The sequence below is a fragment of the Podarcis vaucheri genome (assembly GCF_965113315.1).
Source record: "Podarcis vaucheri genome assembly, chromosome: 18".
Classification (NCBI taxonomy): Eukaryota; Metazoa; Chordata; class Lepidosauria; order Squamata; family Lacertidae; genus Podarcis; species Podarcis vaucheri.
The window spans coordinates 8,920,289-9,046,562 of NC_138756.1; the positions used below are offsets into that span (position 1 = coordinate 8,920,289).

The following is a 126,274-nucleotide window of genomic DNA, read 5'->3' on the forward strand; positions in this document are numbered from 1 at the left end:
GAAGAGAGTTTCAATCCGTCTGGTTCCGAAAATTCTTGCTGGCCAGTTTCGCCAGGCCGGACTGTGGCCAAGGCATTAGAAACCCACTCTGCGCCATTCATAATTTTTATAAAACCTCTGTTGTGAAAGCACACTTCAAACATCCTGCCTTGGCTAAGCCATTTGTCTCCAGCCGTTACGGACCCCCTTTTTTTTACTTGTCTGTAACATGGGGCCTGTTTTTATTTTACCGTATATGTCCCTGATCTTTTCTCTCATCCCCCTTGAAAGAAAGGAAGTCTTCTGCAGTGGTAAAACACAGCCCTCGTGAAAACAGGGCTCTGTCCCAGCTATTCAACCTCAGGGCTAGATTGCAGCAGCAGCAGCAGAGACACTTTGCAGGGCTTTCCCTAGCGCTTGGTCTGGAAAAACTGAAGCCAAGTGCAAAATGCACTAGCGGTTCGGGAAGAGACTGCGCGGCTGCAGTGCTGGGAGACATTTATTGTTTAGAGAAAAGGTGAGCTAAGAGGCGAAATGATACAAGGTTTATAGGATGCCTGGCATGGACAAAGTGAATAACTAATAATAATAATAATTTATTTATTATTTATACCCCGCCCATCTGGCTGAGTTTCCCCAGCCACTCTGGGCGGCTCACAATTGAGTGTTGAAAACAACACAGCATCAAATATTAAAAACTTCCCTAAGCAGGGCTGCCTTCAGATGTCTTTTAAAAACAGGATAGCTTCTTATTTCCTTGACATCTGATGGAAGGCTGTTCCATAGGGCAGGCGCCACCACCGAGAAGGCCCTCTGCCTGGTTCCCTGTAACCTCACTTCTCGCAGGGAGGGAACCACCAGAAGGCCCTCGGAGCTGGACCTCAGTGTCCGGGCTGGACGATGGGGGTGGAGACGCTCCTTCAGGTCTACTGGGCCGTTTAGGGCTTTCAAGGTCAGCCCCAACACTTTGAATTGTGCTCGGAAACGTACTGGGAGCCAGTGTAGGTCTTTCAGGACTGGTGTTATGTGGTCTCAGCGGCCACTCCCAGTCCCCAGTCTGGCTGCCGCATTCTGGATTAGTTGCTGTTTCCGGGTCACCATGGAGAGTGCGTTGCTGTAGTCCAAGCGGGAGATAACCAGAGCATGCACCACTCTGGCGAGACAGTCTGCGGTCAAGTAGGGTCTCAGGTCCCTCTAGAACTCGTGGAATGTTGGAAGGTTTGGGGCGGATGAAAGGAAGGACTTCTTGGCTCTCCAGGTAGCTCAGTTGGTAAGAGCACGAGACTCTTAATCTCAGGGGTTCTGGGTTCGAACCCCACGTTGGGCGAATTTCCTGCCTTGCAGGAGGCTGGACTAGACAACCCTCATGGTTCCTACAGTTCTAAGATTTGTGAGGTGCATTGTTAAAAATTATGGAACTCACTCCTCCAGGAGGCAGTGATGGCTTGGATCACAGTGTGGCTTTCGAAGATGGGGCAAATTCAGGGGGGAGAAGGGCGTCAATGGTTACTAGTTGGAGGCAGCAACACTCCCCAATACCAGTTGCTGGAAATTGCAGGAGGGGAGAGTTGCTCTCAAGCCTATCCTTCATTTCTCACGGGCATCTGGTCGGCCACTGTGGGATCAGGACGCCGGACGATGATGGGAGACTGGCCTGATCCACAAGGCTAGTCTTATATTCTTGTAACGCTTTTGCCTAGAGAGCTGCGCTACGCCTCACCAGTGTCTCAAGTGACCAAAAAAAAAAAAGGAATTGCTGCTCCTTAGTGACATCTGGTGGCTTGTCAGAAACCAGGCCTTTATAAAGAAGGAAAAGACAACTCATATATATGCGAATTAAGACACTTTAGACCAGGGGTCTGCAACCCGCGGCTCCGGAGCCGCATGTGGCTCTTTTACACCTTTGCTGTGGCTCCGGGGCGGATACTAGCGAGGGGAGGAGGCGCATTGTGCGCCCCAACACTCCCCACTGTGGCCGGCGCTGTACTGGCTGTGACGTCGCATGGGGGCGGTGCGTGCGTTAGTCACGCACCGTCCCAACGTCACCTTCCCACCCGCTGTCAGATCGGAGGGCAGCGGCGCGCATGCTTTAAATGTCACAATGGTTTTGCGGCTCCCAGGGTTTTTTCCCTTCGGAAATGGGTCCAAGTGGCTCTTTTTGTCTTAAAGGTTGCAGACCCCTGCTTTAGACCATGGGTAGGCAAGCTAAGGCCTGGGGGCTGGATCCGGCCCAATCGCCTTCTAAATCCGGCCCGCGGATGGTCCGGGAATCAGCGTGTTTTGACATGAGTAGAATGTGTGCTTTTATTTAAAATGCATCTCTGGGTTATTTGGGGGGCATAGGAATTCATTCATTCCTTTTTCCAAAATATAGTCTGGCCCCCCCACAAGGTCCGAGGGACAGCCCCCTGCTCAGAAAGTTTGCTGACCCCTGCTTTTGCCCAACCCCACCCTGTCAGTCTTTGTCAACCCAACACCTTCCAGATATTTTGGGTTATCAGCCCCCAGGAAGCACAGATATATGATGCTGGGGGCTGACTCGTGGGAAGGAGGGAGGGAATTGTACTCCCAAACATCTGGAATGGTTGCAGGCCTGAGAAAATACAAAAATATTCAAGAAACACAAAGATTGGTAGAACTGGTTTAAGTGCTCTGATCTGCAACAAACCCAACAGCTTTGAAAGAAGGCCACGAAGATTTTGGTATCTAGATCTTGCTCTGCCCGTTAAGATCTCTCCCCTCCACACGCCCAATTTTTTTGGGGGGGGGACGATGACCCATTACCAACACCCCCTGACACCAGCCTTTTTTGCTTCCCCCAATTGGGAGATGAGACAGCCGCTCAGCTCTCCCTACCACACTGATAGGTCGGGGTGAATGGTTCGCAGGTTGGCTTGCAAATAGAATGGAGGTGGCAGAAGGGGGAAAAGCTGTTCTCGTGTCACGAGAGAGATCCGTATTCCATCTAAAGGCATCCTCTTTTCCCATTTCGAAACGGGAATCCCGGATCCCTCCCAGAAACTTTTATCATGGTGATTTTAGAATACTGAAATAACACCTAGCGCCCAGCGGTTAGTTCTTGGCAGCCGGCTAAATAATTCCCGCCCTCTGAACCACAGAGAAGGAGTTCCTTTGCATGGATTTAAAAGGAAGGAGATTCCCACTAAACATTAGGAAGAACTTTCTGATGGCAAAAGCTGTTTGACAGTGGGATTCCTCTGAAGGTGCTAAACTCTCCTTCTTGGAGGTTTCTAAGCAGAGGTTGGGTGGGTCATCTGTCAGTTCTTTTACCTGAGATTCCTTGCTTTGTAGATGGTTGGACCCGAATAATAATAATAATAATAATAATAATAATAATTTATTATTTGTACCCCACCCATCTGGCTGGGCCTCCCCAGCCACTCTGGGCGGCTTCCATAGAAACCAAAAAACACTAAAATATCATACATTAAAAACTTCCCTGAACAGGGCTGCCTTAAGATGTCTTCTGAATGTCAGGTAGTTGTTTATCTCTTTGATATCTGGTAGGAGGGCCATCCACAGGGCGGGCGCCACTACCGAGACGGCCCTCTGCCTGGTTCCCTGTAGCTTTGCTTCTCGCAATGAGGGAACCGCCAGAAGGCCCTCGGCGCTGGACCTCAGCGTCCGGGCAGAACGATGGGGGCGGAGATGAGCAGAGGATCCCTTCCAACTCTATGACTCTTAAGAAACAAACTCAGGGCTAGTGATATTCATGGACTTGTGTATCCCAGGGGACATAACTGCTGGAATTTTTGTTACCCGCCCCAACTCTATTGAAAAAGGGAAGGGAGAAAACAGGCCAAGAAGTATGTTGGCAGTTTTTTGGTTTTTTTTTGTAAGGAACAGATTTTATTCCAATTTCAAACAATTTTTATTTCAGGAGAAAGATATGAAAATCGATTTCCATCAGGAACTTCTAAACAACGAGGGTCAGCACCCAGCAGACGAGAGAAACTGATGGGTTCCGGGAAGGCCCCGATCCTGCCTCACAGACTGGACAGAAATAAAGAGAGAGACAAGGACGGGGGGCCAAAAAAACTGATCCCGGGCCACATGATTCAGAATCCCCTCCCACCCACCCCCGCCCCCTCACGCGTTAAACATCACATGCAATTTTCAAAATGACGAAAAGGTTTTCCCCCTCCCTTTTAAAAACAGCATTTTTTAATATATATAGTAGTTTCCGTTCTCTTTAAATAGGATGTTTAAATGTTTCTTCTTTTTAAATCAGGATCTCTTATAATATACAAGTATAACCAAATAATTTTTCACCACACTTGTAAGAGAGAGTCTCTGGTAACTAAAGGGGGAGAAAAAAAAGAAGTATGGGGCATTGGCACAAACCATAAACGCTTAAAAAAAATTTACACACACGCACACGCACACACACATACATACAGAGAGTACTGAGTTACAGACTTGAACCTCTGTTGGACTCAAAACCACCTTTTTGCTTTCAGTGAAGCGTAGTACAAATTAATGGCCAGAAGTAAGGGGGAAAGCATTTGTTTTTAAAAGTAGTTATAAAAAGCAAAACAAAAACAGTGTGCAGGGGATGAACTAAACATGCAACTGAAGGCAATGAACAAACAAATAATTCTTCGCTTCCGGGAAGGGGAAGGGAAGACACGGCGGAAGTAGAAGGGAGAGGGGTTGTTTGCCGGAGGGGCTGATCACAAGGAAATGGAATGATGGCGGGTGTGTATTTTTTGACAATCCTCTTCCTAAAAGGAGGTGAAGGGGTTTGAGAGCAGGCGCCTCCTCAGTAGGGCTTGGGGTTTTTTTTCGTTTAAAGTGCACTGTGATCAGAAATTGGTCAACAGATTGCTCCTTCATCTCGGCTTTTTTTCTTTTCCTTTTTCGAGTTTCTCCACCACCACCACACGCGAGAACTCCCAGGTCCTTGGCCCCTTGCACATCTGAGACCCCAAACCAGCTCCCGTCGGGTGGGCTGGGGAAAGAGGGAGGGCGCTGTGGGATGGCTTTGGCACATCGAGAGCAAGCGATGACCGGGCTCGAGGGACGGGTCGCCTGTTGCAAAAGCTGGTCCGTAAAAGGAGGCTTCGAAACAGCACCCGAGTGGAGGTGGGTAGGTGTCGCTCGCAAGAACCAACACTGCCTTCACGACGAGCGCCTCCCGCTCTGTCCTCGAATCTGCGGCGTCGCCCAACGGACATTTCTCTGCAGAGGGCCACCACCGTCCGACAAGCCACGCCGGGTTCAGGTAGGGAGCACCGCCCCCCCAAGAGAGTCAATACGAGAGACGCTAAGCTCAAGAACCTGGCTTCCTGGCTTCTAGATTTCTCAGGTACACACGTCCAATGCCTGCAGCGGACGTTGCAGATCGAGGTGTGCAAGAGACTCCAGGCGAGCGACGGCGAGAAGAAAGCCATGGCACGTTTGCAACTGCAGAACTTCCCCTTGTAGAGTTGGCAAGATGACAAAAACGGACATGGCCGTCCTGGCCGAAGCAGGAAGGCCCTCCCTTCCCTCACCGTTGTCACTCCCCACCCCACCCCAAAAAACCCCACACACATTTAGACAAAATCAGGAATGTTATTCTAGAAAGCAGAGGCTGCCTTGCCTTTCACCGACTCAACAGGACCTCTCAGCGTGCATGGGATTCCTCCTCCTCCGTCTCCCAAGTGAAGAACTTATCGGGCTCGTGGTGCTGGGTGTGCGAGAGAAGCCAGGAATCCCCTTCCAAAAAACCAAAAAGCAACGAAACAAGAAATACGGCTCACTTCTGCTTCCTTCTGTAGTGTTTGGTGACGTGGAGCAGACCCAGAAAAACCTGGAGGCAGCACTCTGCGCCTCAACCCCCCCTGGAATGCTGCAGGTATCCACGTGCAATTAGGGTTTTTTAGTAGTGTCGAGAGAAAAATGCAAAAAGAAGTTTACCTAGTGTTGCCCTAAGCGACGTTTAAAAGCACGTTTGACACTCCCTTTGCTGGCCCAACCTGGCCGTTCGGAAATACGTCGAAGTCTCAGGCTGTCCTCCGTAGCGTCTGAGAAATTGGCTGTGAGCGCTCCTTGAAGCCACATTAGTGTTTGTCTGAACTTCCTCGCATCCAGAGGGCGCGACTTAAAAAGCTCCCCTGCCCTCTCGAAAACGTCCCTTGCTCCAGCCCCGTGGCGATTCTCCTTCCTGGCGAACCAGCAAAGAATTTCTCATCGGGGTTGGCTGTGTTTTTTTGGCACCGTCTCCTGCCGGCTTCACAAAAGCAGGCTTTGCAGAACACGTTTTGGCACAAGAGAGTCCAGAAGCGGAACCTCTTCCTCTCGCCCCGCTTTGAAAAGCTGAAACCGCTGTCTCGGCGAAAGCAGATTCGCCGGTTCCGCCGCTGACCTGCTGCCGCTGCAGGTGGGCTCCCCACCCCCAGAATAAATACCTGTGCAACTGCTTCCGGTGGAACAAAGCTTTCAGAAGTTTAAGGGGCGCGGGAGGTTAAGTAGTAGCTACCGCTCACCCTAGCCCTGGCAAATGAGGCGGCAATCGGTTGCAGAGAGCTTCCGACTCTTTTCCTAGAACCTTCCAAGATAAAAGCAGCAGCCTCTGCAAGCCGCAAAACCTAGTGGGTCCTTCCTCGTTTGGATTAACCCTGAAGGATCGACACATTCTTGGGGGGGGGGGTGTCTTACAAACCCAAGCGGTTGTTGGCATGTTGCACGCACTCATACGGGTGAGAGAGAGGATCTAGAATGAATCAGAAGCTCAGATCTCTCTCTCCTAGCCCAGTTCAGGCTCCGCTCCCCCGCCGTGCGACACACGCAGAGTCCTCACGCCGGGCGAGGAGACTCCCTACGGCGAGCTTACTTTTCTCTTAAAAAGATAATACGGCAACAACAACGTTCAGGCACTTTCCCTCCCCCCGCCCTCCCCCGCAGGCTCGTTAGCTATTGCTCGGTTTGTAAGTCTATGAACAACAACAACAAAAGTACGGCGTTATGATGTAGCAAACTATATATAGTACAATAATTTATAAAAAAAAAATCACAGTCTCAATATAACTTTCATAATTGATAAGGAAGGGAAGAGAATCTATACTAAGGTGGTACAAAAAAATAAACGAGGAAGGAAAAGAGATAGCTTGTTTTTTGTTTTTTGATTTTGCACTACTGTTAAAAGAGACAGAAGCTCCTGTTCTTCCCAAGGTGTCATCATCCAGGTACCCTCAAGTCCTTTTTTGGGCAGGAGACGCCAAGGTTCCCGGGCAGAAAAGCAAAGCTGCACCCGAGGAATCGTACGGCACGCGAGGCGAAGGTACAAAGGAGCACCCATTATCTTCCACGGCCAAGCGAGAGAGAGAGAGAGATTGCCAGGCCTTGGGCCAAGAAGCCTGCGGACTCCCATCTTATCGCTGGAACAGAAAGGAACAGTAAGAATTGGCTAACGCAGAAGGGCAGAGTCCGAGAGGAAGACTCGCCTTGGGCTGTCGACCAGAAAGCGGGAAATTAACAAAGTGCGAGAGAGAGAGAGAGAGAGTGGAAACGTGTCCCCTGTTGGGTTTTTTTAAACTGTGAAATAAAAGCACATTTGTTTGTTTTTTTAAAAAAATCATCATCATCATCATCATCACCAGCTATTCTGTGGAGCAGACAGAGACTCCATGATGACAAGTGAGCAAACGAAACGAAACGAAAATAACCCCAAAGACCTTGCCACTCCACAGATCAATTTGCAATCATTACATCATTAAAAATCAAGATTCTTCCCCCCCCTGTACATTTTTTCTGTTTTGTTTAAATTCACGGGGTTCTCTCGTCTTTTAACTTTCTTCACAACAAAAGGTCTCCCGAGGATACCTGGGGAGGGGGGCGGGTGGGGGGGGCGGGTGGGTGGGGGGGAAGAAGAGGGCAGGCAGACGAAGGTCAGACTAAGTTATATTCCTTCAAGTTGAGCTGGAGGATGGTGTCTTTGACGGCAGCAAAGACAAACCGAATGTTTTCCGTATCTGTGGCACATGTGAAGTGAGAGTAGATGATTTTGTCGCTGTCGGGGTTTAGATCCACAAACATCTTGAGGATGAACTCCCGAGCCGCCTGGGCGTCTCTCTGGGGGCCTGAGGAGAGACAAGAAAACATGGGATGGGGTTGGAGACAGAAAACATGGGATGGGGCTGACGTACCAACCAGCCAGGAGTGGCAGGCGAAGTTGACAGAATATGCAGAACTTGCCAAATTGTCAGGGAGGATCCGGGACCAGGAAGATCAAAGATGCCAAAATAATTGGAGTAAATTTATTGAACATTTAAAGGAGAATTGTAAAGAGGTCAAGACACTAGCAGGATTGACATAATACCTTCAATGTATAATAGTACTAATGTGAGAATGATGTGCACAATACAAAGAGAGCCAGTGTGGTGTAGTGGTTAAGAGCGGTAGTCTCGTAATCTGGGGAACCGGGTTCGCTTCCCCGCTCCTCCACAGGCAGCTGCTGGGTGACCTTGGGCCAGTCACACTTCTCTGAAGTCTCTCAGCCCCACTCACCTCACAGAGTGTTTGTTGTGGGGGAGGTAGGGAAAGGAGAATGTTAGCCGCTTTGAGACTCCTTAGGGTGAGTGAAAGCCAGGATATCAATCCAAAAAAACTCTCAATATACCAATTGCAGGGAAGGAGGGGAGTCGCGACTCGGCAGAGTCAAAGGGAATGTATGGCATTAATATGGTTTGTTGGAAAAGAATATGTAAGGAAAACAATAAAAAATTACTTGGGGGAAAAAAGGAAAACATGGGAGGGGGACAAGGAGGAAAGCAACAGCTCCAATTAGGAGATTCCCACTCATGTTTACCCTGGCGTCCCCCCAACCGCTCAGATTTGAGAGGCTGCAGTATTGCTTCTGGTTTAACGTCACTGCCGAAAATTAAATCACCGCCTGGGTGTTTCGATTGCTATGGGTCAATTTTAACGGCCGTATTTGCAAACCGAGATTTTATAGGTGGGAAGAAGTCTATGCATTTACATAAACACAAAGGGACTGGCGGCTAATGTGGAGGAGAAGCGAGATAGGCCAAACTGATGTGCTGAGCACCCCTCAACACTGTCTCCCCATAGCAGCATCCCTGACCACCGGTCCTGCTAGCTAGGGATGCGGAACTCGGTCCAGGAGTATGCCTGATCCTTTCTCAAAGTCAAGATGGTGGCAATCACCACCGCAGAGGCATAGTTTTCAGAAGCACCCCAATTCCTAAGGGGATTTCGTGGTGAAGAAACTGATGGGTTCCTACAGGGAGGTGTTTAAACCGGCAGGGCCCCATGTACTTTGGCAAACTAAGGCTCCGGGGCCAGATCCGGCCAAATCGCCTTCTCAATCCGGCCTGCGGATGGTTTATCAGCGTGTTTATACAGGAGTTAACTGTTAAAAACCTCCCAGTACACTGAAACAGAAGTTGCCAGATCCTTCTATTTCTAGATTTCTATTTCTATATTTCTAGATCCTTCTGTTTCAGTGTATCTGAAGAAGTGTGCATGCACACGAAAGCTCATACCAAGAACTAACTTAGTTGGCCTTTAAGGTGCTACTGGAAGGAATTTTTTTATTTTGACTATGACAGACCAACACGGCTACCTATCTGTATTTAAAAAATAAATGTTTCTTACCATCAAACTCTGGGAAATAATCCACGAGATGAGAGTACATTATCTTGTCTTCCAACAGATCCTTCTTGTTGAGGAAAAGGATGACGGAGGAGTTCTGGAACCAGGGATAGGTGATGATGGTCCTGAAAAGGGCTTTGCTCTCCTCCATACGGTTCTGCCAGGAGAAAAAGAGGGGTTCGAGGTGTCACGGTTGCAACAAGGTAAGAGATGAAACGCATCACCGGTGGGGTGTGTGTGTGTGTGTGTGTGTGTGTGTGTGTGTTGTTAAAGCGGTAGAGAGAATAGGCATACTTTTACACCAGGCGCCCTCAGCTATGGGCCACTGGTACCACCAGGACAATGAAGAAACAAGGGCTGAGTACAAAGATCTTGCCCAAAATCATATTAAAACCTTATCTGGCTTAACGCGGCAAACAGGAGATAGCCAATGCCCAGCTGCTCGCCTTTTCTGTTATCGCCACATTTTCACCTGTGCCCGAGATTTCACCTGCAACTACTTTCAAACTACAGTGGTACCTTAGGTTAAGTACTTAATTCGTTCCAGAGGTCTGTTCTTAACCTGAAGCACCACTTTCGCTAATGGGGCCTCCTGCTGCCGCTGCATGATTTCTGTTCTCATCCTGAAGCAAAGTTCTTAACCTGAAGCACTATTTCTGGGTTAGTGGAGTCTGTAACCTGAAGCGTATGTAACCTGAAGCGTATGTAACCCGAGGTACCACTGTATGCCAGTAACGTTTAGCAAATAAGGAGTTGTGCAATCTCACGCAGGTCAGGGAAGGGGAGCCAGTGTTGCAGGACTACAATTCCCATCATCCCTGACCCCTCTAGGCTGCTGGGGATTGCTAGCATCCTAAAGGCCATGCGTTCCCACCCCTGCCCTAGTTAATTGAGAGAGAAAATGCAGCTTTGTGGGTTGCCTGGAAAATTTCAAATTGGAAAACGTGCGCAGTATTTCAATTAATTTTTTCCAGTTTGCACCAGAAAATTTTCCAACGGGATCTCAATGAGTCCATTTATTTTACTTGCATTTACTCAATGAAACGAAGAGCTTTGAAACCACCAAGCTTACCTAACACAGTATCTGCAATTAGCACCCATTCATTTTGACAGATGAAAACTTAAGGAATGGGAGATTTTCCACCCCACACGATGAGTAGGAGATATTTTTATTGTCACCCCGCCACCCCCGCAAAACGTTCCCTCTCTGGGGTGATGCACAGTAAAGCTGAATCGCAAATTAAAAACATGAGATTCAATTAATCTGGTCTAAATACAGATTTGGAAATCCAGCAGAGAGCAGAACATGCTTCTGCCAAACGGCTGAACGCAGAGAGAGCTAAAACAACCTTGGTAAAGGGCTAACAACTGCCGCAGAAAGTGGAGAGTGCTATTTATTTCTCAAATTCAGGCCCTGCGATACAACCAAACCTGCCAAGGCAACTAAGTATGCCAGCAAACTCCCCACCCCCAAAAGCAGACTCCTTCCACCTCACCCTGCTCTCTGTCAGGGGAACGATTCTAGAAGGCATGCTAAATTTGGAAGGAACAGTAGCCCCATTTCCTCTGACCCAGGCGAAATCTAGTTTCCCCCAGGGGTGCGCATAATTTCATCCAGTTTCTGACAGTCTGCAGATGAGTCTACGGGCTCCTAGAGGGAGTGGGGAGGAAGGAGGGAAAGAGAGAACCAACTCAAAAGCGCTGTCGGGCACATTTCAGCCTTGGGGAAGCTATTTTAGCAGGTTCCAGAGACACACCAACAGGAACCTGGTGCAAAATAGTGGCTTGGCAGGGGAGTAGAGTCCAGGAACAGAATGCGCACTCAGACTAACAATTTCCTTTCAGCACAAGAACTGACTACACAGTCCTTTCACACTCCCGGGTCCTTCTCCTCTCGCCCTTGCTCCCACAGCTTTCTTCATTTCATCAGTCCAACCGAGAGGAGGCCGGGGCAGTTTTTTGTTCCCGCTATTGCTAAACACAGCTGGAAGTCAAGAACCCTTGCAGCTCTTCTGCAAATCACCCAGCAGTGGATGGGGTGGGCAGCTGGCGCCACCAGCGGCTTCTGCTGACCCCCAACTCGAGAGCAATGGCCGCACAGAAGAGCGGGCAACTGTGCCACGTGGTCCCCTTTCAAAAACACCCCGCAATTAAAAAATTCCTTTTAACAGGGATGCAGGGGGAGATGGAGGCTTCCTGCCGCAGTTACATCTAGGCCACTGCGGTGTATGCTTTAAAGCAGCTGTTCTGATAGAGCGGTCCATCGGCAGTCAGGTTTTCTTCACTCCCAAAGTCTTAAAAGGTAAAGGGACCCCTGACCATTAGTTCCAGTCGTGGCCGACTCTGGGGTTGCGGCACTCATCTCGCTTTATTGGCCGAGGGAGCTGGCGTACAGCTTCCGGGTCATATGGCCAGCAGGACTAAGCCGCTTCTGACGAACCAGAGCAGCGCACGGAAACACTGTTTACCTTCCTGCCAGAGCGGTACCTATTTATCTACTTGCGCTTTGACGGGCTTTCGAACTGCTAGGTTGGCAGGAGCAGGGACCGAGCAACAGGAGCTCACCCCGTCATTGCGGGGATTCGAACCGCGACCTTCTGATCGGCAAGCCCAAGAGGCTCTGTGGTTTAGACCACAGCGCCACCCGTGTCCCCCAAAGTCTTTAGCCCGGGGCAAATTGAATAAGACACGAAAAAGCCTGCTGTGATGCGTTAGGAAAGCCCTGCTAGGCTACCTTTACTAAGTAGCATTACTTGCGACTTGCAGATCTGTTCACGTGGACATTGCCCTCTGTTGGAAGTTTTGTCCTTCTCAATCCACCCACCAGTACCAGCCGGGTTTCACCCCACTTTTTTCCCCCCAATAAAAGGAAAAGGAAAATTTTAAGCAGTGCGAGAAAACAACTGGTGCCAGGCAAGCGCCAGGAGGGCTCAAGCCATGCCTGGCTGCCAAAGTTGTGTTACGAGTGTGTACACAGGGCTGGTCCCTCACCCTTTCATGTGCAAGGAGCGTGTACGGCAAGGCTGGGGGGGGGAAGAGGGAAGAGCCACAGACAGTTTGCCGAGACATCCGCTTTAGAGAAATCCTGCACCCTTCCAGGACCCTCGGAGCTTAACACGAATGCAGGGAAAGCCTTCCCTGCCCCTCCTGTGGGGCGCAGGTGGTCAAGTCGGGAGGCCCAGTGGCCACCCCTGGCCCACACCCAACGTTTTATTACTGCTCGCGCCCCTCCCTGCACAGATGGGAAATGAGCCGTTGTCGCTGCTGCTCCTAGCACAAAATGAGAGGTTGCCGCAGACATCTGGCACCACGGAGAACTCCGAGGTGCCCTTTCATTTTGGACGGGAGGGGCGCCCTTTTCGGTCTGCAGGAACCACTTGCCAAGCAAGAGCATGTCACCCTCTGCAGCACCCCCCCTTTGCAAGTTTTGAGGGACATGTTTTGGGGGGGTGGGGGGAAGATGACTCCTCCCTGGAGAATACATTCAGAGCCAGCACACAGACACACACCCCTCTCCCTCAAGCAGATCAGTTCCCGAAATGTCTAGCCACCCAGGGTGAAGAATGTGGCTCACTGCTACTTTAGGTGGTTGGGAAACAGACAAGTCCTGGCCCACAGCACACCAGTGGCTGACAACCCCAAACATTTTAGAAACAGTTCCAGAATCTGCAAATGCACCTTTCTGCCACTGCTGGGACCACCCAAGGGCCACACGCCGCCCCTTACGTGCTATGAGGGGTTGTGCTTACCTCATTATCCGACTCCACCAAAACTTGGTCATATTCACTAAGAGCTACTAGGAACATGATGGAGGTTACGTTTTCAAAGCAGTGTATCCATTTCCTCCGTTCTGACCTCTGACCCCCAACATCCACCATTCTGAAAGGGAGAAAAAGGAGGGCAGGTCTTCTTTAACACACACAAACACACAGCCCATTCAGTTAAAAATGCAATACGCCATTTTATACTTGCTTTTGGGTTGGAGGGAAGAGAGAAAAGACTGAGCGGGAACAAGTCCAAGGTTTGTTTCCTTCCTCCTCCCCCCCCCCTTTGGAAGACATCACCCCTACCCCTCATGGGCCAAACTGGACATGTGGGCACGTGGAACCACCCAGCAATGCCCGGTAAAACCATGACATCAAGTGATGCTCATCGGGGGCTTCAATGCACCACACAGGGTTTCCAAGGAGCGCTGAACAGTGATCTGAAGCACCGCTGATCCGCAGGGCTCGACTGCACTGTCTGCCAGCTGGAGGGCGGTGGCTTCAAGCCTGTTTTCTGCAGGAATCGGTTCTCCATGAGAGTCAAAGGCACTTCCAAGTACCTGCCCTCTGGAACTCCCTGCCTATTGACACCAGGAACTTCCACTGCACTCTTTTTCAGTGCCTGCTAAATACATTTTTGCTTAGACAAGCCTACCCAGATGTTGTGGAGCGTTTTCATCTGTTTTCAGTTTAGTTTTGAACTGTTCGAAAGTCTTATTATTGTATTAACAATTTTATTGTTTTGGAAAACCGCTTTGAGGTTCTATACAAATCAAGTGGTAAAATCAAGAGGTGTATAAATTTTAGGAAACTAACTAGCACCCCATTAACCACAGGCAACAGGGACTATCGGTATTAGTGGTCAGGTAAAAGCCTAGACCAGAACTTTCCAAACTGTGTGTTGTGGCACGCTAGTGTGTCAGTTAGGTGTGTCGCGCAAACGCTCCCCACGCTGGAAAGGGTTTAGTTCAACCTCTGCTTTGCTAGTACAGTGGTACCTCGGGCTACATACGCTTCAGGTTACATACTCCGCTAACCCAGAAATAGTGCTTCAGGTTAAGAACTTTGCTTCAGGATAAGAACAGAAATCGTGCTCCGGCGGCGTGGCGGCAGCAGGAGGCCCCATTAGCCAAAGTGGTGCTTCAGGTTAAGAACAGCTTCAGGTTAAGAACGGACCTCCAGGATGAATTAAGTACTTAACCCAAGGTACCACTGTAAAACCTAATCACTGTGTCACGAAATGGTGCATGTCTAAAAAGCGTGCCTCCAACAGGAAAAGTTTGGAAAGCTCTGGCCTAGAAAAAGAGGCTTCAATCGATTGGGGACGACGACGACCAACAGTTGCTGTCCACCCGATATCAGGAGGAAGGGCATTCCACATGTTAAGAGCTGGTTTTAGAGGCAGGCGTGTCTCGGAATACCAGCTGCCGCAGGACCAAAGTGGGGACTCGGTGCTTGCACGTTCCGACGGCACAATCTGGATCTTCAAACAGATGGGTCTTTGGCTTCACCTGGCTGCAGGGCTTTTCTTGTGTCCTTGGGACTACACCGCTACAGATGGGTTGTGGCAGTGGCTCAGGGTTTGTGGAGAGCCTTCAAAGACGTAGGCCACACCTAGCGACGTCTCCTCACGGGGTAAAACCCTCTCCTGCCTTTGCTCCTGCCAACAGCACGACTTGTTGACTCGGAAGAGGGAAGAAAGGGTCGGAAGCAGCAGCCGTGTGACCGACTTTCCAGAAGCCTGCTAACTCAATGCCTTAACTGAGGTGGGCTTTCATTTTAAATGGAAGCAGCTTTGGGGGGGAGTATGTGAAACGTAAAAAAAAAAAAAAAAAAAAAACCGCTCCGAGGAAAGAAAGAAAGAAAAAAGCCACTGGAAGTTACCTGAAGATAATGTTCTCTAAGTCAAAGGGGTATTCTATGATCCCAGTTGTCGGGACTCTGACCCGCAGGACGTCTTGCTGGGTTGGGAGGTACCCTGGCAGGGCGATACGATCCACGTCGGTAAGGTAGCTGCAAGGAGGACGTGCAGGGGAAAAAGGAGGGAGGGGGGGAAAGATGAAGGTGGCCTGAGCTTGCTTGCCATGTGTAGCGCTCCTGCCCTGAGAGCCTCAGCATTTTGAGTATGGAACCTCAATTATTCCACTCCTGGGGTGTTTTTTCCCCCGGGGGGAGGAAGAGAGGCATGCAAAATCCTCAGGAATCCTGTTCAGCCCTTGAGATTCAACAAAGCCCACCACCCGCTTTCCCGACATTAAGGTAAAGGTAAAGGTAAAGGTACCCCTGCCCGAACGGGCCAGTCTTGCCAGACTCTGGGGTTTGTGCGCCCATCTCACATCTATTGGCCGGGGGCCAGCGCTGTCCGGAGACACTTCCGGGTCACGTGGCCAGCGTGACAACGCTGCTCTGGCGAGCCAGAGCCGCACACGGAACGCCGTTTACCTTCCCGCTGGTAAGCGGTACCTATTTATCTACTTGCCCCCGGGGGTGCTTTCGAACTGCTAGGTTGGCAGGCGCTGGGACCGAGCAGCGGGAGCGCACCCCGCCGCGGGGATTCGAACCGCCGACCTTTCGATCGGCAAGCCCTAGGCGCTGAGGCTTTAGCCCACAGCGCCACCCGCGTCCCTTCCCGACATTACCTTGCCTCTAATAGCATTACCGTATTTTTTGCTCTGTAAGACTCACTTTTTCCCTCCTAAAAAGTAAGGGGAAACGTGTGCGCGTCTTATGGAGTGAATGCAGGCTGCGCAGCTATCCCAGAAGCCAGAACAGAAAGAGGGATTGCTGCTTTCGCTGCACAGCGAATATTTTTTTTTTCCTTCTTGTTTTCCTCCTCCAAAAACTAGGTGCGTCTTATGGTCTGGTGCGTCTTATAGAGCGAAAAATACGGTACATTTCTAAGCGTGCAGCTTCACGCCTGCAGAGCAATCTTCCTTCTCATGGGTCCTAATGCTCCCAGGACCCTTAGGAGTCTACCCTTGCCATGCCCTAAAGGAACGCTTCTCTAAGTCCCTGGTCCACCACTCCTTAGAGCAGATTTGCGGGGAAGGAAGAAGGAGCCACAAAGGAAGGAAGCTACGGAAACAGTTCAGAGCCCTCCCTCCTGCCCGGGGTGGGGTGGAGTGGTCCATAATTCTGAATTAAGTTCCCCTATAAGCTGGCACCAGCATTCTTCCTTCCGACTGTGAGGAGCAAAAGGGTGGCACAGCACCTCACCCCATTTTATTATGCCTTGGCTGGATGGGGCAAGCGGCCAAGGTACATGATTTTGAGGACGCTCACGTTAACCTCTGCTTATAATCGTGGGGGGTGGGAAGGCTCTGGAAGACTAAACTGAGCTGCCAGCCCCCTCTTCCACCAGATCAAGCGTTGGGCAGGAGGCAGATTTGGAGCAATAAGCGTTTCTGAGCAATACTGCACTACTCCCATAAAGTTTAGTTCTACGGGCATCTTCCTCACAAACTTAAAAACTATTAGATGCTGCAGCTTCTACAACACTATTACATCTACATCTAAAACATCAACACCACAATTCCAGGCCACCTTCCTCTAATGTGTACCGCCCTGGAGAAGACTACAAAGCAACTAAGCGGCTTGTTACTTCCAGATTATTCCCACTACCTGAGATTTCCACCTCGTAGCTTCGCCATTCTGAGAGCTCAGGGAGGGCAGGACCGAAAAGAAAATACTCATTAAACTTCGTTTATAGCACGTGCCTAAAGAGACTGCAAGGTAACTAACAGTGCAAAATCAATTAAAGCCACATCAAATGGATTTCTAAAGTCCACCCCCGGCCCCCACAACCAGTAGCAAGAACTACAACCACCACCCCTTCCTTCTTGGAGCAGTTTGATGGCAACAACTAAAACAAGTTACTTTCTTTCCTCCTGGCCCCCATCCACCCCCCACCAACTGTCAGAGGCACAATTTCATTTAGGGAGGGGAGCCCAGAGAGCCAAAATGACGCTGTGTAGCAGCAACCGTGCCGAGAGCCGTACAGAGAGGACGGCAAGCTCTTACTATTTAGCAGAGTCGGAGAGCTGGTATTCTCGCCGCCGGTCGTAGCACTCCTGGATGCCCGGGTCGTTCCACAACGTCTTAATTGCACTTATGTAGGGCTGCTCAAAGGACGAGACCTTTTCTACGTCCACTTCCCGGATCAGGAGTGCGTTGGCCTGCAGCGCGGCGCGGAGGAGAAAGCAAGAGGGGCTTAAAAGAGGCTGACCCTGAGGACCCCCCTCCCCGCCTAGCATGTATCCCATCCACCCCCCCCCCCCGGCCTCCTTTACTGCTCCATAGCTGGAGATCCAGTCCCGGCTGCTACAAATCCATTCCGGCATTGCCTGCACAAAGCAAGTAAATGTATACTGTAATGGGAATTGGGGTTGCTTGTGCGTAAACTGCAAACTGCTCCAAGCTGGTCGTATAGCTAAACCTTTCCCTGGTTTGACAGCCCTTACAACGCGACTGTCTTAGTCACTGGCAGAATCCGTGAGTGGGTGTCTTCTAAACTTCCTCCAACATAGAACTTCCTTGACTCCAAGTCTCCTCCTAGATTCTCTGCGCGGAAGCCTTCTGCGCAGCGTGGGCATGGCAAGCGGAGGTCCTGAGCTCTCTCCGCTGATTTCACTGGAAGAGTCTCGGAGCCTCCCCTCCGCAGTACTCTCAGCCTCCCCTTTCTCCCTGGTGTCCCCTGGATTTCCTTCCCCAGCGGAAGCTCTCTCTCTCTCCTTGCTAGTTCCCTCCCCTGCATCATTGGAGAGTCTTGCCTCTCCTCTTGCCTCTGATGGCAGTTCCCTGACATATACATACCATCTTTTTAACAACAAGACCACAGCTTTGGGCTTACGTTTTTTTTAAAAAAATGAAGAGCAGTATGTACTGTCTTTACTCAAGTCTAATATACGCCCTAATTTCTGGAATGTAATTTGGCGAAAAAAGGAGCGTGCATTACACACTATGAGCAAATATCGCCCAGCCCTACTGACCTCTCTCCTTTGACCATTGGGCCAGGGCGCCACTGCGCTGCTAGGTTCTGCCAGCCCCCTGCAGCCTCAGCATAGCTTGCCTGCCCGCCTGCTGGTGCCTTGGGCTCCGCTGCAAGGCAAGGCGCTTGGCCATGTTTGGGGCAGATGCCTGAGTTTGGACAGCCTGAGAGCGCCAGCCATGAAGCTAGTAAAATAGGAGGCAAGCTCTCCCTGCAAGACGGCCAGCCTGGAGGTAGAACCTGGCCCGGGCACAACCAATACGCACCTGGGAGTACTTTATTTACTTGAATGTAATGCGCACCCTAACCTTCGCAACGTAATTTGGCAAAAAAAGAGAGGTGTGCATTAGACTCGAGTAAATACAGGTACAGAAAATAATCATTAATTGAACTACTACGTCAGCAGCAACAGTGTTACCAAGAAAGCCTTCGAACCTACCCCTGGCCATCCCACTATTCAATAACGTTCTGTGTTTGCGCCCCACCAGGCACAGGGTAAAGGAGACTGGTGAGAGACAGGGGTTCTAATCCTCTCAGTCATGGAGCTTACTGGGTGTGGCCAATGTCCCTCAGGCTAACCTACCGCATAGGGCTGTTGTGGAGAAATGGAGAGAGGGAGAACCATACATACCACCTTGAGCTCCTTGGGTAGGATATAATGTTAATAATAATAATAATAATAACAGGTAAAAAGGTAAAGGACCCCTGGATGGTTAAGCCCAGTCAAAGGCAACTATGGGGTTGCGGTGCTCATCTCGCTTTCAGGCCAAGGGAGCCGGCGTTTGTCTGCAGACAGCTTTCCGGATCATGTGGCCAGCAGGACCACACCGCTTCTGGCGCAATGGGACATAGTGATGGAAACCACAGCACATGGAAATGCCATCTACCTTCCTGCTGCAGCGGTCCCTATTTATCCACTTGCGCTGGCGTGCTTTCGAACTGCTAGCTTGGCAGGAGCTGGAACAGAGCTCACCCCCGTCGCGGGGATTCAAACCACCGACCTTCCGATCGGCAAGCCCAAGAGGCTCAGTGGTTTAGACCACAGCGCCACCTGTGTCCCTGTTAATAGTATAGTCAAGCCTTGGTTCCCAATCACCTCCATTTTGGAACGTTTCGGCTCCCAAATGCCGAAGACCCAGAAGTAAGTGTCCCGGTTCTCAAATGTTTTTCAGAAGCCGAACATCCAATGTGGCTTCTGCTTGTGTGCAGGAAGTCCCTGCAGCCAATTGGAAGCCACGGCTTGGTTGTCAAACATTTCGGAAGCCAAACGGGCTTCCGGAACTGATTACGTTCAACAACAAAGGTTTGACTGTAATAATAACAATAATAATAATAATAAGAAGAAGAACACAGCGCTTGAACTATTCTGGTTGCTACAGTTGTGGTGCTGGTCCCTGAACATTCGACACCCCGGGGGGGGGGTTGATGCAAGCACTTCAGGGAATCCTGAGCAGCACGCATGCCACTACAGACAACCAACAACGAGACAACAGGGGTGGAGGCTGTGTATAGGCTGGGGTGCAGGAATGGGAGCTGCATCGGTCCAGTATACCTGAAGGAGCATCTCCACCCCCATCATTCTGCCCGGACGCTGAGGTCCAGCGCCGAGGGCCTTCTGGCGGTTCCCTCATTGCGAGAAGCAAAGCTACAGGGAACCAGGCAGAGGGCCTTCTCGGTAGTGGCGCCTGCCCTATGGAACGCCCTCCCAGCAGATGTCAAAGCGATAAACAACTACCTGACATTCAGAAGACATCTTAAGGCAGCCCTGTTCAGGGAAGTTTTTAACGTGTGATATTTTACTGTATTTTTGGTTTTTATGGAAGCTGCCCAGAGTGGCTGGGGAGGCCCAGCCAGATGGGCGGGGTATAAATAATAAATTATTATTATTATTATTCACCTTGTTCTGTTCATACTTGTACAGGATCTTCAAGGTCTCCATGGCCCTGATCATCGACTGCATGGCAGTGAAGATGTTCTGGTACACCAGCTTGGTGAAACCCTTCTTGTCCTCTTCGGAGTAGCCTGAGCCATGGATTATCCGCATCTGTTTAATGAACGTGCTCTTCCCGCTCTCTCCCGTGCCTGGAGAGTAAATAGGTGGGGCAGGGTGAAAGGGACACAAGAAGACGACAAGGCAGTCAGTGTGGGAGCATCACAAAGGGAGCAGAGCTTTACGGCCGACAGCAAGCAGTTTGCTTCCACATTCAACTTCTAGCAACGCCTCACTGCATATTACTCCGTGGGGGGGGGGGGAGAGAGATATTAAACTGCTGCTGCTTTGTTTCCCCAGCCTGTGAAGAGGAGGAGCTGCTATCCCATCTCTCACTCCTTCCCCTTGACGAAAGGAACATTTTATGGAGGAGAAAAGCTGAATTTTATTCCTAAATCAGACTGTTGCCATGGTGAACCTAGTGTGTGTATGTGTGTGTGTCTGCGCGTGTGATGGGTGGGGGGGGGGAAGCATTTTGCACACACCAGTAGCACAATAGCTATGGGGGGTTTTTTTTTTTGGGGGGGGGAAATCTAGCACGGCCCGTGAAAGTGGTTCTGAGGCCTGGTATGGATGTTCTGACTATGACTTGGGTTGGATCACCATCTTTCCATCGCACAGGCAGGCACAAAGGAAGGCTGAGAGCCAATTAAACCATTTTAATCATCTTCTGGGTTTTGAGCACCCCACCTTAAAAAAACAAAACCTAGAAAGAGAACACACTTCCAATTTGCGTCTGAAAATGGCTTCATCTTCAGAAGGAAGGGGGGCTAAAAACTGTGCTCACTGTAACCTGTAGCTTGGCTGCTGTTCGTCGTCAGAACAAGAGGCCAGCTTATTAAAGATTTTGATGCCGTTACAGTTACAAAGTACCACAACCAGGTACTTTGTTAACCCAAAAAGAGCTGGTGTAACCTACTGCTGGCTTAAGAATGTAAAGTGGGAAGTCAGGTGTTTAAGTACACTTTTCCCAAGAAACCAGAGGCCTTCCTTCTGGGCATTGTCGGCCAGAAGGTGTTTAAAAAGGATAGAACTTTTTTTATGTACGCTACAACAGCAGCAAGAATTCTTATCGCTAAGCATTGGAAGACCCAAGATTTGCCCACACTGGAGGACTGGCACACGCAACTGATGAACTACATGGAATTAGCCGAGATGACTGCAAGGATTCGAGACTTGGGAGAAGAAGCAATGGAGGAGGACTGGAAAAAATTTAAAGACTATTTGCAAAAGTATTATAAGTTATATGAAACATAAGATGTCGTGTGATTGGGAATCTAGCCCCAGTAACAAAACTTAATTATTTATGAAATTTGACAAGATTTATGAAAGAATCAAGGTTTAAATGGGTAAAAACGAAATTATGGTATATTGCTCAGAGTATATATTGATCAAGAGATTTAAATTTAAACTGTAATTGAAAATAGAAAGAAACATACGAAATAAGGATATAATTTGCTGATAAATTTATTGTTAAGAAATGCATTCTGCGAGGGATGGGGGAAGTCCAATGGAAATTTGAAATGAGTTATCGAAATGGTCGAGTTTTTCTTTTTCCTTTTTTTCTGGTCTTTTTTTTTTTTCTTCTTACTTTTTGATCTCTTTGTTATTTCTGTAAAAAATGTAATAAAAATTATTATAAAAAAAAAAAGAATGTAAAGTGGGAAGTCGACTATTATAATCTTATCTCAAGGTATTTGTTTAGAAAGGCAGTTGTGGGGTGTGAGAAGAGAAAGACTTTTAAAGATCAAGACCAGGCCACCGCCAAGTGGCCGGAGGGGCAGAATCCTGAGTATTTGTGGCACAGCCTGGTGCTTAAAAAATGATTTTTGCTCAAATGTTGGGACTGAGGCTGCAATTTAAAGTGGGGGGTGGAGAGGGAGAACCCCAGCTTTTGTTGTTGCAGGGGAAAATGGCACCCTGGCAGACAATTACTAAAAATAAATCCCTACACTCACCCACCTTAATAGGCCTAGGAGACTAGTCATCTACAATAAATCCTTGCCTCTTCCTTGTCAGATCACTCGGAAGTGGCTTTTTCAAGCTTTTGAACTGAGTGCTTTCAGTTTTCTTACGGGCAAAGCATTCAGAATCTCTTCCCATCCACCCCTACAGAATCCCAGGCTTGAAATCTTAAAGCTTCCCTCTCCTCCTAGTTCTCTGATTCAATCTGTCACCAAGTGGCCAAACATAGGCTAGAGGTTTCTATGTGTAAGAGCAGTTAAGGATCAGACCAAAGGCCCACCCAGGCAAACACAGTGACTAGCCAGATGCCAGGGAAGCCCACAAGCCCGAGGACACAAGTGCAACACACACAAAACTCCCCTCTCATCTAGGAAAACAGGAGGCACCACGCAACTCAAAGCACTTGATAGCAGCTTCATCCTCACCAAAAACTCCTGAGGCAGCTCAGAATGTTTAAGAACCAGAGCAACCACAAGTCACTCGATAAGAGTTAACAGAGACATCTTTACTAAAATGACAAAATTCTGAAGAATCTTTTGAGTTAGCCGTTATCAAAATCACAAAGCAATCTGCATGAAAAGGCCATTTCTATCTACAGTGGGGGCTGAAAAATACTTACAAACCTAATTAGCCAGAATCAAAACTTTATGAGACAATATCTTCTCTGTCACCCCTTTAACCCACTTCCCTCTCCAGAGAGTCACCCTTGCATAAACTGAATAATCTGAAGCAATTACTAGGCCACAACATCAAATTTTCAAGCTCATGGGTTCAGAGTAGGTCTCATAATATACCTAAAGAGGAATTTGCTCCCCGCCCCCCAGCCCACGTGGGCGACCTGCGGAGAGGAAGCCTTCCCACATTGAGCCTGGCATGGTGGTTTTCCTGGATCCGAGAAACCTGCACCAACAAGGCTCTGAAATTCATGGATTGGCTTGGGACCCAGGCTCCTAAATAAAGCACCTTCCCCATCTGAGATACTATGATCAGCAGGTGAGCAACCTTGCAGGTGATGCCGCCACTGGGGGGCTGCTTGGTTGGCAGGGCCTTCTCTTTGGCACCTCCCAGTTTGTGGAATGCCCTTAGACTTTCAAGAGGAATTTAAAAACATTCCTCTTTATGAAGGCATTCAAGGGCTGCAAGGTACTGTTCCTGGCAACCTTGGCTGAGATAATGCGATTGCTAAACTGTTTTTAGAATGCACTGATATTGTGAGAGCTGGACCATAAAGAAGGCTGATCGCCAAAGAATGGATGCTTTTGAATTCTGCTGCTGGAGGAGACTCTTGAGAGTCCCGTGGACTGCAAGAAGATCAAACCTCTCCATTCTGAAGGAAATCAGCCCTGAGTGCTCACTGGAAGGACAGATCCTGAAGCTGAGGCTCCAAGACTTTGGCCACCTCATGAGAAGAGAAGACTCCCTGGAAAAGACCCTGATGTTGGGAAAGATGGAGGGCGCAAGGAGAAGGGGACGGCAGAGGACGAGGTGGTGGGACAGTGTTCTCGAAGCTACCAGCATGAGTTTGACCAAACTGCGGGAGGCAGTGGAAGACAGGAGTGCCTGGCATGCTCTGGTCCATGGGGTCACAAAGAGGCGGACACGACTAAATGACTAAACAACAGCAACAATTTCCAACCTGGACTCCTTTGGGTGGAAGGGCGGAATATAACTTTACTAAATTAATAATAAGGCAAACACAAAAAGCGATTTATTTTTTTGCCTCAGACACCCACAAATATTGTGTGGATTGGGGCAGGATGGGGGGGGGAGCTGCATGCCACAGGGGCATACCCTGCACCCCTTCCTGCAGAGTTAATATATGCAGAGGGCTCAAGCCAACAGGAAATCTATGAGCCACCTTAAACTGGCATTCACCACCACTCTGCATAACCAACAGTAACGTGCGGTTGAACATTTTATATATTTTTTCCACTGCTTGTTTTCCCACAGAAAAATGAGTTTCTTATGTTCATTAGCAACAGTGGATGGATGTCGATTACAAATAAAATATTAAGCAAACTTGGCAGCTCGCAACTTTGTTGCTTCGTTTACTAAATACAAAGAAAACAAACATGTTAAATTGGGTCACTCTAGGGCACTGGGACATCTCCCTTCACAAACTGGGAGATTTCCCCAGCCGCTCGATTACCCAACTCGAATCACCCTAAGTTGCACAGGGGAAATTTTCCCAATTCTGAAATTTCCAGAAAGTCGACACCACTGGCCACTAGTTTCAATTGCTGCAAGACAAACGCCGCTCCTAAAGTTCAGGCCTCAGAAAGGAGTTGTGCTCAGTCCCTTCTTCAGGCACAGATGCAAACAGCCTTGTGATTGGCAGCCAGTTACGAGCTCTCTGACTTGCCCAGGCCCGGTATATCAATAGTAGGAGGAGCCTGGCCTTCTATTCTCCCCTGGTCAACCGAGAAACACCCTCCTGCCTGCATGAAGCAAGTTGTCTGCAAAGATCCTGGATTAGACAACATCCACTCCAAGTTATGGCTGCCAGCTGACTTCCCCTCTAGAAAACAGAGCCAGGAACTCACGGATATGTTTACGTGAGTTCAGAAATTCTCCTCCTGCACATAGGGGGACTTCTGACAAACGCTTCCAAAGAATACCCCACCTCTCTTCCGATGAAGCAATTATTTCCCATATTTCTCATACCCGGAATACCATTTATTTAATCGGAGGGAGGGGGAGGGGGGAGAACAGAACCTGAAATGCACGTTTATAGAGTTTTCTCAAGTTGCTCGCAGAACAACCAGCCAGGCTTTATCTTTGCAAATTCAGGGCAGTCCCAATTAATATTGCCCATTCTGTCCTCCCCAATTGCCCAGTCAGGGCACGTGAATTGCATGTTTATCACAGCGGTAGTGGGTCTTCAGGGAGACTGCAACAGAGGAATGCCAGTATATCGTGACCTGCTTATCTATTGGCAGAGAGGCCTATAATCATAGAATTGTAGAGTTGGAAGGGACCACAAAGGTCATCTGGTCCAACCCCCCTCAATGCAGGGATCTTCTGCCCAATATGGGGCTGGAACCCATAATCCTGAAATTAAGAGTCTCGTGCTCTACTGACTGAGGTATCCCTGCTCCAAACACACACACAGCAGTGCCCTAGTGGCTGGCGATGTGGGTTTTCCAGAAAATGTTTTCCACTGCCTAATACAGATCAATATCTGATCTTGCATGTTTATTTGGCTGTTATTTAGCAAACAAAGCAAAAAAAAAAAAAGGATGCCGTGTTCATTTTGATTAAGGAAGGAAGGAAAAAGAGCAATGAAATACCCAAGAAAAATACAAGGGGGAAAAAGAGGTCTGGTTTAAATTATGGGCAAATTCAGAGATTTACTTGGAAATTCTCTCATTAGAATATTCGTAGATCATTTAAAGCATGGCAGCTGAACTGCCTATACTTCTAGGTGGTTGCTATTTTTAAAATGGAGGCACTGAACACAGGTGAGACGATAAACTCTGTACATTGTTTCATGCATCACTTTTAAAACTCTCTCTCTCGGGATAAAATTTGACAGGTAATGAATCCCTGCATATAACTTCTCATGCAGTGTCAAGGGGCAACCACCTAGGTTGAGCTGAGGTGACCAGTGGAGGACAGAGTGACTGCTCCATCCTTTGTCCATTTGGTTGCCATTCTAACTAGCCCACCAGCCTCTCAGGAGACTAGTAAATAATTCCACAGCCTAGTGACAAGGCTGTGAGAACGTATAAATTCCAACTGCCAGGTCTGACCGATACCTGTTACAGATTCACAGTTCTATGCAATAATTGAATGAAATACCGTGTTTCGAAAGAAAGGAAGATTTTTTAGTGATAACAAAAGAAGATTTTCTGCGGAAAATCCTCTGCCCAACATCACTGAGGTGGCTTCGTTTCTCAAGGAATATTCCTGTCCCTCTACATTCTAAAACTTCCAAAACTAAGGCAGCCTCAGGGGTTGGGAAAGAGACTGGCAACACAGAGGCCAAGGACTGCTTAGAGAGGCTGCAGAATGACCCAACAGCGAAGACTCAAAAGGAAGTGCAGAACTGGGGAGCTAACCGGGCACAGTCTAGACGTTCTGGACCACGATTCCCCTCACCTATGAGGTGTAGATGAACAGATCAAACCACATCCTGCACACACTTCCCTAGGTCGCCCCAGATGAGCAACAGAAGCAGGAAAGAGATATGGGGATTTAGAATGAATGACCATCATTATTTGGGAACTCCTTCCCCACAAGCCAATCCCACTAATCCAAGTGAACTAGCGGCAAATAAAATGGGGGTCCCCCCCCTCAATGCACAGTTTGTAGTTGGGTGCTCCAGTGGGCAGCACCAGTCCTCCATAAGGACATCCATGTAGACCACTGCTCTGCATGTGGTGAGTCAAGGCCTGATCTAAGGTGGGTTGGAGCAGCAGTACCACCACTGTTCAGATCTATGGTGTAAAATTAAAAAGTGTATCTCCAGGTACATGTTTGAGCAAAAGGTGGCCTGAAAAGGTTGAAGACCACTGCCCTAAACGATGCTAGGATCAACATAACAGAGCCTGTGCTTTAGAAGAAGGGTCAGCAAACCTTTTTCAGCCGTGGGCCAGTCCACCATTCCTCAGACCATGTGGTGGGCCAGACTATATTTTGGAAAAAAATAATGAACGAATTCCTATGCTCCACAAATAACCCAGAGATGCCTTTTAAATCAAAGGACACATTCTACTCATGTGAAAACACGCTGATTCCCGGACCGTCCGTGGACTGGACTGAGAAGGTGATTGGGCCGCATCCGGCCCCCGGGGCCTTAGATTACCTACCCCTGCTTTAGAGCAAGCTCTGGGCAATGGCCCACCTAAGACAATACTTTTACCTGCTTAAAGGTAAAGGTAAAGGTACCCCTGCCCGTACAGGCCAGTCTTGACAGACTCTAGGGTTGTGCGCCCATCTCACTCAAGAGGCCGGGGGCCAGCGCTGTCCGCAGACACTTCTGGGTCACGTGGCCAGCGTGACATCGCTGCTCTGGCGAGCCAGAGCCGCACACGGAAACGCCGTTTACCTTCCCGCTAGTAAGCGGTCCCTATTTATCTACTTGCACCCGGGGGTGCTTTCGAACTGCTAGGTTGGCAGGCGCTGGGACCGAACAACGGGAGCGCACCCCGCCGCGGGGACTCGAACCACCGACCTTTTGATCGGCAAGCCCTAGGCACTGAGGCTTTTACCCACAGCGCCACCCGCTTCCCACTTTACCTGCTTAGATCCCCCCTAAAATCTTTCAAGTCAGCAATGGTGCTGGGGTGGAAGGTTTCCTGGTGTTTTATTTTCCTGAGGAAACATTTTTATTCCCTAAATTCATTAGCTACCATGAATGGATGCCAAATGCAAATACAATATTAAGCAGGTTAAAATAACCAAAACAAACCAAAACAAAAAAACACACAACACTATTACTGAAATAAACATGCCAAATTGAACCACTCTCTCTAGGTAATCAGAAAAATTTCCAATGCAAATTACCCGAACTGGCACCGCAAAATTTCCCAGAACTCATACCTCTGCAAGCCAATCTACATGAAAACTGCTAACCTCCAAAAAATGTTCAATAGCCAGCTTCTGCATGTCCACTACAAAGGTTTGTAGCCTGAAAGGGTCAGTTTTTGTAGAGTTTCTATATGTGGACACCTGGATGGGTTTCTCATTCGCCCAGGTGACTGTGGAAGAAGTATAACATTAACCCCAAGTCTCAAAAGCTACACATCCCAGGATGATTCAGGATAACAGCCAGACACACCTCTAAATTAGCAACTGCCAGTCCTTTAAAAATATGTATAAATATATATATCTCCTAAAAATAAATCCCATATAGAAAAGATAATACTGTAATGGGGACATTACCAAGAAGAGTAATGACTTCTGAACAGCCAATGGCGCCAAAAAACAAAACAAAACAAGTTTCTTTGAAATAGCTGCTATGGGGTAGGGGGCAGAATATCCCGGTAAAATAACTTTTGATTGCCAATGGCTACCAGCTACAGGGAACACCCTGCTACTTGCTTGGGGACTAGATTCTGGGAAGGGAAAAAAAACTTTTGAAAGTTACCATGTAACCAAGGAGATGTCAGAGTTTCCTGCTTCAAAATATGAGCACCCCTCTTCCACCAGCAGGTATAGTCGCAAGCAGAGCACAAGGAAACCTGAAGCTTTGAATTCTCAGTTTTCATACCAATGTATTTCTGAACACGTGAGGGAGTGCAAAAACATCTGAGTGTATAAATAATGGCACCCTTTCTTTTTTTTAAATAACCTGGACAAAAGCTTGGGATTTTCCAGCCTTAGTTGAGGCACCCAGGACCACATAAAGAAAACGATAGGTCAGTTGTAGACCAATTTCATGCTGGAAAGGCAGCAACTATAGTTCAAAAACCTGACTGCCAGAGCCTTATTGAGCTCCCGCTATTTAGGTAGCTCAATGGACTCAAATTAGCTCCACACTCTCTAAATGCATCCAAACACAGTTTGATCCCCATAATTTCCTAGTTTGGCAGACTGGTGTGGTACTGGTCTGACGGTACAGCACAATTTTATTAGAAACTTTGCTTTGAGGGTCAAAGGTATCCTTGTAGCACATCCAGATCAAGTTCCCCCAAATTTCTTATTAAGGCTATTCAGCCTGAAGATTGTGAAGCGCTGGAACATTTATGATTTTAATTTGCGTCACAGCAAAACTCCCAGCGCTAGTTACTGCCAGGACTAAGTTATGAAAATCAACGTAAAAATAAGATTGTGCCCATGGACTGAGCCAAGTTATGACAACTATCCCCTGCACATTTATAGGGGTTTAAGGAGACGGAGTACCTGGATACAAATCACTTAACTTTAGAAGTTAAGCAGGGACCCCCATTTTATTTTACCAGATTGTTTGAGTCCAACAACATCTGGAGTACACAATACTGGCTCCCTCTGAGCTAGAGGGTCAGAGGCAAGACTACCACAAGCGGCTTCCTTCGAAGGGTTATTTCAGGTTTAAAAATGGCTTGAGCGTTAAGCTGAGAGAAGGATTACAACTTTGTGAACCTAGAAAGCAAGCCCAGAAGAGGTCTACATCTCATCAAGCCACATTTCAGCCAGTCCTTCGCTCCTCGGGGTCATATTTAGAGGCCAAAGAACTCTCAACTAGGAGGAGAGAATCGCTGCCTCAAAACGAAGAGACGCTCAAGAGAAACACTCTGCTAGTTTAACCATATTCATAACTGCTTTCAGTCTGGGTTGGCACCTAAAGTTCGAAACCAACTCGTTAATTTTTTATTTTGCTGCAGCTTAAAAATGTTAAGGTTGTTTCTCTCTCATCTGAAGAGACACGTTACTGTGTTACACTACATTTGAGAGGGGTGGCAGTAGGAGCAGAAAGTGGATGGAGGGCAGAAGGAATATTCTACAAGAGGTGAGCATTTACAGGGCTGGTAGCCCGGAAAGGTGTGGGTTGCAGAGGTGGCACTACTAAACGCCTGGCACACAGGGAGGTGGGGCGGACACAAGGTGAGAGAGCTCCTTGGAGCATATAGTACAGGCTGAAAGTTGAGGTATGAGGTCGCTATGTGCCCAAAGAGGATGGGAAGATGTCAAAAAGGAAGAAGAGAGTCGTCAGAAAGGCTGGAAATGGAGGGGGGGTGAGAAGAAATATTCATGCCTTGGATTCTATGCCTTTGGGAGGAAGGCAAACATTCCACACACACAGATGGAGGCAATTATGGAAGGGGGGGGGTAGCAGGAAGGCGGATATCAGGAAGAAGAGCCACCATGGCAGTCTTTTGGCTAGGAAGCAGGATATAAATCCTAGGGAAAAATTCTGAAGAGACGTGATGAAAAGGGCCAAGAATGAAGTTGTTTGAGAGAGTGTGGTGTTCTTAACTGAGGCGGGGCCCTTACTTTCGATTCTATTTTGTTTTGTTTTTTTTAAAAAATAAAATAAAATGCAGCAATTCTGAGAAGGAAAGGAAGTCAGCTGTCAGGAAAGGGAGCCCCAACGAGAGTCTCATTGGCTAGAGAATGGAATATAAATCCCAGGAAGAGCTGCATTATATAATAGAACCGACTGCTTCTTACAGTCTGCTCTTTAAGTCAGTAAGACTCACAAAGGGGCTTGCATTTTCTGACAGCAGAACCCTCCACCATGACAGTTCAACTTTCAGCGCTCTGGCTACCCCTCTGATAATTATTTTTGTTCCCAAAACTTCTATATCCTGCTTCAAAACAACCAGCAGTCTCCACCCCTATGAATGGCGCCCCAAGCCCCCCCCCCCACTTCTTAGCTGACATCCAACCAAGTCAAACTCTGAACGGACCTACTAAATCAATGGGACTTCAGTGATGCAAGGCCACCGATTTCGACGTGTATGCTGTGACTATGAAATTACATTAGGTACCAACCCTTACTCCATGCACACATGCTCAAAACGGAATGGGATCAAGATGTTGCGGGACAACGACTACATGCTCTCTGCCTGGACTGGCTGAGGTGGATTGCAGGTGGAGTTCACCTATATCTGGAGAGCCACAGGTAGAACGGGGGTTCAAGTAGGTCAGTTTACCCCACCAGCCACTTTTATTTTACCCCCAACTGACACCCAGTGCTCTGTGGCTCCTGATGCAACCAGTCTTGCTCATCAAGGAGAGGTGGGAGGTCCATGATGGGGATGAAGGGAGCAAGAGCTTTGGGGAGAAATAAAAAAAGCGAAGGAGTGTCATATAAATAAATCTAAGAAAGTTAATTCCTATTGTCCATAATTCTGTCGTTAATAAAATACCGATGTGGAATGCTAGCCGAGGATGACTGGGAATTAGATGCTATGGGGTGAAGAGGGAACTATCAGGAAGAGGAAGAGAAGCGGTAGGGTGAGAGCAGTATTCAAAATTTGCCAGTATTCAAAATTCACTTGCGACCAAGTGAAGATGCCTGGGCACAAGGATGGCGCCTGAAATCTCCAAAATATGCTTCGGGGTCATTGGATGTTGACTGTTTTCAAACACTCATACCCCATCCTGTTGAATTCTATCAGATATTTTATCTGCACAATCAGAACAAATTTCAGGAACCAAAATGCTTTTTCTGGGCAGCCTGAGCAGGAGAAGTGAACAACGTTATAATTAATTCTTGTTGCTAGTCTTCACTCCCCACCCCGCACCCCAATGCCCTGCTCACGGTTGTGTAGAATATTCATACGTGAAAGTGATTTTTCTTTAAGTTCTCCAAGCTCAAGGCTGTCCTCTGGACTAGCCAGATGTTTAACTGATAATCAATCACATTTGACAAATAAGACTTGTCCCAAATGGCAACTAGACATTCCGTTTTCGCAATTGTAACCTTAGTTTAAGGAGCCATTTGGCACCTAGCTTATATATATCTGAGTTTCTAACACTGGATGAGAGACTCCAATAAAGCCCACCTGTTACTCTGCATGTGGTGAGAAGACCCCAGAAAAGGGATATGAGTAGGTGAACGTGGGTGGTTGATTTGCTCTTGAGAAGATGTGGGGACAAATTCCTGGTCTCCTCCTAAGCTACCTCACAGCATTATTGTGAGGATAAAAAAATGAGGGAGGGAGAAAGGTGGAAGGACAAAAGCCACAGACACCACCTTAAGCTCTTAGGGGATAATGTACACAAATGAGTAAATAAATTTAAATCTACTAGGAAGATTAGAAGGCAGGCTTATGTTTGGTTTCTTACTGAGGAGGCAATATAGAAGGGAAGTTATTTGTGTCTAAACAGTAGAAGAGATTCTGCCACATTCTCTTTCAACCTGACCTGCTCCACTGGGCTGTGGTTATGCTAAAAATAAGGAAGAGGGAAAGAGTGGAAGAGAAGAAAGGGACATAAACATTTAAGCATACAAAGAGAAGGAGATTCTTATGTTTAGTTTGTCTTTAAAGGATTGATATGGAGAGGAAGTTCATAGTTGGGAAAAAGTCTGCCTCTCTCTTTGTACCTGACAAGGTTGTTGCAAGGATTAAAAAAAAAAAGCAGGAAGAGAAACATACCACACCCTGAGTTCCTTAGAAGAGAGAGCAGGGAGATGAAGTTTGAGACTGTAAGGCCCCATTTAAGGCACTAAGAGCTGCTAAGAGATACTTATTCCCCACAGCTACAATTCCCAGTTTCCTAGAAAGAGGGATTTACTGTTACACAACTCTGGAAATTGTAGCTCCGTGAAGGGAATACAGAGTCTCAGCACCTTTAACAAATTACAGTTCTCGTGATTCTTTTGGGGAAGTCATGACGGTTTAAAGTGGTAGGATAAAGCCTAATACTGTATACATATATAGGTTGCCATGTTGCACACACCTGTAAATGTATGTGCATAACATTATAAGGACAAATAAGCAGCAATATATATTTTGTATACCCGTTCTGAAATGTTCTACAATCAAGCAGTATATTAATGTTTTAAAAAATAAAATAGCTAAGCAGCTGCAGTTGTATTACACACATAAAATAAACATATATACACATTCTTGTGTGTGTGTGTTATGTTTGAGTGTATGCACATAAACATATAGGGTATTGCCCATAACAGAATTGTATCCAACCATCCCCTGCTCAGAACAGACCCACTGAAATGAATGGATCTAAGTTAGTCATGTCTATATACTCAAAGCAGAACTGAAAGTTAAAGGCACACAGGGATAAGCCTAGATGAAAGTCAACGAGGAAATGAAATAGGGATGCATGCACTTACAATATGAGTTGCATCTAACAAGATGCTATGCAAAGCAGATCCACTGCAATTAATAATAGACCTCAGAAGAACGTAAAATTTCAGAAAGGATAGACTACGGGTGTTTTAAGTTTGTGTTTTAAAAATAGTAACAACAGGTTATATTTATGCCCTTTTATAAGAGTAGAACCACTGGTATCAATGGGCCTTAAATGCATTTAATTTAAATGGGCCTACTCAGAGTGCGAGTAACGTTGGATACAACCTATAGTGTAAACTGAAAACCAAGGATGCTGCTCAGGGGCTAAAAGAATGCTAAATCAACTGAAATTAAATAGGTTGCTTTCAACTAAGTTCTACTCAGAGTAGATCTGTTGACGTCAGTGGACCCAAGCCAATAATGCACTTGAATTCTAAGTGATGCTAAGACATCTCAGGTTGAATCCAACTAAGTTCTACTCAAGAGTGGACCCACTGAAAATCAATGGTCCCAGATAAATCATGGATATTTCACAGACACAAGAAAATGTCAGTGAGTTTACTAAGGATACAACCAGAAGCTAATACCAAGGACGTAAACCCACTGAAGTTAATTGGTTGAACCAAACTTGCATCCTTACTCAGAGCAGACCACTGAAGTCAATTTATAGCAGAGTCATTTATCTCAATTGGTCTACTCAAAATAAGGCTAACATTGGACACAATCTATTAACTTCAATAGGCCACCATTCTTAGCATCCGTTTATGGGCTGTATCTAATTTTAGTAACAACAAATCCATTAAAATTATTTACATTACACAAAAATGCACATACTTTCCTTAGGCCCAATGATTTCTCCAGTGGATCTACTGGTGAGTAGAACTTAATGCTAAGACATTATGGGTTGACTCTGAAGATCTATTAGAATGAAATGGGCACAACTGACTGGTGATTTCTTGACAGCTGGGCCTACTCACGAGTGAAACTTCGGCTTCAACCCAGGATGCCTTCGCATGAAGACATGAAGAGAGTGGACTCATTGGAATGAATGTACATGGTTTCCTTAAGACACATTGAGGGGTTTTTCTGTCGAGTATACTCTTAAAAATTAGTTTGGATTCAACCTAGAGAGAGATATGTTCTAATGTATTGGTTTTAATGCATCTCAGTGGGGTTTTTTGGTTGGTTGTAATTTGCTCTAGGTTGCCCTGGCCAAGATAAAGTGAACAAGAATTTAATAAATAATAATAAATATATGTATGTATATGTCTATAGCTGTGTGTGCCTGTGTATGTGTATCTATAGGTATGTGTGTGTGTATATGTATACAGATGTATATGTTCGCTCACTCTATGCACATATATAATCTTAAAGAATTGGAAAGGACCCCAAGGGTCATCTAGTCCAACCCCCTGCAACATGTGAATCTCCACTAAAGCACCCAGAGCAGACAGCTAACAAACGACATTGCAGATGGTGCCAAAGACTATTCGCGTACCCATTTCTTCAACGGACCTAATTTATTTTGTTCAATAACTCGTCTAACGAATTGCAATTATGCAGCAATTATTTTGTTCAATATATACATACATGTGTGTGTGTGCACGCATATTAAAAGGTTAAAAAAAGGGCAAATGACCCCCCTGGGTGGTTAAGTCTGGTCAAAGGCGACCATGGGGATGCGGCGGTCCCCATGAGATACCACACGGGGGACGGGTGTTGCAGTTGCATCTATGTGGTAGCTCAGACTCGGGGCAATGGGTTCAAGCCCCGAATTGGGCAAAAAGCACACATTCCTGCATTGTGTGGGGGGGGGGGTGTTTGAACTAGATGATTCCCCTTGGTTCCCCCCAACACTACGATTCTATGATTTTAGTTTAGAAAGATCTGTGTGTGTGTGTCTATCTATACACACACACACATATATTTTGTCTATATGTGTGTATGTACATATTTGTGTATATGTACTGGCAGAGGGCCTTCTCAGCAGTGGCACCCACCGTCTGGAACGCCCTCCCATCAGATGTCAAGGAAACAAACAACTATCTGACTTTTAGAAGACACCTGAAGGCAATCCTGTATCGGGATTTTTTTTTTAATGTTGTAAGCCACCCAGAGTGGCCGGGGAAACCGGCGTATAAATAATAAAAATAGTATTATTGATTATATATACGTGTGTACATATTTCTGTGTGTACATATATATGTGTGTGTATGCATGTGTATGTATGTGCATATGTGTGTTTATATATATATATGTATACATTTTTGAGTGTACATATGTATACACGTTTGTGTGCATATCTCTTTTGCGTGTGTGTGTGTATGTATGAGTGAGTGGGGTGGGGGAAGGCATATATATGTGTGTGTGTGTATACATTTTCTGTGTGTACATATTTATGCGTGCATGTACATATCTCTGTCTATTTGTATGGGCGGGGGAGGCATATATATGTGTATGTTTACATTTTCGTGTGTGTATTTACATATGTTACATTTGTGAATCCATCTTTTTTGTGTATACTTTTTTTCTGTATACTGTACACTATATATACAAGCATGGGTGGGATGGGCGAGGCATATCTATACCTATATCTGTATCTGTGTGTATACATTCTTTGTGTGTGTGTACACACACATATATGTATCTATATATTAGTTTTGTGCGTGTATGTATATATAAGCATGGGGGGGGAGGGAAGGCAGACATTCAAAGGAGGCCCCGTGGAGGTTTTTTTTGTTTCACTTTGGTTCCTAACGGGCAGCGATATGTATCTGTGTGTATACATTGTGTGTGTGTACACACATGCATATATCCATATATATATTAGTTTTGTGTATGTATATATAAGCATGGGGGTGGGCAAGGCATATCTATACCTATATCTGTGTGTATACATTCTCTGTGTGTGTGTGTTTACACATGCATATCTGTATCTATATATTAGTTTTGTGCCTGTATGTATATCTAAGCATGGGGGGTGGGCAAGGCATATCTGTACCTATATCTGTATGTATACATCTCTGTGTGTGCGTGTGTGTGTACACATGCATATATGTATACATATTAGTTTTGTGCGTCTGTGTATATATATACGTATATATATATGTGTGTATACACACACACACACACACATATATATAAGCATAGGGGGTGGGCAAGGCAAGGCGGACATTCAAAGGAGGCCCCATGGAGGGTTTTATTGTTTCGTTTCTGTTCCTAACGGGCAGCAATATGTATCTGTGTGTATACATTCTCTCTCTCTCTGTGTGTGTACACACATGCATATCTGCATCTATATATTAGTTTTGTGCCTGTATGTATATCTAAGCATGGGGGGTGGGCAAGGCATATCTGTACCTATATCTGTATGTATACATCTGTGTGTGTGTGTGTGTGTGTGTGTGTGTACACATGCATATATGTATACATATTATTTTTGTGCATCTGTGTATATACGTATATATATGCGTGTATATATACACACACACACACACACACACATATATATCTAAGCATAGGGGGTGGGCAAGGCGTATCTGTACCTATATCTGTATGTATACATCTGTGTGTGTGTGTGTGTGTGTGTGTGTACACATGCATATATGTATACATATTATTTTTGTGCATCTGTGTATATACGTATATATATGCGTGTATATACACACACACACACACACACACACACATATATCTAAGCATAGGGGGTGGGCAAGGCGTATCTGTACCTATATCTGTATGTATACATCTGTGTGTGTGTGTGTACACATGCATATATGTATACATATTATTTTTGTGCATCTGTGTATATACGTATATATATGCGTGTATATACACACACACACACACACATATATATCTAAGCATAGGGGGTGGGCAAGGCGTATCTGTACCTATATCTGTATGTATACATCTGTGTGTGCGTGTGTGTGTGTGTACACATGCATATATGCATACATATTATTTTTGTGCGTCTGTGTATATATATATATATACGTATATATATGCGTGTATACACACACACACACACATATATATATATGAATGGGGGTGGGCAAGGCAAGGCGGACATTCAAAGGAGGCCCCATGGAGGGTTTTATTGTTTCTTTTCGGTTCCTAACGGGCATTGATTGGGGGGGTGGGGATGTCGGTATGGGAAGCGCCCCCTTCCTTCCCTCCACACCCCCCCCCCCACTTCGGAGGGTGTGTGTCTCCCTCCGCGCGCGCCCCTCCCTCCCTCCCTCCCTCCCTCCCCTCAGGACTGACCGAGCAAGAGGAGCTTGAGCTCCCGCCGGGCGTCGCGCTTGTCCCTCCGCAGCTGCTTCTCGATCTCGGCGTTGATGCGCTTCGACTCCTTCACCTCGTCGCTGAGGCAACAGGCCATCATGGACTCCAGCGTCATGGCTGCCGCCCACCCGCCCACCGGCGGCGAACGGGAGGGAGAGGAGGCGGCGGCAGCGGCCTGGCTCCCTCAGCTTGGCCGGGCCTCCCTCGCTATTTTCAACCGGGGCGGTTCTCTGTGGGTTTTCTCCCCCCGCCGCCGCCGCCGCCGCCTTCCTTCCTTCCTCCCCTCCTCCTCCTCCTCAGCCGCCGCCGACCTAACTTGACGCGCCTCAACCCAACCTCAGCAACAAGCCGAGCGACGGGCGCCGCCGCCAATAGGAACCCCGCGCGGTGGTGTCTGGGAGCGCCCGATTGGACGCTTTGGCCTTCCCGCCCACATCCCTCTCCTCGGCAGCCAACCGGCGCGCGAGCCCCCTCAGGCGAGAGGCGGGCTCCGGCGCGCGCGGCCGAGGCGAAGCGATTGGCCGAGCGGCCGCGCCCCGGCCAATGAGGTAATGGCGGAGGAGGGGCGGAGAAGGGTTGGGTTGTTGTTTTTTTTGGCACGCCGACGTGCGTTGAAGGTTGGAAGGAAGGCCCCGCCCCCTTCCCCCCCCCCCAAGCAAGGTTGGTTGGTTGGTTAGATAAGAGATTGGGAGGGGGAAGGAAGCGAGGAACGGTTGGGGCGAGCGGGCCGGAGAGAGGCGCGCATGCGCGCTAGCGGGCAGGGCCGCGGAGAGTTATGGGTCGCTGGAGGACTTAACGGGGGAAAAGAGAGGGAAAGCCTAGAGAGGTCACATTTTTTTAAACAAACCGTTTATTTTTTTTTTTTTCTAAAAAAAACTTTTTTTTTGTTTTAAAAAATTATGGTGGAAGCTTAAACTCAGGGCTGTGGGAAGATTATGGGCCTCTGGGATCGCCTCATATAGGTTAGGCCTCAAGAATGGGAAGAGTTAAATGTGTTCCTGAGCATGTGCAGAGTATTTTTCCCCTTCACTTCTGAATTTTGGGAACCTCTCCCTTTCCCCCCATTTTTCCCCCAATTTTTTTATTGGTTTTCACAAAATTATAAACAAACAAACACATAAAATAAACACAACTCATAACCTTATTAAAAATTACACTTATTAACATTGTTAATTTCATTGCATGTCCTTTTAACGGTTTTCCAAATCACCGTTGAACTTGAACATTTACATCCTTAGATCTTTTCATTTTGAAATTAAACATATTAATACATCACTTAAATAAAATCCTAAGCCAATTAAGTAGCTGCAAGCTGTTTCCAGTTAATTTAACTCAACATATTTAACTAAATAATCATTAAATTTAATCCAGTCTTCCTGATACTCCTCCTCCTCCTGGTTTGTTTATAATATTGTGAAAACTAATAAAAAAAATTGGGGGGAAAAATAAATCTCTACAAATCCCTCTCACTAGTGAGCTTGGGCGATACTCTTATCAGCCCGGTTTACCTTGCAAAGGTGTTGTGAATATTTTAAAAAGAGGCAAGGGGGAACCATGTCGAAAGCAAAGAAAGACCTATGTTTGGAGAAGATTTGAGAACGGTTGTTGCATTTATGGGGGGAAATTGTGTACACCTGAAAACGTTGGCAGCGTTGAGATAAATTCAACAGTGTAAATACCGTATTTTTCGCTCTATAACACACTGCAGACCATAACACGCACGTAGTTTTTAGAGGAGGAAAACAAGAAAAAAAATATTCTAAACGAAATAGTGGATATAGGATTTTTGTGGTTCATGCTGTGGCCACAGACATGTGATCTGACAGTGAGTTTGGAGTAGCCCAATGCAAAAATCCTGAGGATCCATGTGGATCCATGCTTTGTAACCACGGAGGAGGGAAGGAAGGGGAACCATGGATCCTCTGCTCACGACTGCAGCAGATCCCCCCCGCCACCCGCAGGCATTCACTCCATAACACGCACGGACATTTCCCCTTACTTTCTAGGAGGAAAAAAGTGAGTGCAAAAAATACGGTAGATTCTGATGGATGCAATACAGTGGTACCTTGGTACCCAAACACCTTGGTCCCCCAACGCCAAAAACCCAGAAGTAAGTGTTCTGGTTTTCGAACGTTTTTCGGAAGCCGAACGCCCGATGCGGCTGTCGGCTATTGTTTCCGGGGCGCCTGCACCCATCGGTTTGTGGTTTCCAAACAGTTCGGAAGTCAAACCGGAACGGATTAAGTTTGGCGCTTTTCTTTCTACTATTTATTTTGCGTTTTTGTTTTTGAGGCTTTTTTGGTTCATTTGTTTTGAAATGTTAAAATGATTGTAAAACTTGCGAAATGTATAAACATTAAAAACATTAATAAAATTTAAAGAGAAAGAAAAATTGTTGTTGTTTAGTCGTTTAGTCGTGTGCGCCTCTTTGTGACCCCCTGGACCAGAGCACGCCAGGCCCTCCTGTCTTCCGCTGCCTCCCGCAGTTTGGTCAAACTCATGCTGGTAGCTTCCAGAACACTGCCCCACCATCTCATCCTCTGTCGTCCCCTTCTCCTTGTGCCCTCCATCTTTCCCAACATCAGGGTCTTTTCCAGGGAGTCTTCTCTTCTCCCGAGGTGGCCAAAGTCTTGGAGCCTCAGCTTCAGGATCTGTCCTTCCAGTGAGCACTCAGGGCTGATTTCCTTCAGAATGGAGAGGTTGGATCTTCTTGCAGTCCATGGGACTCTCAAGAGTCTCCTCCAGCACCAGAATTCAAAAGCATCAATTCTTTGGCGATCAGCCTTCTTGATGGTCCAGCTCTCACTTCCATACATCACTACTGGGAAAACCATAGCTTGAACTATACGGACCTTTGTGGGCAAGGTGATGTCTCTGCTTTTTAAGATGCTGTCTAGGTTTGTCATTCCTCCCAAGAAGCAGGCGTCTTTTAATTTCGTGCCTGCTGTCACCTTCTGTAGTGATCATGGAGCCCAAGAAAGTAAATCTCTCTCTGGACGTCCTAAGGAAAATATGGACATTCCAAGATTAAGTCAGAAAGTGGGATGGCTTCTCTAAGCTGTACCTTCTCGCCGGAGCAGTACCTATTTATCTACTTGCACTTTGACGTGCTTTCGAACTGCTAGGTTTACAGGAGTAATGACCGAGCAACAGGAGCTCACCCCATCGCGGGGATTCGAACCGCTTACCTTCTGATCGGCAAGCCCTAGGCTCTGTGGTTTAACCCACAGCGCCACCTGCGTCCCATGTGAGCCTAATTTAGTCATGGCCATTAACAACAATGGGTCCACTCTGACGTGGTGGATTTGAATTTTGCCCGCCAACCTGAACATTTCTAGGGTGGTGCATAAACATTGCTTCCTACAGGGACTTATGGAAGTCATAACAAAACATCTGCAGGGCATTAAATTTGCAGCAGGCTGGTTGGAGCCGTTGCTCTGGCTAAGCAAAGCCCCAAATCCAACACTTCTGTATTTTGGATCCCATCACTTCATCTTCCCGATGAAGCAAAACCCCATTCTTCCACCTGATCCTTCTTGCGTGGACTTTGTGTAGCCTTGGACAGTGCAACGTAGCCGGCTGTAAAGCAACCCTAACGACCCGGTTATCTTTAAATCGCCGGGAAATTTTGAGCGAGAGAACTCTGTCCGAGTTCGTTCTCGTTTTCTCTGTTGCTTTGGAGAAGGCGCCAACGCTCCCAGGTCGGCACTAGGAATTGCTGCCACGCTCTCTCCTACTTATCTCTCACGTGCAGTTTGGATTCCAGAGCTCAAGCAAGATAATTCAGGACCTTGAACTCCCATGAGATATACATATCCTCCCTTTGCCTTGACTGCGAGAAGAACCCTAAAACCCCCTTTTAAAATCCCAGTCTAATTTGGGGAGATTTATGACTGGTTCGCCAGAAGCGGCTTAGTCATGCTGGCCACATGACCTGGAAGCTGTACGCCGGCTCCCTCGGCCAGTAAAGCGAGATGAGCGCTGCAACCCCAGAGTCGGCCACAACTGGACCTAATGGTCAGGGGTCCCTTCACCTTTTCTTTTAAAAGCACGTCTCACAGAAAAAGCGATATAATTGCAGTTCTTGTGTCCCCCTTTCTCATCAGCAGAGGTCACTGTTGCACTTTGGATGATATTTCTGTTACTTAGGGCTTTTCCCTCCCAGAAGAATTTGCTATTTGCTCCTGTTGGCTGGACACCTTCCTTTATTCCGCAGGGACCCGCGGGCTCTGCCCGACGAGCTGGGTGACTGAGCAGCCTCACACCTAGATTTTTCTGTAACACCTTCTTTCGTTTAGAACCTTGCATCAGTTGCATCGTAACTCTAATCGATTACCAGTCGGTTGCGTTTCATGGAATTGTAGTTGTGGAAAGACGTACACCAAGGGTCATCTAGTCCAGGGATGTCCTATACGTTGATCGCGATCTACTGGTAGATACACAGGAGGTATCTACTGGTAGATCGTGGTCGATCGCTACTTTCTCCATCCATCCCCGGCCCCTCGCTCTGCGCTGTAGATCGTTATACCGGAAGACGTAGCTCTCGCAGCGAGGCTGACTGTTACATTAGAAGAAGAGTTTGGATTTGATATCTCGCTTTATCACTACCCGAAGGAGTCTCAAAGCAGCTAACCTTCTCCTTTCCCTTCCTCCCCCAGAACAAACACTCTGTGAGGTGTGTGAGGCTGAGAGACTTCAGAGAAGTGTTTATACAGCAGCAAGAATATTATTGGCCCAAAAATGGAAGCAAAAAGAGTTACCGACGATTGAAGAATGGAGGATGAAGTTAATGGACTATGCAGAATTAGATAAACTAAGAGGAAGAATTCGAAACCAGCGAGACCAGAAATTCATGGAAGACTGGAGTAAATTTACGGAGTATTTGAAAAGTATTTGTGAAGACCAGATGACGTTTGTAGGGTTGCAAAAAGTTTTGTGAGGAGTATTATTAGAAGTATTGCAAAAATGGAGAAGGGGGAGGATGATTTGTTAAGAGATGTAAAGGCAAAATAAAGTTAAGAAATGCATAAGAAGTGGTTAAAACTGTGGATCATCAGAGGTGCTGATGGAAGTCTAAAAAGATTGTATAAGTGATAAGTTTTGTGGTACATTTTATAATTTATATGTTAAAATTAATAAAAAATATTATTAAAAAAGAGAGAGAGAGACTTCAGAGAAGTGTGACTGGCCCAAGGTCACCCAGCAGCTGCATGTGGAGGAGCGGGGAAGCGAACCCGGTTCACCAGATTACGAGTCCACTGCTCTTAACCACTACACCACACTGGCAAAGCTCAACAACTTTGACCCGAACCCCCCCCCCAAGAAGTGGTTGATCGCTGCCAGTTTTTAATTGTGAGAGTAGATCTTGGAAGTTGGCTGTCCCTGATCTAGTCCAACCCTCTGCAATGCCGGAACCGCAGGTAAAAAAATAAATACTGTATTTTTTGCTCTATAAGACGCACCAGACCACAAGACGCACCTAGTTTTTGGAGAAGGAAAACAAGAAAAAAAATATTCTGAATCTCAGAAGCCAGAACAGCAAGAGGGATCGCTGCGCAGTGAAAGCAGCAATCCCTCTTGCTGTTCTGGCTTCTGGGATAGCTGCGCAGCCTGCTTTCGCCCCATAAGGCGCACACGTATTTCCCCTTACTTTTTAGGAGGGGAAAAGTGAGTCTTCTAGAGCAAAAAATACGGTAACTGACTTCGCTGTATAACCAAGGCAGGGGCCAGTCTCCAGCCTGGACCCCAGGACTTCAACGGCTTGCAGCTTGCGCTTATAACTGCTAGAAGGAGAGAGGGGGGATATTTTGCTCTTCTTCCCTATCCCTCTGTTTTCAGTAGCAACAACTGGAACCGCACACAGAAAAAAGCATTGCACTTTCCTGTCAAGAGTGAAAAATGCTCTTTGCATCTCAGGCGGTAAATGGGTGATAATTACAGCTTAATCAGCCTGCAATGCAAATATTCTAAAGGGGGGGGAGAGGGGAGGGAGGATTCCTGCCACACAAGATGTATGGAGTTTAATTATTTCAAGTCACTGATAAGGGAGGAGGGTGGTGGGAATGATTTGTGGGTACGTTCTTTCTCAGCTATAACCAACCTTCCTCTCTCCCCAGCCCCCCAATCTTCGCCTCTTAACTGTTGGCTTCATCAGAAACATGCCCCCCCCCAAAAACACACACTTTATTAGCTCTCAAAACACAGGAAAGTGGGCAATTTTAATTGAGAGGCACCGGTGGGTTTGATTCTCTCTGTCTTCTCCCTCCCTTCGTCCTAAATAGCGGTGGCCAAAGAAGGCCCTTATTTATTTTGCCGTCTATAATAATAAAATGCTACTTAAGCGGTGAGGCTTTTTTATTAGCGCTAAGCATCGTGGAGTATTTTACGGGCAATTATTAATTAATTAAGCTTTGGAGGCAAATGGGAGGGGGAAGGGAGAGGAAGGAGGAAAGCTCATGGAAGAAACGATCTCTGCTGCCCCGTGTTAGATGATGGCGGAACGTGCATTGCGAGGACAGCAGCTTATTTCATTTATGAATTCTAAGTGGTTTACAGTACAGTAAAGGTAAAGGGACCCCTGACCATTAGGTCCAGTCGTGGCCGACTCTGGGGTTGTGGCGCTCATCTCGCTTTATTGGGCGAGGAAGCCGGCGTACAGCTTCCGGGTCATGTGGCCAGCAGGACTAAGCCGCTTCTGGCGAACCAGAGCAGTGCACGGAAACGCCGTTTACCTTCCCACCAAAGCGGTACCTATTTATCTACTTGCACTTTGACGTGCTTTTGAACTGCTAGGTGGGCAGGAGCAGGGACTGAGCAACAGGCAAAGGAGGCAGATCTTGCTCGTGGCAGATAGCTTGGGGTGTCACCAGTTGCACATTGGCCCTGAAGGGCTGAGAAGGCTGGTTATCTCCCACTTGGACTACTGACATGCGCTCTACGTGGGGCTACCTTTGAAGGTGACCCAGAAACTACAACTAATCCAGAATGCGGCAGCTGGACTGGGGAGTGGGAGCGGTCGCCGAGACCATATAACACCAATCCTGAAAGACCTACGTTGGCTCCCAGTATGTTTCTGAGAAAAATTCAAAGTGTGGGTGCTGACCTTAACAGTCTCAGCCCAGTATACCCGAAGGAGCATCTCCACCCCCATCATCCATCCCAGACACTGAGGTCCAGCTCCAAGAGCCTTCTGGCGGTTCCCTCCCTGCAAGAAGTGAGGTTACAGGGAACCAGGCAGAGGGTCTTCTCGGTGGTGGCACCCTGTGGAATGCCCTCCCATCAGATGTCAAGGAAATAAACAACTATCCGACTTTTAGAAGACATCTGAAGGCAGCCCTATTTAGGGATATTTTTAAATGTTTTATCGTGTTTTTAATATTCTGTTGGGAGCCACACTGAGTGGCTGAGGAGGCCTGGGCAGATGTGCAGGGTATGAGTAATATATTATTATTATTATTATTATTATTATTATTATTATTAAAGATGGCACAAGGATGTGGCGATTGGGGGAAGATACAGTACCAGAGGGCCTTTCTCAGTGGGGATACTGAGAAGTATTAAGCTCTCAGCCTCTTAAAAAGCAGAGACATCACCTTGCCAACAAAGGTCCGTATAGTTCAAGCTATGATTTTCCCAGTAATGATGTATGGAAGTGAGAGCTGGACCATAAAGAAGGCTGATCGCCGAAGAATAGATGCTTTTGAATTATGGTGCTGGAGGAGACTCTTGAGAGTCCCATGGACTGCGAGAAGATCAAACGGATCCATTCTGAAGGAAATCAGCCCTGAGTGCTCACGGGAAGGACAGATCCTGAAGCTGAGGCTCCAGTACTTTGGCCACCTCAGGAGAAGAGAAGACTCCCTGGAAAAGACCCTGATGTTGGGAAAGATGGAGGGCACAAGGAGAAGGGGACGACAGAGGACGAGATGGTGGGACAGTGTTCCCGAAGCGACCAGCATGAGTTTGACCAAACTGCGGGAGGCAGTGGAAGACAGGAGGGCCTGGCGTGCTCTGGTCCAGGGGGTCACGAAGAGTCTGGCACGACTAAATGACTAAACAACAACAACTCAGAAGGGTGCCACCTTCAGTCTCTTGCACCCCTCGGTCCAACTCCTACCTCATGGTGTCGTTGGAAGATAAAATAGGGGGATAGCGGTGTGTACCAACTTGAACTCCCTGCTCCAGCCAAGGAGGAGGAGGAGGACCTTTATGGGGGCAGATGGTGAAGCTGAAGACGAACCGAAGCCCTGGAACCACCAGGCTCTGAGGTAGTGACCCTGTGGGAGAAAGTGGTTGTGCTGGAGGTGGAACTGGGCACCTGCCATAGCCACCTGACACTGGGGAAGAAGGAGAGCCTCAAAGCCCAGACCTATTTGCCCCTGAGGAAGGTGGGAGGGTATGTCGTCTCCTGAGACAGATGGATGCCAGCAAGTCCCAGTGCCAGTGGCGTAGCGTGGGTTGTCAGCACCCGGGGCAAGGCAAGTAATTTGCGCCCCCTAACCCGTGGATTTGCGCCCCCTAACCCTAACCCCCAGATGTTGCGCCCGGTGCGGCCGGCCCCCCCTGCACCCCCCACGCTACGCCACTGCCCAGTGCAAGAAGCCAGCACTGAAACAGGCCAGATCTCTGATTTGGGGAGAGAGGCTTTGGGGGTGGAGCCCCAGCACTGTGTGCAGAAGAGTAGACAGATTGGTGGGGGTCTCATAAAAAGCTCCTGATTTCAAACCCTCCCCTCCCCACAAGTCCACAACTAGGGAGGGGGGAATCTGTTCGTCGGTGTGTCTCCCAGTTTCTCATTACCCCTCTCTTCAGTTCAATACACCACACATACACATCAGCTTGCAATTCAAAAAACCACATTTGTGTGGATGCATTAGCAGTTTATTGTGAATTACTCTTGAGATACAGAGTCGCATGCAAGTTTGCCAAACTAGCACATCTTTTGCAAAGCAATTCCCCCCAAATAAGGCATTTGGGACAGGCTCCTTTCGCTGCTACGCACAATGAGAGACACACCTCATTCCAGTATTTGCATTTTTGTGCACTAAACTTTCCTGGAGAGCCAAACTTCAAAATTCAGAGGAGGGCGGATTTGAAAGGACTGCTGTGTTTCGGATCTTATTCCAGGAAGTATGAATGAGGGAGGTTCAATCTTACCTTTGAGCTGAATTTAATTTCCCCTCTGTCCCTCTGGTACATGACCACAACCATTAGCCTGGGGGAGTTTGGCATGTGAAATGGTAAACTGGTAACTTTTAACCCTGCCCCCCCCCTTTTAAAATGCATTTTGGTGCCAAGGTGTTTCGTATGATTGTCTAGGAATCCCTGAGCTCAGACCAGTGATTTGGACATCGAGGAAATGCACAGAGGAAGTCCCCTAGGGCTGAAATGAAATATCTCCTCTTGAACAGGGTGAGAAATTCCCACAGTCCTGGCCCTGCGGTGTCTCAGAAGGCAGCGTCCAAATCTATACCAGGCTGAAGAGGATTTTAATGCAAACAAGGGTGGAAAGATGGATTTTCTTCAAGGGGATGGGAGGCAGTGAAGGCACTTGCCCAAACACCATCCTGTACGAAACATCTCTCTCTCTCTCTCTCTCTCTCTCTCTCTCTCTCTCTGTGTGTGTGTGTGTGTTTTGTTGCAGAATGCAAGCCAAGCAGGTTATTCATGCAAGAACAAGCATGGGAAAGCAAAAGTAAATATAGCGTTACTGATGTCTCTTCTCTTCAGGACCTCATGGTTTCCTTGATCCAGTCAAGGTACTGGGCGACTCGAGTGTAAACTCCAGGAGGGCAGGGATTGCCATACGAGACGATTCCTTCTGCCACACCATCGCACACCAAGGGGCCACCTGAATCGCCCTGTGGAGAGAGAGAACAAAGATGGCAGCCGGGGGAAGATTTGGATCCACGTTGTGGCCAACTCTCGTGCTTGAACCAGCGTGAGCCAGCGTGGCGTAGTGGTTAAGAGTGGTGGACTCGTAATCTGGTGAACCGGGTTTGATTCCTCGCTCCTCCACATGCAGCTGCTGGGTGACCTTGGGCCAGTCACACTTGTCTGAAGTCTCTCAGCCCCACTCACCTCACAGAGTGTTTGTTGTGGGGGAGGAAGGGAAGGGAGAAGGTTAGCTGCTTTGAGACTCCTTCAGGTAGTGATAAAGCGGGATATCAAATCCAAACTCCTCCTCTTCTTCTTCTTCTTCTTGAACCAGGGCAAACTGCCAGGTTACTAGTCGATCTACTCTCAGTACGACTTGGGGCTCGTCCACTCCTTCCTTTCCCAGGAAAACCCACTATTTAAGTTCTAAATCAGAACAAACGGCAATCCATGCAAAGCTTGATGGCTGATTGCTCCAATTGAGTGCTAAGGAGTGACTCCCCCCCAGGAAAAGCAGAGGGCCAAGCGAAAGTGGGAAGGAGCCCTTAGCAGAATACAAGCCCATGTCCATTTTCCTGGTGACGTGAACGATCCCTCAGAAGGGTGGGATCCATAACCCCCGCCCGATCCTGTCACTTGCTGCTTCTGCTGGCTCTCACCTTGAAAGCATCTTCAGGCTCGTCGGGTCTCCCGGCACAGACCTTCCCATCATCAAGATCAGGATACAACTTGCTGCACTGCCTATGGTCATAGATGTCAACATTGGTCTCATAGAGCGTTTTTGGTGCCCAGTCTTTGTAAACCCGGCCCCATCCTGCCACGCTGCAGGAGGTCCCATCGGAGAGGTTACGGTCGAATTTGGGCAAGGGCAGGATCTGGACATTTTCATTCAGAGTAGCCTCGGAATCCAGCTGCGGAAAGGAGAGGTGGGAGAGAGATCATTGATTTAGTGTTGCTTGAGGAAGCCCTTGGGGGAATCTGGTGCCTCTAAAATGGGGCACTTTGGGCAAACGGGACATTTGCCCCCCCAATGCCAGGGTAAACTGCACAATGTCTACTTCATTATGCTAGACACATTGGGAGGGAGGAAGACACTTGACCCCTTCTGCCTTCAGGATCACTGACCTCGGGGGGAAGATAGAAGGAGAGATTGCTTGGAGAAAGCTACCTTGAGCAGACGGATATCGTTTAAGACGGTCTCATTGTCGATATAATAATAAGGGTGTTCGTAGTTAGCCTCAACGCTGAACACTTGCTGAGAGGGTTCTTTAACGGAGATTTTATGTGCCCCCAAGGTGACTACATAGGTGCTGGAAAGAGAGCATCAGTTAGTGTCAGAGATGCCAGGACTCAACCCCCTCCTGGCCCCCGTGCAAAAGACCAGGCCCCCTCCACACAACCAGCTGTGCACCGTGAAGGTTAGGTGGTCATCCGTCATGGGTGCTTTAGCTGACCAGATGACCCTTGCAGTCCCTTCCAACTATACAATTCTATGATTCTATGACCACCCCTGCTAAAAATCAGGGCGGGATTAGTGAGACTTACCCATTGCAGTGCGCAGCTGTCATTACCCACTGGGGCGCCACCAGGAATCCGCCACAGTTGAAAATCCCATTGTAATACTTCAAGGCAGCCATGAAGGGTCTGGAGTGGGGCCTGGCTTCACGTCCCCCAACAATCTGACTCCGCAATGGATCTGCAAGAACCGTATGCAGAGATCAGCTCCTACTCCTCCTTGCATGTTCTGGGGAGTCCTCCACACATTCAAAGTTATTGGGGTGGCAAAAGGACGGGTCACAGTCCCAATGAGCTTACTATTCATTTTCCTAGCAAGGAAGTTAGAGAAGCGAAGGCACGGAGCAGCCTAGGAAGACCCCCTTTGTTCCATTAGCTCAGGATTCTCCTGCAAGGACTGCCAAAAGTGGCTCCCAAGGAAGAAAGATCTGGGTCTCTCCAACCTGGATATGCTGTTGCGGATTGAAATTGGGACCTTGTGCAATGCAAAGCAGCTTCTCTTCCACTGAGCTGCAGCCCCTCCCCAAGGAAAAAGCAAGTAGAATAATGCAGGGCAGAATCATGGGATCACAGAAGCTAGTCCAACCCCAACTCAGTGTCATTTACCTTGGTGGGTGACTAAACCCTGTTAGTAGATCCCCCAGCCTTAGTCTCAGCCCTGTATTGATTCAGCACAGATTCCCCTCTTATCACGCCCAGCTCAGATTTTAGTCTGTGGCCTAATAGAACAGGAAGCCTCCAGGAACTGTTGTGGCCTGAAATCTGCTTAGAAAAAGGAAGATAATATTGCAAACTCTAAACTCACATCAGCACAAGACTATGGCCCCCATGATGCCTACAGGACTACGATCTTCCCCTAGTGTTCACCCCAAAATCTGGCTTTTACCAGGTACTCTGTACCTGAAGGTAGAACCCCCAATTTCCCCTTCTGAAATGAGCCACTGAATGATCCCCATGAATTTGTCTGCTCCTTCAGTTTTGGAAAACCGGTGGCTTGGAATCGATCAGGGAAGGAAGGAAGAATCAGGCAATGAATGGGAATCCTGGTTTGCTGGGGAATCCCGTGGATTCACTGGAGGCAAAGGCAATGAGTCTGGATTGGATTTGCCACCCAGCAATGGCATAATCACCTCAGTTCCCTGTGCTGATTCCTGCCTCTGGTTCACAGATTACAGCAACACTAGCAAAGGACACCCACACCATGAATGTAGGGAAAATCCCTTGCAGAAGACCACAGTGCCTGGAGACAGACAGTCAAGTCATGACCAGAGTGGGAAGGACGGCTGGGAGGAGGATTTCAGGGAGAAGAAACCCCATGGTGCATTATCTGCCATGGTGCTTTTACTCACCTGTTTGGGCCAAGGAGAAGGACAGCAGTAGCAGAAGAACCTGGCGGAGTCTCCACATCTTGATGCTTGACAAGGAGGGAGATGCCTAGCACTCAACTCTTCAGCCTCTCGACCCCGTGGCTTTTATGGCCTCTACCCTCTGGACCCCACCTTCCCCAGGAAGGCACAGTCTAGACTTGAGGTCTGATAGGCAGGCTGATAGTTTCTCGTTGGCCATGTGGCTGATCCCACCACGAACGGCAATCAGATAGTCCGATGGGGAGACTGGAAAAAATGAGAAACGGAGTGATCCCAGAACTGGAGACATTTTAGGCAAAGGTTTATGAAATCAGAGTAATGAAGACAATGTATTCATTAAAGCAAAATCAGAGACCAGCTTTGGAAATCTCTAGTGGCTGTTACTATTATAATATTATGATTACGATTATTTTATTGGATTTGTAGACTTCCTTTCTTTCCAACAGGACAGTGGATTCCTAACGGTTTCGGTGGCAGCTTTGTTGAAAGGAGCAAAGAGACTTCCAACCCTTCGCTAAATTACTTGCTAGGAAAACCATTTGTAACCTCAACTGCGGTGGATTCCTCACTGTGCTCCAATGGGTAATGATGGCTGCGCACTGTAATCGGTCAAGCATTTAGTTTCTAGACCCTTGATCATCTTCGTTGCCCTCCTCTTCAGCGCATCAAATTGTGGTGCCCAGAATTGGACACAGTATTCCAAGTCTGGTCTGACTAACGGAGAATTGAGGGGTACTATGACTTCCCTTGATCTGGACATTTGACTTCTGTTGACACAGCCTAGAATAGCATTAACTTTCTTTGATGCTGCCTCACACTGTTGACTCATGTTCAGCTTCTGGCCCACCAAGACGCCTAGATCTTTTTCACATGTACAGTGGTACCTCAGGTTACGAACAGTCCTGTTTACAAACGATTCGAGTTAAGAACTCTGCAAACCCGGCAGTAGTTGCTCCGGTTTGCAAACTTTGCTCTGGAATAAGAATGCTTTCCGCTGCTGGGGAGAGGGCTCTGGCTGTGGCAAGGCCTATGGGAAAGTGTGCCTTGGTTTTAGAACGTTTTGCGTTAAGAACGGACTTCCAGAACGGATTAAATTTGTAACCCGAGCTACCACTGTACCGCTAGTAAACCAGGTGTCCCCGATCCTATATTTGTGCATCTGAATCCAGACTCCCATCAGTCCTTGATATTTAAGAAGACCACCTGAATTCAGAGCAGAACCACCACCACCTCGGGTCTTTCAATCCAAAAACTACCAAAAGCTGCTCCCAAGGAAATGAGATCTAGGTCTCCTCAACCTGGATATGCTGTTGCGGATTGAAATTGGGACCTTGTGCAATGCAAAGCACCTGCTCTCCTGAGAGCCAGTGTTGTGTAGTGGTTAAGAGCGGTGGACTCGTAATCTGGTGAACCGGGTTCGCTTCCCTGCTCCTCCACATGCAGCTGCTGGGTGACCTTGGGCCAGTCACACTTCTCTGCAGTCTCTCAGCCCCACTCACCTCACAGAGTGTTTGTTGTGGGGGAGGAAGGGAAAGGAGAATGTTAGCCGCTTTGAGACTCCTTCGGGTAGTGATAAAGCGGGATATCAAATCCAAACTCTTCTTCTTCTCTTCTGAGCTGCAGCTCTTTCGGAAGGAAAAAGCAAGGAGAATAAAGTAGAGCAGAATAATAGGAACACAGAATATGGTCAAACCTCCACTCAGTGTCATTTAGCTGGGTGGGTGACTAAACCCTGTTAGAAAATCCTCCAGCCTTAGAAAAATCTCACATCAGCACAAGGCTATGGCCCCCATGATACCTACAGAGCTATGTTCTTCCCCTAGTAAAGGTAAAGGGACCCCTGACCGTTAGGTCCAGTCATGGCTGACTCTGGGGTTGCGGCGCTCATCTCGCTTTATTGGCCGAGGGACCTGGCGTACAGCTTCCGGGTCATGTGGCCAGCAGGACTAAGCCACTTCTGGCGAACCAGAGCAGCGCACGGAAATGCCGTTTACCTTCTCGCCAGAGCGGTACCTATTTATCTACTTGCACTTTGACGTGCTTTCGAACTGCTGGGTTGGCAGGAGCAGGGACCAAACAATGGGAGCTCACCCCGTCGCGGGGATTCGAACTGCCGACCTTCTGATCGGCAAGTCCTGGGCTCTGTGGTTTAACCCACAGCGCCACCCGCGTCCCCTTCTTCCCCTAGTGTTTCACCAGGTACTCTGTCCCTGAAGGTAGAACCCCCAATTTCCCCTTCCGAAATGAGCCATTGAATGATCCCCATGAATTTGTCCACTTCTTTTGTTTTGCAAAAACGGTGGCTTGGAATAAATCAGGGAAGACTGAAAGAGAATGAATCGGAATCCTGGTTTGCTGGGGAATCCAGTGGATTCACAGGAGGCGAAGGGAATGACTCTGGATTGCATTTGCCACCCAGCAATGGCAGGTCACCTCAGTTCCCTGTGCTGATTCCTGCCTCTGGTTCACAGATGGTGCCATTATGGGAACACTAGGCAAGGGCACCCACACCCTGAATATAGGAAGCATCCTTTGCAGACGACCGCAGTGCCTGGAGACAGACTGGAGATCTGATAGGCAGGCTTATCGTTTCTCGTTGGCCACGTGGTTGATCCCACCATGAACGGCAATCTGATAGTCAGATGAGGAGACTGGAAAAAATGAGAAATGGAGCGATCCCGGAATTGGAGACTTTTTAAGCAAAAGTTTATGAAACCAGAGTAATGAAGACAATGTTTTATTAAAACCAGAGACCAGCTTTGGAAATCTCAAGTGGCTGTTACTATTATAATATTATGATTACGATTATTTTATTGGGTTTGTTTGTTGTTGTTGTTTAGCCGTTTAGTCGTGTCAGACTCTTCGTGAACCCCTGGACCAGAGCACACCAGGCCCTCCTGTCTTCCACTGCCTCCCGCAGTTTGGTCAAACTCATGCTGGTAGCTTCGAGAACACTGTCCCACCATCTTGTCCTCCGTCGTCCCCTTCTCCTTGTGCCCGCCATCTCTCCCAACATCAGGGTCTTTTCCAGGGAGTCTTCTCTTCTCATGAAGTGGCCAAAGTCTTGGCGCCTCAGCTTCAGGATCTGTCCTTCGAGTGAGCACTCAGGGTGATTTCCTTCAGAATGGAGAGGTTTGATCTTCCTGCAGTCCATGGGACTCTCAAGAGTCTCCTCCAACACCATAATTCAAAAGCATCCATTCTTCGGCAATCAGTCTTCTTTATGGTCCAGCCGCCAGTGGTTTTAATCAGTTTCCAAGCAGACTGGAAGGGACGCGGTGGCCCTGTGGGTAAAACCTCAGCGCCTAGGGTTTGCCGATCGCATGGTCGGCGGTTCGAATCCCCACAACGGGGTGAGCTCCCGTCGTTCGGTCCCAGCTCCTGCCCACCTAGCAGTTCGAAAGCACCCCTAAGTGCAAGTAGATAAATAGGTACCGCTTTCTAGCGGGAAGGTAAACGGCGTTTCCGTGTGCTGCGCTGGTGCTGGCTCACCAGAGCAGCTTCGTCACGCTGGCCACGTGACCCGGAAGTGTCTCCGGACAGCGCTAGCCCCCGGCCTCTTAAGTGAGATGGGTGCACAACCCTAGAGTCGGACACGACTGGCCCATATGGGCAGGGGTACCTTTACCCTTACCTTTAAGCAGACTGGAAAGTCTCTTAGCAGTCATAGAAGCCGTTAGGAATCCAGTGTCCTGTCAGAAAGAAGGGCAGTATACAAATTTAATAAATAATAATAATAGTAAGATAATAATAGTAACAGCCACTTGAAATTTCCAAAAGCTGGTCTCTGATTTTGCTTTAATGAATACATTGTCTTCATTACTCTGATTTCATAAACTTTTGCGTAAAAAGTCTCCAATTCCGGGATGACTCCATTTCTCACTTTTTCCAGTCTCCCCATCGGACTATCTGATTGCCGTTCGTGGTGGGATCAGCCACGTGGCCAACGAGAAACTATAAGCCTGCCTATCAGATCTCAAGTCTAGACTGTGCCTTCCTGGAGAAGGTGGAGTCCAGAGGCTGGAGGAAATAAAAGCTTAAGGGGTCGAGAGGCTGAAGAGTTAAGGGCCAGGCATCTCCCTCCTTGGCAAACATCAAGATGTGGAGACTCCGCCAGGTTCTTCTGCTACTGCTGTCCTTCTCCTTGGCCCAAACAGGTGAGGAAAACCCACCAACTCATGAGCCAATATCTTCTACTCTTTGGGGCTATGCCAACCTCATTCCATCAGGGGACGGGGCCATTTAGGGCTTTCAAGGTCAGCACCAACCTTTTGGGTGGTTCTCAGGAACGACAACACTCTAGAACAGGCCTAGGCAGACTCAGCCCTCCAGATTTTTGGGGGCTACAATTCTCATCATCCCTGACCACTGGTCCTGTTAGCTATGGATCATGGGAGTTGTAGTCCCAAAACATCTGGAGGGCTGAGTTTGCCTATGCCTGCTCTAGAATTTGTAAGCAGCAGCAGTAGCAGTTTATCTCTGCGTTTGCTTCTTGCAGATCCACTGCGGAGGCAGAATCGTTGCCCGAATGGAGCCAGTCCTCACTCCAGACCCTACATGGCTGTCTTGCTGAATCTCCAGAACAAACGCATCTGTGGCGGATTCCTCGTGGGAGAACAGTGGGTCATGACTTCTGCACGCTGCAGAAAGTAAGTATCCCTAAGGCCTTCCTCTTTTTTTAGGAGTGATGATCATTGAGGTTAAAGCTAATTGCTGGAAGGGAGCAGGGCAGGGCAGGAATGTGCCATTGCTCCGTCTAGTCAAATTGCATGGGATAAATTTCAACCTGTTACCTCTGAGGATGTGGAGAGGCTGCCTGGAGTGAAATCAACCCCCTGCCTCCGTGATCCTTGCGCATCGTGGCGCATAAAAGCGAGCCAGACAGGGATGGGCAATGGGCTCTGCAGGGTGGTGGATGCCTCCCTTTGTGAGGGAGTCTCCGCAGACCAGCTGGGGAAAAAATGGTTGTTAAACAACTTCCTAAAAAAACATCTTCAGGGCCAGGTGTGCAGCCTGGGGGTCATTTTGGACTCACAGCTGTCCATGGAGGCATAGGGCAATTCTGTGCCTAGGCAGCTGTCTACTAGCTCCTTCTGGTACTCCGACTGAGACCCTACCTGCCTGTAGACTGTCTCGCCAGAGTGGTGCATGCTCTGGTCATCTCCTGCTTGGACTACTGCAATGCGCTCTCCGTGGGGCTACCTTTGAAGGTGATTCAGAAGCTACAACTAATACAGAATGTGGCTACTAGACTGGTAGCCAGGAGTGGCTGCCAGGACCACAAAACACCGGTCCCAAAATATCTACATTGGCTCTCAGTATGCTTCTGAGCACAATTGGTGCTGGCTACTAAAGCCCTGGGATGTGGGTGGCGCTGTGGGTTAAACCACAGAGCCTAGGACTTGCCGATCAGAAGGTCGGCTGTTCGAATCCCCGCAACGGGGTGAGCTCCCATTGCTCGGTCCCTGCTCCTGCCCACCTAGCAGTTCGAAAGCATGTCAAAGTGCAAGTAGATCAATAGGTACCGATTAAGATTACACGCTCTGGGATCCCACTGCTAATTCTCCCCTGGCTCCTCGCTGGCCCAAGTAGGACTAATTCAGACAGGTAGCCCTGGTGATTATCTAATGCTTATTAGATGGATTTCCTCTAAATTGATTTCTGAACTTTGATTTTATTGTTATTCAGGGCAGCTAACACCAGTCAAGGGACGCGGGTGGCGCGGTGCGTTAAACCACAGAGCCTAGGGATTGCCGATCAGAAGGTCGGTGGTTCGAATCCCTGCAACAGGGTGAGCTCCTGTTGCTCAGTCCCTGCTCCTGCCCACCTAGCAGTTCGAAAGCACGTCAAAGTGCAAGTAGATAAATAGGTACCGCTCCGGCGGGAAGGTAGACGGTGTTTCCGTGCGCTGCTCTGGTTCACCAGAAGAGGCTTAGTCATGCCGGCCACATGACTCGGAAGCTGTACGCCGGCTCCCTCGGCCAATAAAGCGAGATGAGTGCCACAACCCCAGAGTCGGCCACGGCTGGACCTAATGGTCAGGGGTCCCTTTACCTTTACTAAAGCCCTAAATAGTCGCAGCCCTGTATCCCCGAAGGAGCGTCTCCACGCCCATCATTCAGCCCAGACACTTAAATCCAACTCCGAGGGCCTTCTGGTGGTTCCCTCACTGAGAGAAGTGAAGTTATGGGGGATCAGGCAGAGGGTCTTCTCGGTAGTGACGCCCTCCCTGTAGAACGCCCTCCCATCAGATGTCAAAGAAATAGACAAAGTTATGACCTTCCGTAAACATCTGAAGGCAGCCCTGCGGAGGGAAGCTTTGAATGTCTGATGTTCTGCTGTGTTTTTGTATATTCTGTTGGAAGTTTCCCAGAGTGCTTGGGGCATTCCAGCCTGATGGGTGGTGTACTACTACTACTAATAATAATTTGTTATTAAGGGCCGTGGGGTGGGGGCTGGTCTTTTGCACAGGGATTGCGAGAGCATTGATTCTTGGGATCTCTGACCCTGACTGTTGCTTTGTTTCCAGTTTTGATAAGGTTGTCCTGGGAGCACATGACCTCACATTTGCCATAACGTATCACAGCGTGGCCAAATCCTACAAGCACGAAAATTATACGTTTAAGGACAGCACCTTTTCAAATGATATCCGTCTGCTCAAGGTACCTCACCCCAAGCCTTTTTCTCACTCTGCAAGCACCCCCGAGGGCCCCGATCCTGAAGGCAGAAGGAGCTAAATGTCTCCTTCCATCCCCATGTGTGAAATATAATGGATTCGTTCAACTGAATCCAGCTCTTTGGTCATTAGTATGATCGGATTATTATCACTATTTATTGTTGTTGTTGTTTAGTCGTGTCCGCCTCTTTGTGACCCCCTGGACCAGAGCACGCCAGGCCCTCCTGTCTTCCACTGCCTCCCGCAGTTTGGTCAAACTCATGCTGGTAGCTTCAAGAACACTGTCCCACCATCTCATCCTCTGTTGTGCCCTTCTCCTTGCGCCCTCCATCTTCCCCAACATCAGGGTCTTTTCCAGGGAGTCTTCTCTTCTCCCGAGGTGGCCAAAGTATTGGAGCCTCAGCTTCACGATCTGTCCTTCCAGTGAGCACTCAGGGCTGAGTTCCTTAAGAATGGAGAGGTTTGATCTTCTTGCAGTCCATGGGACTCTCACTATTTATTAGAGTTCGTTATAGTGGTACCTCGGGTTAAGTACTTAATTTGTTCCGGAGGTCCATTCTTAACCTGAAACTGTTCTTAACCTGAAGCACCACTTTAGCTAATGGGGCCTCCTGCTGCCAATGCGCCGCTAGAGCAGGATTTCTGTTCTCATCATGAAGCAAAGTTCTTAACCTGAAGCAATATTTCTGAGTTAGCGGAGTCTGTAACCTGAAGCGTATGTAACCACAGGTACCACTGTATTATGAACGCAGTTCTGCATTCATAAAGGAACAGGTTTCAAGGGCTTCCTATTGCAACGCTAAGGCGCTCATTTCTGCCTCATCTCCCTCTCCTTTTCCCAGCTGAAGTCAAAGGTTCGTCTGAATGGTAACATTCACATCCTGCCACTGCCAACATCTAGCAGAGACCTCTCTGAGGGGACAGCCTGCAGGGTGGCCGGCTGGAGCCCGAATAAGGAAGATTGCCCTAATATGCTCTATGAGGCCAATGTCAGCATCTACGACCGACGCAAGTGCCAGAAGTTCTATCCCAAGATCGACGATGGAAAGATCTGCGCAGGCCATCAGTCTCAGTCATTTTCGCAGGTAAGCGTCAGCAGAAACGGCAGGCGGCAGGACCAGAAGAAGGGGAGCAGGAGGAGCACCGTCCTGTTATTGGACAGGATCCGCAGCCTGGAAAAGGGGAAATAGGAAGCCGCGGTGGGAGCAGGTGGAGGAAAATACGTAGAATGTGTATGTATGCATGGAAACTTAAGAATAAATAGAAACCTAGGAAACTAGCTTTCTCTTCCCTCGCCCAGGGAGATGCATAGGAACAGCTCAGTAATGCCTGCTCTGGCAAACAGCAGCAGACATTTTTAGCCCTACCTGGGGATGCCATTGGGACATTCTGCGCGCCAAGCAAGTGCTCCATCAGTGAGCTCTGGTTTTAACCAAATGAAGTTTCCAGTCCTCATGGGTTTGAATGATTAGCTGAGCATTGTCAGGGTTTCGGACGGGGTTGTCTCCCACTCAGCCACAGCTGCAGATGCTGCCACAGCTGGAGCCAAGCGAGGAAAGGGGATAACCCTCTTCCCCAGCAAAATGGACGTGGGCAGAGGCCAGTCACTGGGCAGATGGGGATTGCTGCTCTTCATTTCGGTGCCTCAGGGCTGAGCCTCCAAGAATCGAACGCCCCCCTGTCACAGATGATGGAATCATAGAAGTGTAGAGATTGAAGGGACCTCCAAGGGTGGTGGATGTCTGCTCCCCTGCCATACAGGAATCTCAGGAAACATGCGCATGCCAATGCCCAGCCACACAGCTCCCCAAGTGACCCTGGGGCCTAGTAACTAGCTCCCACACAGGGTTGTTTTCTGGATGACAGGGAGAGGAAGGGAAGCCATATTTGAGCTCCTTACAGGAGAAGGAAGCCTGTTAATACAATGTGTATTTGTGTGTGGACTCAGAGAAAACGATGAAGCGCTGTACAAAAGTGGGGAGCCGAGTTTAAATATCAGGAACATTCAAAACAGAGAGAAACAGGAATTGGGAGTTTTGCCAATGTTGTTGCAGTTGAAGTCCTCCTTGAGGTGGAGCCAAATCTTCTCCCACCTGCCATCTTTGCTTCCTTCCTTCCACAGGGGGAGATGGGTGATCCTTTGGTGTGCAACGGCGTAGCGCATGGAATCCTCTCCTACAGCAACCCCTGCCCTCCTGCCGTTTATACTCGCATCGCCCAGTACCTTCCTTGGATCAAGAAAACCATGGCCAAGTGAAGAGGAGAAGGAAGACCTCCTTCTTCTTCTCGCCTTTAATGCTTCTGCTTGCTACATGAGCCGCTTGGCTTGAATCCTGCAACCACACACACATGCACACTGACCCCCCTCAACATCTGCAAACATATCAGGTATTTTGTACACGATTCGGTTTCCACAAGTTCCTTCAGTCCCTCCCCATCCCCTTCAAGAAAATCGCTCACCTCCTTTCCTCTACTGTGTTCCCCTTCGTACCTCTTCCCTTGGCCTTCACTGCTCCATCTCTCTCATCTGAAAAAGGTGCCCTTCTTCTCCTTTACAACTGTTCTGTCCCTTCTCTCTCCCTGTCCCCATACGGCCAGAACAATCTCTCAGAGCGCCATATGCCTCTGTCTCCCTGAAGCGACTCCTCCTACCCTGCCTGGTTTCTCCTAAGGCAGGGAAAAGGGACCTCTGGCCTTCTCGATGTTGCTGAGATGCAGCTCCCGTTATCCCTGGCCATTGGCCATGTTTGCTGAAGTTGATGGGAGTCCAGCAATCTTTGGAGGACCAAAGGTTTCTCACCGTTGTCCAAATGTCTGGACTGGCCAAAGCTCCACAGATCTCCTCCTCGTCCTCTGGATCAGTGGAGGCGAACCTGTCACCTTCCAGATGTTGTTGGACTCCAACTCCCATCAGCCCCAGACAACATGGCCATCAATCAACATCCATCAACATCTGGATGGCCAAAAGATTAACCGCACCTCCCTTTAGATGATTCCACCTTCCTCCATCCTCCCTCTTCAGCCTGGCATAGATTTGGACGCTGTCTTCCGGGACAACGGAGGGCCAGGACTGTGGGAATTTCTCACCCTGTTCAAGAGGAGATATTTCATTTCAGCCCTAGGGGACTTCCTCTGTGCATTTCCTCGATGTCCAAATCACTGGTCTGAGCTCTAGGATTCCTAGACAATCATACAAAAGACCTTAGCACCAAAAATCATTTTAAATGGGGGCAGGGTTAAAAGTTACCAGTTTACCATTTCACATGCCAAACTCCTCCAGGCTAATGATTGAGGGTGATGTACCAGAGGGACAGAGGGGAAATTAAATTCAGCTCAAAGGTAAGATTGAACCTCCCTCATTCACGCTTTCTGGAATAAGATGCCAAACGCAGCCATCCTTTCAAATTCGCCCTCCTCTGAATTTTGCAACTTGGCTCTCCAGGCAAGTCTAGTGCACAAAAATGCAGATACTGGAATGAGGTGTGTCTATCAGTGTGCGTAGCAGTGAAAGGAGCCTGCCCCAAATGCCTTATTTTGGGGGAATCGCTTTGCAAAGACGCGCCAGTTTGCCAAACTTGCATGCAACTCTGTATCTCAAGAGTAATTCACAATAAACTGCTAATGCATCCACACAAACGTGTTGCTGTTGTTTGCCTGAGCAAGCCGGAGAGGCAGGAAGTGCGTCCTTGCCAGCGCCCATTGTGCGCAGTAGGCTTTGGCAAAGGGAGGGGCGGAAAAGGCTGGGGGTCACACGGCTTTTATGCTGGGGGAGGTACAAAGGCCCACCACTCCCAGATTCTGCTAGCGACTGAGCCAGACATGAACAGCTGGGAGCTGGGGGCACTGTCATACAGTGGTTCTGCTCCTTCCTCCTGGGCCGTGTTCAGAAAATGGTGGGGCGGTATGAGTGTTCAGACCCCTGGGCTCTCCCTTGTGGGGTGCCTCAGGGCTCCATCCTCTCCCCCATGCTTTTTAATATCAACATGCAGCCACTGGAAGAGATCATCGGGGGGTTTGGACTGGGTGTCCATCAATATGTGGATGATACCCAGCTCTACCTCTCTTTCAAATTTGAACCAGTGAAGGCGGTGAAGGTCCTGTGTGAGTGCCTGGAGGCGGTTGGAGGATGGATGGTGGCTAACGGATTGAGGTTGAATTCTGACAAGACAGAAGTACTGTTTTTGGGGGACAGGGGGCGGGCAGGTGTGGGGGATTCCCTGGTCCTGAATGGGGTAACTTTGCCCCCGAAGGACCAGGTGTGCAGCCTGGGAGTCATTTTGGACTCACAGGTGTCCATGGAGGCGCAGGTTAATTCTGTGTCCAGGGCAGCTGTTTACCAGCTTCACCTGGTATGTAGGCTGAGACCCTATCTGCCCGCAGACTGTCTCACCAGAGTGGTGCATGCTCTGGTTATCTCTCACTTGGACTATTGCCATGCACTCTACGTTGGGCTACCTTTGAAGGTGACCTGGAAACTACAGCTAATCCAGAATGTGGCAGGTAGACTGGTGACTGGGGGCGGCCGCCGAGACCACATAACACAGGTCCTAAAAGACCTACATTGGCTCCCAGTACTTTTCCGAGCACAATTAAAAGTGTTGGTGTTGACCTTGAAAGGCCTAAACGGTCTCGGTCCAGTATACCTGAAGGAGCTATACTCCACTCCCATCGTTCAGCCCGGACACTGAGATCCAGCACCGAGGGCCTTCTGGCGGTTCCCTCCCTGCAAGAAGCCAAGTTACAGGGAACCAGGCAGAGGGCCTTCTCGGTGGTGGCGCTCTCCCAGTGGAACGCCCTCCCACCAGATGTCAAAGAAACAAAGAATATTATGACCTTCTGTAAATATCTGAAGGCAGTCCTGTGTCGGGAAGCTTTGAATGTGGCTTTGAGAGGAATGTGGGAAGCCCAGCCACATGGGCGGGGTATAAATAATAAATTATTATTATTATTATGAACTTACGATGCTCTTCACTGTAAATAGGTTGCACCAAGAATAAAGCCTGGAAAAGACAGCCCAGAGTCTTGCCTGTTTACTCTCGAGCAACCACACCACCTTCTGACATTGGCAATTGGCCCTGTAGGCACGTCTTTAATTTAATAGCACTGCGGTCCCTGCTCCCAACTGGTTCAACGATACTGACGTCTTGCACCGCGTCAAGGGGGCCACTTAAGAGGAGGCCCCGCCTGAGCCCCCCTGAGGCGGCCAGGTGTTCTAGGACACAGTCCTTTGGGACAACTAGACATTTTTACCTCTTGGTTATGGCAGGGACACAAGGGCAGCCTGTCTATGTCAGTTGAAGTCACCCATGCCTACAGCATAGACATGGATGGACAAATTGTCCACTTTTATGCCTTCCAGCTTCTTCTTTTTCCCATCATAAGATCAGTTATCCACATATCTCTATAAGTTTGCATGCTTTTTTTTTTTAAAGAACGGACGGAAAACTCATGAAAATTCAACAGCATTTTAATGTGAATTTCTTTCAATACACACTTTTGTATGCAATTGTGCCACAAATTCACATTTTTTTTGCAAAGCAATTTGCTGTAAGATAATGCATCTTTGGCATGCTTTTTTTTAAACTATTCCTTGCATCAAAGGACACACTTTCCCCCATTAAGTGCATTCCCATAAACATGACTGGAGACCTAAACTGCAAAATCTGGCGAAATGTGAATTTTAGAGGATGACTATTTTTGGTGTGAACCTTGTTTCAGAAAGTGTGAACTTTCAATCCAGGCTGAATATTAAATGTTTCCTCCATTCCTACAATACATCGCAACCCACCGCTTAGGGGAGTTTATTCTGTGAAAAGGTTATTTGTGAGGTGTTGTTTTGGATCTGCATCTAGGAATCCTAGGGGTTAGGGTGGTCTTTGGGGGGCTGATGAAATACAGAGAGGATCCCTTTAGAAATGAGATATAATCCTTCCGTGTTGGCTGAGAGGACGACGTCCCACATCCCTCAATCTAAAGGGGCTTGACCTGACCTGGACCCAGAATGCAGGTTTCAATGGCAGGTCTGCAGACCTCTGGAAGGAAGAGCCAGAGGAATCCTCTAAATCAGAGGTGGTTGACATATTGGCCATCCAGATGTTGCTGGACTTCAACTCCCATCAGCCCTCACATTTGGCTAAACCGGCCAGGACTGATGGGAGTTGGAGTCCAGCTACATTTAGAGAGTCACAGGTCCTTCCCTCCTAGAATCATAGAATCATAGAATAGAATCATAGAATCATAGAGTTGGAAGAGACCACAAGGGCCATCGAGTCCAACCCCCTGCCAAGCAGGAAACACCATCAGAGCACTCCTGACATATGGTTGTCAAGCCTCTGCTTAAAGACCTCCAAAGTAGGAGACTCCACCACACTCCTTGGCAGCAAATTCCACTGTCGAACAGCTCTTACTGTCAGGAAGTTCTTCCTAATGTTTAGGTGGAATCTTCTTTCTTGTAGTTTGGATCCATTGCTCCGTGTCCGCTTCTCTGGAGCAGCAGAAAACAACCTTTCTCCCTCCTCTATGTGACATCCTTTTATATATTTGAACATGGCTATCATATCACCCCTTAACCTCCTCTTCTCCAGGCTAAACATGCCCAGCTCCTGATCTAAAGGAACATGATGCTATCCAGATGTTGCTTTACTCCAGCATCTGGGGACCACAGTTCCTCCATCCCTGCATTAGGGGAAGGAAGGGAGAAGGGAGGAGCGGCTTGAGGGAGATGGAGGTCTGTGGAAGGGTTTTCTTCAAGGGGATGGGAGGCAGTGAAGGAACTTGCCCAAACACCATCCTGTATGAAACAACTGATAGATCTGATTTCGCAGACATTGAGGGGTCTCTCTCTCTCTCTCTCTCTCTCTCTCTCTCTCTCTCTCTCTGTGTGTGTGTGTGTGTGTGTTTTGTTGCAGAATGCAAGCCAAGCAGGTTATTCAGCCAGCAAAAGCATCAGGGGTGGGAAAGAAGGCACAATGTCACCGCGGTTGCTTCTTCTGTTCACAGATTCATGGTTCTCTTGATCCATGGAAGGTAATGGGCGATGCGGGTGTAAATTCCAGGATAGCGATACAAGATGATTCCTTCTGCCACGCCATTGCACACCAAGGGGCCGCCCGTGATCCCCTGTGGAGAGAAGAGAGAGAACAAAGATGGCAGCTGGGGGAAGATTTGGATCCACCTCATGGCGAACTCTGGAGCTTGAGCCAGGGCTAATGGCCAGGTTCCTGTTGGTTGGATCCTTCCATTCTAAATGGAGATCTTGGTGGACGTTTCTCCTGATATATTGATTTTGGAGAGCAATGTCTTTCTAATCAAATGCATTTTTGTACATCAGTTTTACCAATGTATGCATTTACAGTGGTACCTCGGGTTACATACGCTTCAGGTTACAGACTCTGCTAACCCAGAAATAGTGCTTCAGGTTAAGAACTTTGCTTCAGGATGAGAACAGATGTCATGCTCCGGCGGCGCTGCAGCAGCAGCAGGAGGCCCCATTAGCTAAAGTGGTGCTTCAGGTTAAGAACAGTTTCAGGTTAAGTACGGACCTCCAGAACGAATTAAGTACTTAACCTGAGGTACCACTGTATAGGTGCTCTTCCTGCTAATGCATTCCTTTATGTAAATATTATTTGAGTGGAGAACTATTCGGCCATTATAAAAGATAACCAATTTTCAGTTCTGCTATAAGTTCAGAAAGCATAAATCAGCTCTGCTTCTGTTTAAAAGGAGGACCGGACCTAGGGTGGCATCCCATAATACTATGACACACAAGTGTTGATTTCAGTGGGTCTGCTCTCAGTAGGACATAGGGCTCGCTTGTCCCGTCTGAGCAGTTTCCCCCTTGCCCCTCTTCTTTCCCAGGGAAAATCAGCTCTTTAGCTCTAAATCGGAACAAACAGCAATCTGCAGAAAACTCCTTTCTTGTTTGCTCCGATTCAGCTCCAAAGACCGGTTTTCTCCTGGAAAAGCAGCGGGACAAGAGGAATTGTGCAGGAGCCCTTAGCAGGATGCAAGCCTAAACAACTCCACCTTCGCTTTTGCGGACCCTTGGAGCCCCTATGAAGAACAGAAGTGAAGGGAATCATTCGACATCCACCCCTGGGAATTGGCAGACATTCTATGAAGCCGCTGGGTTGGTCAGGCCAGATGTAAGTAGACTGGCATCTGCCCTTGTCTATTTTGCTGGAGAGGAGAATAATCCCTCAGAAGGATCCCCCACCGCTGATTCTCCCACTCACTGCTTCTGCTGGCTCTCACCTTGAAAACAGTCTTGTTCTGCCATTCGGAACAGAGCTTCCCGTAATTGTAATAGTGACGATACTTCCTCTTGCATCGACTACGGCCAAAGATAGTGACATTTGGTGACCAGCCTTTGTAAACCCAGTCCCATCCTGCCACGCTGCAGGGAGTCCCATCGGAGAGGTCACGGTCGAATTCGGGCAAGGGCAGGATCTGGACATATTCATTCAAAGTAGCCTTGGAATTCAGCTGCGGAAAGGAGAGATGGGAAAGAGCTCATTGGTTTAGTGTTGCTTGAGGAAGCCCTTTGGGGAGTCTGGTGCCTCTGAAATGGGGCACTGGGCAAAAAAAGTAGCAGAATGTATTCATAATACAGAATGATAATATTATGGCATGGATAATATCAATGGTTATATTATAAACACATGGTATTGTGTTTCCTGCTTGGCAGGGGGTTGGACTCGATGGCCCTTGTGGTCTCTTCCAACTCTTCTATGATTCTATGAATGGTCCACGTTCAACTATATGGTTGCACCAGCAAGAGTCCTGCCAATGCGATGGGGCTTCTTCACTGCATCCCCACATCTGTGGTCAAACGTTCTGTAGGGTGTTGTTTCTTTAGAAATCACGGGGCTGGGGACTTTTTGAGAAATACAAGTCGTTACAAAATTCTGAAGAAATAGAGTGTCTTTAGCAACCGTGGTCTTGATGTTTGCCCAGGTGGGAGAGTCCTGGCACTTAACTCTTCAGCCTCTTGACCGACGTGGGTTTTACTACCTCTGGTGGGACAAGAGGAATCGTGCAGGAGCCCTTAGCACAGGGGAGAGCAAACATTTTCAGAAGGGGGCCGGTCCTCTGTCCCTCAGACCTTGTGGGGGGCCGGACTATATTTTGAAAAAAGAATGAATGAATTCCTGTGCCCCACAAATAACCCAGAGATGCATTTTAAGTAACAAATAACCCAGAGATGCATTCTGGCAAACATTTCAATACTAAAATAATACAACTAAAAATGTTTTAAGATAAAAACTCCTACAAGCAGCCACCTACTCCGAATTTAATGATTTCTGGGCTGCCACGGAAGAGACTTTTGGCCCCCCAATGACAGGGTAAACTGCGCAATGTCTACTTCATTATGCTACACACATTGGGAGGGAGGAAGACACTTGACTCCTTCTGCCTTCAGGATCACTGACCTCGGGGGGAAGATAGAAGGAGAGATTGCTTGGAGCAAGTTACCTTGAGCAGACGGATATCGTTTGAGGAGAAGAGTTTCTCATATTGAGGGTGTGGGTAGTTAGCCACAACTCTAAACGCTTGCTGAGAGGCTTCTTCAACGGAGATGTGATGTCCCCCCAAGTAGACATAATGGACGCTGGAAACAGAGCATCAGTTAGTGTCAGAGATCTTAGGACTCCATCCCCTCCTGGCCCCCGTGCAAAAGACCAGGCTCCCTCCATACAACCAGCTGTGAACCTTGATGGTTAGGTGGTCATCTATCATGGGTGCTTTAGCTGACCAGATGACCCTTGCAGTCCCTTCCAACTGTACAATTCTCTGATTCCATGACCATCCCTGCTAAGAATCAAGGAGGGATTAGTGAGACTTACCCCTCACAGTGCGCAGCCGTCATTACCCACTGGGGCGCCACGAGGAATCCGACACAGTTAGTGCCCCCAGTAATCCCCAAGTGAGCCATGTAGGGTCTGGGGTGGTGCCTGGCTTCATAGCCCCCAACAATCTCACTCCGCAATGGATCTGCAAGAACCGTATGCAGAGATCAGCTCCTCCTCCTCCTCCTTGCATGTTCTGGGGTGTCCTCCACACATTCAAAGTTATTGGGGGAGCAAAAAGGATGGGTCTCCATCCCGATGAGCTTACAATTGGTTTTCCTAGCAAGGAAGTTAGCAAAGCGAAAGCCAAGAGGAGCCTAGGAAGACCCCTTTGGGCTGTTGAATGACTGCTGGGAGGAGGATATCAGGGAGAAGAAACCCCATGGTGCATCATCTGCCATGGTGCTTTTACTCACCTGTAAGGGCTAAGGAGAAGGACAGCAGTAGCAGAAGAACCTGGCGGAGTCTCCACATCTTGAGGCTTGCCAAGGAGGGAGATGCCTGACGCTTAAGTCTTCAGCCTCTTGAATCCGTAGCTTTTATAGTCCCACTCTCTGGACCCCACCTTTCCCAGGAAGCCACAATCTAGACTGGAGATCTGATAGGCGAATTTATACACGTTTATCTTTTCTCTCCAGCCATGTGACCTCTCTTATCTTTTCTCTCCAGCCATTTCGACGGATTGCTGTTTGTTCCGATTCAGAGGTAAAGAATGGGACGCAGGTGGTGCTGTGGGCTAAACCACAGAGCCCAGGACTTGCTGATCAGAAGGTCGGCGTTTCGAATCCCCGTGAAGGGGTGAGCTCCCGTTGCTCGGTCCCAGCTCCTGCCCACCTAGCAGTTCGAAAGCACGTCAAAGTGCAAGTAGATAAATAGGTTCTGCTCTGGTGGGAAGGTAAATGGTGTTTCTGTGCGCAGCTCTGGTTCGCCAGAAGGGGCTTAGTCCTGCTGGCCACATGACCTGGAAGCTGTACGCCGGCTCCCTCGGCCAATAAAGCGAGATGAGCGCCGCAACCCCAGAGTCGGCCACGACTGGACCTAAAGGTCAGGGGTCTCTTTACCTTTACCTAGAGGTAAAGAGCTAGTTTTCCCTGGGAAAGGAGTGTGGCAAGGGGGAAACTGCTCAGACAGGGCAAGCAAGCCCTAAGTCATACTGAGAGCAGACCCTCTGAAATCAACACTCATAATATTATGGGATGCCGCCCTAGGTCTGGTTCACATTTTGAACACAAGCCGAGCTAATTTGTGCTTTCTGAACTAATAATGGAACTGAAATTCCATTTCACATAGTTATCGTTGGCCACTCAGTTAATATATACATAGTGGAGTACGTTAGCAGAAAGAGCACCTATAAATGCATATACAGTGGAACCTCAGGTTACATACACTTCAGGTTACACACTCCGCTAACCCAGAAATAGTGCTTCAGATTAAGAACTTTGCTTCAGGATGAGAACAGAAATTGTGCTCCGGCAGCAGCAGCAGGAGGCCCCATTAGCTAAAGTGGTGCTTCAGGTTAAGAACAGTTTCAGGTTAAGAACGGAACGAATTAAGTACTTAACCCGAGGTACCACTCTATTGGTAAAACTGATGTACAAAAATGCATTTAATTAGGAAGACATTGCCTACCAAAATGTGTATTGTGAGAAATGTATATGTTGTCTTTTCAGTTTGCTCCTGCAAAAGAGGATTTTTTTTTTGATTAATCATAAAAATAATAGGGCTATAAGAAAAATTGCAGCAGGGATGTCTGAGGCTATAGGAATATTCCAGCCAGGGTGTGGGTGGCTGTTTTTAGCATATTTCAAACTAGCTGTGGTCAAACATTCTATAGGGTGTTGTTTCTTTAGAAATCACGGGGCTGGGGACTTTTTGAGAAATACAAGTCATTGCAATATTCTGAAGAAATAGAGAAATAGAGTATCTTTAGCAACCGTGGTCTTGATGTTTGCCCAGGTGGGAGATGCCTGGCACTTAACTCTTCAGCCTCTTGACGGACGTGGGGTTTATTACCTCTGGTGGGACAAGAGGAATTGTGCAGAAGCCCTTAGCACAGGGGAGAGCAAACACTTTCAGCAGGGGGCCGGTCCACTGTCCCTCAGACCTTGTGGGGGGCCGGACTATATTTTGAAAAAAGGATGAACGAATTCTTATGCCCCAGAAACAACCCAGAGATGCATTTAAAATCAAAGGACACAATCTACTCATGTAAAAACACGCTGATTCCCAGACCGTCCGCAGGCCGGATTGAGAAGGCGATTGGGCCGGATTCGGCCCCCGGGCTTTAGGTTGCCTACACATGCCTTATCAGGATGCTCAGGCTTGTTGGATCTCCCAGCACAGACCTTCCCTCCATTGAAATCTGAGGAGAACCTTCAGCCAGGGATGGTGACATTGGTCTCGTAGATGCACAACTATAGGATGGGGCTATAGGATCTGGCTTACTGGCAGTACCTGTGAAAAGGATCTAGGGGGTCTTGGTGGACCACAAGGTGAGCATGAGCCAACATTGTGATGCAGCAGCAAAAAAGGCTAATGCAATTCTAGGCTGCGTCAATGGAAGTCTAGTGTGCAGATCAAGGGAAGTCATAGTCCCGCTCTCTTCTGCCTTGGTCAAACCACACCTGGAATACTGTGTCCAGTTCTGGGCACCCCCTGCTCAAGGAGACCTCTGAAGGGAAGGGGGTTCATAGGCATCACCTGTGGTGAGGGTGTGTCCACATTAGCTTCAGATGAGCAAAAGCAACAAGCCACCTGTTATGTACTGAGTTGAATAGGAACCAAAAGGGAGCAGTCTAAATGGTCCTAGAACAAAAGGGTGCAGAATGCAGCAGTCTGATTGGTCCTAGAACAATAGGATTCAGATTGTAGCAGTCTGATTAGTCCTAGAACAATAGGGTCCAGAATGCAGCCGGATTGGTCCTAGAACAATGGGATCCAAAATGCAGCAGTCTGATTGGTCCTAGAACAATAGGATTCAGATTGTAGCAGTCTGATTAGTCCTAGAACAATAGGGTCCAGAATGCAGCCGGTCTGATTGGTCCACAGGAGCCACCCAATCCAGCTCCAGGTGGAAGTGAACCCACAACCTGATTGGCCTACAGGTGAATCCCAGAATTAGCCAATCACGTGGGGCCCACTGTGTAAATAATGTATATAAAGCAGACATTCTGGGGGAACTTCCATTCCTCCTCACCACTATGAGCTGAAGAAAGAGCATGAAATCCACTCTCGACTCCGAGTCTATTTCACCACCCATTGGCCATGTTTGCTGCAGCTGACGGGAGCTGGAGTCCAGCGAGCTTTGGAGGACCAAAAGTTGGGAACATGAGGAGCTGTGGTGGCCAAAGGGTTTTTGGGATGGTCAGGGCCTTTTCAGGGCGGTTGGTGTACATGCAAGAATCAGGCAAGCTGCAGGGTCAAAGAAGGCTTGGGAGAGGGGTGCTGCTTTGGTTGGCAGAATACTGACCGAGTGCATGGACATCGTCCCAGCAGCTCTTCCCGTCTTGGTGGTTTTTCATTTGCTCATCTGGAACTAATGTGGACACACCCCTCACCACAGGTGATGCCTATGAACCCCTTTCCCTTCAGAGGTCTCCTTGAGCAGGGGGTGCCCAGAACTGCTGTTTGTTCCGATTCAGAGGTAAAGAATGGGACACAGGTGGCGCTGTGGGTTAAACCACAGAGCCTAGGACATGCCGATCAGAAGGTCGGCGGTTCGAATCCCTGCAATGGGGTGAGCTCCCGTTGCTCGGTCCCTGCTCCTGCCAATCTAGCTGTTCAAAAGCACATCAAAGTGCAAGTAGATAAATAGGTACCACTCTGGTGGGAAGGTAAATGGCATTTCCGTGCGCTGCTCTGGTTCTCCAGAAGCGGCTTAGTCCTGCTGGCCACATGACCCGGAAGCTGTACGCCGGCTCCCTCGGCCAGTAAAGCAAGATAAGTGCCGCAACCCCAGAGTCGTCCACGACTGGACCTAACGGTCAGGGCTCCCTTTACCTTTACCTAGAGGTAAAGAGCTAGTTTTCCCTGGGAAAGGAGTGTGGCAAGGGGGAAACTGCTCAGACAGGACAAGCAAGCCCTAAGTCATACAGAGCAGACCCACTGAAATCAACACTCGTTGTGTCTCATAATATTATGGGATGCCGCCCTAGGTCTGGTTCACATTTTGAACACAAGCAGAGCTAATTTATTCTTTCTGAACTAATAACGGAACTGAAATTCGGTTACCTTTGATCACATAGTTATCTTTGGCCACTCAGTTAATATATACGGTACATAGTAGAGTACGTTAGCAGAAAGAGTATTCCAGACAGTATTCCAGGTGTGGTTTGACCAAGGCAGAAGAGAGCGGGACTATGACTTCCCTTGATCTGCACACTAGACTTCCATTGACGCAGCCTAGAATTGCATTAGCCTTTTTTGCTGCTGCATCACACTGTTGGCTCATGTTCACCTTGTGGTCCACCAAGACCCCCTAGATCCTTTTCACACGTACTGCCAGTAAGCCAGATCCTATAGCCCCATCCTATAGTTGTGCATCTACGAGACCAATGTCACCATCCCTGGCTGAAGGTTCTCCTCAGATTTCAATGGAGGGAAGGTCTGTGCTGGGAGATCCAACGAGCCTGAGCATCCTGATAAGGCATGTGTAGGCAACCTAAAGCCCGGGGGCCGAATCCGGCCCAATCGCCTTCTCAATCCGGCCTGCGGACGGTCTGGGAATCAGCGTGTTTTTACATGAGTAGATTGTGTCCTTTGATTTTAAATGCATCTCTGGGTTGTTTCTGGGGCATAAGAATTCGTTCATCCTTTTTTCAAAATATAGTCCGGCCCCCCACAAGGTCTGAGGGACAGTGGACCGGCCCCCTGCTGAAAGTGTTTGCTCTCCCCTGTGCTAAGGGCTTCTGCACGATTCCTCTTGTCCCACCTGAGGTAATAAAACCCACGTCCGTCAAGAGGCTGAAGAGTTAAGTGCCAGGCATCTCCCACCTGGGCAAACATCAAGACCACGGTTGCTAAAGATACTCTATTTCTCTATTTCTTCAGAATATTGCAACGACTTGTATTTCTCAAAAAGTCCCCAGCCCCGTGATTTCTAAAGAAACAACACCCTATAGAAAGTTTGACCACAGCTAATTTGAAATATGCTAAAAACAGCCACCCACACCCTGGCTGGAATATTCCTATAGCCTTAGACACCCCTGCTGCAATTTTTCTTATAGCCCTATTATTTTTATGATTAATCAAAAAAAAAATCCTCTTTTGCAGGAGCAAACTGAAAAGACAACATATACATTTCTCACAATACACATTTTGGTAGGCAATGTCTTCCTAATTAAATGCATTTTTGTACATCAGTTTTACCAATAGAGTGGTACCTCGGGTTAAGTACTTAATCCATTCCGTCCTTAACCTGAAACTGTTCTTAACCTGAAGCACCACTTTAGCTAATGGGGCCTCCTGCTGCTGCTGCCACACAATTTCTGTTCTCATCCTGAAGCAAAGTTCTTAATCTGAAGCACTATTTCTGGGTTAGCAGAGTTTGTAACCTGAGGCTTATGTAACCTGAAGTGTATGTAACCTGAGGTACCACTGTATATGCATTTATAGATGCTTTTTCTGCTAATGTACTCCACTATGTATATATTAACTGAGTGGCCAAGGATAACTATGTGAAATGGAATTTCAGTTCCATTATTAGTTCAGAAAGCATAAATTAGCTCTGCTTGTGTTCAAAATGTGAACCAGACCTAGGGCGGCATCCCATAATATTATGAGACACAATTAATGTTGATTTCAGTGGGTCTGCTCTCAGTATGACTTAGGGCTTGCTTGCCCTGTCTGAGCAGTTTCTCCCTTGCCACACACCTTTCCCAGGGAAAACTAGCTCTTTACCTCTAGGTAAAGGTAAAGGGACCCCTGACCATTAGGTCCAGTCGTGGCCGACTCTGGGGTTGTGGCGCTCATCTTGCTTTATTGGCCGAGGGAGCCGGCGTACAGCTTCCGGGTCATGTGGCCAGCAGGACTAAGCCACTTCTGGCGAACCAGAGCAGTGCACGGAAACGCCGTTTACCTTCCCGCTGGAGTGGTACCTATTTATCTACTTGCACTTTGAGTTGCTTTCGAACAGCTAGTTTGGCAGGAGCTGGGACCGAGCAACGGGAGCTCACCCTGTCTCGGGGATTCGAACCGCAGACCTTCTGATTGGCAAGTCCTAGGCTCTGTGGTTTAACCCACGGCACCACCTGCGTCCCATTCTTTACCTCTGAATCGGAACAAACAGCAATCCGTCGAAAACCCCTTGGTTGTTTGCGCCGATTAAGCTCCACAGAGCAGTTTTCTCCAAGCTCCTTCTCTGACCCCAACAGGACCAAACCGCACAAAACTGCCTTGCTATCTGATTTCCATCAATGGGTGGTGTGGTGTGGGGTGGGGGTCTGTCACATGGCTGGAGAGAAAAGATGAACATGTTGAAATTCGCCCATCAGATCTCCAGTCTAGATTGTGGCTTCCTGGGAAAGGTGGGGTCCAGAGAGTGGGATTATAAAAGCTACCGATTCAAGGGGCTGAAGAGTTAAGCGTCAGGCATCTCCCTCCTTGGCAAGCATCAAGATGTGGAGACTCCGCCAGGTTCTTCTGCTACTGCTGTCCTTCTCCTTAGCCCTTACAGGTGAGTAAAAGCACCATGGCAGATGATGCACCATGGGGAAGAAATCCTCCTCCCAGCAGTCATTCAACAGCCCAAAGGGGTCTTCCTAGGCTCCTCTTTGCTTTCACTTTCCTAACTTCCTTGCTAGGAAAACCAATTGTAAGCTCATCAGGATGGAGACCCGTCCTTTTTGCTCCCCCAATAACTTTGAATATGTGGAGGATACCCCAGAACATGCAAGAGGGAACAGCTGGAGTTGATCTCTGCATACGGTTCTTTCAGATCCATTGCGGAGTGAGACTGATGAGGAGCACGAAGCCAAGCCCAACCCCAGATCCTACATGGCTTTCTTGTCGACTCGCGATGGCCCTTCCTGTATCGGATTCCTGGTGGCGCCCCAGTGGGTAATGACGTCTGCGCACTGCGATGCGTAAGTCTCACTAATCCCTCCTTGCTTCTTAGCAGGGATGGTCATAGAATCATAGAATTGTATAGTTGGAAGGGACTGCAAGGGTCATCTGGTCAGCTAAAGCACCCATGACAGATGACCACCTAACCTTCACGGTGCACAGCTGGTTGTGTAGAGGGGGCCTGGTCTTTTGCACGGGGGCCAGGAGGGGATTGAGTCCTGGCATCTCTGACACTAACTGATGTTCTGTTTCCAGCACCTATAGTGTCATCCGCTTTAATAAAACCTCTAGAGAAGTGTTTCGTGTTGAGGCTAACTACCCACACCCTGACTATGACAAATACGACAACTCAAACGATATCCGTCTGCTCAAGGTAACTTGCTCCAAGCAATCTCTCCTCCAACTTTCCCCCGAGGTCAGTGATCCTGAAGGCAGAAGGGGTCATGCTCTCCTAGCATTGGGGGGCCAAAAGTCTCTTCCGGGGCAGCCCAGAAATCATTAAATTCGGAGTAGGTGGTTGCTTGTAGGAGTTTTTATCTTAAAACATTTTTAGTTGTATTCTTTTAGTATTGAAATGTTTGCCACAAAGCAGATGTGGGGATGCAGTGGAGAAGCCCCATCGCACTGGCAGGACTCTTGCTGGTGCAACCATATAGTTGAACATAGACCATTAATATTATCCATGCCATAATATTATCATTCTGTATTATGAATACATTCTGCTACTTTTTTTGCCCAAAGTGCCCCATTTCAGAGGCACCAGACTCCCCAAAGGGTTTCCTCAAGCAACACTAAATCAATGAGCTCTCTCCCATCTCTTCTTTTCGCAGCTGAATTCCAAGGGTTCTTTGACTGAATACGTCAACACCCTGCGCTTGCCCATATTCGACCGTGAGCTCTCCGATGGGACTATCTGCAGCGTGGAAGGCTTGGGCCGGGTTTACGAAGATGTCATTGTCTATGGCCATAGTCAGTGCAAGAAGTTCTATCCCCATATCAGTTATGGGAAGGTCTGTGCTAGGAGAAAGGACAAGCCTGGGACCTTCTATGAGGTGAGAGCCAGCAGAAGCAGCAAGTCACATGATCAGAGGTTGGGGATCCTTCTGAGGGATTATTCTCCTCTCCAGCAAAATAGACATGGGCAGATGCCAGTCTACTTACACCTGGCCTGACCAACCCAGCGGCTTCATAGTTTGCCAATTCCCAGGGGTGGATGTCGAATGATGCCCTTCACTTCTGTTCTTCACAGGCACTCCAAGGGTCCCCGAAAGCGAAGCTGGAGTTATTTAGGCTTGCATCCTGCTAAGGGCTCCTGCACAACTCCTCTTGTCCCGCTGCTTTTCCAGGAGAAAACCGCTCTTTGGAGCTGAATCGGAGCAAACAAGAAAGGAGTTTTCTGCAGATTGCTGTTTGTTCCGATTTAGAGCTAAAGATCTGATTTTCCCTGGGAAAGGAGTGGGGCAAGGGGGAAACTGCTCAGACGGGACAAGCGAGCCCTATGTCCTACTGAGAGCAGACCCACTGAAATCAACACTTGTGTGCCATAGTATTATGGGATGCCACCCTAGGTCCGGTCCTCCTTTTAAACACAAGCAGAGCTGATTAATGCTTTCTGAACTTATAGCAGAACTGAAAATTGGTTATCTTTTATAATGGCCGAATAGTTCTCCACTCAAATAATATTTACATAAAGGAATGCATTAGCAGGAAGAGCACGTATACAGTGGTACCTCAGGTTAAGTACTTAATTCGTTCCGGAGGTCCATACTTAACCTGAAACTGTTCTTAACCTGAAGCACCACTTTAGCTAATGGGGCCTCCGGAGCCCGATTTCTGTTCTCATCCTGAAGCAAAGTGCTTAACCTGAAGCACTATTTCTGGGTTAGCAGAGTCTGTAACCTGAAGCGTATGTAACCTGAGGTACCACTGTAAATGCATATATTGGTAAAACTGATGTACAAAAATGCATTTGATTAGAAAGACATTGCTCTCCAAAATCAATATATGAGGAGAAATGTCCGCCAAGATCTCCACTCAGAATGGAAGGATCCAACCAACAGGAACCTGGCCGTTTGCCCTGGCTCAAGCTCCAGAGTTCGCCACGAGGTGGATCCAAATCTTCCCCCAGCTGCCATATCTTATCTCTCTCTCCTCTCCACAGGCGGACCCGGGTGGCCCCTTGGTGTGCGATGGTGTGGCAGAAGGAATCAACTTGTATCCCTATCCCGGCTGTCCTGGAGTTTACACCCGCATTGCCCATTACCTTCCATGGATCAAGAGAACCATGAGACTGTGAACAGAAGAAGCAACCGCGGTGACATTGTGCCTTCTTTCCCACCCCTAATGCTTTTGCTTGCCGAATAACCTGCTTGGCTTGCATTCTGCAACAAAACACATGCGCGCGCAGACACACACACACACAGAGAGAGAGAGAGAGAGAGAGAGAGAGAGAGAGCCCTCAATGGCTGCGAAAAAGGAGATCTATCATACAGGATGGTGTTTGGGCAAGTTCCTTCACTGCCTCCCATCCCCTTGAAGAAAACCCTTCCACGGACCTCCATCTCCCTCAAGCCACTCCTCCCTTCTCCCTTCCTTCCCCTAATTAATGCAGGGATGGAGGAACTGTGGCCCCCAGATGATGGAGTCCGGCAACATCGGGGGAGCCAAAGATGGTCCAAATGTCTGGATAGCATCATGTTCCTTTAGATCAGGAGGGAAGGACCTGTGACTCTCTCAATGTGGCTGGACTCCAAATCCCATCAGTCCTGGCCAGTTTAGCCAAATGTGAGGGCTGATGGGAGTTGAAGTCCATCAACATCTGGATGGCCAATATGTCAACCACCTCTGCCTTAGAGGACTCCTCTGGCTCTTCCTCCCAGAGGTCCGCAGACCTGCCATTGGAACCTGAATTCTGGGACAAGGTCAGGTAGAGTCCCTTGAGGTTGAGGGATGTGGGACGTCTTCCTCTCAGCCAACAGGGAAGGACTCTATCTCCTTTCTAAAGGGATCCTCTCTGTATTTCATCAGCCCCCCAAAGACCACCCTAACCCCTAGGATTCCTAGATGCAGATCCAAAACAACACCTCACAAATAACCTTTTCACAGAATAAACTCCCCTAAGCGGTGGGTTGCGATGTATTGTAGGAATGGAGGAAACATTTAATATTCAGCCTGGATTGAAAGTTCACACTTTCTGAAACAAGGTTCACACCAAAAATAGTCATCCTCTAAAATTCACATTTCGCCAGATTTTGCAGTTTAGGTCTCCAGTCATGTTTATGGGAATGCACATAATGGGGGAAAGTGTGTCCTTTGATGCAAGGAATAGTTTTTAAAAAAAGCATGCCAAAGATGCATTATCTTACAGCAAATTGCTTTGCAAAAAAATGTGAATTTGTGGCACAATTGCATACAAAAGTGTGTATTGAAAGAAATTCACATTAAAATGCTGTTGAATTTTCATGAGTTTTCCGTCCGTTCTTTAAAAAAAAACAAGCATGCAAACTTATAGAGATATGTGGATAACTGATCTTATGATGGGAAAAAGAAGAAGCTGGAAGGCATAAAAGTGGACAATTTGTCCATCCATGTCTATGCTGTAGGCATGGGTGACTTCAACTGACATAGACAGGCTGCCCTTGTGTCCCTGCCATAACCAAGAGGTAAAAATGTCTAGTTGCCCCAAAGGACTGTGTCCTAGAACACCTGGCCGCCTCAGGGGGGCTCAGGCAGGGCTTCCTCTTAAGTGGCCCCCTTGATGCGGTGCAAGACGTCAGTATCGTTGAACCAGTTGGGAGCAGGGACCGCAGTGCTATTAAATTAAAGACGTGCCTACAGGGCCAATTGCCAATGTCAGAAGGTGGTGTGGTTGCTCGAGAGTAAGCAGGCAAGACTCTGGGCTGTCTTTTCCAGGCTTTATTCTTGGTGCAACCTATTTACAGTGAAGAGCATCGTAAGTTCATAATAATAATAATAATAATAATTTATTATTTATACCCCGCCCATGTGGCTGGGCTTCCCACATTCCTCTCAAAGCCACATTCAAAGCTTCCCGACACAGGGCTGCCTTCAGATATTTACAGAAGGTCATAATATTCTTTGTTTCTTTGACATCTGGTGGGAGGGCGTTCCACTGGGAGAGCGCCACCACCGAGAAGGCCCTCTGCCTGGTTCCCTGTAACTTGGCTTCTTGCAGGGAGGGAACCGCCAGAAGGCCCTTGGTGCTGGATCTCAGTGTCCGGGCTGAACGATGGGAGTGGAGATGCTCCTTCAGGTATACTGGACCGAGGCTGTTTAGGGCTTTAAAGATCAGCACCAACACTTTGAATTGTGCTCGGAAAAGTACTGGGAGCCAATGTAGGTCTTTTAGGACCTGTGTTATGTGGTCTCGGCGGCCGCCCCCAGTCACCAGTCTACCTGCCACATTCTGGATTAGCTGTAGTTTCCAGGTCACCTTCAAAGGTAGCCCAACGTAGAGCGCATGGCAATAGTCCAAGTGAGAGATAACCAGAGCATGCAACACTCTGGCGAGACAGTCTGCAGGAAGGTAGGGTCTCAGCCTACATACCAGGTGAAGCTGGTAAACAGCTGCCCTGGACACAGAATTAACCTGTGCCTCCATGGACACCTGTGAGTCCAAAATGACTCCCAGGCTGCGCACCTGGTCCTTCAGGGGCACAGTCACCCTATTCAGGACCAGGGAATCCTCCACACCTGCCCGCCTCCTGTCCCCCAAAAACAGTACTTCTGTCTTGTCAGAATTCAACCTCAATCCGTTAGCCACCATCCATCCTCCAACCGCCTCCAGACACTCACACAGGACCTTCACCGCCTTCACTGGTTCAGATTTGAAAGAGAGGTAGAGCTGGGTATCATCCACATATTGATGGACACCCAGTCCAAACCCCCTGATGATTTCTCCCAGTGGCTGCATGTAGATGTTGAAAAGCGTGGGGGAGAGAACGGAGGCCTGAGGCACCCCACAAGGGAGAGCCCAGGGGTCTGAACACTCATCCCCCCCCACCACTTTCTGAACACGGCCCAGGAGGAAGGAGCAGAACCACTGTATGACAGTGCCCCCAGCTCCCAGCTGTTCATGTCTGGCTCAATCGCTAGCAGAATCTGGGAGTGGTTGGCCTTTGTACCTCCCCCAGCATAAAAGTCGTGTGACCCCCAGCCTTTTCCGCCCCTCCCTGCACCGAAGCCTAGTGCACACAATGGGCGCTGGCAAGGACGCACTTCCCGCCTCTCCGGTGTGCTCAGGCAAACAACAGCAACACGTTTGTGTGGATGCATTAGCAGTTTATTGTGAATTACTCTTGAGATACAGAGCTGCATGCAAGTTTGCCAAACCGGCGCGTCTTTGCAAAGCGATTCCCCCAAAATAAGGCATTTGGGGCAGGCTCCTTTCACTGCTACACACACTGACAGACACACCTCAATCCAGTATCTGCATTTTTGTGCACTAGACTCGCCTGGAGAGCCAAGTTGCAAAATTCAGAGGAGGGCGAATTTGAAAAGATGGCTGTGTTTCGGATCTTATTCCAGGAAGCGTGAATGAGGGAGGTTCAATCTTACCTTTGAGCTGAATTTAATTTCCCCTCTGTCCCTCTGGTACATCACCCCCAACCATTAGCCTGGAGGAGTTTGGCATGTGAAATGGTAAACTGGTAACTTTTAACTGCCCGCCCCATTTTTGAATGCATTTTGGTGCCAAGGTCTTTTGTATGATTGTCTAGGAATCCTAGAGACCAGACCAGTGATTTGGACATCAAGGAAATGCACAGAGGAAGTCCCCTAGGGTTGAAATGAAATGTCTCCTCTTGAAGAGGGTGAGAAATTCCCACAGTCCTGGCCCTCCGTTGTCCCAGAATGCAGCGTCCAAATCTATGCCAGGCTGGAGAGGGAGGATGGAGGAAGGTGGAATCATCTAAAGGGAGGTGCGGTTAATCTTTTGGCCATCCAGACGTTGATGGATGTTGATTGATGGCCATGTTGTCTGGGGCTGATGGGAGTTGGAGTCCAACAACATCTGGAAGGTGACAGGTTCGCCTCCCCTGACCCAGAGGATGAGGAGGAGATCTGTGGAACTTTGGCCAGTCCAGACATTTGGACAACGGTGGAGAACCTTTGATCCTCCAAAGGTTGCTGGACTCCCATCAACTGCAGCAAAAATGGCCAATGGTTTCCTTGAAGGGGATGGGGAGGGACTGAAGGAACTTGTGGAAACCGAATCGTGTACAAAACACCTGATACGTTCTGCAGCTGTTGGGGGAGTCAGTGTGCATGTATGTGTATGGTTGCAGGCTTCAAGCCAAACGGCTTATGTAGCAAGCAGAAGCATTAAAGGCGAGAAGAAGAAGGAGGTCTTCTTTCTCCTCTTCACTTGGCCATGGTTTTCTTGATCCAAGGAAGGTACTGGGCGATGCGAGTGTAAACGGCAGGAGGGCAGGGGTTGCTGTAGGAGAGGATTCCATGCGCTACGCCGTTGCACACCAAAGGATCACCCATCTCCCCCTGTGGAAGGAAGGAAGCAAAGATGGCAAGTGGGAGGAAATTTTGATCCACCTCAAGGAGGACTTGCAACTGCAACAACATTGGCAAACCTGCCAATTCCTGTTTCTCCCTGTTTTGAATGTTCCTGATATTTAAACTCGGCTCCCCACTTTCGTACCTCGCTTCATAGTTTTCTCTGAGTCCACACACAAATACATATTGTATTGACAGGCTTCCTTCTCCTGTAAGGAGCTCAAATATGGCTTCCCTTCCTTTCCCTGTTATCCAGAAAACAACCCTGTGAGGTACGCCGGCTGGGAGCTAGTTACTAGGCCCCAGGGTCACATGGGGAGCTGTGTGGCTGGGCATTGGCATGCGCATGTTTCCTGAGATTCCTGTATGGCAGGGGAGCAGACCTCCCCCACCCTTGGAGGTGCCTTCAATCTCTACACTTCTATGATTCCATCATCTGTGACAGGGGGGCATTCAGCTCTTGGAGGCTCAGCCCTGAGGCACAGAAATGAAGAGCAGCAATCCCCATCTGCCCAGTGACTGACCTCTGCCCACGTCCATTTTGCTGGGGAAGAGGGTTATCCCCTTTCCTCGCTTGGCTCCAGCTGTGGCAGCATCTGCAGCTGTGGCTGAGTGGGAGACAACCCCGTCCGAAACCCTGACAATGCTGAGCTAATCATTCAAACCCATGAGGACTGGAGTCTTCATTTGCTTAAAACCAGAGCTCACTGATGGAGCACTTGCTTGGCGTGCAGAATGTCCCAATGGCATCCCCAGGTAGGGCTAGAAATGTCTGCTGCTGTTTGCCAGAGTAGGCATTACTGAGCTGTTTCTATGCATCTCCCGGGGCGAGGGAAGAGAAAGCTAGTTTCCTGGGTTTCTATTTATCATTAAGTTTCCATGCATACATACACATTCTACATATTTTCCTCCACTTGCTCCCACCGCGGCTTCCTATTTCCCCTTTTCCATGCTGCGGATCCTGTCCAATAACAGGACGGTGCTCCTCCTGCTCCCCTTCTTCTGGTCCTGCCGCCTGCCGTTTCTGCTGACGCTTACCTGTGTAAATGACTGAGACTGATGGCCTGCGCAGATCTTTCCATGGTCGATCCGGGGATAGAACTTCTGGCACTTGCGTCGGTCATAGATGCTGGCATTGGCCTCATAGAGCATATATGGGCAATTTTCCTGATTCGGGCTCCAGCCGGCCACACTGCAGGCTGTCCCCTCAGAGAGGTCTCTGCTAGATGTTGGCAATGGCAGGATGGAAATGTTATCATTCAGACGAACCTTTGACTTCAGCTGGGAAAAGGAGAGGGAGATGAGGCAGAAATGAGCGCCTTAGCGTTGCAATAGGAAGCCCTTGAAACCTGTTCCTTTATGAATGCAGAACTGCGTTCATAATAATGAACTCTAATAAATAGGGAGAATCCCATGGACTGCAAGAAGATCAAACCTCTCCATTCTGAAGGAAATCAGCCCTGAGTGCTCACTGGAAGGACAGATCCTGAAGCTGAGGCTCCAAGACTTTGGCCACCTCAGGAGAAGAGAAGACTCCCTGGAAAAGACCCTGATGCTGGGAAAGATGGAGGGCACAAGGAGAAAGGGATGACAGAGGACGAGATGGTGGGACAGTGTTCTCGAAGCTACCAGCATGAGTTTGACCAAACTGCGGGAGGCAGTGGAAGACAGGAGTGCCTGGCGTGCTCTGGTCCAGGGGGTCACGACTAAACGACTAAACAACAACAATAAATATTGATAATAATCTGATCATACTAATGACCAAAGAGCTGGATTCAGCTGAACGAATCTGTTATATTTCACACATGGGGATGGAAGGAGACATTTAGCTGCTTCTGCCTTCAGGATCGGGGCCCTCGGGGGTGCTTGCAGAGTGAGAAAAAGGCTTGGGGTGAGATACCTTGAGCAGAAGAATATCATTTGAAAAGGTGCTGTCCTTAAACGTATAATTTTCGTGCTTGTAGGATTTGGCCACGCTGTGATACGTTATGGCAAATGTGAGGTCATGTGCTCCCAGGACAACCTTATCAAAACTGGAAACAAAGCAACAGTCAGGGTCAGAGATCCCAAGAATCAATGCTCTCCCAATCCCTGTGCAAAAGACCAGCCCCCACCCCACGGCCCTTAATAACAAATTAGTAGTAGTAGTAGTAGTACATCGCCCATGAGGCTGGGATGCCCCAAGCACTCTGGGAAACTTCCAACAGAATATACAAAAACACAGCAGAACATCAGACATTCAAAGCTTCCCTCCGCAGGGCTGCCTTCAGATGTTTACGGAAGGTCATAACTTTGTCTATTTCTTTGACATCTGATGGGAGGGCGTTCTACAGGGCGGGCGCCACCACCGAGAAGGCCCTCTGCCTGTTCCCCGGTAACTTCACTTCTCTCAGTGAGGGAACCACCAGAAGACCCTTGGAGTTGGATTTAAGTGTCTGGGCTGAATGATGGGGGTGGAGATGCTCCTTCAGGGATACAGGGCTGCGACTATTTAGGGCTTTAGTAAAGGTAAAGGGACCCCTGACCGTTAGGTCCAGTCGTGGCCGACTCTGAGGTTGCGGCGCTCATCTCGCTTTACTGGCCGAGGGAGCCGGCGTACAGCTTCCGGGTCATGTGGCCAGCAGGACTAAGCCGCTTCTGGTGAACCAGAGCAGCGCACGGAAACGCCGTCTACCTTCCCGCCGGAGCGGTACCTATTTATCTACTTGCACTGGTGTGCTTTCGAGCTGCTAGGTTGGCAGGAGAAGGGACTGAGCTCACCCCGTCACGGGGATTCGAACTGCCGACCTTCTGATCGACAATCCCTAGGCTCTGTGGTTTAACCCACAGCGCCACCCGCGTCCCTTGACTGGCGTTAGCTGCCCTGAATAACAATAAAATCAAAGTTCAGAAATCAATTTAGAGGAAATCCATCTAATAAGCATTAGATAATCACCAGGGCTACCTGTCTGAATTAGTCCTACTTGGGCCAGCGAGGAGCCAGGGGAGATTTAGCAGTGGGATCCCAGAGCGTGTAATCTTAATCGGTACCTATTTCTCTACTTGCACTTTGACGTGCTTTCAAACTGCTAGGTGGGCAGGAGCAGGGACCGAGCAACGGGAGCTCACCCCGTCACGGGGATTCGAACCACCGACCTTCTGATCGGCAAGTCCTAGGCTCTGTGGTTTAACCCACAGCGCCACCCACATCCCAGGGCTTTAGTAGCCAGCACCAATTGTGCTCAGAAGCATACTGAGAGCCAATGTAGATATTTTGGGACCGGTGTTTTGTGGTCCTGGCAGCCACTCCTGGCTACCAGTCTAGTAGCCACATTCTGTATTACTTGTAGCTTCTGAGTCACTTTCAAAGGTAGCCCCACGGAGAGCGCATTGCAGTAGTCCGGGCAGGAGATGACCAGAGCATGCACCACTCTAGTGAGACAGTCTGCGGGCAAGTAGGGTCTCATCCTGCGTACTAGATGAAGCTAGTAGACAGCTGCCTAGGCACACAATGGCCCTATGCCTCCATGGACAGCTGTGAGCCCAAAATGACCCCCAGGCTGCACACCTGGCCCTTAAGATGTTTTTTTTAGGAAGTTGTTTAACAACCATTTTTCCCCCCAGCTTGTCTGCGGAGACTCCCTCACAAAGGGAGGCATCCACCACCCCGCAGAGCCCATTGCTCATCCCTGTCTGGCTCGCTTTTATGCGCCACGATGCGCAAGGGTCACGGAGGCAGGGGGTTGATTTCACTCCAGGCAGCCTCTCCACATCCTCAGAGGTAACAGGTTGAAATTCATCCCATGCAACTTGACTAGACGGAGCAATGGCACATTCCCAGTGGCGTAGCGTGGGTTCTCAGCACCCGGGGCAAGGCAAGTAATTTGCGCCCCCTAACCCGTGGATTTTAGCACTCGAGTCTCTTCCGCGCCCCCCAGATGTTGCGCCAGGTGCAGCAGGCCCCCCTGCACCCCCCACGCTACGCCACTGCTCCCACCACAAGTCTTCAGGACAGCCTTCCGAAGGCTGGTGCAGGGAGAAGGTCTCTCCGACCCACCGCCAGGCTTCGGAGGAGGTCCGAGGACAGTGGGGTTCCTGCTTCCTCGAGGAGGGCTGGCCAAACGCGCCCCCCCAAATGTTGCGCCCGGTGCGGCCGGCACCCCTGGCACCCCCACGCTACGCCACTGCACATTCCTGCCCTGCCCTGCTCCCTTCCAGCAATTAGCTTTGCCCTCGATGATCACCACTCCTACAAAAAGAGGAAGGCTTTGGGGATACTTACCGTCCGCAGCGTGCAGAAGTCATGACCCACTGTTGTCCCACGAGGAATCCGCCACAGATGTAACGGTTCTGGTAATCCAGCAAGGCAGCCATGTAGGGTCTGGAGTGAGGACTGGCTCCATTCGGGCAACGATATTGCCTCTGCAGTGGGTCTGCAAGAAGCAAACACAGAGATAAACTGCTACTGCTGCTGCTTACAAATTCTAGAGCCTTGTTGTTTCTGAGCCCAGTTCAAAATTCTGGAGCTGCCTTGGCCCTCTATATCTGAAGGAGTGTCACCACCCCCATCGCCTGAGCTCCAGCTCTGAGGGCCTTCTGGCAGTTTCCCTCATTGCGAGAAGCAAAGTGACAGGGAACCAGGCAGAGGGCCTTCTCGGTGGTGGCACCCACCCTGAGGAACGCCTTCCCATCAGGTATCAAGGAGATAAAGAACTACAGTGGTACCTCGGGTTAAGTACTTATTTCGTTCCAGAGGTCCGTTCTTAAGCTGAAACTGTTCTTAACCTGAAGCACCACTTTAGCTAATGGGGCCTCCCGCTGCCGCTGTGTGATTTCTGTTCTCATCCTGAAGCAAAGTTCTTAACCCGAGGTACTATTTCTGGGTTAGCAGAGTCTGTAACCTGAAGCGTCGGTAACCTGAAGCGTATTTAACCAGAGGTACCACTGTATGTCACTTTTGGAAGACATGTGAAGGCGGCCCTGGATTGGGAAGCTTTTAACGTTTGATGTTTTACTATGTTTTTATATGTGCCAAATAAAAGCCATGGGGGCAGGAGAACAGTTCACTGTCCCAACCTGGAGATCCGGATTTTGGGGATGGATCCTTCATCCCTTGTGCAATGCAAAGCGGGTGCCCTGCCATTGATCTAGGCATACAAACGGCACTCACACCCTAATAATAATAATAATAATTTATTTATACTCTGCCCATCTGGCTGGGTCCCCCCAGCCACTCTGGGCGGCTTCCAACAAAACTAAAATACAATAACCTATTAAACATTAAAAGCTTCCCTAAACAGGGCTGCCTTCAGATGTTTTCTAAAAGTTTGGTAGTTCTTTTTCTCTTTGACATCTGGCGGAAGGGCGTCCCACAGGGCGGGCGCCACCACCTAGAAGGCCCTCTGCCTGGTTCCCTGTAACTTGGCTTCTCGCTGGGAGGGAACTGCCAGAAGGCCCTCGGCGCTGGACCTCAGTGTCCGGGCAGAACGATGGAGGTGGAGACGCTCCTTCAGGTATACTGGACCGAGGCCGTTTAGGGCTTTAAAGCACCCTAAGCATCTGAAACAGAAGGAATGAGGTTGGCTTGGCCCCAAAGTGTAGTAGAAATGGGTTCGTGAGTTAGCGGGCTTTACTCACCTGTTTGGGCTAAGGAGAAGGACAGGAGCAGTAGCAGGAGAACCTGGCGGAGTCTCCACATCTTGATGTTTGCCAAGGAGGGAGATGTCTGGCGCTTAACTCTTCAGCCTCTTGACTCCGTAGCTTTTATTACGTCCACCCTCTGGACCCCACCTTCCCCAGGAAGCCACAATCTAGACTTGAGATCTGATGGGCGAATCTTTACTACCCCACCCACCCATCGATAGCAATCAGATAGCAAGACAGTTTGTGGGGTTTTGTTTTGTTGGGGCCGGATAAGGAGACTGGGAAAGGGGAAACAGAGTGAACCCTTAGTGTCAAAATACTTTTTGGGGTGTGTGCAAAGATTGGGGTGCTGCCTTGCTGTATGCAGAGAACCCCTCCCTTACCAATACAAAGGCTTCATGCAGAATCTAAATCTGGACATGGGAATCCAAGCTGCCTGACCTTCCCTTTGGAGGTGGGTTGGCAAGGAGGGCCGTTGTCGACTCATCACCTGCGTACAATGGTACCTTGGTTTGCATACATCTTGGTTTGCATACATTTTGGATTACAAACACGTCAAACCCGGAAATGCATGTCCCGGTTTGCAACCTCTTTTTGGATCACAACCCATTTTTGGGGATTACGAACACGTTTTTTTTGGAGGCCCCATTGGCGAAAGCGCACCTTGGGTAACAACCTGTTTTGGTTTACAAACAGACCTCCGGAACAGATTATGGTTGTAAACCAAGGTAGCTCAGCCTGTGATAGTAAAGGTAAAGGGACCCCTGACCATTAGGTCCAGTTGTGGCCGACACTGGGGTTGCAGCGCTCATCTCGCTTTATTGGTTGAGGAAGCCAGCGTACAGCTTCCGGGTCATGTGGCCAGCATGACTAAGCTGCTTCTGGCGAACCAGAGCAGCGCACAGAAAGGCCGTTTACCTTTCCGCCGGAGTGGTACCTATTTATCTACTTGCACTTTGACGTGCTTTCAAACTGCTAGGTGGGCAGGAGCAGGGACCGAGCAACGGGAGCTCACCCCGTCGCAGGGATTCGAACCGCCGACCTTCTGATCGGCAAGTCCTTGGCTCTGTGGTTTAACCCACAGAGCCAAAAGGCCTGCACCACCTGATGCCGACGAAGCTAAAATTCCATCTTTGGTCCCAGTATGGGGCAGCTGCATTGCAGGTGGTTGGAACAGATGATTCTCAGGGTCCCAGCTCTACGATTCTATAGTTCTACAAGTCACAAACTTATGAGCACCTTGAATGGGGCCCGGAAACCCGGAATTGGCAAAGCTGCCCATCTCTCGCAGTTGCTCATGGAAGCTGGAGGAGAACAACATCCAGAGAGCGGAAGGTTCTTAACCCCTGGACAAATGGGATGACGGCGGTCACAACAGCATGAAGGGTATTGCTGGAACATAAGCTTAACGTGAATCAACAGTGTTATGCAGTAGCAAAAAAAGCTAACACTATTCTAGGCTGCATCAACAGAAGATTAGTGGTACCTTCGTTCTCAAAGATGAACGTTAGAAACTGGGAGGTGAGCTCCAGAGTTTCACTATGCAGTGCTAAAAGATGGCCTGCTTTTGCTCTGTGCTGAATCTTTCCACATTCCTCCTCGCCAGTCCCAATGGGCATCATCCATCGCAGACCATGTCCTTTTCTAACTAGAGGTTCCCAGAATGGAAACAGAGACCTTCTGCATGCAAAGCAGGGGATCTACTGCCAAGCTCCCTGTTAAGTTGTGGGTGAACATATCAGACGACACAGCGATTCTTCAAACAGCTCTTGTTTATTCACAGGCCAGAACAGAACTGAACTGAAGGGTTCAGCCAGCCTGCTTATATAGAGCTCCAGTACAACGTAACTGTAACAACTTTCTGTAACTATCCAATCACTGACCATCACTTTCGATCCCTTATTTGCATATGTGGACCTGAGTAAAAACTATTTGCAGTATCCTCCTGCTGGCCCAGGGTGAGAAATTCAGTACATAACACTCCCCATATCAAAGTTTTTACTGGCAGCTGCTGTCCCTTGCGATGGGTGGAGTGTAAATTAGGGAGCCCAACAGCTGGTCAGGCAGAGAGGCAGCTCATCCCAGTTTCCTCTCCATCCTGCTCCCTGCTAAGTTCCACAAGGGAGCTACAAAAAACACAAGAGCTACAAGCACGGCAAGCGAGCACGTGCTTCACGCTGTTATGACTGCCATCATCCCATTTGTCAACAGGTTAGGAACCTTTGGCCCTCCAGATGTTGTTCTTCTGTAGCTCCCATCAGCCCCAGCGACGGATGAGCAGCTCTGCCAATTCTGGGTTCACTCCGTTCCTCCTTTCCCTAGTCTCCTTATATGGCGCCAACATAACCAAACCGCACAAATCGTTTTGCTATCTGGTTACCATCGATGGGTGGAGGTGGGGTCTGTCACATGGAGGGAGAGAAAAGATAAATGTGTTGAAATCCGCCTATCGGATCTCAAGTCTAGATTGCGGCTTCTGGACCAAGGGGGAGTCCAGAGGGTGGAGGTAGTGAAAGAAACAGGGGTTAAGATGCTGAAGAGTTAAGATCAGGCATCTCCCTCCTTGGCAAGCATCAAGATGTGGAAACTATGACTGCCTCTTCTAATCCTTCTCTTTGGCCCAGATGGATGACCAAAGCAACAACCCACCCATTATCCCTGGCCATTGGCCATTTTTGCTGCAGTTGATAGGAGTCCAGCAACTTTTGGAGGGCCAAAGGTTCCTCACCGTTGTCCAAATGTCTGGACTGACCAAAGTTCCACAGATCTCCTCCTGGTCCTCTGGGTCAGGGGACGTGAACCTGTCACCTTCCAGATGTTGTTGGACTCCAACTCCCATCAACCCCAGACAACATGGCCAATACGGGGCGACTGGAGTTGACACCCATCAACATCTGTATGGCCAAAAGATTAAGCGCACCTTCCTTTAGATGATTCCACCTTCCTCCATCCTCCCTCTTCAGCCTGGTATAGATTTGGACTTTGCGTTCTGGGACACTGAAGGGTCAGGACTGTGGGAATTTCTCACGCTGTTCAAGAGGAGATATTTCATTTCAGCCCTAGGGGACTTCCTCTGTGCATTTCCTCAATGTCCAATACACTGGTCTGAGCTCTAGGATTCCTAGACAATCATACAAAAGATCTTGGCACCAAAATGCATTTTAAAAGCGGGTGGGCAGTTAAAAGTTACCAGTTGGGAATAAGATCCAAAACACAGCCATCTTTTAAAATTTGCCCTCCTCTGAATTTTGCAGTTCAGCTCTCCAGGCAAGTTTAGTGCACAAAAATTCAGATACTGGAATGAGGTGTGTCTATCAGTGTGCATAGCACTGGAGGGTATGCCAGGAAACAGGGAATTGTGTTCACATGTGGTGGGGGTGTCAATATGTACAATTTTTCTGACAAAGGGAGTTTAAGGAAATAACAGAAATCACTGAGTTAAAGCTGACCGAAAGTCCAGAGGAAAATTCAACAGCATTTTAATGTGAATTTCTTTTGATACACACTTTTATATGCAATTGTGCCAAATATTCACATTTTCTGCAAACCAATTTGCCCTAAGATAATATATTTTGGTATGCTTTTTAAAAAACCATTAGGTAAAGCCATTAGGTCCAGTCATGAGCGACTCTGGGGTTGCGGCGCTCATCTCGCTTTACTGGCCGAGGGAGCCTGTGACCAGTATGACTAAGCCGCTTCTGGTGAACCAGAGCAGCGCATGGAAACGCCATTTACCTCCCCGCCGGAGCGGTACCTATTTATCTACTTGCACTTTGACGTGCTTTCAAACTGCTAGGTTGGCAGGAGCAGGGACCGAGCAACAGGAGCTCACCCTGTCGCGGGGATTCAAACCGCCGACCTTCTGATCGGCAAGTCCTAGGCTCTGTGATTTAACCCACAGCGCCACCTGCGTCCCTATTACATGCACTATTACATTAAAACTATCAAAACTATTACATGCACACAAAATCTGGAGAAATGTTAATTTTGGAGGAAGACTGTTTTTGGTGTGAACCTTGTTTCAGAAAGTGTGGACGAGGGAGGTTCAACTTTCAATCCAGGCTGAATATTAAATGTCTCCTCCATCCTTACAATACATCACAACAACCCACAGCCTAGGGGAGTTTTGTGAAATGGTTATTTGTGAGATGTTGTGGGTACCAAAGTGTTTTGGATCTGCATCTAGGAATCCTAGGGGTTAGAATGGTCTTTGGGGGGCTGATGAAATGCAGAGAGGATTCTTTTAGAAATGGGATAAAGTCCTTCCCCATTGGCTGAGAGGACGACGTCCGACATCCCTCAACCTCAAGTGGCTCAACTTGACCTTGTCCCAAAATGCAGGTTTCAATGGAAGGTCTGTGGGGCTCTGGAAGGAAGAGCCAGAGGAATCTTCTAAAGCAGTAAGTGCCGCCCTGTGGTGTGCCATTTTGTCACCCCTCAGGGATGACACCCAGGGCAGGCCGCACCCCCCTTCCCACGCCCTTGAGGCCAGGTATAAGTAGACTGGCATCTGCCCATGTCTGTTTTGCTGGACAGGAGAAGGATCCCTCAGAAGGGTGGGATCCATAACGAGGAAGCTCTCCCACTTCTGATCCTGTCACTTGCAGCTTCTGCTGACTCTCCGTGAAAACAGCCTCTGGCTTGTCGGATCTTCCGGCACAGACATCATTGAGATTAGGATATGGCTTCCCATACTGCCTGCAGTCAGAGATGGCTGGTGACCAGTCTTTCTAAACTGTTGGCTCATCTTCAGCCTGTGGTCCACCAAGACCCTTAGATCCTTTCCACATGTACTGCTAGTAAGCCAGGTATCCCCCATCCTATATTTGTGCATCTGAATCCAGTCGCTCATCAGTCCGTAACATGTAAGACCACATGAATTCAGCGCAGAACCACCAGGACCTTGAGTCTCTTAAATAGTTCACAAAACAGATGGAAAAGTCTCTTTGCTCCTTTCAACCAAGTGACCGCAGAAACCATTAGGAATCCAGTGTCCGGTCACAAAGTAGGGCAGTATACAAATTTAATTAATTAAGAGGAGGAGGAAGAAGAAGAAGAAGAAGAAGAAGAAGAAGAAGAAGAAGAAGAAGAAGAAGAAGAAATTAATAGTAACAGCCACTCGAGTGTATCGAAAGCTGGTCTCTGATTTTGTTTTAATGAATTACATTGTCTTCGCTCCTCTGATTTCGTAAACCTTTGCTTAAAAGCTCTCCAATTCTGGGATCACTCCGTTTCTCATTTCCCCCAATCTCCCCATCTGACTATCTGATTGCCGTTCGTGGTGGGATCAGCCACGTGGCTAGTGAGAAACGATAAGCCTGCCTATCAGATCTCAAGTCCAGATTGTGGCTTCCTAGGGAAGGTGGAGTCCAGAGGGTAGAGGCCATAAAAGCCACGGGGTCGAGAGGCTGAAGAGTTGAGCGCCAGGCATCTCCCTCCTTGACAAGCATCAAGATGTGGAGACTCTGCCAGGTTCTTCTGCTACTGCTGTCCTTCTCCTTGGCCCAAACAGGTGAGTAAAAGCACCATGGCAGATGATGCACCATGGGGTTTCTTCTCCCTGAAATCCTCCTCCCAGCAATCATTCAAAAGCCCAAAGGGGTCTTCCTAGGTTCCTCTTTGCTTTCGTTTTGCTAACTTCCTTGCTAGGAAAACCCATTGTAAGCTCATCGGAACAGTGAACCGTCCTTTTTGCTCCCCCAATAACTTTGAATGTGTGGAAGACACTCCAGAGCATGCAAGGAGGAGGAGCAGCAGGAGCTGATCTCTACATACGGTTCTTGCAGATCCATTGCGGAGTCAGATTGTTGGGGGGCACGAAGCCAAGCCCCACTCCAGACCCTACATGGCTGCCTTGAAGTATCGCAATGGGAAAGTGGGCTGTGGCGGATTCCTGGTGGCGCCCCAGTGGGTAATGACGGCTGCGCACTGTGAAGGGTAAGTCTCACTAATCCCTCCTTGGTTTTCAGCAGGGATGGTCATGGAATCAGAGAATTATACAATTGGACTGCAAGGGTCATCTGGTCAGCTAAAGCACCCATGACGGATGACCACCTAACCATCAAGGTTCACAGCTGGTTGTATGGAGGGAGCCTGGTCTTTTGCACGGGGGTCAGGAGGGGATTGAGTCCTGGCATCTCTGACACTAACTGATGCTCTCTTTCCAGCAACTATAGGGTCACCTTGGGGGCACATAACATCTCCGCTGAAGAACCCTCTCAGCAAGTGTTCAGCATTGAGGCTAACTACCCACACCCTGAATATGATGGGTCCACCACCTCAAACGATATCCGTCTGCTCAAGGTAACTGGTACAACAATCTAGTTGAACGTGGGCCATTAATATTATCCATACTGTAATATTATCATTTGGATGTGGGTGGCGCTGTGGTCTAAACCACAGAGTCTAGGACTTGCTGATCAGAAGGTTGGTGGTTCGAATCCCCACGACGGGGTGAGCTCCCGTTGCTCTGTCCCTGCTCCTGCCAACCTAGCAGTTCAAAAGCATGTCAATGTGCAAGTAGATAAATAGGTACCACTCCAGTGGGAAGGTAAATGGCGTTTCTGTGCGCTGCTCTGGTTCGCCAGAAGTGGCTTAGTCCTGCTGGCCACATGACCCGGAAGCTGTACGCCGGCTCCCTCGGCCAGTAAAGCGAGATGAGCGCCGCAACCCGAGTCGGGCACGACTGGACCTAATGGTCAGGGGTCCCTTTACCTTCTATTATCAATACAGTCTGCTGATTTTTTTTTGCCCAAAGTTCCCCATTTTAGAGGCACCAGACTCCCCAAAGGGTTTCCTCAAGCAACACTAAACCAATGAGCTCTCTCCCATCTCTCTTTTCCGCAGCTGAAATCCAAGGCTACTCTGAATAAATACGTCAACACCCTGAGCTTGCCCAAGTTCAACAGTTACCTCTCCCATGGGACCCCCTGCAGCGTGGCAGGATGGGGCCGGGTTTACAAAGACTGGTCACCAGACACACTCTATGAGACCAATGTCGCCATCTATGACCGTTGGTGGTGCAGTCAGTGGTATTCACATCTCAATAATGGAAAGGTCTGCGCCGGGAGACCCAACGAGCCTGAGGATTCTTTCAAGGTGAGAGCCAGCAAGTGACAGGATCGGGCCGGGGTTATGGATCCCACGCTTCTGAGGGATCGTTCACGTCTCCAGGAAAAGGGACATGGGCTTGTATTCTGCTAATGGCTCCTTCCCACTTTCGCTTGTCCCTCTGCTTTCCGGGGGGGGTCACTCCTTAGCGCTCAATTGGAGCAATCGGCCATCAAGCTTTGCATGGATTGCCGTTTGTTCCGATTTATAACTTAAATAGCTGGTTTTCCTGGGAAAAGAAGGAGTGGACGAGCCCCAAGTTGTACTGAGAGTGGATCCACTAGTAACGTGTCAGTTTGCCCTGGTTCAGGGGCGCGGGTGGGGCTGTGGGTTAAACCACAGAGCCCAGGACTTGCCAATCAGAAGGTCGGTGGTTCGAATCCCCGCAACGGGGTGAGCTCCTGTTGCTCGGTCCCTGCTCCTGCCAACCTAGCAGTTCGAAAGCACGCCAAAGTGCAGGTAGATAAATAGGTACTGCTCCGGCGGGAAGGTAAACTGCGTTTCCATGCGCTGCTCTGGTTCGCCAGAAGCGGCTTAGTCCTGCTGGCCACATGACCCGGAAGCTGTACGCTGGCTCCCTCGGCCAGTAAAGCGAGATGAGTGCTGCAACCCCAGAGTCGGCCACGACTGGACCTAATGGTCAGGGGTCCCTTTACCTTGCCCAGGTTCAAGCACGAGAGTTGGCCACAATGTGGATCCAATTCTTCCCCCAGCTGCCATCTTTGTTCTCTCCCACGTCTCCACAGGGCGATTCGGGTGGCCCCTTGGTGTGCAATGGTGTGGCAGAAGGAATCGTCTCGTATGGCAAGCCCTGCCCTCCTGGAGTTTACACTCGCATTGCCCATTACCTTCCATGGATCAAGGAAACCATGAAACGGTGAACAGAAGAAGCAACCGCGGTGACATTGTGCCTTCTTTCCCACCCCTAATGCTTTTGCTTGCTGAATAACCTGCTTGGCTTGCATTCTGCAACAAAACACACACACAGAGAGAGAGAGAGAGAGAGAGGGAGAGAGAGAGAGAGAGAGAGAGAGAGAGAGAGCCCTCAATGGCTGCGACAAAGGAAGATCTATCAGATGTTTCATACAGGATGGTGTTTGGTACCTTCACTGCCTCCCATCCCCTTGAAGAAAACCCTTCCACAGACCTCCATTTCCCTCAAACCACTCCTCCCTTCTCCCTTCCTTCCCCTAATGCAGGGATGGAGGAACTGTGGCCCCCAGATGCTGGAGTCCAGCAACATCTGGAGAGCCAAAGACGGTCCAAATGTCTGGATAGTGTCATGTTCCTTTAGATCAGGAGGGAAGGACCTGTGACTCGCTCAATGTGGCTGGACTCCAACTCCCATCAGTCCTGGCCAGTTTAGCCAATTGTGAGGGCTTATGGGAGTTGAAGTCCATCAACATCTGGATGGCCAAAATGTCAGCCACCTCTGCTTTAGAGGACTCCTCTGTCTCTTCCTCCCAGAGGTCCGCAGACCTGCCATTGGAACCTGCATTCTGGGTCCAGGTCAGGTCAAGCCCCTTTAGATTGAGGGATGTGGGACTTCGTCCTCTCAGCCAACAGGGAAGGACCCTATCTCATTTCTAAAGGGATCCTCTCTGTATTCCATCAGCCCCCCAAAGACCATTCTAACCTCTAGGATTCCTAGATGCAGATCCAAAACATTTTGGCACCCACAACATCTCACAAATAACCTTTTCACAAAATAAACTCTCCTAGGCTGTGGGTTAGGGACGCGGGTGGCGCTGTGGGTTAAACCACAGAACCTAGGACTTGCCGATTAGAAGGTCAGTGGTTCGAATCCCCGCAATGGACGGGGTGAGCTCCCGTTGCTCGGTCCCTGCTCCTGCCAAACTAGCAGTTCGAAAGCACTTCCGGCGGGAAGGTAAACGGTGTTTCCGTGCGCTGCTCTGGTTCGCCAGAAGCGGCTTAGTCCTGCTGGCCACATGTACGCCGGCTCCCTCGGCCAATAAAGCGAAATGAGCGCCGCAACCCCAGAGTCGGCCACGACTGGACCTAATGGTCAGGGGTCACTTTTCCTTTACCTTAGGCTGTGGGTTGCGATGTATTGTAGGAATGGAGGAGATGTTTAATATTCAGCCTGGATTGAAAGTTCACACTTTCTGAAACATGGTTCACACCAAAAACAGTCATCCTCCAAAATTAGCATTTCTCCAGATTTTGCCGTTCAGGCCTCCAGCCAAGCCATGTTTATGGGAATGCACGTAATGGGGGGTAAAGTGTGTCTTTTGATGCATGTAATAGTTTTTTTTAAAAAAGCAAACAAAAAATGCATTATCTTAGGGCAAATTGCTTTGCAGAAAATGTGAATATTCGGCACAATTGCGTACCAAAGTGTGTATCCAAAGAAATTCACATTAAAATGCTGTTGAATTTTCTTGAGTTTTTCTTTTTTTAAAAAAAAATACCCTGCAAACTTTTACAGATACGTGGATAACTGAACTTAAATGGCAAAGCTGTCCATGGAGGTGCAGGTTAACTCTGTGTCCAGGGCAGCTGTCTACCAGTTCCATCTGGTACACAGGATGAGACCCTCCCTGCCCGTGGACTGTCTCGCCAGAGTGGTGCATGCTCTAGTTATCTCCCACTTGGACTACTGCAATGCGCTCTACGTGGGGCTACCTTTGAAGGTGACACGGAAACTACAACTAATCCGGAATGCGGCAGCTAGACTGGTGACTGGGAGTGGCCGCCAGGACCACATAACTCTGGTCCTAAAAGACCTACATTGGCTCTCAGTACGTTTCTGAGCACAATTCAAAGTGTTGGGGCTGACCTTGAAAGCCCTAAACAGCCCAGTATCCCTGAAGGAGCATCTCCACCCCCATCGTTCAACCCGGACACTGAGGTCCAGCTCCGAGGGCCTTCTGGGGGTTCCCTCATTGCGAGAAGCGAGGTTACAGGGAACCAGTCAGAGGGCCTTCTTGGTGGTGGCTCCCGCCCTGTGAAACACCCGCCCCTCAGATGTGAAGGAAATAAGCAGCTATCTTATCTTTAAAAGACATCTTAAGGCAGCCCTGTTCAGGGAAGTTTTTAATATTTAACGCTGTACTGTTTTTAACACTTTATTGGGAGCCGCCCAGAGTGGCTGGGGAAACTCAGCCATATGGGTGGGGTATAAATAATTTATTATTATTATTATTATTATTATTATTATTATTATTATTATTATTATTACTATTATTACTTAGGTGGCTAACTGGAGATTGGAAAAAGAAGGGAAGGGCCGGGAGGGAAGAGGAAAACATGAATCAAAATTAAGGCACCAATTCATAAAATAATAAGAGTTGGAGGGTACGACAAGGGTCATATAATACAACCCCCTGCGATGCAGGAATCTTTTGCCCAACGTGGGGCTCAAACCCACAGCCCTGAGAGTGGCTCCCCATTTGTGGAATTCTCTCCCCAGAGAGGCTCGCCGGCCGCCTTCGTTACGTATCTGTGGCCTTTTAGATGTGTTTCCTGGAGGGGTCTATGTGTGTTATTGGTTTGTTTTCATTCTTGTTTTTGTTTCATTATGCATTCTTGCAATCTCATTTTGTATTGGATAAAGGGCTGGCCTTTTGTTGTTGTTGTTCAGTCGTGTCCGCCTCTTCGTGACCCCCTGGACCAGAGCACGCCAGGCACTCCTGTCTTCCACTGCCTCCCGCAGTTTGGTCAGGCTCATGCTGGTAGCTTCGAGAATACTGTCCCACCATCTGGTCCTCTGTCGTCCCCTTCTCCTTGTTCCCTCCATCTTTCCCAACATCAGGGTCTTTCCCAGGGAGTCTTCTCTTCTCATGAGGTGGCCAAAGTCTTGGAGCCTCAGCTTCAGGATCTGTCCTTCCAGTGAGCACTCAGGGCTGATTTCCTTCAGAATGGAGAGGTTTGATCTTCTTGCAGTCCATGGGACTCTCAAAAGTCTCCTCCAGCACCAGAATTCAAAAGCATCCATTCTTCGGTGATCAGCCTTCTTGATGGTCCAGCTCTCACTTCCATACATCACTACTGGGAAAACCATAGCTTTAACTAGACGGACCTTTGTCAGCAAGGTTATGTCTCTAGGGCTGGCATTACCTCCCAAAAAAACCAAGCAAAACAAAGTTCCAGTCCTTGTTATCCTGCCTTCACCTGCAGCAGGTGCTCGCTCTCCCAGTCTAATAATAATAATAATAATAATAATAATAATAATAATAATAATAATGAATTGCAAACTTTATTAGTCACAGACTAGCATAAGATACAAACATGGAAATAAAATAAGGTACACAAGACTTAAAGAAGAGACGGATAAAAGCAAATAGTTAAATGTGGTTATAACTCACATAAAATTATTATTATTATTAATCCAGCATTACAAAGCCAGAAGAAGGAAGGAGGGAAATCAACTCTTAGGATTAAATGTAAAGTAATGTGTATATGTATAGTATGTAATCATAAAATCAATAAAGATTATCTTCCAAAAACAAACTTTATTATGGTCACAGACTAGCATAAGGTATAAACATGGAGATAAAATAAGGCTTAGACTTAAAGAAGAGAGGGAGAAAAGCAAATAGTTAAAAGTGGTTATAACTCACTAATAATAATAATAATTGCAAATTTGTATTATGGTCACAGACTAGCATAAGATACAAACATGGAAATAAAATAAGGCACATACGACTTAAAGAAGAGGGGAGAAAAGCAAATAGTTAAAAGTGGTTATAACTCACATAAAATTATTATTATTGTAATTACAGTATTCTTCTTATTATTACAGTATTCTTATTATTATTAATGCAACATTGTTGTTGTTGTTGTTTAGTTGTTTAGTCGTGTCCGACTCTTCGTGACCCCATGGACCAGAGCACGCCACTGCCTCCCGCAGTTTAGTCAAACTCATGCTGGTCTCTTCGAGAACACTGTCCCACCATCTCGTCCTCTCTCATCCCCTTCTCCTTGCGCCCTCCATCTTTCCCAGCATCAGGGTCTTTTCCAGGGAGTCTTCTCTTCTCCTGAGGTGGCCAAAGTCTTGGAGCCTCAGCTTCAGGATCTGTCCTTCCAGTGAGCACTCAGGGCTGATTTCCTTCAGAATGGAGAGGTTTGATCTTCTTGCAGTCCATGGGACTCTCAAGAGTCTCCTCCGGCACCAGAATTCAGAAGCATCCATTCTTCGGGGCGATCAGCCTTCTTGACGGTCCAGCTCTCACTTCCATACATCACTACTGGGAAAACCATAGCTTTAACTATACGAACCTTTGTTGGCAAGGTGATGTCTCTACTTCTCAAGATGCTGTCTAGGCTTGTCATTGCCCTTCTCCCAAGAATCCAACATTACAAACTTTATTACCGCCACAGACTAGCATAAGATACAAACATGGGGATAAAATAAGGCACAAAAGACTTAAAGAAGACGGGGGAGAAAAGCAAAAATTAAAAGTGGCGGTAATAATAATAATAATAATAATAATAATAATAATAATAATAAAAACACAACAACAGAGAATATCGCCGCTCCCTCTCCAAGCCTCTTTCCCTTAGTACCCGACTCTCTCCTCCTAGCGCCCTATCCCTGCACATCCATCCATAACTGGTGGGGTGATGGGGTTTTTTTTGGTGGGGGGTTATTTTGGGGGTGTTGCTGTGGGTGGCGGGGGGGGTGGCGGCGGCGTGCGCGCGCGCCCTCGGAGCTGCCGCGTCCCGACGGCAGGTGGTGCTGGCGCTCAGCCGCAGGAGAGGAGAGGCGCCTCCGCAGCCGCCATTAAACAATAGCTGGGGGAAGGCGGAGCGGGCGCGCACGGGTGTCCGTCTCCTTTTTGGCTGGGGCCAGGCCGGAGTCCGCGGGGAGGGTCGCATCCGGAGCCGAGGGAGCCGGGGAGAGCGGGAGCAAGACCCGGAGCGAGAGGAGGAGCGAGATCGGGAGCGCAGAGAGAGAGAGAGAGAGGGGCGCGCGTGTGCGTCTGCGCCCAACCTCGCCAAACCTCGCCAAGGACGCATCTCCGGGGCCCTGCTTTCCAGGCGCAAAAAGCAAGGAGGCCGTGCGCCCCGCGAGGTTTTGGGGGGTCTTATCTTTCTCCTCTTCCGCCCCTTCTTCTTTCCCCCTCCGGAGCTGCTGCTTGCGGAGGAAGGAGCCGCCGGAGCAGCCCAGAAAAGCCAGGGGGGAAGGAAAGCGAGCGCGCGCTCTCCGGGCCTGCTCTGCGGACGCCTTTGGCGCAAGCGGGAGGAAGCGCGCTCCGCATCCACCGCAGCCCTGCGCTTCGGATCGGGGCCTGACATGATGTTTCCTCAAAGCCGGCACTCGGTGAGGGGGGGGGGAGAGAAGCGAAGGGGAGGGCAGTTGGGTGCAAAGAGGGCGGGGGCGCGAGGGATTGGGGTGCCCGTCCGGGAGGGGGGGGAGGGAAAGGGCGGGGTGCCAGGGGGGAGGGGTTGGGTGCTGAGGAGGGGGGGTGTTGCGGTCCAAGGGAGGAGAGGGTTGGGGTTCCCGGAGAAGGAAGGAGGGGGGTTTGGGGTGCCAGGAGAGGAGAGGAGAAGGGTGCTATGGAAAAGAGGGGGCACGATTGGGGTGTCGGAAAGGGATGGGGTGCAAAGGGGGAATCGAGGGAGGAGAGGAGATTAGGAGGGGTTGGGGTGCCGGGGAAGGAAATTTGGGGGGGGGTAATGGGGAGTTTCAGGTGCCGGGGTAGAGGATTGGGGTGCTAAGGAAAGAGGGAAGGACCGGGGTGCCCAGAAGGGAGGATCGGGGCGCCAGGCGGAAGGGCAACCTGTTGTAAAGAGAGCAAGGAGGCAGAAGAGGTTGGGGCGCCCAGAGGGGAAATTTGGGGGAAGAGTGAGGGGTTTGGATGTCAAGGAGAACAGGGAGAGGATTAGGGGGCAAAGGGGGGGGAGAGGGAGGAAAGGAGGAGGTTGGGGAGGGTTGGGGTGTTCAAGGGAAACTCCCCAGGCCGGATGTGAGAAAGGGGAGCGGCTGTCGCTTTCCTCCTGCACGTGTCCAGGGCTGGGGGGGGGGGAAGGCTTGGCGACAGGGGAGAGAAAGTTTCCAGGCTGGCTTTTGGCCCAGGAAGTGGAGCAGCGAGGGTGGGGGGGGGGTTCTCGGGGGTGCAGTTGTGGGGGTTGTGACCCATTGGAGTGCCTTGAGAAATGAGGGAGGGGTCCCCTGGAAGGGGTAGAGAGCAATCTGGTGATTGGGTTGTTTTTAGTGCTGTTACACACACACACACACACACACACACACACACCCCTACCTTAGGGTGAAGGGTTGCATAGCAAATAAGTTAATATTATTATTATTATCATTGTTATTGTTATCATCGCCCTTGATTTACTCATTTCCTCAAGGCGATTTGCACATTAGGTGATTTTTAAAAGCAGGGTTTTGTTTTGTTTTCCAACAAACAAACAAAGGTGCCAGTTTATCTCGAGACTGAATGAAGGGCGGTGAAATAGTTACGTTAGCTCTATGGTGGTTATTGTGAAGTTGTGGTTAGAGCATCAGCCTAGGGCCCAGGGAGAGACCAGGCTTCGAATTCTACCACTTTCCCAGGAAGCACTCTCTCTCTCTCAGTGACCTTGTTGGCCGGTCGCTCCTTCTCAGCACTGTTAAGGTAAAGGGTAAAGGGGACCCCTGACCATTAGGTCCAGTCGTGGCCGACTCTGGGGTTGCGGCGCTCATCTTGCTTTATTGGCCGAGGGAGCCGGCGTACAGCTTCCGGGTCACGTGGCCAGCATGACTAAGCCGCTTCCGGCGAACCAGAGCAGCGCACGGAAATGCCGTTTACCTTCCCGCTAGAGCGGTACCTATTTATCTACTTGCACTGGTGTGCTTTCGAACTGCTAGGTTGGCAGGAGCAGGGACCGAGCAACGGGAGCTCACCCCGTCGCGGGGATTCGAACCGCCGACCTTCTGATCGGCAAGCCCTAGGCTCTGTGGTTTAACCCACAGCGCCACCCGCGTCCCTCTCTTAGCACTGTTACTTGGGATTAAATGAGGACAGGGAAGAGAAACCCATTTGCCAGCTTGAGCTCCTTTGAGAAGGAAAAGGGAGACAAATGCAAATAAAATATCCAAAATATCTGGATCTGAAGGTGCTGGGATGGAGCCTTGAAAGGCAGCAGATTGGATCGAGATTGCACAGAGATGTGCAGCAAGGCTCCACACACCCCTTATCAAAGCACAGCAGGTTTGTCTCCCCTAAACATTCTGACAAAATAAAACCGGGCCCCTCTCCTGTAGAAAGCTAGCAAGCCAGGCTGCAGCCCTCATCTTGATGAGCTAGATTTCCGTGTGAACGCTTTTTCAAAATGAAGTAAAATACGGGGGGGGGAGTGTTTTGGACACACAATCTCCTGCTGTGTATGAAGACCCCGCCCCCTGCTAAATCCAGTCCCCCTCCTTCCGGAAGCAGTGACCAGCCAGCTTCCTGGAATCACACAATCATGTCTTTGGATAGCATAAAAAGGCAAAGGGACCCCTGACCATTAGGTCCAGTCGCGGACGACTCTGGGGTTGCGGTGCTCATCTGGCCTTATTGGCCGAGGGAGCTGGAGTACAGCTTCCGGGTCATGTGGCCAGCAGGAGTAAGCCGCTTCTGGCGAACCAGAGCAGCGCATGGAAACGCTGTTTACCTTCCCGCCGGAGTGGTACCTATTTATCTACTTGCACTTTGCTGTGCTTTCGAACTGCTAGGTGGGCAGGAGCAGGGACCGAGCAACGGGAGCTCACCCCGTTGCAGGGATTCGAACCGCCGACATTCTAATCGGCAAGTCCTAGGCTCTGTGGTTTAGACCACAGCGCCACCCGCGTAGTAGTGGCATTTATATCCCAGCTTTTGTCCAAGGAGCTTTAGGTGGCTTGCATGCTTCTCCTCATTTTATCCTCACAACATCCCTTTCAGGTAGATTAGGTTGAGGGTCCGAGGTCACCACCCGAGTGGAGATTCGAACCCTGGTTTCCCAGGGAATAGTCTGGAACGCTCGCTGCTACAACATCCTGCCCATTCCAAGCAGTGCATTATGCAATGCAATATATATATATATAGTGTGGTCTTTTTGCGGTTCAGGAATCGCAAGATTTTTAACAGTACGTAGAATAGATTCACTACTGCTGCTGTTCACAATACTCTGGCACCAGCAAATTTGATGGGGTGGAAAAACAACCTCCACCAATTTGTAGTTCCAAATCTGGAATCAGCACCTACTGGTCTGTGCCAGTGACGTCGCGCATTCCCAGCAGCACTATATCCACCTCCCCTTGTGTGATGGCAGGGAAGGACGTTTTACGGAAACCTGGCTGGGGAAGGGGAGAGAATTCGGCGCCTAATTATGCCCCCTGTTTTCGTTCCTCGGGTTAAGTAAGGAAGATGGGGGTGTCCTTTTCCAAGCTTGCCTATTACCCATCTCTGCCGTTGTCAAATGGTTAAAATAATAGTTATATTCCAGGGTTCTTCACACTTGCCCCAGCAACTGAAGTTCACAACGTCGGATTCCTGTGACCGGATTAAGGATGAGTTTCAGCTGCTGCAAGCTCAATACCACAGGCAAGTTTCCTTTTGACTCCCTTCGCGGAAAACGCTAAGTTCTTATTAATGGTTACGTCAGCTTTTTCCAATAATAATAATAATGGGAGAGATGAGGAGCTTCAGCCCCGAGGACTAAATGTGGCCCTCTGGACCCCACGATCAGACCCCCTGCAATCCTCCCAGGCCACGCCCCTCTTCCTAAGCCACACCCTCAACCTAGGCTATGTCCTTCCACCTATTCCGCTTGCATCCCTCTATGGAGGATAGATTGAGATGTCTGTGGAGGAACCAGCCTGCAATGGTTAAAACTGATTTATTTATTTAGTTATTTATTTTGAGATCGCTTTTATTGGTTTTACAAATGCAAAGTACAGATAAACAAACAAAACGAAAAGAAAACACATATCTTTATAAAGAGATTCTCCGAATCTCGGGACTACCCCCCCCAAAAAAAAATTGGAGTCTCATTTAAATAATAATAATAATTTTTATTTATACCCCGCCCTCCCCAGCCAAAGCTGGGCTCAGGGCAGCTAACAAGCAATAATAAAAACAAGTTGAATGAATACAAACTAAAAACAAAATTAAAATACAACATTAAAATATTAAAATGTAGCCTCATCGCAGGAGGAGAAAGGAAAAGAAAAAAGAAAGAGGGGGAGGGAATCAAATTGGCTCCAAGCCAAAGGCCAGGTGGAACAACTCTGTCTTACAGGCCCTCTGGTAAGAAATCAGATCCTGCAGGGCCCTGGTCTCAAGAGACAGAGCGTTCCACCAGGCCGGAGCCAGTGTTGAAAAGGCCCTGGCTCTGGTTGAGGCTAATCTGACTTCCTTAGGGCCCAGGACCACTAGGGTGTTGCTATTTATGGACCTTGAGGTCCTCCGTGGGGCGTACCGGGAGAGGCGGTCCCGTAGGTACGAGGTTCCTATAAACATCTATAACTGCATATCCATCCATACTCATCCCATTTTTGTGCCAAACCATATTCTCCATAATAATTCCTGCGCTACAAGTGAAATCAAAATCCTGCTCTCGTGTCCATTAGCTTAAAAAAATTATTGATTTTCTAAATATTTAAAACAATTAATTATTATTATTATTATCATCATCATCTCTCTTTCTCTCCCCCCTCTCGTTCCTCCATTGCGCTCATTTCCCCCCAATCCAACCGGCAGCCTGAAGTTGGAATGCGACAAGCTCGCCAGCGAGAAGTCTGAGATGCAGCGCCACTACGTGATGGTAGGTTTCGCACTCGCGGCCGGGCGCTCGCCGGAGCGGGAGATGGCAATGCCGCAAGGGGGGTTGTGGGGACGGACACAAGATCAAGGCGCTGCCGGGGCGACACCGTTTTCAAACTAGCCGAGGTTAAAGAGCCTTTAACTCCTTGCCTTGGGAAGCTCAGACAATATAGGTCCCATCCATAGCTGTCAACCGTCCCTTATTTGGCGGGAAAGTCCCTTATCCCAGCGCCGTGTCCCGCTGCTGTCCCTTATTGATGATGTCCCTTAAATTTCCCGGGTTTCACAGGAAGCAGCTCCTCTCCCTGCCGACCAGGGAGGAGGGAGGGTCCAACCGTGTTGCTTGGCTGCGTTGCTCACCCAATAAGGAGTCTAAGAACGACTGGGGGGGGTGGAGCTTGCATGCCTTGTGCCGATCAGATCGGCCGCGTTGCCTGGGGACTCGCCTTTGCTCAGCGCTTCCCAGCGGAGAGGTGACGGTGGTTTTCCTTGCTGCGTCCCCTTTGCCGGGTTGCTGCGCTGTGGGAACCACTGCTTGTGGCTTCGTTTGGCTTTTAAAGATAAGATAGCTGCTTATTTCCTTGACATCTGATGGGAGGGCGTGCCACAGGGCGGGCGCCACCACCGAGAAGGCCCTCTGCCTGGTTCCCTGTAACCTCAGTGTCCGGGCTGAACGATGGGGGTGGAGACGCTCCTTCAGGTATACAGGACCGAGGCCGTTTAGGGCTTTCAATTAGCGTGATTTAGGCTGAGCGGATGGGGAATATTCTGGGCTAGGGTGGGTCCAGCAGGCTTAAGGTCCCTGTCTCTCTGTGTGTGTTGGTGATTCCAGTTCGATGGCTTTTTGTTTCCCTCCGCCAGGGTGTCATTAAAGGCGGCTGAAAAGATTACCAGAGCTCCAGCGGAGCGTCGGCGCTTCCCCTGGAACGGCGAGATAATAGGGAGATGAATTATCTCCCAGGAAACTATCAGCTATAGAAAGGGGGTGGAGGGGGCGAGAACGAAGAAAAGAATAGGGGGAAAAGCCAAACCACCATCTGATTCCACGTGCGGCAGGATTCTATGCAGAGGCTGCATAGAAGCCGCAAATAAAAAGGAATCTACGTTCTTGCCTTTTTGAAAAACCTACTAGTCCACATGAAGGTGGGATTGGATTCGTTTTGGATTTTTCCCCCCATTCGCCTCCTTTAAGAGGACGGCTGCCCTCGCAATGTGGTTTCCAAGAACACCCTCCCCACCCCAAAATTAAAATGTGATTGTGCCTTTAAAAGCCTGAACGGGAAATCTGGATGCCCTCTATGTGCCCCCACAAAAAAAAAAACTATTTCAGAGCATCCCCTGGAGTAAACTTGTGGTGGTGGTGAGGGGTGGCAAGAGAGATGTACAAGCGCCGTCATAGAACCACAAAGAAGTTAAAAGCTGTCCAGTATAAGATGGATCGGGACGCGGGTGGCGCTGTGGGTTAAACCACAGAGTCTAGGACTTGCCAATGAGAAAGTCGGCGGTTCGAAGACCTCCAAAGTAGGAGACTCCACCACACTCCTTGGCAGCAAATTCCACTGTCGAACAGCTCTTACTGTCAGGAAGTTCTTCCTAATGTTTAGGTGGAATCTTCTTTCTTGTGGTTTGGATCCATTGCTCCGTGTCCGCTTCTCTGGAGCAGCAGAAAACAACCTTACTCCTTCCTCTAGGTGACATCCTGTTATGTCACAGAGCTTACAGGTACAGGGTTGGTGTAACTGAAATAGCTGAAGGGGCAGAAGAAGGCTAAGGTGATTCTTACCCTATTTTGCTGTTGTTGTTTTCCTTCCTCAAATCCTAACTCTTCCTCTCCATCTCCTCTGCCCCTTCCAGTACTACGAGATGTCCTATGGGCTCAATATTGAAATGCACAAACAGGTAAGGCGCAGCTTTGTAGTCCTCATGGCGGTTTACCCTTAACTCAGCTTGCCCCCAGGCCACAGTGTCCCTTAGCCAGCCCCTCTGTTGTCTCCCTGTAGGGAAGAATGGAGCAAGTCCATTTTTGACTTAGGAGCCTGCTCAAGTCTGCATTGAGCTGTGGTTTCTTTTTTTAAAAAAATAAAAATTAGTATTTTTAATGGCAGAAAGTGAGTAGGAATTAAAGAACCTTTTAATGAGGGTGAAAGAGGAGAGCGCAAAATATGGTCTGAAGCTCAACATCAAAAAAACGAACAACATGGCCACTGGTCCCACCACCTCCTGGCAAATAGAAGGGGAAGAAATGGAGGCAGTGAGAGATTTTGCTTTCTTGGGCTCCATGATCACTGCAGACGGTGACAGCAGCCACGAAATTAAAAGACGCCTGCTTCTTGGGAGGAAAGCAATGACAAACCTAGACAGCATCTTAAAAAGCAGAGACATCACCTTGCCAACAAGGGTCCGTATAGTTCAAGCTATGGTTTTCTCAGTAGTGATGTATGGAAGTGAGAGCTGGACCATCAAGAAGGCTGATCGCCGAAGAATGGATGCTTTTGAATTATGGTGCTGGAGGAGACTCTTGAGAGTCCCATAGACTGCAAGAAGATCAAACTTCTCCATTCTGAAGGAAATCAGCCCTGAGTGCTCACTGGAAGGACAGATCCTGAAGCTGAGGCTCCAAGACTTTGGCCACCTCAGGAGAAGAGAAGACTCCCTGGAAAAGACCCTGATGTTGGGAAAGATGGAGGGCACAAGGAGAAGGGGACGACGGAGGACGAGATGGCGGGACAGTGTTCTCGAAGCTACCAGCAGGAGTTTGACCAAACTGCGGGAGGCAGTTTAAGACAGGAGGGCCTGGCGTGCTCTGGTCCAGGGGGTCACGAAGAGTCGGACACGACGAAACGACTAAACAACAGCAAATGCTCTCTCTCCCCCATAAACAAATGCATATTTGCATGCATTTTGTCCTCAAAATACTCGTTTTTGCATACCCTTTCCCTCCTAAAATGCACAGTTTAGGCACGCTTTTCTCTTAAAATATACTGGGGTTTTTGCATCAGTGGTGAAAGCGTTCAGTTTTCCAATAAAACGATTAAGCGGTCTTCCTTCACTGACTTAACAATGCTCCTTAGTTTCACCGTATATATCACATCCCATATTTTTGATATCAATTCCTCTGTAACATCAAACGTTTACAATGACCCTGTAAAATAAGCCAGTGTCTACAATCCCTGTATTCCAGAGCTAAGATTTGTGAATTCATAGGTGAGGTGAGATTAAGTCACAAAAGTGGCTAGTGTACATTCCCCCCCCCCCAAAAAAAAACTGGTGTCTTCCAGATGTTTTGGGCTGCACCTCACATCAGCCCTGGCCTGCACCACTGCCACCACGGTGTTTGAAAGACTTGAGTTGGCATCTTTTCGATTGACGTTCCTTTTGTCTTCATGTTGAAGCTTTCTGTCTTCTCGTTGACTCCTTCTGTCTTTACGTTGACTCCTTCTGTCTTCACGTTGACTCTTTCTGTCTTCCATTTCAGGCCGAAATTGTCAAGAGGTTAAACGGGATCTGTGCTCAAGTGTTGCCCTATCTTTCCCAAGAGGTAACTCCTCTCTCCCTTTTTCTTCTTCTTTTTTTTGCAAATGGGGGAGAATAGGGTTGGATTTCATCACTGAAAAAACAAAGGTATTCCCCACCACTTTCTAGAGCAACATCATCTTTCCTAAGGAGGGCAGACTTCACTCGGCTTGCTTTTGGGCTTGGTGACATCACTGGGAGTGTGACAGGGCCTAGTGTGACAGGGCACCAACCCCATTCCTTCTCTCCCTACCAACCTGAAAGCCTCCTGTCCTTCACCCCATACCTGACACACTGAATAACAGTGTGCCGGACACCAGTGCTCCTGGGATATTGAGTTTCCCAGGGCACCTGAGAACTCAGCAGGGAAAACAGGGAACTATACCTCCCAGGGCTCCTTGCATGCTCACAACCACACCCCAGGCCTTCTTCTCCAAAGTGCACTCTAGGATGGTTAGATTTCGGGGTGCCTGATATCACCGAAATATTTGGGCGCCACGGGAAACCGCACACCCCAAGGCTCCTTGCTGATGTTCAGAGGCTCAATCTACCTCTGAGCCAGAGGTGAACGTCTTGGGAAGACCTGACGTTCTGCTTGTAACACGGCAGGGTGTGTGGGAGCTCCAGAAATCCGAGTCCCGGGCAAATCTCACCCTCGCTCCGGCATTTATTTTGGCTCGACCGCTGCCGAGTCCCTCTTTGAAACTGTTCCGTCCGTTGATCTCCCTGCGTCCCTTGCTGCCCCCTTGTTCCTGGACCTCCTTGCTGCCCCACCAGTGGAATATGTGTGTGTGGTTTTGTTGTTATTTGCTTTCTATTTCTCCAGCATCAACAACAGGTCCTCGGAGCCATTGAACGAGCCAAGCAAGTGACGGCGCCGGAACTCAACTCTATCATCCGGGTCCGTGGCGTTCCGTACGGGAACTGGGCGGTGGGTAGGAGGGAAGAGCATTGGCGTTCCTTCCCCTGAGAGGGAGGAGAGCATAGTGGTTAGCGTTGGGCTAGGACTGGGGAGAGCTTACTTCGATAACTAAAAGGGGGGAGGAATCCTGCACGTTGCTTTTGCATCTTGCTGAGAATGTGCAAATAAATCACTATTGCTTATTATTATTATTAGTGCTTTTTTTCTTGGGGAACGCATACCCTGAAACGTTTTGTGAATATTTGTACTTTTGCCCGTCTACTGTATTTATTGTTCCCAATTTGAACTATAAAACGGTGGTTTTCTCGAGTCAGAATGAGAGCACCCCTAAACATTTTTTTTCAGAAAAAGCACTGGTTGTTATTATTATTAATACCGTGGTACCTCGGTTGTCGAACAGGTCGGCTCCTGAACGCCGCAAACCTGGAAGTGTTCCGGTTTGCGGACGTTTTTCGGAAACCGAACATCAAGCGCGGCTTCCGATTGGCTGCAGGAAGTTCCTGCAGCCAATCAGAAGCTGCGTGTTGGTTTTCGAATGGTTCCGGGAGTTGAATGGACTCCCAGAACGGATTAAGTTTGACAGCCAAGGTACCACTGTACCTGGATTCCTGTGTTGTAAACTCCAACCTGGAGGGGATAGGGGTGAACGTCTGCTACTCTTACACCCGCAAAGGTTTACTTGTTTAAAGCAAACTTTGCCTTGCAGGGCTTTTGGAGTACAACTCCCATCTGCTCCCAGTTTCATACTGGCTGGGGGGCAGCTGAGAGTTGTAATCTGAAGCCCTCGATAGTATCCATCGCCTTCTGAATGAGTCACTGCTCTGTGGACGCCTCTTCGTTGGCTACGGTCCTCACTTTCCTGGGGAGCAAGCGCCATTTGGCTCAGCTTCTGAAGGAGCCGTCCCAACGACTCCGTCACGCTTGGGGCCAAACTCTGAAAAGAGCCCGAAATCGGGGACTCGTGCAGGGAGACGACAGGCACCCTTGAGGGGGGTCGCCCCGCTGCGCGTCTCACTTGCTCTCTCCGCACCTGATGTGCCGCTTGTACCCACTCCCTTAGCGGAGGCAAGGCAGAACAGTGACTCGTTCAGAAGCTCAACGGGCAACCTCTTGTGAATTGAGCTATGCGTTACTTGTCATGTTGTTATCCCGGCTTCTGGGTCACGGGGCATGGCTCCCAGCCATTTTATCCTCGCAGCAACCCTGTAGGTCAGAGCTAAGAATGCTCGCTGGCGCCTCCAGTGGTTGTTGAACTCCCTTCCGCCTCAGCAAGCATGCCTAGTGGTCAAGCTTGATGGGGTTTGTGGGGAGCTATTGGGAAGCCCACCCCTGTTGGCTAGGCTGAGAGACGTAACAAGCGACCCAGTGTAAACGCAGCACGGACTGGGGATCTGACGCCACTTTGGATTGCTTTCTTGTGGCATTCTTGCGGCCCGTGACAACATCAGCAAGGAGCCCTGGGATGCTCAGTTTCCCGTGGCCCCTAAATTTCAGGTTTGTTAGTACACTCCTATCGTCGTCCCCCCACCCTCCCATCTTCCTTAAATACCCACCTTGGCTCCTCTGCGAGTTGCCGTCGAAGACGTCCTCTCCAGACCAGCTACCCAAAAGGGGAAAGAACTGTTTTGTCTGCCCCACCCAATAATGGCGTTAACAAAAACCAGGGTAGTCAGACTTGATTTAAATCTTCTTCTTTTTACAGAAAGGTTCGTTCTTGTTGGCACATTATCTTAATATTTGCAACCAGATAAAGGTTTCATATTTTGAAATTATAAATTTTTCAGAGTAGTTTTTAATCAAAAATGACTGGTTTGGTTATACCAGGGACGGCCAACTCTCCCAGAATTAAAAACTGGCAGTGATCTGCTTTTTTGCAGGGGGGGGGTGGTTTCAGGTCAAAGTTGTGGAGCTTATTTTGAAAGTTACCGTATTTTTCGCTCTATAAAATGCACCAGACCACAAGGCGCACCTAGTTTTTGGAGGAGGAAAACAAGAAAAAACATATTCTGAATTTTAGAAGCCAGAACAGCAAGAGGGATCACTGCGCAGCAAAAGCAGCAATCCCTCTTGCTGTTCTGGCTTCTGGGATAGCTGCGCAGCCTGCATTCGCTCCATAAGACGCACACACATTTCCCCTTACTTTTTAGGAGGGGAAAAGTCAGTCTTATAGAGCAAAAAATACAGTATTTCACATGCTGCTGAGAAAAACGCCAAGGTCCAAACTGGATAGGGTTTAGATTTTTTTTAATTCGAAAAACAGCCTAGGATAGCAAAGTCTCCCTTCTGGAGTGGGGGATAGCGGGCCACCGGGGGCTTGGCTCATGGGGGAAATTGCATCTTGGGTTTTTCTGGGGCGGTATTGCCCCCTCCGCCATGTTTCTAAAAGTGGCTCCTGTGAACGCAGGTTCTTGGGGACCACAAGACCTTCTTAAAAGAGATGTTTCTCCTTTTCTCCCGTAGACCAAAGATACTTTAAGGTGTAGGACCTGCAACAAAGTGTTGCGGTGTAGTTTGTCGCTGTTCGGGATTCTGGCCAGCTATGGTCTTTCCCAAAATTCTCCAAGAATAATAATATTTATAATTTATACCCTGCCCATCTGGCTGGGCTTCCCCAGCCACTCTGGGCGGCTTCCAAAAAAATATTAAAATACTGTGATACATCAAACATTAAAAGCTTCCCTAAACAGGGCTGCCTTCAGATGTCTTCTAAAAGTCTGGTGGTTGTCGTTCTCTTTGACATCTGATGGGAGGGCGTTCCACAGGGAGGGCGCCACCACCGAGAAGGCCCTCTGCCTGGTTCCCTGTAACCTCACTTCTCGCAGGGAGGGAACCGTCAGAAGACCCTCGGAGATGGATCTCAGTGTCTGGGCTGAACGATGGGGGTGGAGACGCCTCCTTCAAGTCTACTGGGCCGAGGCCGTTTAGGGCTTTAAAGGTCAGCACCAACACTTTGAATTGCGCTCGGAAATGTACTGGGAGCCAATGTAGGTCTTTCAAGACCGGAGTTATATGGTCTCAGCGGCCGCTCCCAGTCACCAGTCTGGCTGCTGCGTTCTGCATTAGTTGTAGTTTCCGGGTCACCTTCAAAGGTAGCCCCACGTAGAGCGCATTGCAGTAGTCCAAGCGAGAGATAACTAGAGCATGCACCACTCTGGTGAGACAGTCCACGGGCAGGGAGGGTCTCAGCCTGCATACCAGATGGAGCTGGTAGACAGCTGCCCTAGACACGGGAGTTGACCTGTTAACTCCCCCTCCCTCCCCCCAATGTTTTCCCTTCTCCACCCCGCATCAGTTGATGAACATGCCACGGCTACTGTGCACGGCCAGTCCTCGTTTCGATGTCTGGTTGGGGTGCCCTCCCATTAACTTGCCCTTTTGGGCAGACGTCCGGGTTTTCTTCCCACACTGCCGACAGCTCCCTCTTGGTAGCGGGTCAAAACTTCGCCGTCTCTGATGATTCACCCAAACCAGGAACGGGGGCTCTGTGCGTTGTTGTACTACAATTCCCATCACCTGCAACTGGTGCTCGTGGAGGATGGACTTTGTAGTCCGGCAAAATTTGGAAGGCCACAGGTTCCGCATCCCAGAGCTTTTTTTAAAAAAAGCAGTATTCTCCCTCTGCTGTAGAAATACAGTGGTGCCTCGCAAGACAAAAAGAATCCGTTCTGTGATTCTCTTTGTCTAGCGGTTTTTTTGTCTTGTGAAGCAAGCCCATTGACGGATTAGCGCTATTAGCGGCTTTTAGCGGCTTATCTGCTGATCGGATCAGCTGATAAGCGGCTTAGCGGCTTAGAAAAAGGGGGAAAACCAGCAGGAACTCGCAAGACATTGTCGTCTTGCGAAGCAAGCCCATAGGAAATTCGTTTTGCGAAGCACCTCCAAAACGGAAAACTCTTTCGTCTAGCAAGTTTTCCGTCCTGTGAGGCATTCGTCTTGCGGGGCACCACTGTACTCCATTTTGCCCACATGCGAACAGAACTGATAATGTGATTTTTTTGCAGAGGTGGTTTGCAGTCCGCTCCCTTTGCAAGCCCCACTCACCCATCCCTTTGTCCCCTCCCCTCTTCCTCTGCTTTCTCGTTTCCCTACAGCAGCAGCTCCAGGCTCACCAACTCTCCCAGCTCCAAGCTCTCGCCTTGCCGTTGACCCCGCTGCCCGTGGGGCTGCAGCCCCCGTCGCTCCCGGCCGTCAGCGCCAGCACTGGCTTGCTGTCCCTGTCCGCCCTCGGCTCGCAAGCCCACCTCTCCAAGGAAGACAAGAACGGCCACGACGGGGACGCCCACCAGGACGACGACGGGGAGAAGTCGGATTAGACCCGGTTTCGGCGGGGGGGATCCTGGGGCGACGGTGGCACAAAAGGGGAAAGCTCAGTAAAAGTTGCGGTATCCTCTCCGGCTAGCGCTCGGTGGACCCGTTGGTGTTGTTTGGTGGGGGCGGGGCGGGGGAGGAGTTTAGCCTGCCCCGCCCACCTCTGCAGCAATAACGTTTTTGGGTCCCCTCCCCTTTTGGAATTCCAGCCCCCCCCCCCGTTGCCGGAGCAATTATACCCAGAGGCACAATCCTGATCACTCTGCAATGAATTGCAGGTGAACACCACCCCTATTGATTTTGATTTTTCTGCACGGGGAAACGCTAGCTTCCCTCGACAAAATTGCCACCACTGCCAGCGGCTCGCCGGGAACTCTGTGTATGCTCCAGGGCCAACCGTAACCGCTTGCTGTTCTTCACCTAACATGGCAGAAGTCCAAACAGTGGCTTTGGGGGGCAATGAGTGACCTGGCTTTTTGCAGAATGGAGGGGGAGATCGTCCCGAGCCGCTGTATGAGAGAGGCTGCTTTTTTGAGTTTTACAAAATGGTGAACAACCGGTCCTGGCAGGTAGCAGGGGGGAAATCAGGCCGTAGGTAGAATTCGTCATGGGTGGCTAAATGCTTTGCAGTAGATCGTTTCTGAGCCCTGGTTGTCCAACAACGAAAAAGACCCCTCCAAAAAAATTACTCTCTTCACATCTAACGATTTAAAGACTTCTTGGAAGTTTTAAAAACCCACTGCCCTGTTTTAGGTGACCGGTGGTGCAATCCTAACTGGGTCTACTCGGAAGCAAATCATATTCAGTAGGGCTTGCTTCCAAGTAAGGGGTTAGGGTTGCAGCTTGACAAATTAAATAAACAACAAGTCCAGGGGGTGACCAGTGCAGTACTCACGGGCGCCAGTGTGTCCCATCACGAGCGCTTACGGCACCCGCGAAAGGTCTCCCTAAATAACACCCTCAAAAATTCGTAGTGTGCGAGAAACTGCTCTTCCTGCCCAGTTTGTGCTTCTACGGGCTCAACTCTGTGGGCAGCCAATTTGCGCTATGCCGCACTCCTTGCCGCGGCCATTTCGGGACTGGTGCAAAATCCATGCGCGCCCCGTGGCTTGAAACGGTTTGCGAGCCCTGCGTTAAGTGGCGCGGTTCGAATCCCCACGACGGGGTGAGCTCCTGTTGCTCTGTCCCAGCTCCTGCCAACCTAACAGTTCAAAACCAACCACACCAGTGCAAGTAGATAAATAGGTACCGCTGTGGCGGGAAGGTAAACGGTGTTTCCGTGCGCTCTGGTTTCCGTCACGCGGCAGAAGCGGTTTAGTCCTGCTGGCCGCATGACCCGGAAAGCTGTCTGCAGACAAACGGCGGCTCCCTCGGCCTGAAAGCGAGATGAGCGCCGCAATCCCATAGTCGCCTTTGACTGGACTTAACCGTCCAGGGGTCCTTTACCTTTACCTAAGTGTTAGGAAATACGGCCTGTTGGGTGGAGATGATCGTTGGCACTGCTCCCTGAGTTGTATGAGGCTCTGGTCTCTAAGCCTCTCTTCTGCTGCAGGCCTCAAGGTTTTAGTAAGAAAGCAAGCAGAAAAACATTTGCCCCAAGTGATGTTTTCCGAACCACCGAACCAGTAGAGGAGGTGGCTTGCGGAACAGAGAACCGTGTTTTGATGTTCCTCCAGACCTTGAGCGCGCATCGCTTCTGGTTAACCTGGGAAGGACGTACCTTCAGGGGCTGGTGGCGGCCCCCGAGACGTCTTTGTCCGGCCCCCCAGAAGTCTCCCCAACCCACAATCCTTTGCTGACCCCGTTCCGCACAATTCCTGAGTCCTTTGGCCTGGCTGGAAGGTGCCCTTTGCTAACACTTCCCGCTTGCCTCGACGGAGAGGGTGGGTGGTGGGTGTCAAAACTCGCCCGCTGCCCGTTTGCCCCGCCCAGTTTCACCTCTGACCCCGCCCACCAGCAGGTTGCGGTCCCGCCCCCAGAAGGGAACCTGTCCGTCAAGCTGCCGGCAAAAATACCCCGGCATTCCCGAACGCCGCCCCTGTTGTGCGTGGCACTACGCACGTGCCAACAAGCACCTAGGAAGTTTTTCGCCCGCCCTCGCGTTCCTTCCCACACTCGCCCCGTTACCCGCGAGAACCTCCATTATCTGCCAGACTTCCCGATTCGAATTTAATCCAGGCGGCGACTCCCCATTGCTTAACTCCCCCTGCCGTTTCTGCGCATAGCGGCTCCCACAAGAGGTTTCTTTTTCTTTCTTTCTCTTTCGCGATGCACACATTCTTCAGATCCCCTTCCCCGCCGGTGCAGTTTTAGACAAATGAGCACCTTTCGTCCTTTTTAATTTTTATTTTTGCATGTGTCTCGTTTTTAAGGTAGCACAGAATCGGAATTTTTTTATATATATCTATATCTATAAATATATAAATATATTCATCACATATTCCTCCTTCCGGGTGACTTTTGACGTGGTGTCGGTTCCCTCCCCCCCCCCCCAAAAAAACACACACCCTTCCTTATCTGTGACCTACATTCTTGCAAATCTAGGTTCTTCCCAGTATCCCAGAGGCTAACGTCCTTTTCATTATTTCTCCCTCATCCCCCTGAAAGGTTTGAGTTGTGGGAAAGGGGAGAAGGGTGGTAAGGGAAGAAAAATATGACAATTCTCACCCCCCTCACTTTTTAATGTTTTTGTTTTGAACTCTCCCTGTTGTCGTTTTTTTTGGTTTTTTTTTTAAAAGGATACTGCAACTTTGTCTTCTCTTTCTGTAAGCTAGCTTGACTCTTTATCCCCAACCCCATTTAACAAAAGAAATTTTAAGACAAAAAAAGAGAGAGATTTTCGTGTTTGTATATATTCCTTTAGAGGAAGAGAGGAGAAAAAAAGGAAGGAAGGAAGAAAAGAAAAGAGGAGGGGAAAAAACCTTTGTTTGCTTCATGTGTTTATTAATCACTTGACCTATATATTAAGAGGAACTGAGAGAAATTAATTCTGTATTAAGGCTGTCTTAGCTGTGCCTTTTTAAATAAAAGAAATCAGATGGTTGGTTAAAACTGCAGCTGTTTTTCTTGTGTTGACTGTTCATTGCCACCAGAGGGAGCCAGAACCTCACCCTGGGATCTGCTAGAGCTCCCCCTAGTGGGCCGGTGGTGGTAGTGCAGCTTCTGCCTGGTTGGCTGCCGGGCGCCGGAAATGAGCCAATGGGTGTCTTCCTGGCTGTCAGGTGACAGAAATTAGCCAATGGGTGTTCTCTTCGCCCTATATAGCCTCAGGCGGCCTCTTGGCTCCTGGGCCAGTTATCCCTTGAGAGAAGATGCTCCTCTCATTTCAGACAAGAAATCTGGAAACTGAGATGTTCAGAAGTCTCAAAGAAAAACAACTTGAGTTAAATTGCTCTTTGACACGCCGTTGGAGCTCTAATTTATTATTTTGTTCATACATTGTTAACTTATTTATGGTGGTGGTGGTGATAATATAATATGCTGCCCTTCATACAAATATATCTGGGTGGTTCATGTTATATTTATTATTATTGTTATTAAAAATAATAGTATACCGCCCTTCATACATATATATCAGGGTGTGGTTCCCGGAACACGTACCAAATTTTTCTGTGTATAACACGTTCCCATGTATAAGATGCCCCCTATTTTGGGGGACTCAAAATTAATAAAATGGGGAGATTGCCCCCGTGTATAAGACCACCTCCCCTTTTTTAACATTTTTAGTAAAAAAAAACAACTAGTCTCATACACGGAAAAGTATGGTATTTATTTCACAGAATACTTATTTTACAAACACTCTACACCGCTTGATTGGGTTTGAAACAGACAAACATGCGCGCACATCCAGTTTACAAAATAGAAAACAGTGAAATAATAATAAAATTTACAGCCCTGCTTTAAAACATACAAAAGTTAAAACGCTGAAACAGATTAAAATCCACTCGGACTTTCTAAGCCTCTGTTTTTTAGCATTCTTAGGCGGTTGGAGGATGGATGGCGGCTAACAGATTGAGGTTGAATCCTGACAAGACAGAGGTACTGTTTTGGGGGGACAGGGGGTGGGCTGGTGTGGAGGACTCCCTGGTCCTGAATGGGGTCACTGTGCCCCTGAAGGACCAGGTGCGCAGCCTGGGAGTCACCTTGGACAGCTGTCCATGGAGGCACAGGTCAATTCTGTGTCCAGGGCAGCTCCATCTGGTACGCAGGATGAGACCCTACCTGCCTGCGGACTGTCTCGCCAGAGTGGTGCATGCTCTGGTTATCTCTTGCTTGGACTACTGCAATGCGCTCTATGTGGGGCTACCTTTGAAGGTGACCCGGAAACTGCAACTAATCCAGAATGCGGCAGCTAGACTGGTGACTGGGAGTGGCTGCCGAGACCACATAACACCGGTCCTGAAAGATCTACATTGGCTCCCAGTACGTTTCCGAGCACAATTCAAAGTGTTGGTGCTGACCTTGAAAGCTCTAAACGGCCCAGTATCCCTGAAGGAGCGTCTCCACCCCCATTGTCCAGCCTGGACACTGAGGTCCAGCTCCGAGGGCCTTCCCACTAGGCCTGACTACCTCGAGGGGAGAATGCAGGTCTAGGTGCCCCCCCCCCCACTTTGGCCAATCCAGCAGGCTCTCTCCATTGCGCTCTGATAGTTAAGATCACTTGATTAGGACCTGAGTTCAAATCCCACCCCTCTCAGCTATGATGCTCACTTGGGGTGGCCGTGGAGAGCAGGTGTTCAGTCGCGGCCTCTTGGCCAGGCATACATCTCAGGGTTGTTGCGATGAAGAAGAAGAAGAAGAGTTTGGATTTGATATCCCGCCTTTCACTCCCTTTAAGGAGTCTCAAAGCGGCTAACATTCTCCTTTCCCTTCCTCCCCCACAACAAACACTCTGTGAGGTGAGTGGGGCTGAGAGACTTCAGAGAAGTGTGACTAGCCCAAGGTCACCCAGCAGCTGCAAGTGGAGGAGCGGGGAAGCGAACCCGGTTCCCCAGATTACGAGTCCACCGCTCTTAACCACTACACCACACTGGCGGAATAAGGAGCGGGGAGAACTGTTTGCACTGCCTTGTGCGCTTTGGAGAAAAGACAGGATAGAAACGGATTAAATACCGTTTGATTGTTGTTAGCCGCCCTGAGCCCAGCTTCGGCTGGGGAGGGCGGGATATAAATAAAATTTATTATTATTATTATTATTATTATTATTATACAGTGGTGCCTCGCAAGACGAAAAGAATCCGTTCCGTGATTCTCTTCGTCTAGCGTTTTTTTTGTCTTGCGAAGCAAGCCCATTGACGGATTAGAGGATTAGCGCTATTAGCAGCTTTTAGCGGCTTCTCGGCTTCTCGGATCAGCTGATAAGCGGCTTAGCGGCTTAGAAAAGGGGGGGGAGGGAAAAACCCCCACAGGAACTCGCAAGACATTTTCGTCTTGCGAAGCAAGCCCATAGGAGATTCGTTTTGCGAAGCACCTCCAAAACGGAAAACTCTTTCGTCTAGCGAGTTTTCCGTCTTGCGAGGCATTCGTCTTGCGGGGCACCACTGTACAGTAACTTCTGGGAGATGATATATAATGAGATGAAAAAAATGTTGAAATATACATTTATAAAGAAAGCAGAAGCCTTTTGACTGGGCTATTGAGGGAAGTGATATAAATAGAAAGGAATGTAAGTTGTTTTTATATGCAACAACAGCAGCAAGAATATTATTGGCACAAAAATGGAAGCAAGAAGAATTACCGACGAAAGAAGAATGGAGGATGAAATTAATGGACTATGCAGAACTAGATAAACTAACAGGAAGGATTCGAGATCTGCGGGACCAGAAATTCACAGAAGACTGGTGTAAATTTACAGACTATTTGTGATGATCAGACAACATTTGTAGGTTTGCCAGAAGTTTTGCGAGGAGAATTATTGGAACTATTGCAAAAATGGATAAAGGGGAGGATGGTTAGTTAAGATAATTACAGGCAATATGAATTTAAGAAATGCATAAGAAGTGGTTAAAACGGCGGATCATCAGAGGTGCTGAGGGAAGTCCAAAAAAGACTGTATAAGTGGTGAAGTTTTGTGGTATGTTTTCTAATTTGTATGTTAAAATTAATAAAAATTATTATATAAAAAAAGAGAAATGGAGTAAAATACAGTAAACGAACCATTGCAAAATTTGGCCAGGCTGTCTTGTTATTATGCCCATCGGCTGATAAAGCCTGGCCAAATCTTGATTCTTCTCTCTTCTTTCCTCGGTTTTTTTTTAAAAAAAATATTATTCTTTTTACTGCCTGGCGTTGCCGGTGGATTTGGGGATGATTTGTCAAGGCATAGCAACCTGCCTTCGCCTCCCAGAGCATCACTAATGCAGTAGCTGAATCTAAGAGGGAGTTGGAGAGAGAGAGAGAGAGAGAGAGAGAGAGAGAGAGAGAGAGAAAGAAGGAGGGACATCAATAATTGAGACACCACTCAAGAGCAGTAAGGGAAAACAGGAGCTGGAAGGATAAGGTCGAAAGCCATTCTGGAGCGAAGCCCTCCACAAGGACGCAGGAGGGATCACGTCCACAAAACAAGGATTTATTTGTTTTCTACAGAACCGCAAAGACCCGCATCGCCAGCATGAAGATTTCAGGCCAGTTTCCAAGTCTTGTCAGAGGTCCCTTTGCCTTCTCATGTATAGGGATGCGGGTGGCGCTGTGGGTTAAACCACAGAGCCTAGGACTTGCCGATCCGAAGGTCAGCGGTTCGAATCCCCGCAATGACGGGGTGAGCTCCCGTTGCTCGGTCCCTGCTCCTGCCAACCTAGCAGTTCGAAAGCACATCAAAGTGCAAGTAGATAAATAGGTACCACTCCGGCGGGAAGGTAAACGGCGTTTCCGTGCGCTGCTCTGGTTCGCCAGAAGCGGCTTAGTCCTGCTGGCCACACGACCCGGAAGCTGTACGCTGGCTCCCTCGGCCAGTAAAGCGAGATGAGCGCCACAAGCCCAGAGTCGGCCACGACTGGACCTAATGGTCAGGAGTCCCATTACCTTTACCTTGACTTCTCATGATCTGGGCACTTTTGTTGATGCAGCCTAGAATTGCAGTAGCCTTTCCCCACCCCAGCTGTTGACTCACAGAATCATATAAGAGCTAGATGGGATGCCGAAGGTCGTGTAGACCAACCCCTTACAATGCCCCTTATAAAAGGATGTCACATAGAGGAGGGAGAAAGGTTGTTTTCTGCTGCTCCAGAGAAGTGGACACGGAGCAATGGATCCAAACTACAAGAAAGAAGATTCCACCTAAACATTAGGAAGAACTTCCTGACAGTAAGAGCTGTTCGACAGTGGATTTTGCTGCCAAGGAGTGTGGTGGCGTCTCCTACTTTGGAGGTCTTTAAGCAGAGGCTTGACAACCATATGTCAGGAGTGCTCTGATGGTGTTTCCTGCTTGGCAGGGGGTTGGACTCGATGGCCCTTGTGGTCTCTTCCAACTCTATGATTCTATGATTCTATGCCTGAATCTCTGTCTTTGGAGGTTTTAAAGCACAACCATTTCCAAAGTCTGGCTTGCGCATCTTCACAAGACACTGGCAGCTGGAAGACAGCCAGGGACACATAGAGACTATTTTCACACACCTTGACTTGTTTTCTCCAACAAAAGTTGGGGGGGGGAGCTGCAGACCCATGAGCCAATTCGGCCCTCCCTTCCTCTCTATCCGGCCCTCAGAAGTCTGCCCAGGCTTCACCCTTCACTGTCTCTACTGTCTGAACAGAGGATAAACCCAGAAACTGCAATTAATCCAGAACGCGGCAGCTAGACTGGGGACTGGGAGTGGCCGTCGGGACCACATAACACTGGTCCTGAAAGACCTCCATTGGCTCCCAGTATGTTTCCGAGCACAATTCAAAGTGTGGTTCTGACCTTTAAAGCCCTAAACGGCCCAGTATACCTGAAGGAGCGTCTCCCGGACACTGAGGTCCAGCGCTGAAGGCCTTCTGGCAGTTCCCTCATTGTGAGAAGTGAGGTTACAGGGAACCAGGCAGAGGGCCTTTTCGGTGGTGGTGCCTGCCCTGTGGAACATCCTTCAGATGTGAAGGAAATAAGCAGCTATCCTATTTTAGATATGAGGGTGAAAGAGGAGAGTGCAAAATATGGTCTGAAGCTCAACATCAAAAAAGCTAAGATCATGGCCACTGGTCCCATCACCTCCTGGCAAATAGAAGGGGAAGAAATGGAGGCAGTGAGAGATTTGACTTTCTTGGGCTCCATGATCACTGCAGATGGTGACAGCAGCCACAAAATTAAAAGACGCCTGCTTCTTGGGAGAAAAGCAATGACAAACCTAGACAGCATCTCAAAAATCAGAGACATCACCTTGCCCACAAAGGTCCGTATAGTTAAAGCTATGGTTTTCCCAGTAGTGATGTATGGAAGTGAGAGCTGGACCATCAAGAAGGCTGATCGCCGAAGAATGGATGCTTTTGAATTCTGGTGCTGGAGGAGACTCTTGAGAGTCCCATGGACTGCAAGAAGATCAGACCTCTCCATTCTGAAGGAAATCAGCCCTGAATGCTCACTGGAAGGACGGATCCTGAAGCTGAGACTCCAAGACTTTGGCCAACTCAGGAGAAGAGAAGACTCCCTGGAAAAGACCCTGATGTTGGGAAAGATGGAGGGCACAAGGAGAAGGGGAAGACAGAAGGCGAGATGGTGGGACAGTGTTCTCGAAGAGACCAGCATGAGTCTGACCAAACTGCGGGAGGCAGTGGAAGACAGGAGTGCCTGGCGTGCTCTGGTCCAGGGGGTCACGAAGAGGCGGACACAACTAAATGATTAAACAACAACAAGGCATGCAAGACACACAGCCCTTTCCAGACACACAGAGCAGTAGCTTTTCCTTCCCACACCCGTCTCCGATCCACAGCCGCCACACTTTTTTTGGCAAAAACAGTAAATAGCGTGATTAATAAAAGATTAGCGCGAAATGCGATGTATTAAATATTTAGATGGCGCAGATGCCAGGGTAGGTGGCAGAGGCAAGTACATCTGGCTCCTGCAATTTTTCAGGGAGTGGAGGGGTCCCACACGGCGTGTCGTCCCCCTCCAACACACCTTGCTCTCCTGATCGTTCCAGGAAACCAGTGAATTCATCTCTTCAGCCAAAGTAAATATTCTCCCCCCCCCCAATTTTTTTAATTGATTTTCCAATTTTTTATCAAACAGTTATCCTAACTATAATAATTCCATTTTTTTTAACAGTGTTAAATGACTTCCTCGAATCCCCTTAGCTGAGTTTCCATATAGTCCATTGTAGCAGTTTTCCAAAACTATTTTCACATAATATTTACTTGGTCAAATTACATCTTTCTTTCTTTTCATTTTAACTTTAACATAGTATTTTACAACATCACAATTTTAAATCCTAGCCCTATTTGGTGTTGTCGTTTAGTCGTGTCTGCCTCTTCGTGACCCCCTGGACCAGAGCACGCTAGGCACTTCTGTCTTCCACTGCCTCCCGCAGTTTGGCCAAACTCACACTGGTAGCTTCAAGAACACTGTCCCACCATCTCGTCCTCCGTCGTCCCCTTCTCCTTGCGCCCTCCATCTTTCCCAACATCAGGGTCTTTTCCAGGGAGTCTTCTCTTCTCATAAAAGACGCTTGCTCCTTGGGAGAAAAGCAATGACAAACCTAGACAGCATCTTAAAAAGCAGAGACATCACCTTGCCAACAAAGGTCCATATAGTAAACACTATGGTTTTCCCAGTAGTGATGTATGGAAGTGAGAGCTGGACCATCAAGAAGGCTGATCGCCAAAGAATGGATGCTTTTGGATTATGGTGCTGGAGGAGACTCTTGAGAGTCCCATGGACTGCAAGAAGATCAAACCTCTCCATTCTGAAAGAAACCAGCCCTGAGTGCTCAATGGAAGGACAGATCCTGAAGCTGAGGCTCCAAGACTTTGGCCACCTCATGAGAAGAGAAGACTCCCTGGAAAAGACCCTGATGTTGGGAAAGATGGAGGGCGCAAGGAGAAGGGGACGACAGAGGACGAGATGGTGGGACAGTGTTCTCGAAGCTACCAGCATGAGTTTGACCAAACTGCGGGAGGCAGTGGAAGACAGGAGTGCCTGGCGTGCTCTGGTCCAGGGGGTCACGAAGAGGCGGACATGACTAAACGACTACACAACAACAACACTTCAATATGAGTAGGAAAATGAGAGTACCCCTAAACATTTTTTTAGGGGGAGAAAAAAAGCAGTGGCCATTTTGAAACCCTGGTTTCCCATGTCCTAGCTCACCAGTCTTAAACCAGCCTCTTTAGAAAACCGCTTTGCACGTGCTCAGAGGCCGTGGCGTCCTTCCTCGTTTATTATTCCCTGGTGTTTTTCCCATGGCGGAGGAAGCTTTTGGTACTGGGAAAGGAGGAGATGGAGAGCGGAGGAGAGGAAGCGAAGCAGATTTTATTTTATTTTATTTTTTATTGTTGTTGTTTTTTATTGGAAGGCGGCCTTTTGCTGATGGCGGGCGATGGGGAGGTTTGGCTCCTGAAGGCAATCCTGGCTGCTCTTGGAGCTGGAGAAAAGAGAAAGGGAGGGAGGGAGAGAGAGAGGAGCCATCCTTTTTCTCCCTCTCTGCCTGCCTGCCTCTCCTGCTAATGCTTGATTGATAGCCAGCATAAAACTTTGCCAGGGTTAGATCAATGGGTTGCAATTATAGCAGCCAACCACTCAGGAGCTGGGAAGGCCGAGGACCCCACGTTACTTTGATTGACAGCGCAGGGAGAGGGGGGGGAGGGAGAAAGGGAGGGAGGGAGAGAGAAGCGAGAGGGGGGGTTAGCTATGCGCGCAAGGGCTTCTGGGAAATGTAGTCCGCTGCTGCTGCTGCTGCTGCTGCTGGTACCTTACTAACGCATCAAGTCTCCCTGCTCATCACTAATCCTCTCGCTATCTTGGGGTGATTTAACCATCTTCAACCCCCCAGAGGCATAGCCAGGGTTTTTGTTAGTGGGGGCAGAACCTCAGTTAAGTATTTTATTCCTTTAATTTCTTTAAGGGAAAAACAAGCCCGTGTATTCTATCACGAGAGAGTTTCTAATTTGTTGATGATGATGTACAAACTGCACCCATGTGATATCTTTGAACGTGTGCAGAAATCACTGGAGTAAGTACTGTACCGCGCTCTCTGAATTATTTTTAAAAACTTGTTTTGTGTATGTGATCCCAGCTGGTACAGGTAGGTAGCTAGATTTTTAAAAAACAAAAACAACCCTGTCAAATCTGTATTTATTTTTTTTTCTGCCCATCCATGGATTGCGGAATGCCTGTGTAAATAAACTGCAACTCTGCTGGGTAAAAGAAAAAGAAAAAAAAGTTAAGTGTTTTATTGATTTTTGTTGATTTGGGGCCGCGACAACCATAACACCCCCCCAAAAAAAACCCTTAAACCTGCTAGTTGCCTGATGGAATGAGTTTCTGCTCTCCTTATTTAGAGACATATTTTGGGTGCCCCTGTTTTTTGCTTACTTGAGAAGGAGGGGGCAGCCTTTTCAGCCCAAGGGGCCGCATTTGGCCCTGGGCAGGCTCTTGGGGGCCGCATAAGGAATATGGCCTCCTCGGAAAGTAATGCAGCCCTGTAAAAAGCTTTTACACCCACCCCTGTTTTAACTGTACCTGGGTAATTTCAAACCTTTAGGCAGCAGGTAAGACGCTATACAGTACCACTAAAACCCCACAAAGCTTTTACAGGTTTAATACATTTTAAAGAAACCTAGCCCTAAGTCTATCTCTTCCCTCTCCTGTCGATCTTTCCTCTCCCGTTTTCTGCCCGTCTGGCGAAAACCGAGCCCCATAGGATCTGCAAAATGTGGGGATCCGAATTCCTGGCGGCAAAAACGATGGTTTTTACAACCGGTTTATTCATCACTCTTCTAAAGGAGTAAGCTTGCGTATAAGAGATTTAGAATCGATTGAAGTCAGTATTTTGGTCCATGTGTCTGTCTGTCAGGTCGTAATATGCAAGATAACGGGCCGTTTTGTTTATAGTGAAATCAAATTTATTAGGGGAGGGAAAGCAAAGCAAAGCAAAAAAACAACAACAACCTGAAACAAACTCCAACAAATCTATATAAAACAAGACTCATTTATTCTGCAGGGAGCAAAAATATGTTTAACTGTTTCTGAAAGGTGCATTTACATTGGGTACCTGTCGTATTTTGATGGGGTGCTATTTCACGGAACAGGGGCAGCCGGACTGAAATCTCTGCTCCAATTGACTGCAAAACAGGCTTCTGAGATTTTTGGAACTTGCAGGCGATACAGTGATTTGCTGGCTTTGCAAAAGGTAAGGTGTTCTCTCGGGAAACCACATTTGGAGAGAATGCCACCAGGTCCCACATTCCGGTCCCGGGTACAACTAGAAATATTCGAAAGAATTAAACCCCTCGTTTGGGCTTCGCTACGACGGTTCTCGTGGAAATATAAAAGAGCGTCGCTCTGAAAGATGTTCAGGATTTCAGCAATGGAAAGTCTTTGTGGACTTAGGGAGTTGGCTATTTCGTTTGCTTTGTATATGGTCTGATGCAATACCCTGTTGCCACACTTCTGGGCTAGTATTATTTATTTTATTTTTAACGACCCAGGGTTTTAATTTTGCGCCGCTTTCGTTGCACAAGAGGTGGCAAGGGTGTGGTAACGTCCGGGAAGCAACAGCCCAGAAATTGGAACGAGGTGTGGACAGTCCAGTTATAAATCCAGAAGAATTAGTTTCCTTGCTCTCCCTAGTCCAGGAAGCTTTTAATGTTCGACGTTTTGTTTTTTAACCTCTTTACATTTTGTTGGACGCCCCCGTAGCTGGAAAACCCAGCCAGATGGGCGCAGGTCTAAGAAGTAAATTCTTCTTGTTATTTATGGTACGAGGCTGTTCATAACGTTGACATAGGATTTTTATTTCTATTTAAAAGAAACCCGGTCCCCCAACTGTGTAGGCCCAACTCCTTGAAAGGGTGAGAATTGAGACTGGCGGATCTTTTGATCTCTACTTGCCGAAGCAAATCCGGTTGAGTCCATCAGACAAGTCTCATCTTCCTCTGTTATTCCTCTGTTATTCCTCTGTTATATGAGTTTGGTGGTACAGTGGTACCTCGGGTTACATACGCTTCAGGTTACAGACTCCGCCAACACAGAAATAGTGCTTCAGGTTAAGAACTTTGCTTCAGGATGAGAACAGAAATCGTGCTCCGGCGGCGTGGCAGCAGCTGAAGGCCCCATTAGCTAAAGTGGTGCTTCAGGTTAAGAACAGTTTCAGGTTAAGTACCAGTTGGCAGAAACCGCAGGAGGGGAGGGCTGCTCTCGCACTCGGGTCCCGCTTGAGGGTTTCTTGCAGACCTCTGGTCGGCCGCCGCAAGAAAAAGAGGAGGCTGGGCTTTTGGGGGCGCTGCAGGGTCTTATCGTGTTCTTATTGGACGGAGCAGCAATTCCACATGGAATAAAACACAGAAGTGCAAGCTGGAACATAGCTGTCAACTGTCCCTTATTTGGCGGGACAGTCCCTTATCCCAGCGCCGTGTCCCGCTGCTGTCCCTTATTGATGATGTCCCTTAAATTTCCCGGGTTTCAAAGGAAGCCGTTCCTCTCCCTCCCTCCCTCCCTGCCGGCCAGGGAGGAGGGAGGCTCCAACTGTTGCTTGGCTGTGTTGCTCACCCAATAAGGAGTCTAAGGACGACTGGGGGGGGTGGAGCTTGCATGTCTTGTGCCAATCAAATCGGCCGCGTTGCCTGGGGACTCGCCTTTGCTCAGCGCTTCCCAGCGGAGAGGTGACAGTGGTTTTCCTTGCTGCATCCCCTTTGCCGGGTTGCTGCGCTGTGGGAACCACCGCTTGAGGCTTCGTTTGGCTGCTGGCTGGGCTTTCTGCCTTTGGCTCGGAGGGGCTCAGAAGTTG

At 48.7% G+C, this 126,274-nt stretch overlaps 5 protein-coding genes across 18 annotated transcripts; 3 read left to right on the forward strand and 2 right to left on the reverse strand.

Moving 5' to 3' along the window:
* Nucleotides 1–3,847: 3,847 nt before the first annotated feature.
* LOC309522907 (guanine nucleotide-binding protein subunit alpha-11) lies at nt 3,848–37,570 on the reverse strand. Its single transcript, XM_082206611.1, has 7 exons — nt 37,255–37,570; nt 20,246–20,430; nt 17,382–17,536; nt 15,246–15,374; nt 13,347–13,476; nt 9,601–9,754; nt 3,848–8,063 (listed from the first exon to the last, which is right to left on the reverse strand). The coding sequence occupies exons 1-7, from the start codon at nt 37,388–37,390 to the stop codon at nt 7,873–7,875; spliced, it is 1,080 nt and encodes a 359-aa protein (XP_082062737.1). The 5' UTR covers nt 37,391–37,570; the 3' UTR covers nt 3,848–7,872.
* A 9,289-nt stretch (nt 37,571–46,859) lies between these two features.
* On the reverse strand, nt 46,860–86,449 carry LOC309522960 (cathepsin G-like). Of its 7 annotated transcripts, none has more exons than XM_082206722.1 (6): nt 85,764–86,449; nt 66,597–66,702; nt 48,697–48,738; nt 48,320–48,461; nt 47,811–48,062; nt 46,860–47,135 (listed from the first exon to the last, which is right to left on the reverse strand). In XM_082206722.1, the coding sequence occupies exons 1-6, from the start codon at nt 85,822–85,824 to the stop codon at nt 47,001–47,003; spliced, it is 738 nt and encodes a 245-aa protein (XP_082062848.1). In that variant the 5' UTR covers nt 85,825–86,449; the 3' UTR covers nt 46,860–47,000. The 7 variants fall into 7 exon arrangements, with proteins under 7 accessions (XP_082062848.1, XP_082062850.1, XP_082062847.1 ...); XM_082206724.1 differs by lacking the exon at nt 85,764–86,449 and adding an exon at nt 66,974–67,083; XM_082206721.1 differs by lacking the exon at nt 66,597–66,702 and having other exon boundaries at nt 48,697–48,847; nt 85,764–86,448.
* LOC309522968 (mast cell protease 1-like) lies at nt 54,095–89,325 on the forward strand. Of its 2 annotated transcripts, XR_014215188.1 has the most exons (6): nt 54,095–54,190; nt 54,532–54,682; nt 56,563–56,695; nt 57,552–57,794; nt 58,832–59,500; nt 88,489–89,325. XR_014215188.1 is itself a non-coding variant. In XM_082206738.1 (5 exons), the coding sequence occupies exons 1-5, from the start codon at nt 54,133–54,135 to the stop codon at nt 58,964–58,966; spliced, it is 720 nt and encodes a 239-aa protein (XP_082062864.1). In that variant the 5' UTR covers nt 54,095–54,132; the 3' UTR covers nt 58,967–60,345. The 2 variants fall into 2 exon arrangements, 1 of the variants encoding a protein (XP_082062864.1); XM_082206738.1 differs by lacking the exon at nt 88,489–89,325 and having other exon boundaries at nt 58,832–60,345.
* LOC309522964 (granzyme-like protein 1) lies at nt 73,117–94,742 on the forward strand. Of its 2 annotated transcripts, none has more exons than XM_082206730.1 (5): nt 73,117–73,230; nt 91,556–91,706; nt 91,937–92,072; nt 92,616–92,867; nt 93,626–94,742. In XM_082206730.1, exons 1-5 carry the CDS (start codon nt 73,173–73,175, stop codon nt 93,758–93,760), a joined length of 732 nt encoding a protein of 243 aa, XP_082062856.1. In that variant the 5' UTR covers nt 73,117–73,172; the 3' UTR covers nt 93,761–94,742. The 2 variants fall into 2 exon arrangements, with proteins under 2 accessions (XP_082062856.1, XP_082062857.1); XM_082206731.1 differs by having other exon boundaries at nt 73,143–73,207; nt 91,530–91,706.
* A 3,828-nt stretch (nt 94,743–98,570) lies between these two features.
* On the forward strand, nt 98,571–115,412 carry TLE5 (TLE family member 5, transcriptional modulator). Of its 6 annotated transcripts, none has more exons than XM_082206764.1 (7): nt 98,573–99,165; nt 102,300–102,397; nt 103,556–103,619; nt 105,473–105,517; nt 107,094–107,156; nt 107,958–108,062; nt 112,145–115,412. In XM_082206764.1, the coding sequence occupies exons 1-7, from the start codon at nt 99,139–99,141 to the stop codon at nt 112,364–112,366; spliced, it is 624 nt and encodes a 207-aa protein (XP_082062890.1). In that variant the 5' UTR covers nt 98,573–99,138; the 3' UTR covers nt 112,367–115,412. The 6 variants fall into 6 exon arrangements, with proteins under 6 accessions (XP_082062895.1, XP_082062894.1, XP_082062890.1 ...); XM_082206765.1 differs by having other exon boundaries at nt 112,148–115,412; XM_082206766.1 differs by having other exon boundaries at nt 98,575–99,165; nt 107,958–108,032.
* Nucleotides 115,413–126,274: the final 10,862 nt, after the last annotated feature.

Bases quoted from the DNA above. Each gene is read 5' to 3' on its own strand.
- TLE5 (XM_082206764.1), top strand. From the start codon at position 99,139: ATGATGTTTCCTCAAAGCCGGCACTCG. The intron at 102,398-103,555 runs GCAAGTTTCCTT...TCCAACCGGCAG, and splicing joins CTGCAAGCTCAATACCACAG to CCTGAAGTTGGAATGCGACA. The intron at 105,518-107,093 runs GTAAGGCGCAGC...CTTCCATTTCAG, and splicing joins ATATTGAAATGCACAAACAG to GCCGAAATTGTCAAGAGGTT.
- LOC309522968 (XM_082206738.1), top strand. From the start codon at position 54,133: ATGTGGAGACTCCGCCAGGTTCTTCTGCTACTGCTGTCCTTCTCCTTG. The intron at 54,191-54,531 runs GTGAGGAAAACC...TGCTTCTTGCAG, and splicing joins CTTCTCCTTGGCCCAAACAG to ATCCACTGCGGAGGCAGAAT. The intron at 54,683-56,562 runs GTAAGTATCCCT...CTTTGTTTCCAG, and splicing joins ACTTCTGCACGCTGCAGAAA to TTTTGATAAGGTTGTCCTGG.
- LOC309522907 (XM_082206611.1), bottom strand. From the start codon at position 37,390: ATGACGCTGGAGTCCATGATGGCCTGTTGCCTCAGCGACGAGGTGAAG. The intron at 15,375-17,381 runs GTAAGAGCTTGC...TCCTCCTTGCAG, and splicing joins CTCTCCGACTCTGCTAAATA to CTACCTTACCGACGTGGATC. The intron at 8,064-9,600 runs GTAAGAAACATT...GTCTCTCCTCAG, and splicing joins TTATTTCCCAGAGTTTGATG to GCCCCCAGAGAGACGCCCAG.
- LOC309522960 (XM_082206721.1), bottom strand. From the start codon at position 85,824: ATGTGGAGACTCCGCCAGGTTCTCCTGCTACTGCTCCTGTCCTTCTCC. The intron at 48,462-48,696 runs GTAAGTCTCACT...CTCTCTTTCCAG, and splicing joins ACAGCTGCGCACTGCAATGG to CACCTATGTAGTCACCTTGG. The intron at 48,063-48,319 runs GTAGCTTTCTCC...TCCTTTCCGCAG, and splicing joins ACGATATCCGTCTGCTCAAG to CTGGATTCCGAGGCTACTCT.
- LOC309522964 (XM_082206730.1), top strand. From the start codon at position 73,173: ATGTGGAGACTCCGCCAGGTTCTTCTGCTACTGCTGTCCTTCTCCTTA. The intron at 73,231-91,555 runs GTGAGTAAAAGC...CGGTTCTTGCAG, and splicing joins CTTCTCCTTAGCCCTTACAG to ATCCATTGCGGAGTCAGATT. The intron at 91,707-91,936 runs GTAAGTCTCACT...CTCTCTTTCCAG, and splicing joins ACGGCTGCGCACTGTGAAGG to CAACTATAGGGTCACCTTGG.